Genomic DNA, 144179 nt, shown 5'->3' on the forward strand with positions numbered 1-144179 from the left:
ATTTTTTTCATCCTTTCAATGGTATATAGAAGATCATTGAAATTTGAAGATTGGAGACGTGATTCTCTGCACTCTAATGTGTAGAAGGCAACAGAGGTCTGAAACCAGAGTGAAATTCCCAAGTGCAGGCACATGAATAATTGAACAACAAGCTGTTTAGAGAATACTGAAGAGACATTCAGGGGGAAAAAAGGAAAAGAGAAAAAAAGAGAGAGAGAAAAAAAATAATTTAGATTTTAATTTTTTATTAATAAAGAAAAAGTTTCCTAGAATCATAGAAATCAGTACAAATCCCCAAATGTTTTTGTTTTTGTTTTTTTTTAAGACAAAAATATTGGATTTTTTTTGTGGGCTGCCAGGTGCACAACCGCTTTCTGACTTACTCTCCTCAGCAGGATGGGGGAGAAAATAAGATGAAAAATCCCACAGGTTGAGATGAAGACAAGATTATTCACCAATTACCATCACAGCCAACATAGATTTTACTTGAGGAAGTTTAATTTATTGCCAATTAAAAATAGACTCAGTTACTCAGAAACTGATGCCTCAGGTTTTAGCTTCTATATTTTTCAGATCCCATTCTGCTTTAGTGTGTAAGTCTAGGCTTCATATTAGTAAGCTCTTCTCTTGGAAAGCTTCATATTAGTAAGCTCTCTCCACGGAAAGGTAGACAAAACAATTCCTCCTCTAGCTGGGGACCCAAGGACATCCAATCCAGATCTCAGGCCCAAGAGCATAAACCATAAGGACTGAAGAGAGAAAACAAGAAGGATGGGACTCCATGGGCTAAAGCTGTAATTGGACAATTAACTCAAAAGATGCTAATGGACCAAAACTTATAAAAGTGTGAGACCCTGTGACTGGTCACCCATTTTGTGGCCATTCTGGGTTGTGCTGCCCAAGGTGGATCTATTGAGGCCTCTTAATAAATACCTACTTTATTATTTAGCTCTGTCTAGTCTCTGTTCTAGGTCAACCTTCACAAGACATCACCATCACAGACGACATAGATTTTACTTGAAGAAGTTTAATTTATTGCCAATTAAAAATAGACTCAGTTACTCAGAAACAAAAGCAAACCAATCCCTTTCCCTCCCACTCCCCTTTTCTTCCAGGTTCAAATTGTCTTCCTCATTCCTGACTATTGGACCTCCTCCTCTTGCCAAGCAGTGCATGAGGCGGGGAATGGAGGGGTGGGGTCAGCCCATAGCAGCTCCTTTGTGTCACTCCTTTCTCCTCCTGCTTTTTCCTGTTCTAGTGTGGCTCTCCAGCAGTTCTGGCTTTCTCCATGACACATCCACCTGCCCTTGCATGGAGTCCTCCACTGACTATAATGTGGATCTTCTCTTCCCTGTGGTCCTCCACGGGCTGCAGGGGCACAGCTGCCTCACCATGGTCTTCACTAGGAGCTGCAGGAGAGTGTCAGCTCCAGTGCCTGGAGCAGCTCCATGTCCTCCTTCTGCGCTGACCTGGATGTCTGCAGGGTTGTTCCTCTCACATGTCCTCACTCCTCCCTCACACAGCTGCTGTGCAACACTTTTTACCCTTTCTTAAATATGTCTTGCCCAAGGTGCCACAGAACCTTGGTTGCAGGGCCCAGATGTGCTCTGTGCCCTGCGTGGGTGGGTTGGAGCCACCTAAATCCAGTTGTGTGCAGCCTGGGGCAGCCCTGGGCAGTCCTCACAGAAGTCCTTGGAGACCCCACTGCCTGTGCCTGGACACCAAACACATTGGTTCTTATAGAGAGCAATTTTGGTTTAATTTGGTTTACTTATAAAACAAAGTAGATAAATCTTAATGCTTTCTCCTCCTGTATGTTGTGATTGCGAAACCTGACCAATTTAATTAAAAGAGGCATTTTCTCAGAAATTCTGTTCATCTGGATGAACTCCCATTTCTCCATGAAATACTATTTTTATAAAAAGCGGCCAATTATTAGCATTGCATTATGCCAACCTCTCCAGGCTAACTAAGCTTCTTTAATGACAGAAAAGGGTTCTAAAACAATCTGCCACAAAAAAATTAAAATTTATCAGAATTTTCATGCTAATTTAAATATTTAAATGCCATTAAGAAAGACACTATGTTGTTTTTAGCTGCAGTAGTTAGCTTCCTTCATAGTGGCTGATACGGGGTTGTTTGCGTTTGTGCTGAACACAGGGTTGATGATACAGAGATGTTTTTGTTATTGCTGAGCAGGGCTTACACAGAGCCAAGGCCTTTTCATCTGTTCGTACTGCCATGCTGGCAAGGGGGCTGGGTGTGTATGGGAGGTTGGGAGGAGTCAGGACAGGTGACCCCAGATGACCAAGGGGGCATTCCAGACCATATGACATCATGCTCAGTATGGTGGTCCACAGAATATTCAGTGATTACATTCTACCTAATACATGAAATTACTCATGAAAGTAGACAAGAACACTTTTTTCCACTTTTCAGAGAGCCGAGTGCTAGATTGTCCATTTTGATGATATTGCTAGAGGAAGGCAAAAATGAGAAATGTCTCGGATATGGGGTTCTGAAAATAATAACTGGGCTTTGAGTGCAACAGTATTTCACACCATGTCCCCTGTCTCAGTAAATGACATCCGTGTGCACAACCCTTGAAAGGGCACATGGAGAACTGGGTTGGCTCTCTCTAAGTACATGCCTTTAAGGAAGAGAGGATAAATATCTCTTTAACTTTTAAAAAATAAAGATACAATAACAATAGTACATATTATAATTAATAATGATCACTTTCAGAATACCTTACAGCTTCAAAGTATGAAACCACTGAAACCATCAAGTAATTAATGTTTACTTAGTGAAATTAACATAATTCAATATGCAAAGATGCTGAAACAACAGAGGAGTTTTAAAACACACGAGCTAAATCCCTGAGCCCACCTGAGAAGCGTCACAACTTTGTACTATCCTTGATGTGCTGTGTAAGCTGACTGTCCAACAGCAGCAGAGTAGAGTGGTGGAATAAATCATTTGAAAAAAAATAGTCTCAAACGCAATTCAGGCTTTTAGATGGTTCTCCAGAGGGTCAAAATCACACACCTTGATGTTCAAGCTACTCATGCTACTAATAAGTAGGAAAGAATTGACCAGACATTAAGATTTTGTCTTGTTTTTCCTTGTAAGCAGCATTTTATTGCTAATTGATTCTTAACATCTTATTCACAGTATGATTCTGCATTTTTATACACTTAGAAGTTCCATTGACTTAAACAGGAGTAGTGAGTGCACAAGGAATGGAGAATAGGGCCTTTGAAGTTCAGTATCATTATTTAGATTTTAGGCATGCCTGGAGACAGCACTCTAGATTAATAAAATGCTTTGCTTCAATTAGATCTGTGTCTCCTGCATCCCTCCCCAATTCCCTCTGCCCTTGTTTAACATACTCCCTTATCCCTTCACATTATCCAGACAGGTGCTCTCTGCTACCAAATTGTTGCAAGTTTCACAGAGATGATTCAGTGTGGGGAGGCATGGTGTATATATTGGTTTCTTGGCTGTGATGTACAAAGGGAGAATGTATGAGTCTGTATATGGGTCTGATTTGTTCTCCCTGAATATATGGTTTTAGAGATTCTTTAAAAATATCTCTAACAAAAATAACCTTAAAATGTATTTTAAACAGACATATTCACTTCTCTCTATTGCAAGCACATTTTCACAATCTAGCACAGAAAATTTAAAACAAAGCAGTATTACTTCTAGCTGATTAATTCTGGGGGAGAGGGAAGACAATATAAAGAAAAAAATATGTATTCTTTAATATATATGAACTCAGATTCATGCCATGATTTTCTCTCATTTTCCACTGTATTAAGTCCCCTCATTCAGATTTCCTTGAAAGAAAGCATAATGCTTTAGGAGCATAATGCAGTGGCCACTGAAAACTGACACATTCTGCAAAGTGGGGCCAGGAAATTATAAGTTTCACATTGAGTTCAATGGGAAAGTCATAAGGCCCTGCTCCTTCTCCCTTGGGGTATTTTCCTGTTTTATTGTCAGTACTATAATGGGCAATCAGTTCCTGAAATGGTGCCCTGCTGTCTAGATGAAGCATTTATAGGGTTTTTAAGCAGTCCATTTGAACACTGCAGAATAAAAAAAGTCAGCCCTTGTAAGTTCACATTTTAGGGCTCTGATCCTGCACTGAACCACCAGCAAACCTCCTGCCCACTTGGAATTCAGAGCAGGATAAGGGTCTTGATTTCCACATTTTCTGCTGCAATTCAGACCTTTATTTATCATAGCTGGAAACAACACTACAAATAAAAATGGTTCTAAAATCCAAGTGTCTGTCCCTTTTAAAAGTAAACTTCCGTAGATTTATGCACATATATTTACATAGTAATCCTCTGAATGGAGAAACAGCTCCTAATGAATTAGGGGATTACTACAAAAAAATATATAAATCATCACAGATGTTTTCCATGCAGAAACTTTAAAAAAAAAAGGTTCAAAACTCAAAGGAAAAAAGTCTGTTTAAGTGCTTAATATCACAAGCCAAATCTAAAAAAGAACTAGAACTTATGGGCCAGATTCAATATAAGATTTAGGCCTAAATGAAACTGAGAGAATTTAGGGATCACTTAAGGTTAGTCTAAATTAAGATTTGGAAGCCCAAACTTGACTACAGCTCAGATCATGATCTAGGTCATCTCTTTTCAGCACTTGTTAATCCTTACTACACCTAAATCTATAAAATGCCTTCCTGTGAGGCTTAAAGTTTACTACAGCTAAAAGTGGCCATACTTGTTCAGCCCTGGCTACTGAGGATGTATGCCCATTGCCCAGATAAAGTCCAGGTTTTATCAGGGGATAGTAAGTCAGTCAGAGCTATCTACTTCTCCAGAAAAGTCTGAAAATACTGCTGTGTTGTTTGTTGGTGGTTTTTTTTTTCTTTTTTTTCTTTTTTTTTTTTGGTTTTTTTTTTTTTTTTTTTTTTTTTTTTTTTTTTTTTTGTTTTTTTTTTTTTGTTTTTTTTTTGGGGGGGGGGTTTGTTTTCTTTTTTTACATAAATTTTACAGCAGTCACAGGAAAGAGGATGTTCCACCTGCCTGCAGATGTAGGACCTCCATGAAGCAAGAGGCAGGGTATTAAAACAGATAGAAAGTTTATGGGTAACTCCCTCCTAGTTTTTAGCTGGAAGAGTTAAATATGATGTTTTTCAGGTCTTTATTTCTAGAACTATTGTCCTCACAACCAAATGGCATAGGCAATACATTTCTATTCTGACACAGAGAAATGCTATTTCAGAATTTCTGTCCCACTCGAAGGACAGCCAGAAAGGTATTTTCTGGTTACAAAGACTTAATTTCAAGAGCCAAAGCAAACATTTTTCAGCAACTGTCCTCACCAAATTGTTGGTGGTGTCTCAGGTGGTCACAAAGCTTAGCAATTTAGGCCACTATTGTATGGAGGAGGAATCAATTGCTTCAAGATTTAAAAATCTCTTTAGTAGACCAATGGTTTAACTGCCAGCCTACAGTTCAAAAGACAGGAAGTGCAATTTATCACTTGTAAAATCATTCCCTTTAGTGTTTATTCCCCCAAGGTGTGTAGGCTCTCAAAATCAGCATCTCACTCTTTTAATCTAAATTCTTTAATATCAGAACAAGAATTTATTTATGGGAGCTAGCTACTTACGCTCAGCTGAATGACATATATCTGAGTTCACCATATCCTTTTCATTCTGTGCTCAATTAACCTTGTCTCATATAAAATAAAATAAAGAAAGAAGGATAACAGCATGAGCAGAACAGAATTTTCTGTGAAGACTGGATATTTATTTTATTTTTAACATACATTAAAAGACTGAGGACATACCTCCATAGATAGATGTAAAGATGCATATGGCATCTATCCCAAATTTTACCTGTCTGGCTATATGTTCACTCCAGTTCCAAGGCTGGGTGGTGGCATTAACATGGCACCAAGACGAAGTTAACCAGGAATCAGGAGACTCCTGAGAAAAAGAGAGTGTTGGCAACTTTGCAATTTTGAAAGGTCTGAGACTATTTCAGACACTCCCTCAGCCCCAATGAATAGCTCTATTCAGTAGCAGGTGATTATCCTTAAGAGCAGGACCTATATACACAGAGAGAGCTAGTAGAGACACCCTACTGTGAGTGGTTTTTTGGCAAGCCTCATCAGAGACCTTGGCAGCCTCTCTTCCTCTAAAGTGCTACTGTGCTTTTGCATGGTTGCATTCTTCAGGCAAACAAATACCAGTGCCAACCCTAAGAACATGAAGAACTAATAATAATTATTGTTTTCACTGCTGGATAGCAGAGAACAACTGTAACATCGAGAAATATCATGCTCTCTGAGCTTTTTATTTTTTTTAGAAAATATATCTATTTCCTTAAGCTTAAGTATTAAAATCCAACTATCTGACAACACATTTGAATTGTGTTTTCATTATATGCATGTACATTTTGAAATGGATTACCATTTTTAATTATAGCCCCATGTGGTTATCTGAAAAGAGTAATTAGTAGCTTCCAATAAAAGTTTTACGTTAATGCTTGTGAAATAATGTATTAGACAATTTTAGAACAAAATAAAATAAACTAAAATGTGGAATGTCTTAAATATCACAACATTTGAGTCCAAACAAAATGTATTTTTTATTCAGTATTTTCTACTCCATGCCATGTTTGACAAAGTACTTTCATAATATATACATACCTATAATTTCAAAGCTGGAAAATATTTACTTGCTTGGGTTGAAAATATTGCTGTACAGTATTTCTAGTACTCACTTAACAAAAATTGTGTTGAAGAAAAGACATGAAAGAGAAAGAAATGTAAACAGAGGCATAAAAGGGCAACAGGTTTTACAAATTAGGGCAACACACCAGGTTGGATGGGGCTTTGAGCAACTGGTCTAGAGGAAGGTGTCCCTGCCCATTGCAGGGGAGTTGGAACCAGATTAACTGTAAGGTCCTTTCTAATCCAAAAGATTATATGATTCTATGATTATCTGTTCACAAGTTAGCGGTGAAAACTATTTCCAAGTTTTGTAGCAATGCTATATCATTTGCATGCAACATAATACGCTGTCTAAAAAATCATTTAGGGTAGGTGTCTGCCTGACTTCAACTAGTGTTAACAAGTGTTGAGGTGGGAATAAGCAGGGTTTTATTGCTTGTCCACTTGCCTACAGGCAGCAGCTCTTTGAAACATATTCTCTTTCTGAAACTTTTTGTTCCAAATCAGGGAACAATAAGATTTGTTCACAAGAGGAAAAAGTCCCCTACCTCTAAAAGATAAAATGTTCATGGCAAGATGACTCCAAAGAATTTCTCTGAGACACTGACAATTTGGGCTGGCCTGAAGGCTTTGCTCTGTTGAACAAACACAATTCATTCTGTCTTGTGAGGAATGCCACAGTGAGTATGAAGGGAACAGTGAAGTTTCTGCTGGGTAAATGGAGAGATTCTATCTCCTAGAGTTCTGGGTTGTGATACAGGAACAGTTAAGGCTGCCAAAAATATATGTGTTAATAACTAGTCTTAATTTCAAAAACTCAGCAGCAAATGACTCACCTCATGCACGACAGTAGTTCCTAACCTCTTGATACTGGCTTGATGTTAGACAGACTAGAGATCTATTGGAGAGAAATGTTATTGCAGAACTCTGAATTATACATATTCTAGATGCACCAAGGCTGATAAGACTGTGTAGGTGGAAGATGTCACTCCTACTGGCTGTGTCTTCACTACTGAAATTCAGACATTAGCTCTTTTTGACTCCAAGTCTTTTGTTTACAAATGAATAATGAGAGCTCTAATTTGATAATTAATTCTTACTCCATGTACTTTTGACTGTGTCTTTTGTTTACTTGTAGTTGGCATACAGGGGTTTCCTGGTCTAAGGAAGGCGAAGGGAGAAGGATACACAACCAAAGACAGATGACCTAACCACTATTTATATTCATTTTTGGTGGTTTTCTCCTAAAAGGAATTAGCACATATGTGTTTACTTTTTATTACAGTTTTAAATTATTTGGGCCAGCAGATGGAAAGCAAAGGAGGATAGTGATAATTTCTATCAGTGGTTTTCTTCTTATCCCTTTGCGTCCAGCACATGATCTGTGGTTTTTATTTGTCTTCAACAATCTACACATCAAATATTTATATTCCTAATTCTTTTACCCTAATAGAGGAATTCAATTTGTATTTCCATAGGAAATTCTACTTCTTCAAGAAAAGAAGAATCTCAAGACTCCCAAGTCATCTGCTTCTCAGAAAAAAGAATCCTGCAAAATGTCTTAGAATATAAGAATATTTTCAGCAGTTTGTAGGATTTAAATACAAATTAAAATTTTAAACTTAGGGGTCCTTGTATGGAGACATTGCAATTTATCTGTTTCTACTGTTTCTACTGAAGTGATTTTCCCTGTTACATAGTAGGTTTGTAATTGCTTCAAGACGGAGTGCTGTTCCCTGATAGACTATTAGAGCTAGTTCATGCTTCTTTTTTTTTCTCTTGCATCTGATTTAGCTACCACTTTTATTGGTATTTCATTGAGGACCTTGATAGAAACATCATAAACAGCATTGTGAGGGATCACCAGTTCAATGGAAGATTGTGATCTGAGAAAAACAGAATATTGTGGATAACTACAGTGTTGAAGGAGAATAAAAATAGTTGTATCAAGTGCAATGTCATTATCTTAGAGGACAATAATTTCCCATCAATGATGTTCCTGGACCTTAATACTTTTCCTTCTAACATAAACTCTTCTTTCTAAAGCATGAATCTGTTGTTCTGATTCACAGAAGCATTTTCAGACAATGATCCAAATTGCAGAACAGATTGTCTTGAGGAAAGAACCCTCTTCAGATGTGCAAACATGTGGCAGCTCTGATACACCACTGCCTGGATGTCACAGAGAGACCCTGTTTATTTAGTTGCACCTGACACAAATTTAGCAGCTTATGAAAAGAAGAAAATATAACATTTTCCTTTTTTCTTATTTTTAAATAAAAGTTACAAACCCAGTAGCAGCCCATGAACAATATTTGTAAATTTAATGACTTTGCAATGGATTGACAGAAGCCTTCGGGATAAGAAGGCATGCCTTTGTTAGGAAGCAATATAGTGCAATAGGGATCAGTCTGTGGAGTGAAACCATTAATTCAAGCAATCTGCAGTACAAATATTTCAGATGGGGTACTTTAGAAAAGCTGCAGACCATTCTTACTTGCACCTCCTGAAGTGCAGGGGTGTGCTACTATGGCACAATTCTTCACCTGTCTTCAATGTACCCCATATCAGGGATTAAAATGTATTCTTTATCCATCCCTTTAATAATTACAAAGACTGACAAAAATACAGGGTGAAATAGCTCCCTAGGGATAAAGGGGTGTACTATGTACTGACTTTGACATGTAATGAGAGACATCAGGGTAAATCTATGTCTAAGAACTCTTCATTTTTTACTAGAGGTGTACCAGCAAAACCCACAACTCTTATGATATCCTGTAAAAAGAATTGTCTTTGGATTTGTGTTAGCTACTTATACAAGTTAGAAGCCCTAAAATATCTCAAAGAGTTTTATATAAATTTAAATTTTGAATGTTTTTTATTTGACATCTTTCATATAATTACTAACTTGTTTAAATATCACTGTGCTATTGCCTGAGATAAATGCAGTAGAAAATCACTATGTTCAATGTTATTGTCTTACAGTTTCATCCCCTCTGTCAAACTGAGAACTTCCGTTAATTCTGCAGGGGAATTTTTATTTCATTTTCTTGTTCATTCTAATGTGGATGAATAAATTGCTGGCTATCTACTTACAGATATAGAATATTTCCTGTGTCAGTTAGCCAAGCTTAAAATGGATCCGTGCACTTTTGTCATTGTCACAGAAAGTTGGGTTGTTTTTTTTTCCTACTGCACAATAATGAAATATAGAAAAAATACACATTAACTTTTTTCAAAAATATATTTAAATGATTGATAGTCAAATCAACTGCTGTTCATTCTAAGGCAGGTTCTCAAACTTATACAAACTAACTTTAGGAAAGAACTGAGACATACTTAAATCAGACTTTTTCTTCAGAAGAGCTTGGAGTGAATTCAAAAGGTGGGTGCCAAGCAAGAATTCTACACTTACATACAACAGCTGTGGAAGAATACAGCACAGTGCTTGAAGTACTCAATAGCAGGAGGAACTGGGCACTGACTTCCCTACCCAATTTACATTAAAGTGCCATTAGATTAAAAAAGTTATGGTGACGGCAAGAGTATGGACCAGAATGCAAATCTGACTCTTCTCTACTCAGTGCAGTGCCTTAGAGAGTAGGAGAACTAGGTTTTATTGCAAATCTCCAGCTGTTGTGGCAATTGCTCTAAACATTGAGCTAGTCATATGAAAGGCAGACTCCTACATGAGGTCCAGCCTCATGCAGGCAGTTAAGTGTATCTCAGAGTTACCTTCTCAAATTGGAAGGGAAAGAGTGTTCACACATCTATTTTTATAATTTAAAGTTGACTGATCTTGAAATCTCTCTGTTTAATACTCCAGTATCTATGTATTCTGTACTTAGGTGTCTAATTCAGCAAAATTCAGTTCCTGGGATATGGCAAATAACATGTACTAGCACACAAGCTTTCCTCTGGAGCTTATTCTTAGGCTACAACTACTGCTTTAGGTACCCATGTGGGAAGGTTTTGTACCAGTGACATTTGCAAATCTCTGATATCACTTAGGAGGTGACTAACATTTCCACTGGTAATATCCCACTTATAACTAAGCTCTTGCCGGAGGCCATGCATATTAACACCAAACTTCTCACAGCATTAAACTGGTAGGTGTCTTGATAATTAGATTAAAATTTCATGAAACAGAGACTACTCGGTGTGCTTCACAGCACAGCCTGAAACACATTCTGAGTATTTCAGATATACTGAAATATCTACAAAAACTTTGGCAGGACCCCAAATCAGCCAAATCTTTGAGGAGGACCAGTCTAGATCTTTCTGTTAGAGTGACCTCTCTGAAAGAAACTGAAAATACAGACTTCATCAATTCTTTCAACTAGGATAGCTAAATTTTTGGACAGAAAGACTCAAAATGACTAGGATGAAAAAAAAATGTTCTATTAATAATTAACTTAAAAACTAAACCATTTTCCCCTACTTTAGTTCCTCCATGATCTTAAAGGTAGGTCCTTGCCTCTGTATTTTATTTCAGTCATTCTGGAAGCTTTCCGGCTGGAGCAAATGGCACAGTCCTCTGTAGTTAGTAGGGACACTGCTTCTATCATCCCTGAAGCCTCTAACAATGCTTTCAGTATTCCTGACCTGCAGGATACCAATTCAATGCTGTAACTCTCACTGTATCCTACTTCTCTCTCACCCTTGGCAAACTCCTGCCCTTCCTACCTCTGTGCTTACTCAAAATGCTATCCGGAAAAAGTCTAAAATCTCCTACAGAGATCCACATGGACCACTCATTTTTAAGGAACAGAAACATAATTTTGAAAAGTTAATTAATAGAAAATAAGGAGAAAAAAACTAAAAAGAAAATTCTCTGAAGAATTTACAATTGTTAACCTTACTCTACAAAAATAATCTAAACAGAAGGCAAGTAAACTTCTAGGTCATCTCATTTCTTCATGGTGCTCTTACACACCAACTCCTAGTTCAGTGTGCTGGCAGTTTTCCATCCCAGGCCTATCACCCAATACACCCTTAGACTGCAGAGCAAGGATAGCATCTAATCCTGCAACACTGCAGCAGTAATCAAGGGCTGCAGTATTAATTTGTAAAACTACTACTCTCTTAAAAAGGGTGCCCAGAGTCCTAAAGTGGCTAAAGAAAGATTAACTCCACGGCTACAGAAATTGTTTGAGACACAAATTATACAAAGCTTAATATTTGAACCTATATTCAAACCAGGGGCTTTTTGTTTCTTTGTTTGCTAGCTTGTTTGTTTTTCAAGTTTAGTTCTGCCAACAGCAGTTACAGGATTGGTTTCATAAAGGGAGTTTGAAACCATATTTGATTTCATATGGGCATTATTTGATCTCATAGGAGCAATGAGGAAAAAGGATTCTATGCAGAAATGTTTATTCATTGGTATTCATCTCTTAAAGCTTTCTGTACTCTGTGATAATATGACCTTTGTATTTTCCATTGATCACCAGACTTGTATTCAATATAATACTTTATTTAAATAATAATGTATTAAGGCATATAAGTATAGAGTATGTTAACTTTCATTCCCTTTGTTTATTAACTTATACTAAAGGGTTTGGATTTGGGAAAAAAAAAAAGTGAAATATGTCCTTGAAAACTTGTAACTAGATCTTTATAAATATTACAAAAACAATAATTTTGCATCAGTATGGTGAACAAGTAGCAAAGTGCCTGAAGAATATAAATTGAATGTTCTCTAGAAGAATTGGTAAAGGTTAAAATTCATCATTTTAACTGATAGCCTTTCTTTGGGAAATAACTGATGCAGTGAATACAAAATGCTATGATAATTTTGTGTTTCTCCTCAGTGTTTTTTTCTCTCTTGAAAAATAGTATATCTTCAATAATAAAGCACACATTTTTTCATTCATTCTATAACTAAAGTTTCCAACAGTGCCTGTCTTCATACACAACTGGTAGATTTTTTCACTTTAAATGGAATCTTTTTATTTGAATAGAGTGAACTCTGTCTAGGAAAGGAGAGGTTGCACTCCTATAGGAAATACACAGTGATTCAGATCATTTTAGGAAAAAATTTAACCTAGACATGGTATGAAGACTGGTTGCTAAATACCACATTTACTACCACAGTTTCCATAGTGATTTTCAGACTATAGCAGGCTGGAGGCTAAACTAGAAAAATAGGCATAAATATAATTTATGGTAGAAATAACGACAGTATTTAGGAGCATCTGTTTGTCCCAGGCACTGCACCAATGCCAGTAACAGATAACTTTTCAGAGTCCTACCATCTACTGAGTGAAGCAGAAAGGCACTGCCATCTTTCTATACTTAGAAAATTGAGTTACAAAGAAATTGAAAGATGTTTCTTTCACAGTCATATAGGAAGACTGCCACAGAAATGAACTCTGATCTGTTGAGTTCCAAGTTATAAACTAGACTTCAATTTTCCATTGAGTAAATGTACCCCATTTAACTATTACTCAAACTGTAGATTAACCTCCTGTGCTGATGGCCAGAAGGAGCAGACTTGCATGTAAATCTGGTATCAATTTGTGGAGATTAGCTAGTTCCAAGTAATATTATTTCTTTCTATCATGTCAATATTTCTGCCCACAAAAGAGTCTCAGTGCACAGGACATTTTAAATTTGGGGTCCGAAACAGGCTTTCAATTGCTTTGCCAATTTAAAACTTGTGAGTATGATTAGACTGTGGCAAAACAGGGACACACAAGTCCAAATTTGTATTTGGCATTGCTGGCAATCAGACTATCACTGGTTCAATAATTTCCAAACTTTCTCTGTGAGATATTAATTGCCCACTCTGAATTTCAGGCAAGTTGTCATCTCCAGGAACGAGCTCTGTTAGACCCTGTAGCTCGGCACTGAGCACCATTTTGGTAGGCTAAGAAAAGAGCTACAGATACATGTACTCAAGCCCCATATTCAGAAACTGCACTGTGCCACTACAGGTTAGGGCTTTCTTAATTCGCCTTCAGACAGACAGATCTTTCTAAAAGTTCACCACAAAAGGCACTGTGACTCTGAGTATATGTTTGTGTGAAGTTCATCCTTAGTCTTTACATGAGCTAATAATTATTCCTACTCCTTTTATATATCTTTTTTTTTCCCCTTCTCTTTCTGAAGGCTGTTCAGATAAGGCTTTTAATTGTCATTGCTCCCACTCTACTCTGAATAAATGGACTGTATGAAAAAACCAAAATCACAAAAGAACTCACAAATACTGATGCCACCATTGGACTTGAATTTAAAGTTATCTCACAAGGACACTGCTAACATTTATCCTCCTCTCTGTAGGCCAACAAATTAAAATATTACTTGAAGTCTCAGATCAGTTTCTGCAAGAGCGTTTCATTTTGACTGATGTCTTCTATTAATATCAGTGATGCTAGTTAGCTTTAAGACACCCCAAAGGGTAGTCAGCTAGTTAAAACTCCACATGAACCTCATGCCAGCTGTTTAGCCCCTTGAAAGTTTTGCTGAGCATTGACAGAAGACCTTATCAATCATTACAACTAAGTGCCTTCAGACTGTCCCTTCTAAGGGAAGTCGGCTGAAGTACCATCTGCTATTTCGCTTTCAAAACCCATTGGTCTCCTCTAAGCCAGCCGCTTCACTTTTGAAATTTCATTTCTTTTTCAGGAGAGTGATGGGCTGATGAAGAAAACTTTTTGTTTTAATAATCAGCAGTTTCTATGATGTGACATAATTTTTGCAGTGCTCAGGGCCTTTTACAAATCAAAAGGAATCCAACTAAAACAGTAATTAATGTCAAATGACGAGTCACATACGGTCGTATTTAATTAAAAAGTTCTAATCTTTGATTAAAACTCCTCACACGTTCTTGTGACTGCAAACTGTTGTCTAAAAAGAGAAAGTAATTGGGAACATAATCTATTGTGTCTTCTAACTGACACCTGCTAATTGTCTTAGCAGCAAATGGCAACGATTTAATTTAGGAAGTCAAAAAGTTTATCTTACATGTTAAACAGATTTTTTTTCTGTATTATATTCCTTTACCACATAAGAAAGATCTCTTCCTGAGTGATCTTTATCCCTCTAGGAATTTTCTGCTCTCCAGCAGCATGATTTCCTATAGTAAATTCAAAAGATATTATTTACTGGACCATTCTTTTAATGTGCAGTTAATGTTTTAAATGCTATTAATCTCTTTTTTCTTCTGAATATTGATTTATCTGCACAGTGGATGCTGCAAACAGGTTCTTATACTCACAGCTTACAGGGAGAAATCCAGAAGGAGCAAGCCACAGGAATTATCTCCACAGGTATTCTGGAATTCAGAATTTCAGCTGGTGAAAACTGGCAGCTATAGCCACATTCAGCACTGTATTGAAGGACCTTGCCCCTTTTCCTCATCCTCTTGGGGTCTTAGCTTCAGTTCCAGCAGTACAAAGAACGCTGTTAAGGCAGAAGTGCCTCAGAGGAAAGAATATTCTTTACCAGCTTCTACTCTTTTTTGCTTTTACTCATCAGTGAAGAGTCTAACTGTGATTTAGCAAAAATTATAGTCACTATTATGTTTGTGTTTACTGCTGAGGTGCTCTTTCTTTCTAGGCTTATGTTTAATCTGCTACCTATATTTTTTTTTTCTTTCTGTCTTCTATGGCATGATCATTTGTTGCCTGCAGTTTTTCTGAACTAGAATTGTGACACTTCAAATATATTGGAGTGAAATTCCCAAGAAGTATTTTGTCTGCTTTATGTCTTATTTTACCAATATATTAAAAAGCCCTTTGGCATGTTGAATGAAGCATTCTCAGGGAAAATGCCACCACTGTCTTTTGATAGCATATGTTTCAAAGCCACATGTAATCCACAGAGCCAACTGGTAGGTGAAGTGTGTCTGCAAATATATTTTAGTTCTGATGGCTTCAGACACTGGTGAGCTGTGACACATCCAGTCAAAACTACTTACTTGGGCACAGTTGTTTTTAACTTTCTTGCAACTCCAAACACATCTGGACCCACCCTAGTATCAGGCACTGGGATGCTGCCACTGCAAAAGGACCACTGCTACCCAAGAGGTGGTTGTGAAGGTGTCCATGTGGAGTGGTCTGATGGCATCTTCTAACTGAGTTGAGTTCTACAGAGAATTCTAAGTCTTCTGAATAGTATCTATTCTTTTTCATCTATAAATTTACAAAGAAAGGAAAGAACTGCTTTCACTGCTGTACTGACAGAGAAACTGGAGTACAGCAAACAGAAAACACCCACCCAAGATCGCAGGCCTAATCAATAGTAGATTCAGCAAAATAAACTTGCATCACCTGATTTCCATATTCCTTCTCTACAGTCAAAATATAAAAATAGCTGTCTATCAATACACATGAATGTATACAGACATATAAGTGATCTAGAAGAAAGCTTTGTGACTTTTTCTACAGTAAGTTGGCTGCAGCATGTCAATAGGATAGTACATAAACACAGCAGGAGCTTTGACTACATTTTTTTTTTTTACATAATCAACTTTCAAATATCTGAATTTGGGTTCCTTGGCCAAATCATCTCTTCTGACTTATCTACAGTATCTTCAGTTATTCATCTTCTGTTCCTGCCTGCTTCATGCCTTCATTATCTCTCACCTGCTGTGACCTCTTAGCCACTGTAACCTTCTTCCCTCTAATCTCTCCTCCTGTCCACTCCAAACACTGTAGCCAAGGTTATCTTTCTTGTTCACAACTTTGATCATGTCAAGTCTTCTCTCAGCCCCTCCAGTGGTTTTCTGTCTCATTACTCTACAAGGTCAAATTTCTCCTCTTCAATTTTGAGACTTTACAAGAGTCTGCCTTACTCCACAAGTGGACTGAGTCCTCAGTCCTTCCTGGCCCTGATACAGTCCTGCTTACTGTGTGTATCCATATCTCATGCATGACTTCCTTTTTCTATTCCCAGAACTGTTTACAGTGCCTAAAATATCCTCTCTGCTCTAACCAGCCAACCAACGTAACACTCCTCTTTCATGTTTCTTTGCACATTCTGTGTAAATTTCTTTATGAGTGCTTTGGAGAAAGAGGCATGTTTTTGAAAATATGAGGTGTTTGTGAAGTTGCAGGTATAACAATGAAGTTGACAAAATAATTATGAAATTTACTTCATCCACTTGCACCACACTGTAAATAAATATACAAAGTAGCATTTAAATATATTCATACTAAGTAAACAACAGAAATGTCTCCAATTTCTCTTCTTCTCCAGATTTATAGTGCAGCAAAAGAAAGGAATGGTGGTTACTATGTGTGAGTCAGATATAATTGACAAATTTGATTCCTTCATCAGATTGCCTTTCTTTTGAAGGCTGACCACAACCAGCTGGTACATATTTAAACCACAGCCTGGACTTTATGGTGGAGTAAACTTTTGATTCTCATTAAGATGTGACCCCTGAAAAATTATATGAGCTCTGTGACTTTCTCACAAGTCTTGAGCCACCATTAATTTTGAAATAAATATGCTGCCTTTCAACAAAACAGCTCCTACTGATAAAACAAACAGGTACACCTAAATCTGTAAAGCAAAAAAAAAAAAAAAAAAAAAAAAAAAAAAAAAAAAAGGGGATCATGGAAAGAAATCATAGGCAAGGCATATAACAATTAAAAATCTTGGGCAAAAGTTTATGGCAGCAGTTTGATTTCTCCCCTCCTTAAAAAAAAAAAAAAAAAAGAAAAAGCCACAGACACAACAGAACCTTTTATTCCAAGGGGCATTTCAGCTTGTTTATCACACAAATCTTGCCCATAATTCAGCTATTAAGCAACAAGATTCTATAATCTATTGTCAGTTAAATTAATGTTTGTAAATCTTTACTGTTGATGGTATTATAATAGCAGAAGCATCTAAGGGCAACTGCTATCAGTTTTATTGATAGAAGCAGTGGGAAATTGAAAAAAAAACTTGCAGCAGCAAATCAGTAACTCTTTCTGAAGCAAATACAGTGTATGTGATAAATTTATTTTAGTTTAGCTATGAAATGAGCTAACAAAAGAAATAACAAAAAAAAAAACAAAACCCTGGCCACACAAGATTTGCATCTTGATATGTAATTAACTTGATTAATTAGAAGTATGATTCTTAAACAGTAACATGTAGACAAACGAGAAAAAAAAATATTCTGTATCTGATGCTACCAAATGTGGGAAAACAATCCCCCTCTCAAATTTATCCAAGTAATTTGAACAGCAAAAGAGACAAAAATGTGTCATAAAATAACGTAGGAATTAATCTGATTGAGAGCTCAACATGCAACACTCGTCAATAGCTGCTTAAACTCAAACATGCTTTCACATTTGTGACACATACTCCACACATCTGGAGACACATGCCAACTTCATCTATCTGCTCTAACAGTGTTGGTAGAAGGTTTTTTTTTTTAATTATTCTTCCTTTGAAATACACCAACAATGCTAGAAATATTGACACCTATAATGAAAACATGATGTTAAATTCAACCACACCTGTTAATGTCAGGTGTAATTGCACTGGTTTTAGTAAAAATGTACCAGAGACTCTACTCCCACTTTGTGGTGCTAGTGAGCTAGTGTTGATAATGACCAAATCTAAATATTTTGATTGCAAGTACTGTATTTAAAAAAGGAAATTAAAAATTCAAATTTCACTGAAACATACTATCTTTTCTTTTTCAGTATATCTCTGAACCAAATTGAAGCAGAATTTCAGTGTGGCAGCCAAGTATATTTACATATTTAATTTTAAATAATTTACATTACCTTTTAATAGGATAATTGTTTACTGGCTGGTATGGCAGAAGTCTTACAAATTAGCAATCCAAAATTAAAATCATTGTTGTGCTCACCTATACAATGATTTAAAAAATCACTCCTATTTTGAGTACCACAGTGTCTACTTTTGCTGGCAAAAATTCTAGAGGGAGGGAGGGAAGGAAGGAGGAAGGAAGGAAGGAAGGGTCTTGTTTAGGATATGACAATTGTCAAGCACTGTTGTTTAGCCCATGGGTCTCAGTTTCCTTGTTACTGTGGAACACAGCAGCTTTCCATTTAACATTCCAATTTTCTCCCTGTGTGATTTTCAGTGATGTGACATTTAGAAGAGATGACAAAATCTCAATACTTGTTTATTCCATAGGTCAATATTCCAAATAGTTGTCTTGATGCATTAGAAATGTTAGCTGCATTACTGTTAATATTGACACCTGATATTTACTTCACAGAAGTAAAAAAGGTCATGTTTTCATCATCTCTTCCTTCCTAATTAATTGCATAAATATGTTTAATACTGGAAAAGACCTGTTAAATCCAATGAGAATTTGTTCTGTTCAGAAGGGTAAGTCAAGTCCTAGGCCTTGGTTATACTATAGCCAACTATAAGAGATTTAATAATTTTAAATTCATGCCATTTATGAACAACAGTAAGTCCCCCAATATATTGGTATTTGTTTAACTCTGTGTATTAACCATCTTTGTTCCCTTTATGTGATAAGGTGTGAACACTAATTATTGTCATTTTTCTTTTTTTGTCCACTGACTGGAAGGACAACATGTATTAGAATCTACCAGAGAGCATCCACAGCTCCAACTCTAAATGAACATATTGAAAAAGAATAATGTCTCCAAACAGAATAAAGAGATTAATATTCAAAGTTTAGTTACTTAGTAGAGGCCCTACACTTTGAGTATGTGGGCATTTAGTGATGTATTGTTTGGATCTGCCAGGGGTAATTTTGTATTGTATCTTATTTTGAAATCTTTGAGCTAGACAGCATAGACAATAATTCAATGTCTTTGAGGTCTTTCAAAATCCTCCTATGAATTTTTAACATTCTTCTTTCATGCATTTACTCTATGATAAGTGGCTTTTCAGAGGTTTGGGTCCAATTCCCTTGGGACTGTAGCCAGTTGTTTGAGAAAGTTGCTGTTTACTACAGGGCAATAAACAATGGCCCCTGTTTGCGAATTCTTTCTCATAAAGTCTGTAAACCAAAGACCTTGCTACATGAAATGCTTCAGAAAAGTCACATGAAAAACTTTAAAATTCTCACTCATTAGTTAAAAAAAAAAAAAACCAACAACAAACTCTTTGAAGAAGTTGTGATTAAAAGTTCATTAATTGTTTTTCTTTAGAAATTCAGTTGCATGAGGACTTGTGTGATTTTCGCATCATATAAACCAAATGATACCAGGATGATCACAGAGGTGAAGGCTGAAATCTGGTTATGCTTTGATGAACTTTTAGTAGGAAAATGCAATAAGCAGCTACTTGGTCTGCAAGAGAAGGATCACGACTACAGTCATAATACCATAGAGACAATTTATGTCTGCTGAAGAAGTGAGTACTATACTAACATGACTACAGCTTTAAAAATCAGAGACAATGATAAGGAACACTAAATGAGAGAAGAAAATAGCAAAGCAATTGAAAATTCATTTCTTCAGCAGTTTTCTATATGATTATGTATTGTAATAAGTGTTCAATAATGTCTGAATTAAGACATTTTTGTGACCTAATACATTTCATACAGTTTGACACCTCTTACTAGCAATTACTGTATCTTTCTTGTGGTCGTATGTGGTCTTCTCCCACACACAGGTTTTTCGATAGACATTCATCACTGTAGGATGAGAACATCTAATACTAGTGCACCAAGCACTACAAACTAATCTACTTTAATTTTGTTCTGGCATCCTTGCTTGAAAGAGAAGTGTGTGACCTGCTTCATCTTTATAAATTAAAATTACCTACATACAAATTTTACATATATTTTCCTTAAAGCAAGCTAAGTAAAGAGAAAGCCTTGCAACTGAAGCAGAAACTTGCTGAGGTGTAAAACAGTCATTGTTTCTCATGGGATTTCATTCCACTGTATCGAGCCTGTCCACCAAAGATGTCAGTCCCTCTCCAGATAACTGTATTTATGTCAGACTGTTCTAATGAGACAAAACCCCAAAACTGTCAAGCAGTCATCAGAAAGGACTTGGTCTTTTTGATACCCTGAGTCATTAAGCACCTTCAAACAAGGGTGAGATATTGAACTTGGCTGGTGCACTCTGAAACAGGCTTTGTGCCCTCACACGTCAGGTGGCAGCACTATGCATGCCCTGCAGTACACAGGCAGACAGAGTTTTCCAGGCAGTGAGGGTGTGTTTACAGCATTACACAAACAAGGATATAAGTGATCCTGATTATCGTTCACCATAACTAAATGGTGTGCTCTTGTGCCTTAGAGATGCTTACATGTGCTTAGTTTGTCTTTTCAAATAAGTTTTTAATTAAAAAAGCAAATTTTACTTCTTCGGTAAAGATTTAAAGAACAATCCTCCAAAAACCATTTCATTTAGGTTTGATACAAGTTACTGCATGTTAAACAGAAACTAGTTATTAAGAAATACAGAGTAAAACAAGGATAAAAAACCTAAATATATAGTCCTACATCTAAATAAATGTATTTAAAATACCTATGTTGTTTTGGTAACATAACTGACTCATTAGCTCTAAATTAAATACCTATAGTGTAAAACAAATCTTACCTTAAAACATTACCCCTCCCAATATAGGAGACTCTCCTTTATACACCACACTGGACGCACTTAGTGAAATAGGCAAATGGCAGAAGTTAGCCCTTTAAATATTTAATGCCTCTGCACATTAAATAAAACTGTCTGCAACATATATTTCGTAGTGATTTATTTGCAATTCAGATGTTATCTCTAGATGTATGTGGAACTGTTAAGTCTGCTAACAATTTTAGAAATTATAATAAAATGGAAAATTGTAGCAATTCATTTATGTTAATTTACTGACACCAAATTCCTCAGGGCAGCAGCCATGAATACACTTTCTTATGTAAAACTAAACGTGTTTTGGTACCTAACACATCAACATTAATGACAGAAATACTACTCAAGATTTATATTTGCATAGATTTCTTTCTTTGTCTTACTTTATTTTTTGCATCCAGCAAATGCATTTTTTTAAAGAGTCTTAATGCATTTTTTTAAAGGGTTTTAAAAAATTGTTTTATGTCCTCATCATTAAGATGCGTTAAAGGACCAAACTTCCAGGACATGGGCATTAAACAATTAAAAAAAAATCATGCCTGTTTAATATGTCTTTATTAAAGATAGAAAAAATCACTAAGCATTTTTAGTGCTCTCAAGGATACAGTATTTCATATTTTAATTTTAGGATCTGTTTTTGTTTTTGCAGCAGGTTTTAGGATATTTTAAATGTTAATTTTGCACCTTGGTTATTACATTCTGTTCTGCCTTTTTTATAGCACTGGCTTCTGACTAATCACTTATGACAAGACTGTAAGACAACAGTTTGCCTGCAGAAAGGGAGATGTATAGCAGAACCATCCCAGGAGCAAACAGAGAAGGGAATTATGACTTTTAGAAACATTATTTCCTCTCTTGCTTACCCCTGGCTCTAAGGGGGGCAGAAACCCCTACTGCTCTGTGCTGGCAGCCAACTGTCAGTTCAGCTTATCTCAGATGGCCAATGTGTTGAGAGGATGAAGCCAAAGTCCTGCATGGCCTTGAGCACCAGCTGCCAATGCCCCATCAGGACAGGGACCAGTGGCCCCTCACAGCCTGCTGTCATCACTCTTCAGCTTTTGCTGTGACCTGAAGTCACACTGGCCCATGCCAGGAAGCAAGCCCTCAAGTCTCCCTTATTTTCCTGCACAGTGGGGATAAGAGCATTTGACAATCCTATTTGGTGATTATGCCACTGAAACCAGTATAGAAACCTCAATTTGGTAGTCAACCAAAGCAAAATAATAATCTCCTACCTCTTTACGCAGTTGTAGATATAATGGACACATTGGGCAAGAACTCATTTTGCAATTCCTGAGAGCAAATTTCTCATAGGTGGGCTCCTCCCTGGATTCTCTCTTGCCATCAGGAGATGAAAGGGAGCTTCGTACAAATAAATGGCTCGTGTTGCATCTACAGACGTGTCAAACTTTGAAAACCTCATGATCTAGACAGCCTTGCCTTGCTGCTAATTGGTATGTTTTTCTTTAAAAAGTAAAGATTCTAACCTTTTACTTGACAGATACGTGGGCAAAATGCCACACATTTTGAAAGCTTATCTATAGTCTGCTGTTTACAAGTCTTGTTTATGTTGGAGCTCACACAGGAGTATACAAATGAAAAGGGTTAGTAGAAACAAAACTGGATGGTTGGTTTCAATAGATGTGTAAACTGGCAAAGAAATGTTTCTTTGCCAGCTTACACATCTACTGAAACCAACAATCCAGTTTTGTTCTTACTACAAAAAGTCTAAAGATGTTGCTCCCTTTTAAAAGGCATACAAATGTAACACTTGACTGAACAGATTTTTTTTTTTTAAGTCATAATTTATTCCTAGTTGTGTCCCTGAACTTTTGGGATGGGATGCAAAGACAGTTTCATTACCTGTTTTGGGTTCTTTGTTTTCACTTTAGATTTTGATTTTTTCCTTCTAATCTTCTGAAATTGCAGCTAGGAGAGAGTAAATGGGATTCCATCTCTCTGAGAGATTTAGCAACAGAATTGTTTACAGAGTTGCAATCAGTCATGTTTAAAGTAGAGCTACTAACTGCATAACTAAATAAGGGAATACTTTGGAAACAAAAGGGTTGCATAACAGGTAAATTTAGCTTGAAGAATCTTTAGTGTCCAATGTATAAGAAATTTCATACACCCTTAGAAGAGTTTGAAATTTTGTCAGGGGGTGCAAAATGCTAGCTTAGAAAAACCAAAATGAAAAGAAAAAAAAAAAAAAAAAAGAAATAACTAATTACCAGAAATCTGGCTTAATTCCTTTGTTGTTGCTGTTGTTGTTACTGGTTTTGCTTCCAGTATGAACTTTATCTCCTACGAATTGATACACACAGATTACGTGGCACTTAAAGTTCAGGCTTACTCTCTTCAGGGAACTGGAAGTTGATTTCCAGCTGCACTTGGAATTCAAAAGTTTTAAAGTTTTATCTTCATCCCACCTGGGGAGTAATTGTAAGAATATTGGCATAGATGAATTTCTGTGGATCAGGATTACCTAGTACTTTACATGTGAATTATTCTAGTCTTCCTCAATCTTCTCCTTTCTACCAATACTGGAAGGTGGCAGCATCAGCTCTGAAGACACTGGTCTTCCTTCACATGAAAATTGTTGATGCTCACATGTCTGACTGATTTTACAGTTTTCAATCTCTAAGCAGTGCTTTGTGAGGAAAAAGTGATGCATTGAGCTTTACCACACTTCCTTGGCTACAGCTACTAAACATTAGCTCCTAAGAAATTGTAATATTGAAATACTAGAAGAGAGATGAGATTCAGAGACATGCTGTATTGAGATTTCAGTGAATTCCAATGTATTAATTACTATTAATAATATTAATATAATATAATTATATTCTTAAGGACCTTCCTACATAAGAAGCATGAGAAATATCCGGTAGCTTTCTTAGATGCTGTTGGGTCACTAATTTTGTCTGATAAACTGTTCTTTTTAATGAAGACAAGGAAAATATTTGTTCCATATTAAATCTGATAATAACCTTAAAGGTAAGATATTTTTCTTAGAGTTCCAGCACATGACTTTGCCCTTAAACAGCTCTCATGAAATATATTTATCAAGAATTTTAAGGTCTTTTATTTTTCAAGAATTTAAGTTTAGGGTCTCCATTTTCTTTGATTTCCCTGATCTTTCATATAATCAGATATGTCTAGAAACATTACTTTGACTACAAAGGCCTATAGTGACAGAACAAGGGGGAATGGCATTAAAACAAAAGAGGGTAGGTTCAGATTAGGTATTAGGAAAAAAATCTTCACCGTAAGAGTTAAGGGACATTGGGTACAGGTGGCCCAGAGAACTTGCTGACCCCCATTCACTGAAGCAGTCAAGGCCTGGATGGATGGGATTTTGAGCAACCTGATCTAGTGAAAGGTGTCTGTGCCCATGGCAGGGGTGTTGGAACTAGATAATTTTAAGGTCCCTTCCAGCCCAAATCATTCAGTGATTCTATGATTTTGGCTTCTCCAACTTTGTCCTCTATCAGTACTTCTGTCTGTAAAATATAAATCATTTAGCCAGATCTTTGAGTTTGATCTGCTTCTACCTTTTCCTTAAAGCTAGCACTATCAGCACTCCCAAGAAAGTTTTAAATCTCAAAGATGAGATTCTACCCAAAGCAAAGCTTGATAAAACATCCAAAGTTAGACAGAATAGAAAAGGTGCGGATGAACATCCACCGGCTCATGCTGATGTAAGATGCCAGGTCTTCTTGTCCATGCATGGTCGCAGTCTGGCAGCTCTGCAGGTTTGCAGAAAAGCAGTCCACTCCCCAAGCGCAAGAGAAGATTTTCTTTCCTTCCCTTCTGAGACTTATATAGTAGTTCTGTTCCCTGCTTTTCTCAGCATTTATAGGAGTTTCTGCTCACTCTTGATTTTGTTTTCTTTCCCCCTTCCTCCTTCTCCTTTTTTTATCCTGCATTACCATAGATTTCTTTATTTGACCGTTCCCAAGGAAGGCACAATATTTCCAGAGTGCAGCCTAAGCCAAAGGGGAACAAGAAAACAAAATCTTGTCCCATCCTGCCACATAATCTTTAAAAGACATAGGAGACATTAACCATTAGCAATAACTGTAATCAAATTAATTCCATCTACTAAACCAAGTATTTAATAAAATTATGTTTATAAATGTTTAAACAAATATTTAAATCATTATAATAATGACAGGTCTATGTGTTCTAAACTCTAACAAAATTGTCACAAAGAATTCACAAAACAGATTTTCATCAGTGAAGTACTTCATTATTCAGTGAAGTAAAGCATATTGTTCATCTCTATATGGTTTGATGTAATTTACTGTGCAAACAAAAATTGTCAGGTTTGAGAAAAATCCATACAATATTTGCTTCAGAAAAGTTTTAAAATGCTTTGGAGAATATCCTTTATTTGAAAACACAGATATTTCCTTTTCTTTTTCACAAGACATAGTGTCTGTATTGACAGTGTATTCCTATCTCATTGGTACTGGCAGTGCATGCATTATGTTAACATGCCAAGTCATACGATGCTATCGCTATGCCGTATCCTAACTCCAGCACTGGCATCATGTTATAATCAAATGGCTAAAGTGTTTTGTTTTAAAATGTTTTTGTTTTTTAAAGGAGGCTATGCAAGTAAAAACACCAGCTCCCTTGACCATTATCTGAGTGTCTCTGTCTCTTCATCATTCTGCTCGGCAACTCTGTGAGCTACTGGACAATTTCAATCAAATTTGCAAATGGTTTAAAGGTGGTTTTAGTTTAAATTTCATTTCAGTGAGTGGGTATCTATGCAATATAAATTGATACCCTGAGAGAAGTAAAGGTAGCTGTTGTACCTTTCCAGGCAGCTGCTGCCTGGCCCAGCAGCATGTCCCTCTCAGCCAGCCACTCATAGCTGCAGGGCAACCATCAGACACAGGAGGAATCTGGTAGTAGTGACAGAGAGAAAATTAAAAGCCACACCTGTAGGAAACCAGTTTTCAGTATTTCAATTGCTCTTAAAGAAATTGTTTTTAAAAAACTCATTAAGAAATCTTCTTAGTCTGTTTGAAACACGCTGGGTTTTATCTCAGTATGCCCTGTTTTCACTGTAATAAAAAAGCAAAAAATTTTTCTGTATATTGTACTAAATAATCATTAAATAATGTGACTGAAAAGAGGCATAAGAATACACATCCTGAGGCCTCACATCTGGCCTAAAATTCACCCTTTCTGTGAGTGGGTGCATGTTTGTTTGTGTTTCTAAAATGACACAGGTACAACTGTAACCATAATATTCCCAGCTACACAGAAGCCATAGGTATCAACTCTTTCAGTGAGAATTTCACACTTAGTTCCTAGTCACTAATTCCATTTGTCTGAAGCCTTTTAAATAGTCCTGTTCCCTGCTTCAGCGCCCTTTTCCTACTCCTCTTTCTTCTTGGGTCCTATCCTCCCATCAGCCCACTAACATCATTTGCAGACACTTACCCTCTCTTGCTTTTACCTACTGCCCTGTTATTTTGTATTCCCTTTCTCAGCAATTCTCTCTTCAACGTCTTGCTTGTGAGGTGTGACCTCACAATAAAATTGACATAAAACTGCTTACATACAGAGCAACAAAAGGGGTTTCATCTGTTGTTCTGTTACAACTTTGAAACAATACTAACAAACAGAAAGAATGTCCTTTTAGTCTATGCAAGTTGTACTACTTTGCTACTATGGGATGGATCAAATCGGTGGAACGGTTTCTATTGATTTCATTGAATTTCTGGACAGTACTTCTCTTACATTTCTTTAGATGCCAGGTAATTTCTATTTTTAAATGTTATTTTAATCCATTTAATACTACTGCTACAAAAAAAAAAAATATTGCTACACCACATTTTGTTGATCACCAGAATTTGTTGATCACGCTTTTGGTCTTTTTAAAAAAGAAACAGATTTTGTACATTTTAATCCTCAGACAAAGTATGATCTTAATGACTGCATATTTTTAACAGTTCATTTACCTCATTTTCAGATTCTGTAAGAACGCTTGATGACTACAATTTAGTTAGATGCTTTCTGCTCTTTAAGAATATCACCACTGACACCTTAAACACACCCACATCTCATCTTTGTTACTAAAAAGAAGCTGACCTGAGGAGATATCTTCATTTTCTATGAGTATTAGAGTACAAAAACATAATTTCTCTGTAGTACTATTTTTTTGGTTGGACAGTTTTGTCATGGCTTTCTCACACAGGTAGAGCACATGTTTGTTTATTAGCAGGTAATTAATTGTCTTATATATGGATTATTTGTTCCTCAAATTTGCTCCTTGGCCTTTCTAATTTTACTTCTTTCTATTGTTCTCAAGCTGATTGGATTTGGGCTTTCCCAATGATACATTTTAAGCTCAAATAACTTAAATACTGAACCTTGACATTTAACTATATTGATCTTTTCCTTGCCTTCCTATTTTCTTTTCGTTGTTTAGGGATTATTTGTTCTGAGACTCCTGTGCTATGCTTAAGCACCCTCCACACCAAGACAATAGATTTTCATTTCAACACTTCTGACTGAGGGTATTTCTTATTTATTTCCTTTTTTTATTTTTTGAAAGAAGAAAAGTTTACCTGTCTTTGCTAAAGATAGAATAATAAAGTACTGGATTTCATCACAAACATTTCACAAAAAAAGACTGAATTCTGTTGTTACATTTTCAATAAATTAAAAAAAATGTTTGGAGATGTGCTCTGTAACTACTTGTTATTTAGGTTAACATCAAACTATAGCTTCCAATAAACAAACAAAGTATTGAAAAGTAGCATTCTAAAGCATAATTTAACTCCATACACAGTTAATTGTTAGGGCTGTTATACTGGACTTTGCTCCTCTGTTGAGCTTCTTCTTCACAGAGTATTTAATGTGCTTTTATTGATCTGGCAGACAGTACAAGTCTTCTATATGTGTATTTCTATTAGATAGGATTTGTGATTTTTCTATGTATTAGCCTCTCCACAGACCAGCTTTCTCTCCAAGCTGCTAATAAGCACTTTTTTTTTATTTTGTTTTCTTTTTTGTTTGCTTTTTCAGCAACAAATACAAACTATATATTCCACATACAGTGACATGGCAAAACATATATGTATTATTTGCATTCATTTGCATTACCATCATACTTTTCATTTCCAACTCTTCTTTGTGAAAAATACAACAATTTCTGATTAATGAATATGAAATTATGATGCCAGTCTAAGCTATCAAATATGTAATGTGTGCTAAAAAATTGACAAAAAAGTATTATAGATATACTGTAAAATCATCGAACTAATAAAATATTCATTACTTGCACAGGTGGATTAAAATCAATAAATGCCATTTTGTTGTTATAAACTGTCTGATGCAACAAACATCAGCCTGACAGAGGCATATTTTCATATGCAGGCACGATTTTTAATGTGTATTTTTCCAGTTAGGCATCTAAGTTTTATTGGGTTTAAGATCCACAATTTGCAAAGATGAGAAGATGGCATGATTTCCAAGAAATCATTAGAAATAATTAATAATCAGCCGTACCTGAGAATGAGTATTAACATGCAGCTCTTCTGAACTTAACACCACAAAACCAAAGTGACTTGTAGAGCAAGGAGTTTCATTTATCATTATCACCTGGCACTCAGTCAGAGGTTTGAAGAACCAGTGCTAGTGTTTCAGTTTTTATTTTTCCTCTAAGTATTCCATGCATGTCGTTGGTATCAATGGATTGTTGTAAGCTGCAAGATATTTGATAAAAAAGACAGATTTTACAAGCAAAGACTCCAGTTACATGTATAAAGGGTTATATAGTTTTTCCCTTAATTCAGAGTCCCAAATACTCTCTGCACAAACTGCAGAGTGCCCTCAAATTCTTGAATTCATTGTGGAGTCAGTATTTATTGTGTAATGCTGAGTCATATTAAAAAAAAAAAAAAATTCTCACCAGGCTGGAGAAAAAAAAAAAAAAAAGTGATAAAGACACTGGCCTCCTCCTCCTCAAAAAATAATAATAATAAAAAAATTTAAAAAAAAAGAAAAAAAAAAGGAAAAGGAAAATTCATCCTGGGTTTCGAGGCTGTTTTAGGCTGTTTTTTAAAGTAAACTTGAGAAACATTGTCAGAAATATATTACATACTATATGCCACCATAATACAAACCATTTTTTTTTCACTCCTGCTGGTGTTTTCATGCTCTGAAAGGAAACTAGTGTTACCACATGTGCGCACACTTAGGCACAGTGTATAGCCCACAGTATGTATGTATACAGATACACACACACACGCACCCGCCCCACAGGATGCACGCACACGGGATATACCCCAAATGCAGCAGTACCTCTGGCACGCTAGAGGGAGCCAGTACATAATTGCAATGACCCTTTTTTCTCCCCTCAATTAGAAGAACTGGCGTGGAAAAATCTCTGGACATCCTGAGATATCCTAAAGGTTTGGCACAAGCAGCAGAACAAGGAGAGGAAAGCAGAGGACTCAAGCTGCAGTCGTCCGAGGCCTCCTGATAGCTCAGGGGCTTACGCTGGTGTTTGTTCCACTTTCAATACTATGCTGCTTTTATAGGGAACTTCTCCAAATACGTGACTTAGCCGGGCACGCCAAATTCCCTCAGCCAATCTGAAGCCCTCATGCAGAAAGCAAAGCCCATTTTGTAAACATATCCTTTATTTCATCTGTCCGTCGCTCTCACACAGAAAGTTGGCTCGCTGAGAGTAGTGGTTTTCTGCTGCCACTAATGTATGCACAGTTTATTTATACACTGCATTTTAACACGGCATTAGTTCTATAACGGTTACCAGCAGACTCGCTCTGGACGGCAAACTATCTGTTTCACAGCTACAAAGAGGTTCTCAGGACGAGAAGATGGGTCTGGAAAGAACACTCATTTGAATTTATAAATCTGCAAGACTTTTTCCAAGTCATATTATATTTATGGACATAATAACTCAGGGCTGAAGGTTATTCTATTGAGCAAGGCAAACGAGCAGCTGCCTTAACTGACTCTTAAGAGACGCTCCTAAAATAATTCAGGAGCGTCTTATAAGTGTTCCAGAGTTTATTTTCTTCCTGGCTTTTTTTTTTTATTTTTTTTTCCTCTTTTCCCCTAAATGATTCTTGCTACTTACACGCTCGTCACAAATGGCAGCTTCATTTCCGTACGCACGGGTCGAGACCGGCCCTCCGGCAATCCGAGCACGCACCTTTCCAGCCTCAGTCCTCCCCCCGCCACCGCGGCCCCCGGCCGGGAACCTCCCTTGCGCGCCGAGGGCGGGGGCGGGCGCTGCTGCGGCCCCCGGCCCCTCACGGCGCGGCTGCCAGCGCCCCGCTCCCCGCCGGCAGGGGTTGCGCTCCCGCCCTCGGGAACTGCCCCTGGGGGACGGTGAGACCCGCTCGGGGCGGTTCCCGCAGGGCCGGGGCGGAGGTGGCGGGGGTGTCCCCCCACCCACACCCCCCTTCTCTCGCCGCGCATCTCCAGCCCGGCGGTCACTCGCGGGCCCCGCCGCGCAGACAAGTCCTCGCCCTCGCAGTGCTTCGGGCGAGTTCGGGAGCGCCGCGTCCCCCCTGCTTCCCCACCCGCCAACGCGGAGGACTTGTTAACACGTCTTACAAATAAATAAATAAGGGCGGGGGTGCGGGGGTGAGGAAGAGGCCGGGTGAGAAAGCGGCAGGGGCCGGGGTCGCGGCGCTGCGGTGCGCGAGCGGCCAGACACCGCAACCCGCGCGAGCCGCTCGCGCACCCCGCGTCCCCCTCGGAGCCGATCTAATCAATGACACCCAGCGCCCGCCGCGGCCCCGCCCCCCGCGCGCCCGGCCGCCCGCCTCCTCCCATTGGCCGGGCCGCGCCGGGGCCGGCCGGCGCCGCCGCCGCCCATTGGCTGGCGGGGAATCCGTATCAATGTTTAAGCCGCGGCGTGAGGTGAATAGAGGCAGTCGGAGAGCGGCGCTGGGCGAGCGCGGCGCGGCGCGGCGGCCCCGCGAGTGCTGCAGTGAGGGAGGCGAGGAGGGGGGAGAGAGAGAGGGAGAGAGAGAGAGCGAGGCAGAGCGCGGCTCCAACTGTTGAATTTTCACTGAATTCTCCACTTACCTGCGGGCGGCTGGTGAAATGGATCTGGTTTATCGGGGATCGGCGTTCACTCCGCGTGCTGCCTGGCTAAGACTGGCGACCGTCTGTTTGCAAGGGGCCACCCATCAATGAGGCAGAGAAGAATAATTGTTTTTTCTTCTTTTGCGTTTGAAAGCCTCCCTACCACACGTTGCAGAATTAACTGTGTACTTTGGGTCCGGACTCAAATAAAGGAGAAAAAACAGTGCAGAACTGAGACTCGGAACTAGATCTGTGAGCTATGTATTGGAAACCTATGTTTTTATTGCTTTTTTTTTCTTTTAATGTGAAAGATCTCTGATTTATTTAACACATAACACTGAGGAAAGGTGGTTAAAAACACTCAGCAAAGCAGGAGACAGACGCGCCTCTGTGCCAGTGAGTGGATAACAGCCTTGTTTTCCTGATCCTCAGTCTCCCGGAGAAAGAGGTATAGTAAAAGTGTAGCTGGATCCGACACCCCCACCTTCTCCTTTTTTTCTTTTTTTTTTTTTTTCCTTCTTTCTTCCCTCCTCCCTCTCCAAAATATAAATCTGATTAATTTCTTTCCTGTCTATAGAGTGAGTCAGAGAAGCGTTAGGAAGAAGCTGCAACTAATGTCTGTGAAGGGAGGAACATGAGGCGATAGTGAATGTGATTTGTTCCGCTGGATCTGACTCATCCAAGCAGATTGAAACACCTGCATTTCTGGATTTGCCATTCATTTATTTCAGGTTGTTAAAAGAACCTGGAATAATATTTTGCTACCCTTCCCCAGTATTTACCTATACACCGTATCACTAGGGAAGGTGTGTAACAGAGAGGGGGAACGCATCTGGCATTGCTGCCGCTCTTCTCCCCTGTACCAAGATGCTCAGAGAGACTGTTAAGGCTTTGAAAGGACTGAAAAAATGCATCACACTGATCGCGGAACTGCATAGGTTTTAATATAAGCGAATTAATCGATTAAAAGATCTTCCACTTTATTCATCGCCAGGATTGTTTTTCCTCCTCTTCTCACCTCCCCTAAATGAAGAGGGCTAAGCGGCAGTGTCATTGGAAGGAGACGCTGAATAGAAAGAAAAGAGAGGCACTTGATAGCGCAGCCCTGTGAATACAGAGACTGTTTCCCTTTTAGCGAGAGACTGAGAGAGAGAGAGTGTGTGTGTGTGTGTGTGTGGTGGCTTTTCTTTCTCCCCCCGCCCTCCCACCTCCTCTCTTGCCTTTTTTTTTTCTTTTTTTTTTTTTTTTTTAATCTATGCGTCCAGCTATGGGTTGCCTGTTGCTTTCCTCTCGGCTGGAGAGAAAAGCAAACTGGAATTAAACTGCATCGAGAAAAGTGCAGCTCCTCAGACACGCATACGCACACACGCATAGATACACTGAGAGAAAGGATGTGGTGGTGGCGGCGGCTGCTGGCCTGTCTTAAAGAAACCCAAGTGTGCTGCTGATTGAGCACGGTCTGAGCTTTCTCTCAAAATATATATTTACTGCTAGTGATGGGGGTCAACTGGTGGGTTTCTTAATTTTTTCATCCCAAAAGAACGGGTGGGAGGCTGGTAGTAGAGGGGGAGAAAGGAAGCTATAAATCGGAACACTAGTTTTTGCGGGCGGGGGCGGAGTGGTTTGGGTTTTGGGCTTCTTTTTTTTTTTTTTTTTTTTTTTTTTTTTTTCTTCTGTACAATCCTTATTCCCTCTCCCTCTGGTTCGGGAAGGAAACAGTGACCCAGGGTGTACGAGACAGAGAGGGGGGAAAATACCGACGGCAGCGAGATGCAGCTCTCCGCCGCAAGCAATGCAAGATTAGATCTCTAAATGCAGCAAAACACTCCCTGAAAACCAACAACCCCGCGGTACAATCAGACATTTCACTGCCGCTCACTGCACACGAAGAGGGCTTCAACAACAAGCTTGAGACTTTTTTTCCCTTCTGTCTCTCTCCTACCCCTCCACTCCATCAATTGCATCACAAGCAATGAGTAGCAAATAAGCATTTTTACCTCTGCTACAGACCTATGACCATCCCCTTCTTCTATGTATATATAAATATACATATTTAAAAATATTTCGGATCGTTTTTAGAAGAACAACCACTGCCGCCGGTTTTTTAATTATTGTTTTTTTTTTTTTATTATTATTATTCTTTGTACATCTGCGGGGATTCAAGGATCGGGAACACATCGCCTGGCCGAAGGAGAAGATCTTTTGCAAATTTTCTGATTTTTGAGACCCTCCCACTGCCGAAGTTGGGCAGACGAAGTAACTGCGAGGGGACTGCAAGCCCGGCAAGCTCTTGCTGAAAAGCTGCCGAAGCTGCTCCCTCCCCTCCCCCCGACCCCCCCGATTGCTCCCTCCCTCTGAGCTACATGGTCTATTTGCTGCCTCTCATCCTGTGTCTCTGCAGATGTTTTAGAGCAACAGGTTCAGGAACTTGAAATATAGGGGTGGGGAAAGAGAAGGGAAAAAAAAAAAAATCAAAACCAAAAAGGAAGGAAAGAAAGAGCCGTCAGCGGAGGAACAACAACCCCAGCGCAGGAGGCAAAGAAGACGGGGACAGCCCTGGTCGTCGCTGCTGCTCCTGCCGCCCCCACCCCTGCTCGGGGATGTACCTTTCCATTTGTTGCTTCTTCTTCTGCTGGGCTCCCGCCCTGTCGCTGAAGAACCTGAATTACTCGGTGCCGGAGGAGCAGGGAGCGGGCACGGTCATCGGGAACATCGGGCGCGATGCGCGGCTGGCGGCAGGCGCGGCGGGAGGCGGGATGCTGCCCGCGGAGCGTGGCGTTCCCGGTGGCGGCCCCGGGGGCGGCCGCGGCCCCAAGTCCACCTTCCGGGTGCTGGAGAATTCAGCCCCGCACCTTCTGGACGTGGACGGGGAGAGCGGGCTGCTCTACACCAAGCAGCGCATTGACCGTGAGGCGCTGTGCCGGCGCAGCGCCAAGTGCCAGCTGTCCCTCGAGGTGTTCGCCAATGACCAGGAGATCTGCATGATCAAAGTGGAGATTCAGGACCTGAACGACAATGCACCATCATTCCCCTCTGACCAAGTGGACATGGACATCTCTGAAAATGCTGCACCAGGCACCCGCTTCCCCCTCACCAGCGCCCATGACCCAGACGCTGGGGACAACGGTCTGCGCACCTACCTGCTCACTCGTGATGACTACGGCCTCTTCTCCCTCGATGTGAAGTCCCGTGGTGACGGCACAAAGTTTCCGGAGCTGGTCATCCAGAAGCCATTAGACCGTGAGGAGCAGAGTCACCACACCCTGGTGCTGACGGCACTGGATGGTGGTGACCCACCACGCTCAGGCACGGTGCAGATCAATGTGCGCCTCATTGACTCCAATGACAACAGCCCCATCTTTGAGGCAGCCTCCTACGTGGTAGAGCTGCCAGAGAACGCACCGCTAGGCACGGCAGTCATTGACCTCAATGCCACTGATGCCGATGAGGGTACCAATGGAGAGGTGCTCTACTCCTTCAGTGGTTACGCACCCGAGCGTGTCCGTGACCTGTTTAGCATTGACCCACAGAGCGGCCTCATCCGTGTCAAGGGCAACCTGGACTATGAGGAGAGTGGCCTCATTGAGATTGATGTCCAAGCTCGGGACTTGGGGCCAAATCCCATCCCTGCTCACTGTAAAGTCACTGTCCGCCTCATCGACCGCAATGACAATGCTCCCACAATTGGCTTTGTCTCTGTTCGCCAGGGAGCTCTGAGTGAAGCTGCCCCACCAGGAACTGTCATTGCCCTGGTGCGGGTCACTGACCGTGACTCAGGCAAGAACGGGCAGCTCCAGTGTCGGGTGCTGGGTGGTGGTGGCGGGCCCGGTGCTGTTCCTTTCACCCTGGAGGAGAACTATGACAACTTCTACACTGTGGTCACCGACCGACCCCTGGACCGTGAGACGCAGGACGAGTACAATGTGACCATCGTGGCACGTGATGGGGGCAATCCCCCACTTAACTCCACCAAGTCATTTTCTGTCCGGATCCTTGACGAGAATGACAACCCACCCCGCTTCAGCAAGAATCTTTATGTGTTGCAGGTGCCTGAGAACAACATCCCTGGAGAGTACCTGGGTTCAGTCTTGGCCCAGGATCCTGACTTGGGCCAAAATGGGACAGTGTCTTACTCCATTCTGCCTGGGCATGTGGGAGATGTCTCCATCTACACCTATGTCTCTGTCAACCCCACAAATGGTGCTATTTATGCTTTGAGGAGCTTCAATTATGAGCAGACAAAGCACTTTGAGTTCCGCGTGCTGGCCAAAGATTCGGGTTCACCCCACCGTGAAAGCAATGCCACAGTGCGCGTCACCGTGCTCGACGTCAACGATAACGCACCCCTCATCGTCCTGCCTGCCCTCATCAATGACACTGCTGAGCTGCAGGTGCCACGCAATGCTGGGGTGGGCTACCCCGTGGGCACCGTCCGCGCCCTGGACAGTGACTTTGGGGAGAGTGGGCGCCTCACGTATGAGATTGTGGAAGGTAATGAGGAGCACCTCTTTGAGATGGACCCCACCAGTGGTGAGATACGCACCTTGCACCCCTACTGGGAAGAGCTCAGCCCTGTGGCTGAACTAGTGGTAAAAGTCAGTGACCATGGCAAGCCCAGCCTCTCCGCTGTGGCCAAGCTCATAGTCAGGGCTTTGGCGGGGCCCCTGCCCGAGGCTGGCGAGCCACAGGTGAATGGCGAGCAGCATCGGCGGCCACACTGGGACTTGTCGCTGCCGCTGATTGTGACACTGAGCACTGTCTCCATCATCTTGCTGGCTGCCATGATCACTATTGCTGTGAAGTGCAAGCGAGAGAACAAGGAGATCCGCACCTATAATTGTCGCATTGCCGAGTATAGCCACCCTCAGCTGGGAGGAGGGGGAGGCAGTGGCGGGGGAGGAGGAGGCAGTGGCAGTGGAGGGGGCAAGGGCAAGAAGAAGAAGATCAGCAAGAATGACATTATGCTGGTGCCCAGTGAGGGCGAGGACAGCCGGGGTCCCCTCAATGTCATGAACGTGGTGAGCAGCCCATCCCTGGCCACCTCACCCATGTACTTTGACTACCAGACCCGCCTGCCCCTCAGCTCTCCCAGGTCTGAGGTGATGTACCTGAAGCCCGCCTCCAACAACCTGACTGTACCCCAGGGACATGTGGGCTGCCACACCAGCTTCACAGGGCAAGGGACTAACGCCAGCGAGGCTCCCCCGAGCCGGATGTCCATAATTCAGGTAGGAGACTTTTAGAATACCCTGGAGCTCACTTTAGACACTGGTTTAACTTTCCCTTTTGTGTGCAGTGCAATCTGCTGTAAGGCACCACTGTAGGAACCAACACAAGTCACTAAAGAGAGGTGGACTTAATGAAAGTGGAACCAGACAACATCTGGTGGGTCTGGTTCTGCTGTCTCATTGATGTTTCCAATGTACTTCAAAAGAAAATGCCCACTGAAACACAGACAGCGTTACGGCAGTGCCAAAGAGGTGCATGTGAGAGTGTGGGCAGGCATTTAACTCATTTGAGGCATGCTGGGGTATTTTCCCAGGAGACTGTCGAAGAGGTGGGCACTTCCCCAGGTTTCACTTCTCTTTGGTTTGGGGTGGAGAAGAGGGAGGGCATTTCTAAAGTGGACCTACCACCTGCAGTAACTAACAGGACAGGGAAGAAATTGCACACTGAGGACATCTATTGCAACAGTGTATTATAGCCCTCCAATCTTGTATGTAAACATGAGCTATCCTTCCAAGATGCGGTTTTTTTTTTTTTTTTTAATTTCCTTCTTCAGAATATATATCCATAAATATATTTTTGACAGTATCATTGGGGCCCCATTGCCTCCTCCTCCTCTCCCCATAAACAACTAATTTTTCAGTGCTGAAAATTCTGCTTAGCCAAATAGAAAAAAAAATGTATGTGGTGACTCCCTCCTACCTCCAAATGTTAACAAAACTCACATCCTCTCATAAGCCAGCAAAACAACTAGTCAGATTTCCAGTAGCCTGAGTCAACATTGGTGATTGCTTTATAGTGAAAGACTTACATGCTCTGTCTTCTACCAAAGCTCATTTAGAAATTGTATCTGGGCTGCATTCTGCTGCCAGTTATATCCACACTGTCCTCTACTGACTTTTGTGAATGTGCGAAATGGCAGAATTTGGACTATTGGCTATAGGATACTAATCAAAGAATGACTTAATTTTTAGCAGGTAGTTTAAAGTCCAAACTCATAAGATTTATTTCAGAGCAGTGAACTTGCAGAGTGAAGGTGAGGGCAGAAATTGGCTCCAGTTGATTTAATTTAAAGTATTGCTTCATGATTAATGCAGCTTAATGTTCAAACACTACAGGTATGTTCCAAAGTGATTTTTAACATTCGGATTGAAAGCAGGCTCTGGATAATGGCTATTAAATATATTTGAAATGTCATATCTGTTTTATCCTGTGGTTCTCCTGATATGCTGTTCTGAGTCATAGGGGAATGAGCTGAGTGTATCAGAAGTGACACAGACTCATTTTGTGTATGCAGCTAGTGGGAAAGAAGTTGGGCTGTAGTCACTTGATGTACCTAAAGAAGATTCATAATACCTTGGAGTTACCATGCCCTGTGATCTGTGAACATCAAATGCTCTACTTGCCAGCTGTATCTGATGTTTTAAACTGAATAGAAATGGCCAGTGATAATTGACTGATTAAAGGACCAAAATTCAAGTAATCGATGAACTGGAAACTGAACATTTATAACTGGGAAAAAAAAAAAAAAAAGGGAAAAAAGGAAAAAAAAAAGCCTGCCTGTACAAGGTCACTGTAAACTAATTCTCAAGCCACTATTGACTTGTGTCACAGAAACAATTTCATTTTATGCCTATCATGAATTTGTGTTGCTATCAATTAGGTGAGTGGAGCAATACTTAAAATCTGAAATTGATTTTAACAAAAAGTGACACTTTAGGAAAGAGTTTAGGTTAGGGCACAACCAGAGATAATTTGATTTATTACTCATGCTTTAAAAAACAAATAACTTTCCATGACACTTGTTTAAGTAATGTCAACATTTTTTTTACTGTAAAATGGAGTTGTCAGAAAGCTAAAAAGAAACACTCCACATTTTTTCCTACTGACAAGTGTAATAGTTACTAAAAGACAGAAAATTATACTTTCCTACTACCATGTAATGTCTATATAAAGCAATTAATTAATGTATTGATGCTACTGAATAGTAAAGTTTCACTTGTAGTGTAAACTCCCTATGGAAAATATGATTCCTTCTTTTTTACAGTGTTCACTGTATAAGATCAATCATGATTTTTTTTTTCCTGAAATCTATATAAAGCTAAAAGAGGAATTTCCTCCCTTAAAAAGTGTGTTGTGGTTTCTATAAGAGTTTTCATTATGACAACTATGGAAAATGTTAACTGAAACTCCTCATAACATATACTCATATATCTAATGCTGATCTTGTTTTCTCTCATTATCTGCACAGAGTGTTTTGGAGGTTTTCATGGTCCAGTTAGTAGATTAGAAAACATTCAGCTTTCCCTAGTGTACAACCTGTTCAAACATACTTACTGATACTGTGTTTTGTAGTTGTATTGGCAAAACAGACGCAGTAAGAAACAGTGTAGTTGGTTTCTATTTAGAAAAGGCTCAGATTTAAAGTAGCTAGAGGGGAAAATTGATCCTCTTCACTGTACTTTTGCATTACTAAAATATATTTTGTATTCTTCATCTCCATATCCCTGGAGAAAATTTTATATAAAATTTGCATTTAGAATGTAGGCACTACTTTATGTCTGGTCCTGTACTTCTTCCTCATGTAAAATTTAAACTGCAGACTTAAGGAGAAATAGTAAAGGATCATCTCTCTCTCTGGATCCACTATACCCTGAATCACTCCAAGAAACCTGTGTCTGCCCTACACAGTTAGGAATCAAAGGTGTAGGCAGTGGGGAAAAAAAAAAAAAAAGAAACAAAATCCAGCTGCTTTATCATCTCTTTTAGCTAATCAATCCAGTTAAGCAGTTTTCTTCAGTACCTCAGTAAGGGGAAGGTAAACAATTTTGTAAGGGTTCTCTAACAAATGTTCCCATTAGTTTTTACAGATCTAGTTTTGAAACATGATAATCCCATACTATGTAATTCATACAATGGAACTGCATTTCTTCATTCTCATTTTCTCAGCAAATATTTAATGGCATAATTTTCTTTAAAATGTTATATATACACATATATATATGTATGTATATATATACACTATATATATATGGAGATGTATATACATGCTAAATATTATATTATTACTTAGTACATCCAATTGATTCTATAAATATTTAATAGCAAATAAATAATTTCTTTCTCAGTAAGATCCAACTTTTCTCACTTGTATTAGGAGGGCATATTTTTTTTTCCTTTCAATTACTAGTACGACCTAGTGAATCCAATGGTCCTTATCTTCCCTTATTTCTCACTAATAGTATTTTACTATAGAGATAGTCCAATTTATATCAAAAAATACATGTGGAATAAAGTGTTACTTAGTGACTAGGGGTTTGAAGCTGACCCAAAAGGACCAGCAGTTGAATGAAATACTTCCTGATATGGATAAGAGTGGTGTAATCTTGCCTCTCTTTAAGTGACTTCTGTTACACACTAATCACACAATTTGACAGCTTGTGTGTTTGCTCATTGCTTTGTAGCATCCACCTATGTACCACAGTTGCATGTGTTACTTATATATGAATCATTAATTTCTTCAGTACCACAAAAATGGGATAATTTAAACATGCATACATACATATATGTATAAAATGTTGGATGGACAGATGAGAATGCTGTATACATTCGGCTCTTATTGGAGCGAGAGACTTGCAAGTTCTTAGGCCCTCTGAAAATTGATCATTTGTGATCCGATGTGCAACTAAGATTGATGTGCATTAAGAAGAGTGTTTGGTAACATACTGGGAAGTTACACATTTACACTTTACCAGCCCATGTTTTATTGCTCTTAACTTCAGCAATCATTTTCTAAAGATAATTTAGAAACAGTGCTTTCAAGCAAAAGTCTGCTACAAATATTTAAATATGGGGCAGTGCTGTACAATTCTCATTGCCAGGGTCAAAATTCCATGTCACTTTTCAATCACTAAGAGCCAAACTATTAATTTTTTATTGAGAAGAAGGAAAGCAGGAGAAAATGGAAACTCAACATGGCTGAAAGAAGATTTCTGTTCACTCTAGACCTTAGAGAAAATTTGGTTCATCTCATTCTGGTGACCTACTCACCTGACTAAAAGAAACATAATTTTGCTTTATTTTGAAGTGCAGACATCAGAAAAAAAAAAAAAAAAAAAAGAAAAGGACAAGAAAAGGACAAACATACGTATAGATGTATCTTTCGTACCAAAATATTGAGTTAGTTAATTTGCCTTTCCCTGTGTGAACAAATCACAACTTCTTCTTTCAGATTTTCAATAGGTAAGAGTAGATGGATAAAGGAAAACAAATAGTTTCTTTACACGAGTGGGTTTCAGAAATAGGTACCTCGATGTGAAGTATCAGTAGCGTAGAAAACTATCTGCAATATGCAAGAGTAGTGTTGATCATCCTAGAAATTATTTATGGCTGTACTTGTAGTGCAATTGGTGAGTTTTGTGAATGTATCAGGAATAAGGTGGGTGTGAATAAAAAAAGAGGTGGTCACAGCTTTTGTTAAACAACAGCTAGAAATGAATGACTGTGCAGAAAGAATCTCTCAAGGTGGGAATCGCTGTATCTGCTGTACCAGGCACTCCCACAGCATTTCAAGATAAAGTACAGATCATTCTTAATACTTCAGGCACCTGATGTTTATGATGTGTCAATAGATTAATGTCAAGTCCCAGTACAGCTTCATCTCCAGGTGTTTAGTAATACCTAAGAAGATAGAGTCTTCAAGGGAAATAAAAAAACCCCATGAGCCATATTAATGCTGCTCTGTCTTTAAATATGCTATTTCGTACTGTGAGAAACTTCTGCCCAGAAGTTTCAAGATTACAAAAGGAAAGCTGCAGCTGCTGCATATAAGGAGAAGAAGCTTTCATCAGAGAAGTTGCACTCATCCTCAGTGGTTTAAATTCCTACCTGAAAACAGAGGTATCTATATTCTTTTATATCTCCTATTTCAACAGAGGAGTATTATTCTCTGTTCTCACTAGAACTAGTACAAGGTAACATTTTTAATCAAGAGGATACCAGAGCACTAAACATTTGCAAGTTTGCAGGTTTGCACTCTATATATTCCAGAGATTCCCAGCTGCATGTTCTAAAGCTGTATCTAAAGACACTAAGTTGTGACGTGTAACTCTTGAACTACCCGTCTAGGTATCATTATTGTGGCTTTAACATTGTTTTGCAAGGCTAGATGTTTTGCAAAATAACTCCTCTGAATGCTTGCATTTTGTTAATACAGTCTGCATTTTTGTGTACAGTCTGGTTTTGTACATTGTACATTTGTGAACAATGTGTTACATTGTTCTGCAGCTTTAGTTTCATTCACTGGATGAAGTCCATGCTGAAGTTGACTATGTAAAAATTTCAGGATGAAACCTTTCTTATGCATCCATGAAGCTTTATTTAATTTTTTTTTTTTTTTTTTTTTTTTTTTTTGTCGAGATGCACTGCATAGAATAGTGGCACAAAACACATACATTTTAGGACCAGATCTGGCAACACATCACTCACTGTGGTATGTACACTGGCTGCTGAAATAGACAGAGAAAGCACAATTGAACTCCTTTTTTGTGTTACATCTGTTCTGGTCTTGATCTGATTTCCCTGCTGGTGATATTTATTGCACTATTATTTTTAATTGATCATTCTTGATACACAGGTCTATTTGAAATCTAAAAAACTTTCCAAGATGAAGAGCTGTAATAAAGAACAATAAAAAAAAGGAGAGAAAAAAAATTTAAGAATCTAAAGTGGAATATACATATTATGAAAAAGAAAACAGTCTTTCCAGAAAGAAATTGTTGTTAACAAAAAAAAATAAGAATAATAATATCTCTGTAGAACTTGCTGTTTCATAAAAGACATGAAAGAACTTATGTAAGATTGAGTGTCATAGCTGTCAACTGCTCTTAAAGTTGTATGAGCTTTCTACATCTTTGTGTTTATTGTCGCTACCTAAACTTAGCTGGAAAGATCCCTACAAATTTGTGATTATCAGTGCAATTTCAATGACTGATCAATCCTTTGAAGAGTTATCTTTAACAACATATTTTCTCAAGTTTCTATTGTCCTTCCCCATGTTGATGAAAAGGCAGTTCTTACCCATAATTCAGTCAATAGCATAATTTTGACTTCATAAATGATTTTGGTGGTTCTAGAGTGAATCATGACTGAGACCTCTCTGGAATGCAGCTAAGTATGATTGTATGATTGGGCCATTAATTTTGAGGTTTGAGGGTTTTGTGATTTTTTTTTTTCTTATGGCATCTTTACAAACAATTAATGACATTGGAATTTAGATGTTTTTGTACCTATAATGTGAATTGTAACACAGCATCATAGAATGGTTTAAGTTGGGCAATACTTCTAGTGTTCTAATGGTTAGCCATCAAGTCCAATGGTTAACCCAGAATAATCACATGTACAGTAGAAAAGAAATCAAATACTCCATTGAACGTATTGCTGAACATATGTTACCACATTTTCATATATTTCTGAAACTGTGAATAATACAGCATTATTATTAAAACTCAGTAAATATTTTTACATGGCAAATTAGCAATAGTTATGTGTGAAATATTCACAAATATTACTTGGTATTAGGAAAGCATAGATACAGTCTGGTTTCTCTGATAAGACATAAGTGTTATTAAAAATTTCTTCCCAAGTCACAACATCTGGTTGTGAACTGTCTGTGATTTTATTAAAAAAAAAAAAAAAAGAGTATTTTTTTTCCCCAGCATTTTTTTTTCTTTCTCTTCACTATCTTCCTCCCCAGGAGGCTTTAGCATATCAGTTAATATTTACATATATGTTTCTAAGTATCATGCCTAATTTCTTCTTTCTTTTGTTGTTTCCACAAAAGTTAAAAGTATCAAGTTAGATTAGTTTTAGGTTTTGCCATGCAAGGCACTCATTCTACATAGAAAAAGTGGATGTATGTGGGTTGTTTTTTGGATTTGTTTTTGGTTTTTTCTGAAGAAAACATGTATGTTGCACGGCAGAATTCTTCAGATACTTCTTCAAGCCTGAGGAGCACCTGCATGTATGAAGAAAAGACATTTTGACACTAGTATTAATGTTTTCCAATAGGTGAAAAATTCAGTGATGAGAACTTAAACAAGGATTTGTTGACCAGAGCAGAAACACAGCTGTGTTTTTATCTTTAAAATATAGAAGCAATCCTCTGATGCCAAAAGGTCATTGTAGAGCAGTTGGGACAATTTTTTGCAGCAGACAGCCTGAAAGCTTTATGCTTTCAATTGTATGACTACTTCAGCTGTAAGAGAAGTGGTAAAATTAATGCTAAAGTGTTCAAAAATACAGAAAACAAGTAAAACTCTCAGGGGACTGCAGACTCTTGCCTTAATAGAAAAAAAAAAAAAAAAAGGAAAAAAGAAAAGAAAAGAAAGAAAAAAAAGTACTAGGAAGAGAATGGCAAAATTACTGGGGAAAAAAGTTCCTTGAGTTTAAATGTTTTAGTTGTTAAGTTTTTAATAGAACATCAAGGCTATTAACAAGTCACTGCTTTTGTTGATGAGATGAAACAGAGTAATGTGCAACTGCCAAAATTCCTAGCCAGGGTACATTCTAAGCCCTACTAATCTATTTGTCATAGTGCAACCTCTGTTTTTCAGTCTGCTGTTGACTGGTTTTTTTTTACCAGCAGAAGATTCTGGATTAATTACTGTAAATCCTATGAGAAAAAAAAAAAAAAAAAAAAAAAGTAAATTATTAAGCAGTTTTGATAAAATACTCAGTATTAAGTACTATTATTAACTACAAGCAAATTCTTATGAATGTCCCTGTTAATTAGGATATTAGATAAAATATCTAAATAACCTTCTTGAAGAGTCATATATTTTCTAGCTAAATCCCAGAGGCTACTGATACATTTCCTTCTTAATAAGGTCACACAAGAACCATCTCTTTCTCCTATCGGTTTGCTTCCACTAGGTAATTGTATTACCTGTAGGGAAAGATAGCAGATCAGTTCATCCACTTCCTTGACATGAGATCTCTTTTTTTGTCTTGAAAACTGAGGGGTCCCTCTACATACAAAGACAAAACTGCATAGTATCAGCCAGTTATTAGTGTCATTTGTACAGAGGAACAGCATAAAGATCAATTTGTATCTCACTTTGGCTCACTGAGGGTCTATCTCCTTTTCCAACCCTCAAGACAATCAGTCCCATACTGGTCTATTTTCAATAGACTAAGGTATAAGCAATCTAGGTGTGTTAAATCCTTCAAATTAAGATATTTGATTTTAGCCATGGACCTTTCTACTGGCTTTGTGGCATATGTATCAGATCAGAGTTTGTCACATTCATAAAATACTTTAACCCATAACAGAAAAGTTCCTAATCTCATCCTGTTCCCTGCTGGGTGGCTTTGTGTTGCAGTCTCTGTGACCTGCCAAACAAGACCTCCAAAGGGGAAAAGGAAAAGTCTTGTCATGGGATGCGAATGCATCATTTCAGCTGTGTGGGTGAGACCTCTAATCGATGCATTGTAGGTTCTTGCAGTGATAGTCGTGCAGAGCTATTTTCAGAGAGGGGTTCAGACCATCTACTGATCTGTGTACCACGTGTGTGTATTGCCTGTACTAGTTCTAGTGACACTCTGATTACTCATATTTCCAGTCCTTTCCCTGGAATATTTCCAGGCACTTTTATTATATTGAAATGGCTCTTACAGTTCATTGAGCATCCAGCATAATACTGTTGAATATGATTGGTGCATGTGCATATATTTATTAAAACAAAAAAAAAAAATCAGGCAGTTAAACCACATAATTATGGGAAAACGAATCATAACAATAAAAGACCATTTAAGTTAACAAGCTTTGTGATCAAAGAATAAATACAGGTTAGATAAATGAGACTCTAGATGTAACTAATCTACATAAATAAGCTTCAGTGTGATTAGAGGATAGGAATATATTAAAATAATCTTAAAGTGTTTTAAAATTAGTGTTTTAAAATTTTACTTTAATACTTTTATAATTTCTAGTTTAATTTCATCATATTTTTAACATTTCCACTCTATAAAAAGACTTAAGTGATAAACTACTTTTACATGCTTTTATTTTTTGATTTACAATGTTTACAGTGAAAAAAAAAAGTCTAAACTAATACAAGTAAACAAAAGTAACATCATAAGTTTTCATTCTGGTTTGACTGTGTTGTGTGTCAAAAATATAAAACATTTTTAATGTCTTAATTTTAATTTTTTTATGTGGCAATGTTTTTTGATTGATTTTTAATTAAAGAAAAACATTAAAGGGAACATTTAAAGGACAATTTCTTGTTTACTGTCTTTATCAGCAGAGAGCAGCCTTTGTAGTGTTTGAAAGCTGGTGCATTAAAAATCAATTTCAAGTCTTCAAAGCTGTAAACTCTTGCTTGCTTTGTAGATATATACTGTTTTTAAAATCATTGGAAGCACAGTTGACAATTGAATTAAAACAAAAGGTAAATAATGGTTTCATGAACATTTGAAGGATTTTAATGTATTTTTAATAATAGCGACAGGAATTTTTTATAGCGACAGACATGTGAATAACAATTTGTAGCTTTTAAATGCATAATTTGTTCCCAAAGACGGGGTTTTTTTGTATTCTTTTATTAAGAGAATTTAGTTCTAAACTTCTCTTGGTGCTATTCTGTTGTTTTTACTGAATACCGTGATTCAAACACAGAACATGTCAGTCAGTTTCTTTACTTACTATATTTCTGTCTCGCTCTTCCCTGATTGCTAAGCAACCACTTATGATTGTTTAGCTACGAATCAGTTTAAAAAAAAGGTAAGCTGAAGTGGGCTAAACAAATGTTCATTAATTCTTAATGAAAATATTTAAATTCTATAAAATTTTAAAAGTAAAAAAGAAAAGAACATTGTTTTAATGGTGTACCTCAGATTCAGCACTTGAGTGACTGCCAACAGAGTCAAAAATGCTTTTTGTGCAAATCTAGAAAAAAAGGATGTTAGTCAGTGCATGAGTAATTTTGAGGCCTGTGGAAACATACATATATATGTATAATTATATTATTTCTTTCAGGGCAGGATCCTTAAAACACGTAATCAGTGATCATTTTAATTTAGGTCAATAGAACCATAAAATTAAATAGATCATTTACAGGTGTGGGTTGCTGATGTGCATAAGTGTGTGCAGAATTCAGCCTAGAATCTGTTAGGCTGTTACCTGAACTGCTCCCTGTTGCTTCTCTCCTTTGCTTTAAGAACACTGCAAAGCTGCAAAAGCTGTTAGTTTCACTTAGCCTCCAACTACATTTTCTTGTATTCTGTTGAGATAGTTCTGATGTCTTGCTTTCTTGCACAGACTTGAGTAATTTGATATGCAGATTTGAAGATCATAAAAACAATCCTGCTTTGATGATCGTGAGCCAGATTATCCAGCCACAGCTGTAAAGTACCAAGTGTGTTCTTTTGTGATCTCTTCATCATTTCAGTGGATCAAATGACAATAAGAACATAGTGGAATTTAGAGTGTTTGGGAAATAATGAAATTAAAAGCCTTTTTAAAATGACAACCATGAAGCCTTAGAAACTATTATATTTCTAGGCTATGGGCCAGATATGTAACTGTGTGTATGCATGTATGCGTGGATATACACAGAAAAGAGAGTAGAATGGAATCAAAAGAACCATCTAGATGGATAAAAAGCATTATTAATGAGCAATGTGCATCTAATTTATTTTTTTTAATATTATGTATGATCTATACAGAGCTGTGTAGCAGTGTTTTGGAAGATGCTGTCAACCTGCTTTCTAGTTTGCTGCAAACTAGAAAGCATCAAGTTTAGAGACAAATGATGTTGTCTTTTTTTTTCCTGAGGCAAGAGTATTGGTAAGGAAGGACCTCATTTTCCACTTTGTGATGGAATCCTGCTATCAAACTTCAGGATTGAGAGTGATGATTAAAAGGAAGTATAATTCATGCAACATGTGAAAAGAAATAGCACTCAACTGATTCCATAGCCTGTGTTAGTTATTAAAAAGCACATGATAATTTGCATCTCATAGCTCCAAGGCGAGAGATATATCAGTCAGCTTTGTAGCTGTTGAGTGAAAAGGAGGTGAAAACAAGATGTTGCCTGTTATTTCTTTCAATATACAGTCTTTATTTTGTTTAAATCTGTACATGTATTTTGTCTATTTAAACCACATGTAGCTTCTTTTCAAGTGTAACAGGTGATAGTATTGCAAGGGGCAGAAGCAACTTTATCAATTTATTTTGTTATGTATTCATTGGCCATCACATACATGATCTTTCCCAAAAGTATACCTCTCATTATTGCAGCAGTGTGATGTAACAAAATAACAATTCCTTCAAACACGAAATAACTAATTTTAAGTATTTTCCTGGGCTCATTTATTTCAAACAACCTTCCAGAATTTTGAAGAGAAATTCAATTTCAGTTCATTTAATATATATATAGAGTACAAATAGTCTTTCCTTCATCCCCTGATATTGGCAAAGGAAACTTAGGAATGAGTATCTGGATTTCCAGATTTTGACCTACTTGTAAAGCAGAAGGAAGCTGTTTCTATTAAACAAATGTAAGCTTAGGGAACTTTGGTTAACAACAGCAAAAATATTTAGATAAATTACTTGCAGTCGTACTGGTCTTACTGATACCTGTGAATGAAGAAATAGGCACACATGCTGAATAGCCATGGGAGGAGAACACTTTTTTAAGGGAAAGTTTTTGTTCTGATTTAAGTTTTGGGTTTTCTATAGTGTTTTATAATAAAGACAATTACATAGTAATTTGGGTTAGAATGCATGCCCAGTTCCCCATCTCAAAACCCAATTTGATACTACCTGTGGCTATTTCTATTAAAAAAGAAACATAATTACTATGAGTCTCAGCAGTCTAAGAGTAAATTTTTGCAATTACAATGCTTCCCTTGGGCAGATATGTGAAAATGGCAGATGAATTCCTGCCAGTCTATTCCTTGCACGTTCTTAAGGTTACTGGTAGCTTGGACTATCATTATATTTGTGCTGTTTATTATCCTGTGGCTAAGTTTAAAGAAGGAATGCTACTATATGCCCTTAGGACTAGGATGCTATACCACTGCCTTGCAAAGCTTCTGTGCTGAAGTGTGACCACAGCATCCTAGGAGAAAGATAATACTTCTGTTTTCATGGAAAGTGGATGATTTTTCTGTTGATTTTAACATTGTTTAAAAGGATATTTTGTATTTTATTGTTTTATGCCTCAAAAGATTTAAATAAGACCACCAAACAAACTCAAGTTTAATAATTCTTAGGAATTTATCAAGACATTAATAAAGCTGCAGGTAGTTCCTTAATATTTTATAGCTTTTGTTTTATTCCAAATAACACAATGCATGAAACACCAGTAAACAAAGATGGCCCTGAAATTATATAAATTAATAAATTCCCATGGAAATAATTCATCTTCCAGTGGGTTTTTCTACCTGTAAACAAGTTTTGAGAGGATATGAGTAAGTGAATTGCATGCAAAGGCATTGCTCCTGGAGATCACTCTGCAGCTAAGCACCTAACTCCATGTTGAATTCCAGTGGAGTTGGAAGTTGGTGTGGCTTCACATGGACTCATGATCCACCTGCAGGGAGCAGCATTAGTCTGTGTTACTCATTATCTGGTTTGAGTATCCAGGAAGAGCAGCATGAACAATCCCAAGTTATTTATTTTACATTTTGCATGACTTTTATTTGAAATTTCTTGCACTGCACCTGGAGTGTTTTCTTTTCATTTCCCCCTTTGAAAGAGGTTTCCACATATGCACGCTTCTGAATGTCGACTTGGGGACATCTCTGATGTGGATGTTATTTAGAAAAGATTTCATTAACTATTTTCTTTAAGAGGTCATAGATAAAATTTTAAAAAATAAAATATATATGCATCCTTCAGTTGCTGTTCAATGCATTCCACTTTGGAAAAAATGCTCACATACTGGATGAGCATCCTGCTAATTAGATAGAGAGGAAGTCCATAATTAAATCCCCGTGTTCTAACAAACCCCTGAGTCAAATATTAGCATTCATGTTCAGTCACTCTATCCCTGGTGAAACCTGCAGCAGTGTCCTAGATATTGACAAACCAACACTGCTTTGGAACAGAACGATGACTTTATCTAATCCCGGAATCTTTGCAGAGACCCTATCTTATGTGGATCTTCTTAATTTTACAGAAAGACCTGATTTCAGAGTCTGGATATGGCAAATCATAATGAGAAGGGCAATCCAGAACATTTTTTCCCAGTCTGTTAAGAATTTACAGGTCAAAGTCAGCTTTTAAATGCCTGTAAAGTTAGAAATTACCTGTGGTTAAGTGGGTGTTGTGTCCTTGATGAAGTGATCCTATAAAGAAAGGTAGCTAATTTTTCTTTTGTTTGTTTTGAATCAATTTAATATAGACTACCTACATTGCAGTAGGTTAACATTGAAGTGACAGAGTTGTGGATGCATGCACACAGCCCTGTATCAGAATAGCCTTATTTTTTTCTGTCCAAGTCTATTTGACCACTGCTACTATGCTTGTGGTGTAATGGTGTATTCAATCAAACTTCCCATTTTATGAGGTACCTCATCATAGACATATGACTGTTATGACTTTAAAATATATTTAGGGACAGAACCTCTTGCTAAATTTGTGCAAGCCTAAATTATTTATCTTATGTCACAAATAATAAATCAACTCATCACCATTTTACAGTTGAAAATCTCCTTGCATGGTCGTGTGAGTCTGTAAAGCTTGATGATCTACTATGCTGTCATAAATTCAGCCATTATTTTGGCAGCATATTTAGTGCTTTCCTAGTGCTTAGAGGAAATAATTATGCAAAGGTATTTGTGTGAAAGTAGGGCTTTGTATCTTGTCACAAAAATATTTAGAGAATACCTTGTTGAGTATTTTTAAGAAGAATTGAAATAAAGAGTTGCATGACCTAAATAAGAAATTAGACAAAAACTTACATTATAAGTTTTAACATCTGTGATTTTCTTCTGAAGTCCTAGGGAATTTAAGGGAATCATTGCTTTTCTGGTGTGGGATTTTAGAAAGAGAAAGGGAATAAGATGGCAGCTTTATAGAAAAGGAGGTGATCTAGATTTACCCCTTTTTTTCTGATCGCCACCTAGGAAGAAAGCTTCAGTGTTCCTCTTTGTGCGTGTTTTCTGTGCAGGGAGTGTGGCTTCAGACCCAAATCCTGCTCCATCTTTGTTGCTAATTTCTTTCACTCTGTAGGGAAGAAACACAGAACTGGAATTTCATGCTGCATACAGCATTTGCTGCCTAGCTAGTCACCTTTCCCCCGTCACTGCCATTACAAATCTGTTCAAATGCAACTTTCTTCAGCATACAACATATGTATCTGTGGGAATCTAGCATGCCATGTAAAGGCTCGCTTAGCTGGTAATTGAAGTTAGCAGACTGATCCAAGGGCTATTGAAACCAGTTTGAAAACACCCATTGATTTCACTGGACCTCAGGTCATGGCTTGTGGGAGTTTTATTGTTGCCTTTAGTGCGAGTGTGGGTTGGACAGAAAAAGGTAAACATACTGGATACATGTTAACACAAAGTTAACAGATTTTAAATATCCAGTGTCTCTGTTTTCTCCTTACTAAATATGATAAGTACAAAACAAATTAACAGTGTTTAAAGGCCATAATTTGTTCTCCTTCTCCACCATCCAGTACTGCAGTGTTTATAAGCTTTTATCTGTTCAGAAAACATTTGAGTTATGTTGCTCTTAGAAACAGGAAATAAGCAGTGGTAAGAATAGGATAAATTTCGCTTTGCTTTCTGGCTTCACTGAGAATTCCTGCTAAGTAAGAACTTTCAGATGTGTCTCAAAATTTAACAAAAATGCCAGGAGATCAACACTGAATGTGAAAGAAAGAGAGAGAGAGAAAAGGAAGAAAGAAGGGAAGGAAGAAAGGAAGAAAGAGAAAGAAAGAAAGAAAGAAAGAAAGAAAGAAAGAAAGAAAGAAAGAAAGAAAGAAAGAAAGAAAGAAAGAAAGAAAGAAAGAAAGGATGCAGTTGTTCTCATGCAGAAAAAAGGGTTCTCAACATTTTTAAAATCTAAACAAATATTTTGATCATATCCTTACATTTCAAGGCACTATTTCAAGAGTTTTCCCTTTAATTTAAAATTTTCCTCTAAATTCTAGATTTCATATTTAACATGAAAAATCAAAAAAAAAAACCCAACAGACAAATACTATCAAAGACATACTCTTATGTGTATTGTTGTTTTGAGTTCATGGTAGGATAGAATAAGCTGGATATTGTGATATGTACAGATTTCATTCTAGTTAGCTAATTGTAATTGAGTCTGTTATGCAGTAAACATAGTATCTGTTAGGAATACTAAGGTAGACTCAACATGGTGGGAGCCATAGATAAAAGGACCATTAAAGCGTTTCAAATTCAATCATTAGGTTTCATTGCACCCATCTGCTACCAGAAAATATAATGGGCAGCTTGATTCATTGACCCTTAGCTGTCATTTCTGAACCATGTTTTCTTAAATCCATATTTTCAACTCAGACCCAGAGAGGTAATTTGGTAAGAGAATACCCAGTATATTTTAATGCAATTACTTTTTTCTTTTTATTTTTTTAACATAATCAGGTTTAACGGTCTCTTGTATGTTCTGCTAATCCAATGAAAGTAGTTATTTCATATTGAATGTGGTTAAAAGCAACTAATGTTCAACTTCATTAAGACTTCTATTAAATAGAAGGTTTGCTGAATTTCTGCTATTTTTTAATTCATGAACTAATACTTTTTAGTAATTATTTCCAGGGGTTTCTGTTACACCAGAATTATACTTGCATGTTTCATTTCTACAGAGACCGTACAGCACAGCATAAGGGCAAAATACAGATTGAAACTGTGGAGTGCTTTGTATTTTATTTCCAAAATATGTTTTATCTCTTTCCTTTTGTGTTCTGAAGCAGATATTATCTTTTGTGGGGGGGTTGGAGAGGGGGGTGGGTGAAGTGCCTGCATCTCTTAACAGCTCTATATGTGTGGCACACAAGTAGACTGTGTCATGAAATAGCAGTTTTACTTAGTGAAAGCAGGAAACAATGTGATAAATGAGGATAATTTAATGTTTTCTCAGCATTGGCAAACTGTTATACTATTCTGTCATCTGAAGTTTTTGTAATGGAAAAAAGTGGTTACATGTATTTCTTTACACAACGGGATACAATTCCTGAAATATTTATGTAATATAGAGACAGATGTATGTAACCTAACCTTATAATCCCATTTCACAGCTTTCCCAAATACTGGGAAGCTCGATAAATGGGAAGCCGATTATATTGGCACTGTAACTCTATTAATAGGATTCGGATTTGCCTTATTGACAAGCCAGTACTGTTAATATGATCCAGTATATTAAATTGACAGGAAAACTGGAGCGATAGAATGTATCTACATCCTAATTGACAGGGAAGCTCTTTCAAAAGGTTCTTAATGTGGTTTTTATTGACAGAGTAGCTTCAGTAAGTACATATCATTGGTGAGCAGTGTAAATATATTGGATGCAACTGCACTAGCAGATTCAGGTGCAGTTATTGTTTTGTCTTCCCGTACTTCCATCTTTACTTTGCTGTAAGTTGTGTGAAGCTCTCTTGTAAGACCTTTACAAATGCCTGTTGTGGCACCAGTCTAACTGCAGCGCTCACAGGCATTTGACAAGTTGCGAATTATTTTAAATGTGTTCATCATTTTTAAATGAATAGCGGCAGTGCAGAGCAATGCAATAATGTGTCATGAATTTCATTATGTTTATTTATTGACGCTGTGATAGCGTTATTGTACTTTCAGCTTGAGCTCTTTATGTGGTGTGATGTTTGGCACTTCTTCCAACATTCTTATCTTGCATCTTCTCCAAAATGTTCAGCTTCAGAACTCATATTACAATTCCTTTTTCCTAGTCACATTTGACAACTTTCCACACTCTCATTTGAGATCATGCTGATTTCATTGCATTTTGCGTTTCTCCAGTGCAAAATAAAATAAGGCTCAGAAACCTGAATTAATTGTAAAAAATCCAGCAATTTGAGTTTGGTCTGTAAATCTTGATTCCCTTTTCCATTGGAGAAAGTTTTGGGTTCAGCTTCCACAGTTTTTCTTTGTCATATCTTTCTTAGAGAGAGAAGTCTGACCTTAAACTCACATCCTGCACTGGTAGAGAAGCTGAAGGCTTCTGTTGAGCTGACTTCCCTGCCGACAAAGAGACAAGCTTGTTCCTGAAATGCTTAAATCTTTTATTTCATATCAGAAAGTCTGATCCAGGTCTGGTCTCACCTCATCTTTTGAATGTCACTCAGGTCTACTTTTTTTACCTGGATCACTTAAAATTATGTCATTCTGTAGTGACCTTTTTAGCTTCTTCAGTCTTCTGACTTGGTGCAATCATCAGTGAGATGAGAAGCACCTTGTCTGGGCCTTGTGATTTCTAATCCTTTCACTGTGTTAAATTCCCACAGTCCAGGCTTCTGCCATCTTTAGTGTCTTGTGCATTGCAGAATAAACACTTGTAAAAGTTTAACAAATAGGTAGGTTCATTAAACAAATAGTGAAAACAACTGAAATAATCTACAATGCCTTAGTATGACACCTTAACCAATAAATCAACAATAATTTATTTTGGTAACAAATATGGTACTTGCTAAGTGAAAACAGTGCATGGATTAGGCATTTATACAGGGAGATTTGCATTCCTTTGCTTATGGGAGAGGATGGTAGCGTCTGTCCTCAGAGCTTCTCTTTTCAGACATCACTGTGCAATTGACTGAAGAGCTCAGGACCTGTTCCTCTCACAGTTCTGCTTTTCTCATTCAAGAGGAAGAGAAGACACGAGCCACCAACCAATACTTTAAGAAAGAGTGCAACAGCTTTGTGAACAATATTGCCTTGTGCATTTGACTGTTTTACTGCCCTGTGTTTTCAATGTGCTTTTGAAGAATGCTATATATGTCAGGAATTCACATAAACACACTGTAGGACTTTTAACACCAAAATACACATTTTGCAGCAAGTGTAAAATTTCCCAAATATGTACAAGTCATATAAATTATATATCAAAAGCATTTTCAAAGGAATGAGAGTGGAGAGCATATAGTAGGATAATATTTTTAAAAATAGCCTATTTAATTTTCTCCTTGAAAGGAGTAGAATAACCTGTGAGAGGTTTATGGCTAATTTTTGATTTTGTTGTTGTTTGTTTTTGCTATTGGGATAGTGAATTTTCTTAATGAAGTAAATCTTGTGGAAGCAAAAACTACTGTTTCAGGCTATGTATACATACTCACTGGCAGTCTTATACTGAGAAGTCGTTGTGAAAAATTGTACTATGTTGAACCCACACTGTTCCTAACAAAATGAAGACAATTGTCTGCTCTTTCAAAACTCAATTTGGCAGAATACAATTCTTTTGCCTCCAGAAGAGATTGCCATTGTATAAGATCTTTGTTTCATGGGGGAAGGGTGAATACTTGGAATTCAGCTTTTCAAGAAAAGGCACAGAAGATGCTTGAATTAGATATTAAGTGACAGTCTGATAAAGGTGAGAGAAGTTTCATTTCATTTTTGCATTTAATGTTTAATTAAAAAGAAGTTAGAGTCAGCAAAGACATTTTGCTTTATTATAGTTCCAGGTATGAACACCTACATAAAATGGAGCTGCATTAAATAATTTCAGAAAATGTGATACTTTTCCTTGTAATTCTGAGAAAAATTATGAATATTCTAGTCGTCTAATAATCATAAATCTGATTAATGTCTAAGTCTTTTTTTTTCATATTTTAGAGTACATCTTTCCCTTATATGACAATTATTTCTAGGCATAATTTGTCAAGAATGCTTAAATATTGAATTTCTCTCTCTGTCTCTTTCTTTCTTTCTCACTTCCTCTTTTTCTTTGTAAGCATTGATCTTTTATTTTTTATTAGACAAACCTGTTGAATTGCAATTTATTTTTTTAATTTTTCTCTAATTTTATTCAAACAGTATGGAATACACCAAATATTGCTAGAAATCTTCAAAATTGTCACATAAAAATGTTTTTATTTAAAAGTAAAGAGAAAGAGAAAAATAGTGAGGAACCTCTAATTTTTAAGAAACAGTTTGCTTTTTGCAGCACTTCTTGAAAGCAGAAGATTTGTGGAGTTGTCTACTCTCTTACTGAGCAATAGCAGAATTTTTGAAACCTGATTGATTAATACAGTGCTGTAATTTTAATCCTGAATTAAAAAAAAAAAACAAACAAACCAGTGTGTGCAGAGCCACAGTAGAACTCCTTTGTATTTAAAAAAAATAGCATAATATTTCAACAGAAGTAAACACATATACCTTGTGAATATGAATTTATGAAAAGATAAAAAAGGGATAAGAGATGAATATAGCCCATTGCTAAAAATATTCTCTATAATTCATTGTGTAATGCTTGGCCCAGGCTGGTTCAAGCTGTTTCCAGTGATGAAGTTTTTACTGTTTTTTTTTCTTATGAGTTTATTTAAGGTTAATGGATCCTATGAAGAATTTGTTTCTCATACTCTGTTCTTGGCTATAATTTTTCATTTTCCTTTCTCTAAATTAAACTTTTGGAAGCCATAACCATTCCAGAATTAATTAGTAGAAACTTAACACTTGACTTTCAAACTTTTGAATGGTTTTATTTCTGAGTCTATAAAATTTAGTATTCCAAATACACCATGCAAGACCTATACTTGGCAACAATTTCATTTTATCTAGGCCCTTGCGTGGTCATAATATAAAAGTCCTGACAGGTGCAATAAACTGAATAGTTTTGTCGACAGTTAATGCACTTGGAAAGAGATTCTATGTGTTGTTCATGAAAACACTGGCCAGTTAATGATTTTCAAAGTCCCTTTATTGGATTTAAGCAATTGCATTGTCGCATTTGAAATTTCATACCAGTAAATCCAACCAGCTCAAGTTGCCTAGGGAAGTTGTGGGTGCCCCATTCCTGGAGGTATTCAACGCCAAGCTGGATGGGTCTTTGAGCAACCTGAACTGGTGGAAGGTATCCCTACCCATGGTGGGGAGAGAATGTGTGGAGCTAGATGAAATTTAAGGTCTCTTCCAACCCAAAATGTTCTATGATTCTGTGAAAAGTATATTTTGCACAGGTTGAATTTTCCTCTTCTTTTATTTTCCTTCTCCTCAATTCACTGAAGTAAAAAGTAACAAAATCAAACTGTATGATATTTTCTGAAAGTAAGTAACCCTTTCTTTTAAAATTTTTGCAGCTTTTGAAAGGTTCCTTTGCATTCTGACCTCTTTTTAAATGGCTTTTTTTTAAATGAGCTTCAACTTCTTAGAAAGATGTATCAAATGCTTGTACAGAAATTCTCAGACATTTTTCTGCAACATTACACTAATGACAGTGTTCCTAAAATTTCATATTTGATCCAGAGTCACATATTAGAACAGACAGGTAGAAGAAAATATTTGTAAAGGTCTGTTATAGCAACTGTCAAAAAAGAGTATCTGTTGAATGGTTTATACCATACTTTCATTGGAAATTATCTGATTCCACTAATCTGTGAAAATGACACATAAAACCAGGGCCACTTCTCTAAGGTGGCTTTGGACAGTTAGGTTGATATCACAGACTTTAGTTTTCTGATGGCAGTGGACATTCCTGCTTTTTTTTTTTTAGTTTTAGATAACATTTTTCCTGCTACTGCAGAACCTGTGCTGTGGTAGCTGCTGGTGATTTAATTGATACTCCAGCCCTCAGTCTTGAATCACAGAGATAAAAAATTTCACATTTCTTTACTGTTTAACTCTGGTGACTTTTAGAGACAGATTGTTCCTGGAGATGTTTTTGGAGGGAGGGTGAGAACGAAGGAATTTGTTTTATTTTGTTCTGCAGGAGGTTAATGATGCTGGCATTTGAATAATTTTTTGTTATTTAGCAGCAGACTGCAATTCTAGACAATTCACTTCTGACCTGATGTTTCTTACTTAGCTTTAGCTATTGCACTGGACATCTTGCTGGTTGTCAAGATTCCCCTATGCCAATAATGCTCCCCAGGAGTATCAGGTACCTAACCCTAGATGACCAAAGAGATAGTTTGTACTTCTCGAAGGCACATTGAGGGATCTTGGCTGATTAGCTAGAGTAGCCGACTCGATTTTAGGTGGTTTTCAGCAGGTGAAGTGTAACCTACCTTAAAACTGGAAGCTCAGTATTTTGGTGATTTTTTTTTGTCCTAGAAAGGGCTAAATATACAGAGAAGAACAAGAGGTTTTTTAGATTTTTTAGGTAGTATTTGTTTCTTTGAGTTATAGCTATGCAATTTAAAGAAGTATGATTAATGCATGAGCTGGAATGTGTAATATCACTTCCATAAATGTTAAAGTGTAAAAATTTTAAGTATATGACCTCTCACTTCAACTGGGATTAAAACAAAAAAAAAAAGATTTTAAAGGAGTTAGACATGTTAGACATTTGTCTCTCTAATCCATTGTGAAGTAGATATTTACGTTTCTAGGATTCCTCAAAACTGTCAAACCTTACAATTATTTTTTTTAATTTATCACAATTTTAATAGATATTTTCATACATGAAACAATCCTCCCTTTGCTGCCTGTATCTCAGAGGGCTGTTACAGCTCAACACAAGCATCATACCTTCATAAGTCGTAGAAGAAGGGCTAATGCTTTTAGTGCAGAAAGAGCAGTATTCAACTCTGAGCTCTGTGTCTGTATATGATCATCAAGTACTTACATTTCTTCTTTTGTAATAATGAACTTACTGTAACCTGGCACCCAATTCATTGTCTTGAGGCAAAATACAGTATGAAGGTAATTGGTCAAATTATTAGCTAGTTAAAGATTTTTAATGTTGACCATAAATGCAGAATTTCTCAGCAGCTAAGATGTGGTCATGTCTTCTATTTTAATATCTGTATATCAGCTCATCCAGGATGTATGAAATGCTTTTTTGCTATGAAAAAGCAGAGACAAAAAGTATGACCGGTTCTTACAGTGGTCCAGTTTACAGTTAAGTTCTTAGAACCATCAAAAAGGAGGAGTTATAATTATTTTCAGGGCAAAAGTCTGACTTTTAATGGCAGCGAATTAATAAAAAAGCAGTTTATAGCAGGCATTTTGACTGCCAATGTCACGAAAAATGGAAATGTTGATTCTGGTAGCAGCTGTGTTTAGGAGGAGACAGATGTCTTACGTAAGTAAAAGCATAAGGTCAGTTTCCCTGGATATCTCTATTTGAGATATTAGACATAGAAAAGAGACACGAGTCCTGCAGTTGTAAAGGTTTTTATTCAGATTGATAAGTACTGGGTTCTGTAAGTGCCATAATGATTGTATATGAGTATATATAGATCTCTCTGTTTGCTGCACAAAAGAAAGATACTAGCTTAAAACTTGTGAGAAGAAGTGAAACAGCAGAAGAGCTGCTTCCAAAATATGATGTGCTGCATTTGAGAGATACACATAAGAATGCTGAAATATACCCCCTTTTTTTGTTGTTTCCAATATTTGTTTTTCTAACTTGATAAACACTAAATGTGAAGATGAACTTTTATTCTTATTGCATATACTAAAGCTAGGATGGATGTGAACATAGTATGTGTTATAATCTTATTTTTTGAATGAAAAGACTTAGAAACCAGAAGAAAGTGCAGTGTACATTGTCATACATGCTGAACAGAAGATGGTTCTATATTTTCCATCCATTCTCTAAAGCACAAAAGACATCCGTGGTATACAAGCACATCTATTTCACAAGTCTCTTGGGAGTAACAGGTGTCTGCCCAATTTCTGTTGCAAACAGCAGTGACCTAAATTTTGGATAAAACCTTTTGCCTCTTTTCCAAGCTCAAATACTCCACCCATACAAGAAGTAGCAAATATGTCTAATTACCTCCTACTGATAAAAGAAAAACACAGATAAAAAAATGGTGTGGGGAGTGGCAGGGAAATCCAAATATCTAAGATCCCAGTCACCTGTGTAAGTACTTGCTGTGTGACATTAAACCTCAGGCCCTCAGCTGCATTAATTGAGTGCTGCCCATGTTACGGATACTGATCCGATGGATGCTGCTGCGACAGCCGGAGCTGCTGCGGAGCAGAGTGGTGTGATGTGAAGTGATGCAGAAAACAGTAGAAGCTCTGTCGCTAGGTCAGCTGCAAGAAGAAGTGACGTGCGTGAATGTACAGTATGCGGAGTTTTCTGAATGATGCAGTCTCTCTTTCTCCCAAAGAACTTCAGCTAATGATACAAGGGGAATTCAGTTCCCTTTGGCAAGACTCCATGTTGGTCTGGATCCTTTTAATACTTCTGCTTCTACAGTTACTTGGCTCATGCTGCTAAAAAGATACATGACAGACACTTAATGAAAGTATCTTCTTTTAAAAACTACTTGTCAGCAGTGATCATTCAATATTCTCGTTTGCATGTGTGGTTCTCATTATTCTGACATAGATATTAATACTGATGAAAATTAAAGAGAGAAAAATCCAAATATTTTCATACTTGCATTTTTCCAGTAGCATCTGAGAAACCCCACAGCTAATCAGCCATAAATTTTCTTGATTTTTTGTTTATTTTTTCAAGTCAAGTGTAATATAGCAGCACACAAAACTGTATTACAGCAGTAAGAGTTTCAGAATCCCAGTAGATGATGTAATTATGATTAAAAATTAGTATTATTGAATAATTCACTTTTTTAATATGCAAGAGTTATTTTTTCTCTCATTTTCAATAACCATCAGTCTTAATATCTATCTAATGAAAAAACATAAACAGTGTCATCTGTCAGGTTACTAACAGAGAATGCCACTTATTGGAGCTTCATTGTTTACTTTAGCAGGTAATTTGTGGACCGGAATCATTTAATTGTTCTGAGCACATAATTACATGCCAGCATTTTCCAATTTAATTAAAATGTACAAATCTGAAGATTAAGGGAATTTTTGAATTATTAATCATTTCTCCTCTAGGAAATCTTGTTGCTCTGCAGGAGATTTGTCCAGTGTACAACTATACGTATTTCTTTCCTTCTCTTTCACAGACAGACAATTTTCCCGCAGAGCCCAATTACATGGGCAGCAGGCAGCAGTTTGTTCAAAGGTAAGGCCTATTAAATAACTTTCTTGGCTTCCCCATTTGCATTCTTGTCAAAATTGCTTTGCCAGAGAGTACAATTCAACTTAGAACAAGTAAATACAACACTCTCTCTCTCTCTCTTTTTTCTTTTTTTTTTTTATTTTTTTTTTTCAATATGTATTTCAGTAGCTCCACGTTCAAGGATCCAGAAAGAGCCAGCTTGAGGGACAGCGGGCATGGGGACAGTGATCAGGCTGACAGTGACCAAGACACTAACAAAGGCTCCTGCTGTGACATGTCTGTTAGGGAGGCACTCAAGATGAAAACTACTTCAACTAAAAGCCAGCCACTTGAACAAGGTGAGTGATGCCTACAATGCCTACAAAAGCATAAAGTTTATAACGTCATTATCAACCTATTAGTATTGCAGTTGTGGTTTATCAGGGAGGAATAGCCCACTGATAATATTATCAGAGAAAACAGTAAATCTTGTCACTAGCCCAGAGCAAAGAACACAGTATCTTTCAGAATGAACATGAAATGAAACCACAAGTGTCCAAAGCAGATTAAAAAAAAAATAGTACTTTTGAAAATGATTAGAATATACTCTATCTCTACTGGCATTGCCTGTGATATATTGTATACAATCCTTCTGTCAAAGCATGATTTGGAAATTCGAACTAGACATGACTGTAACAGATAAAAGAACACCAGTCATTTATATTCCTCATGTAGTTTGGAGAAAAGGAAAAGAAAGTGCTTCGCATAAAAGACAAGAGTAAAAATGAATCAGAAGATGTTTTCATTTCATGGGTGCATTTTCCTATTTGTAATGTTGATTTCACAATTAAGAGTACCGTGAGAAGTGTCGTATACTAATACAATCTTATTTTCAGTATACTTTCATTTACATCCCAGGAAAGTAGCAAAGATTAAGACTGTCTGTGAAAGAGCAAAATTACTTAGATCAGGACAATGACGATGTTCTCTGACAGAGAACATCGTCAGCATTCATTCATGCTGACATGTCAGCATTCATTCTGACAAACAAGCATATTTATTTCCTCAAACTGTGTCCAATTCTATTTTTTTTTCAGATGTGTTTTGTCTAATTAGGAGGTCTTTTATTTCAAAAGATACACTTCTTTTTTTTTAGAGAATCAGACAGACAAAGCACTCCAGCATTTTCTGCCTTTATGTTTTTCTTCTATGCTGTAAGCAATATACAAGTGTATCACTGAATGAGTTTTAAATGTTTTGTGTGTTTTCTATTATTTTACTTTGTTGTGGGGAGGATGTTACAGTGTTAAAGATAGTTAGGAAATTATTAAATCAGTCAGCCTTAATAAGAACTTATATTTTTAATTAAGCAGAAATATATGATAAGGTTTTTATTAATTGTTAATTAATTGGACCTGGGTTTTTCTCCTCTTAGCTTAGTCTGATCTGTAGTACAGTCGACAGGAAATACATGTTCAACTTCATTTTTCTGATTATGTTGAGATTGCAGTATAATTTTTTGCAGTACAGAATATTTAGAATGCTGCAGTATAATTTATTCTGTATACATTTGGAGGTTGACCTCATATGTGACCTTATTTTCCAAGTAATAAATGCCGGAAAGATTATTTTTTCCTGACCTTTTGCCACAGCAACTCTCTGCTTATAATTGGACATTGATCTGTATAAAGATGCAGTGCAGGATTTTTTTTAAAGAAACTATTTGAGCATATGTCTTATTCTCTCAGTTTTGCGTGATATGAAGACAAAAATTCTGGATTTCCATCTATCAAGTACAGCCATGAAAGTGCTTTAAAATTTTTAAAATTTCACTAGGAAACGATCTAGTATTCAGATTAAAATTGCGTGTTTTTTCAGTAAAGGATTGTATGGCCAGTGTTCATAATACTGCAGTTTGTCCAGCAGTATCAACCCAATTCTGGTCAAAATATATGCAATCTAGTAAGCACATTAAGCCAACCATTCCCATTGCTTAATTTCATTATAATGCAAAGAGTTATATGCAGGTTTACATTTGTCATTATACTTAGTTGAGCTGCCCAATTCATCAAGAAATTTTTTTCCAATCGCTCAGATGAATTCCTCATGTTCTTATGAAACATATAGTGAATTGTGAACATTAAGTATTGTCAGCCACTGAGCTACAGCAGTGGCTGTTTATACGAATTTCTTTGCTGCAGAAAATAAAATAAAATAATGGGGATAGAGAGACAAACAAATTTTTCCCTTTTTTAAAAAAAAATTTTTTCTTCCCTCCAAATATAATTACACATAGTAATGATATAAATTTTGTTTGCTTGAATGAACTCTTCCATCTCTAGTGTGCTATAATAAAATCATTGTTATATTATGAAAACTGAACCTGCATCAAGCACCTTATGGGATTTCAGGTCATTGCAGTAATAAATGTGGTGCTATGTGTTGTTCCCAATGAAATCAATGATTACTTGTCATTGAGCTTAGTATGATTAGGATTCTTAGCCCAAGGTAATATTTCTCTTTTGAAAGAAGATAAATAAAATTGTTTTCTCTAGTCATAAGCCAAGTTGAAGGAGGGTAAGAAATATGATATATGTGATTAGGATAGAAAAAAAATTGAATTTTTCTTTAGAGAAAAATTGTTTTCTGGGAACAGGAAATGGAGAGCTTGCTAGAAACAATTGTCTCCAGCAATGCCTGAAGCAATATCAGAAGTTGTGGTTCTGTCATCCTTCTGGGTTGTATGCAGGGAAGGGAATTCACTATTTTGTAGCCAAGTTCTAGGCTTGATTATTGTCTTTTAGCTTCTGCTATTAGAACAACACTTATAATTAAGTCATATGAAATTATTGAAAAAGTATCTGGATTAACTGTGAAGTCAGGATCTTGATGTGAGAATAATTTAAAAATTAGTTAAGTTTAAGTTTGACACATTCTTTGCATAATTCCAAACACTGTTGTTATGCATCCAATTCTACCCATGGCAGTAATAAGAATTCTAGTTTTTCCAGTGTTTTGACTACAATTTTGAGTAACTCTACCCCAGATGGTTGAAAATTAAAAGGCCATACTGAGATAAAAAGTATATTGGTAGCACTACAGCAATTGTGCTTCTCTCAGAAGAAGTAACAGAGAAGTAGGAAATTTTATGAAAAAATAATTTTGTAGACAGGATGTCTTCTGATTTCAGCATGAGATGGGAAGCAATTAAGCTTACTTTATGATTTTAATTTAATTAATGGAAACAGTGAATGATAGAGCCTGTCAGTTTACTATTGAAATAGTTGATTTCAAGGAAAATATATCCAGATAGCAAGTTTTTTTCTGGTTGTGATTTTAAACATTTTCACAAATGAGAAAGACTATGCAAATTAGATATAATTAATTTCATAATTAATGAAATGCTTATGGAATGGCCTTAATAGAAGGAATGCAGAAACACCCCCCAAACTGTAAAAATTATCATGACAGTAAGTCTTGTGTTACAATAAGCACATCCCACTTGAGTTTTACTCAGCCTTATACTCTCTTGCTGTGACATCCAAGCCACTTTCTGCATGGGAATATCTAGCTGTCACTTAAGCTTACTTAAGCTACCTTAGTCAGCTGTCTTTACTAAACAACTTGTTCTATATGCTTCCTGCTCCTTTAATAGAATGGTTTTCGATAAATTTGTTTTCTTCACTTGTCTTTTTTTTTTACCACTTCTGTTGCTGGTACTTTAAATGCTATCACTAGTTTGGACAGTTTGAGATCACCCTACTTAGAAGTCTTACAAGAACTATTAGTTTTGAGCACATCTGTCAAATTGCCTGTTTATTTCACTTGAAGTTGTAGCATGTAATATTCACTTTCTGCACTAAATAGCAGAGTAATTGTTTTGTTTTGGTATGGTTTAAGAATAACAACAATAATCTGTATTTCTTTGAAAGGTATCCAAAGATGAAAATTATATCATAACCCATAAAATATAAACAATAATATCTACAAGGGAGCAGTAAAACAGCAAGATGTTAATTTTATACTTTTCTTAGTGAATCTTGCATATGCTTACCTTATAATCCGTAAAAAATACCAAGTTATGGACTTTTCTGTAGTTACTCATAAATTATTGTCTTTTTTAGATTTCCCCAGGAATTTTTAGTTTCTTTTTATTTTCTGCTTTTTTTTTTCTTTTCTGCCTGTGTTTTCTTGTTCCATTGTAAACCTACACTTTCATGTGTTTGTCAAAAAAAACTTCAAGGGATTAAATATCTTCAAATTCAGTAGCTTTGTTGAGTTTTTGCTTTATCACTGTGCGTTACATCTTTCTTTCAACACAGTTTCTTGCCATTCACACCTGCATCCCACAGAAGAGCCATTTCTACATATGCTGTTGCCTCATTAACAATAGTGTGGATCCTGAGAAGAAAAAGAAAAAATCCAGAGGCAACTGCTTGGAGGAAGGGTGAAATGAAACTCTTCAGCATAGTTGTCAGAGTCTCCTCTAGGACCAAGGCTGCCCATCAGACTTCTCTGTAAAATAGCACCATTTTAGTCTAGGGTATTGTTAGTAGTATAAAAGAAATTTAATGTATCTACATGAAAAAAGTGATACAAAGTGTAATTTGAAAATATAATAGCTCTTTCTTCATCACAACAAAAATACATTTGCATCACAACTGATGCAGTGCTGCATGTAAGTCTTAGGAATAAAAATTATATCAGTTCTAGAGGCTATGAGCACTGTTTCATATCTTTTGTGTTTGTCCACTGAATGTGTTCACAAAACAAGTCTGTAGTAACTTGTTCATTTGTAGTCTCCATTTACTAAACAAGACTGATCCTAGAAATCAAGTATCCTGCATTATCCATCTGCAGCAGAGCAGAAATTACAAAATTTTTTTACCACAATTTTTCTGCACTATCCATTAATTTTCTCGCCATAATCTTGCTAGAGTCTGTTGGATAATTAAAATCCATTCTGTTTAACTGAGTTAGAATCAGTCTAGACTGATAAGTGCAGAAAGTTCATCAAGCACATTTCTGCTGTCTGACATCATCACCAATGCTTTCCATGCCATTGGGGATGATGAGTTCTTTTATGAATACACCAGCTTAATGAGATAATAGGAAAAGAAGATTGTGGAGAAATATTTCTTTTCAAAGTTTGCAAAACTGGTAATGACCTTTTCTGAGAAACTGGAGGAGGCTGGGAATCTCCAGGGTCTGACACAACATGTGAAAACTTTTGTTCATCAATGCTTCCTCCCATAGGTTTTCTCATCTGGACAGAACATCTATCACATTCTCTCTGTGCTCAAAATATCTGTCAGACTGCCCTTCTTGCTCTGACACTGCTTAATAGTCTTTATGTCCAGCACTATTATCCTTTCTAACTTGCTTACTTCTAATATGGTCAGGTAAGATGCTAACTTGCTGTTTACTTGCATACAGTATCCATTTTCCAATTTCATCTGATGAATTGATTTCCAGGAAAGCTATAAGAGCAGCTTAATTGTATTGAGGGTATCTTTTCCTTTTTGGTATGTCTCAGTAGTAGAATCTGTTTCTAGAACTGTAAATTCTGGAAATTGTTAGGTAAAGCCCACACAAAATGAGGTATTGAGTCTTGCGTTTTCTGCTTCTGTTTGTTCTTTTCTATATATTTTTCTCATCTTTTCTTTTGGTTTTGTGTTTTCTGCAAGCACATGTATGATCCTATAGGAGGACTAGCATAGGTCAAAGAAAACTTATATATACTCTTACAGTTTCTGATTGACCAACTTAGTTATCAATAAGCTGGAGATATTTGATTTTGGCCTTATTCTAATAATGAGAGTTCAAGATTAAAAATGTAGGTAGAAGTGCAGAGCTTTATGCAGAATAATAATATCTTTGATATCTACTTCTGGTGTGTATAACAAGTTCAATATGACACTGGAGCCACTGACATTACTTCTTTCCTTTTTTCTGCTGTGAGTACTTGGTTCAGTGAAACAGTACTTCTAAAAGTATGAGAATTACCAGCATTATTATTGGTCTCATACTACTTATAAATCCTTGTGAATGGTGATACTTGGATTTGGATTAAACTTTTAAATTGATACATAAAAATTTCAAATGTTCTGTCTTGATCTCAAGCATTTTAAGATGATCTAGGTAATACTTTTGCAAGATTTTGTTACCTGGGCTAAGCTGGACTGTGCAAATGTTCAATAGTTCCCTTTGTTTGAGAGATCACAATTATATTCTCCCTTCTAACCAAAGTTAATGAACTACAGAGAAAAATGCAGGTCAGTTGCCTTTGCTGTACAGATGATTGTCAGCTTTTCTCATGTTAATACCTAGTAATCTATGACATATCTTTTGCTGTATAATGTCTACAGCAAATTATATGATAGATTTAGACAAAATAAAGAGAAAACTCATATCTGCCAACTTTTCTTCGCTCAGAGTATTATGTTGAATATCTCACATGATTTAGTTCTATTTTTAGACAATCTCCCAGTCTACCAGTCAATTTAAGTTCGTCTTTTAGATTTCAGCTATTTTTATGCCAAGTCAAGATTTGTGATTGAAGCTCTGTGACTGCTTCAAAGCAGAATCCAGTGTATTTGGTGCTTCCTTGTTACAGGTGCGAGGACTTCCAGGCACAGCTTCACCAAAGTGTGCTCTTCTTAGAAGTACACAAGCAGCTTTGGTTTTCAAGAAATGCTATCCAAGTAAGGAATGAGAAGTGTGAGGAAGCAAATGTTTGCCCTAAAAGAACAGAAAAGTCAGAAAAGGAAGTGAAGTGGCATCCTCATGGAGAAGGGATATATTCACTTAATGCCTCATGACTTTTCTGCTTCTATTTCGTTGATACAAAGTAGAAGAGTGGTGCAAACATTCTAGCAGCTGAAGTGACAGTGAATACATTTTGGATCAGATTGCCTTAGCCTATTATTGCTGCCTGTAATTGCCCATTATCCTGCATTTAAACCAGTGCTGTGCTCTGCCAAACTGGGGTTTTAATCAGATGCATGTTTCATCACCTGGCGGATTATTGCCATCATATATCTGGTAGCTGTGAAATTGTGTGAGCAACACATTCCACAATTAATGCATTTAGCCAAAGATTAGGGGAGCAAATTTCTATAACTGACTTTCAAAACATACAGAGAGAGCTTTCTCCATCAGTACACACAAACAAGTCACTGTGACAGAGAGGCATTACAGCCATTCAGCACAATAATATCTATGCACCATTTGGTGTGTCATACCACATTTTTAGGTAATTTCATTTCTCCTCCACATTATTTCTACTTATTTTATAATTAAAAAATATTCCAGCGGTTGAAAATTATATATATTTTTGACCAGTTTTGTTTTCATTGGCCGCTTCACTATTGAATCAATTTAGATAATGCCCTTACTAACATCTGAAAAGTTCATGACTGCACCAATAAGAGTATTCATAAATTTCAGAAGAGTTTTCTTTGATGAGCTTATTTGCAAATTAATTCATACCATGCACTTCAAGATCACAAGTCTGTTACCATAAGTCTCGTATCTGAGATTCTAATATTTGGGTGCTGTAGCTGTTGGTGCTCATCTCTTTCTGCTTTACTTCAGAGGCAACAAAGCAGAATATCCCTCCCCTGTCACTAGTGGAAATCTCATTACATCCTTTCTGTACTTTCTGTTTTGACACTGCCTTTCCTGGGGCTGAGCACAGTTATTGTACTGCAGTTTGTTCTTTAAAGGCTTAGAATCCATAAGTTATCTTTTCACTTTATTCCCACCAGAAGAGCAAGAGAAGGATTTGCAGTTCTCAGTAAGATGAGGTCCTTCTATGTCAAAATCATTATCTTCAGCTAACATTTCTTCTTTTCAGATTCTTTTTTATAAATTGAAATAAAAGTGGGGGCATAGAAAGATCAACAACTTTTGAAACAAGGAAATCAGAAAATAGAGAGTTTCCATAGTATCAGGCTTTATGCATTTCCCTGGTGATAAATGGATGTTCACTACTTGTGCTTACTTTTGTTAATCAATATTTTAGGGCATATATTCATATATTGGATGAATACTTAATATCAAGGAAACTATTGTAACAGGACTAGAGAGTCTATTCTTGACTCTTGCTCTGTGTCTGAAAATGTCCGTGAATAGTGTACTTACAGGTTTCTTTTAATTAAGCTTACACAGAATTAGAGAAAAACCCATACATATGAAGGTACGTGTGTTTATTCAGTTATATAGAGAAGGCAAAATAAATACATTGTCTCTCTTCATAATTTTAAATCATCATTTTATGATTTATGTATCTCCTCTTATTAAGTAAGCAGAAAATAATATGATAAACCACAATAGTGGACAAGATTTAACAAAATCCCATTGCATGTTGCAGTCACAATCTTTTAACCAAAAAGAAGCAATATTCTGCAGATGGAGGTCCTATAAAGATGACACATATTATTAGATGACAAATATTAGCTGGAAATCTGAATGATTGTATTTATCAATAGTTCTGTGTCCAGCTGGGGAAGACAAAAGAGAAGTGTCTTAAATAAGAGACAGGAGTTAATTATTCCATTCAGCAATGCTTTAGCTGGAATACTACTAATTGTATTTTGTTCTTCTAGAACAAAGTATCTCCTAATGTCTGTGCACACTAATAGAGACTGTCCTTTTCATGGCCCTTTTTCTGTTTACATATTACTTTTCTCCTGTGCTGTGGCTTCCAGAGGGGGAAACGTCGTTTAATTTAATTTGGGCCAGAGTTGCAGCATGCTCTAATTAGGGATACATCTACAGTATGCAGTTTGTGGGCATATGTTGGAGATAGATCTGGAAGGATTCAAACTCAAAAAAGAGGTATAATAACAGCAGAAAATAAAGGTTTGTGCAACATTGCCTGTAGGTGAAGTTTGAAAGAAGTGTTTGTTTAGAATCTGTGTGTGTTTAAATGAACAAGGACTGGAGCGAAGCATAATAAAGGTCTTTGTGTATATAAAGTTGTTATAAATATGATAGTGCTTACTTCTTCTTTTCTTTTTGTTTAATTTTCTTGGAGAAATATTTAAGTTATATTTGAGACTGAACTTCATTATAAAGATGTGTAGGCACTGAAGTAGGCTATGCCTGTAAGTTAAAGAATAGCCTTTACTGGAGATTTTTGAAACAGGTTAAATACACATTTGTCGGTGATAATCTGCATTTATTAAACTGTCCAGGGCCAGAGGATCCACTCTAATCATGCTTTTTATGGTGTCAAAATTAAATATGGGGATATATTGCACTGTATAATCCTGAGTAAAACATACTGAAAGAGAATATTTGTTCTGATCTGTTCCTCATCTTCTTCTCTGTGAACATCTTCATCTTGAAGAACTCACCGTGTTAGAGAATTGCAGAGAATGTGGATTATGTAGTGCTTCCCAACAATAATATGCAGCATTTAGCATGGTCTTGGCTTGGAGGCAGAGCTGCGGAATGATTAGCTAACAGAACTTAGTGAATCTGTGTCTCTGCAGACAAAGTCTCTGTACTTCAGTGATACACGGTGCCATGCATCAGCCTCTGTGCGCCTACTGCCCAATCGGATCTCCAGAATGGCAGAACAGCTGGTTTCCATTCCCTGCTGCTGCTTTCTCCTATTCCAGCTGCTGCACTCAAATAACCTCCCTTCCCCAAGTGGGCTTCATATGGTTTGAAAGGGACTTAATGTACCTCAGTGTATAGGGAACTTTTGATGCATATTTCATCATGTTTCAGTTCTTTCTACAGGGAACACTGCATGTATAACAGATGTTCCCTGACTACTACCCTTTCCTGAAGGTGACATGCCCTTTTTTTGTGTTTCATCTCTAATGTACATAGAGCTGGTAATGCCTGCATGGTGCTAAGAAATAGTGCTCCATGGCTGCCCCTGTGCTGCATGCCAAGCTATATTTAATTCCATCTGCTCTCCTCTGCAGAGTGAAATGGAGAAGAGCATATGCCCAGTATAACCAAGTCATACTGTGGCACAGATAAAACCCCTTTATTTAGGAAAAGTATAGGTATTTTTTAAATTTAGGACCCTGTTCTTCCAGGTTTTTAGCACATAAATTGTTTCATATAAATTGGTGGGGATGTTAATGTAATTACATATCAAAAATGCATAGTCTTTTATTATATCTTCTTCTTATTATTAATGCAGTATTATTAATGTTGTATATGTATATGTAGTATACGTGTCTATATAGGTCCACATACACACTCATAAATATAAAAATAATACACCATTAACTAATATTCCTGAAAACTTACCTTAACATTAGAGAAAATTTAATGCTTCGCAACATTTTATGCTTGCTTGTTTTAAAACTGCAACTATGAGAACAATTCACAAACCTGTTTACACAAAACACTCAATTTTCATCATAAAGATTGTTTTGGAAAGAATAATAATTCCAAGGCAAAAACTGTCAGAATAAAATAGAGTATATAATTGTGAAGCAGTACTTTACAAATAAAGTTTTAAGACGTCTATTTAATAATGTATAGCACTATCTGACCCAATTTTTATTTGAACAAATGTATACAGTTCTTACATAAAAAGTGCAATTTAGGTTGTGCATTGACAAGATCTCTAGACAGCTACAGAGCCCAAACAACCTTTCAAGGTGCAAATCAAACATAAAAAAGAAAGCAGAAACAGAAGTGTGTCTGTTCTGACCCTGTGGAGAGACTTTTTCAGCACATCTGTAATCTTCATGGCCCTGGGAAGTGTGTACTGGATCTGTGTGTGCTGCTGAATATGAATATTCCTACACTCTGTGGTGTATTCCTGTACTTTATGGAATATTCCTGCATTTCATGTTTTAACAAGTCATATTTCTGTTCAACATTGCTAATTTGCTTTGAAACAAGGATTCTGTCCCTTGTCCTTATGGTATTTTGTTGTTAGAAAAGTTCACATAAATTACTTCTTTTTGAGGGGAAGTACATGGAGTAGAGAAGGATGGAGACAAAAAGCTACAGTGAACATTGAAGCTAGTGCTGTGAGGAAAGCTTTAAACTCAGCTTTCCTTGCTGGTGTTCTGTGGCTGCTTTTTTGCTTCTCAGGAGTACCAGAGTAGATGAATAACCAGGGCGTATTGCTGAACTGGACTGTAAAAATTATTTTTAAAAAGCCAACCAAATGAAAACCAAAACCAACCAACCAACCAACCAAACCCAAAAACCAAAAAAAACCCCAACTAACAAAAAATAAAACAACCCAAAAAAACCCAACAACAACAAAACACCCAGACAAAACAAAGACAAAATTCTTTTGACATTCATGTTCACAATAAAAAAATAAGTCAAGTAGTTTGGACTTCTAAAATAAAACCTCTCTCAAAATTTTCTTTCTTCATTATATTGATTGTGAAAATAAAATTCCAGAGGTGTTTATAGCCTAAGGCATGTAAAATTGTGAATTTTTCTAATGGATAGCTTTTGTTTATACAAAAGTATTGATAATATTTATATATTTGTTACACTTAGAGTCTGTTTATTCATTCTTTATTACTAATGAATATTTTCATTCCTTCATATTTATTTTTATATGTTTTATTTTCTGTGCATTCACCTTTTTTTCTTATTTATGGAGAATAGCAGAAATATGTTGCTAAAATTTTGGCACAAGAAAAGAGCCTCCCAAACACAGGCTGGACAGTTATTGATTAGTGTGAACTCACCTTCCTTTTGCTATTGAGAAGCCTTACCCCAATTACTAATTCACCATTATTTTACAGTGATTTCAGGAGATTTGTAACTTTCATAAGTATGGCAAAATAAGCCAGTGTTTAAAGCCTCAAAATAAGCCAGTATTTAAAGCCTGAGAACTTCATTGCGACTTAGAACCTAAAGATTACTTTAAATTCTTTAAAGACATAGATTCAGATGTCAGTAGAAGCTCAGATTTATTGTAAACTTATTAAATGTCTTTTTCTGATATGCAGAAGTATGGAAAGGCAGAGTGAGAGTTAGAGGAAGAAAAAGAAAAAAAGTATTAACTTAGAAGTTAAGGGTGTGGGAATGTAATGCATAACACAGAGAAGAAAAGAAAACCAAACAAGCAATCGAAACACATTCAGATTTCACAAGAAGTAAACAACTGTTAGAGGTAGTGTTCTTTAGTTAGATTTAATTCGCTGCCAAGAGTGATAAAAAGTTGTAATTTTCCTAGAGTAGAACTGCATTTAAATATTTCTAAACTGGAAATAGTTCATATCAGACAAGTGCTTGCTTTTTTGCAGAAACTCATCATGGTCAGCAGAACTGTACCACCTTGCCCATATTGAATCAACACAGTGTTCTTTTTTTTTGTTTTGTTTTGTAATAAATCTATAAAATATAACCTTGTTTTTTTAATTCAATGTCAGGTAATATAATTTTTTTGCACAGGTATTTGTATTAAAAAAAAGGTTTTCACAAAACTTGGATGATATTTTTCCTTTAGATGTGTGAACATAGTACTCTGGAAAATAGAAAAAAAATTAAGAAAAATGTTTAAGAAAGCTAAAAGTACTCTTCAACATCTTAATAAAATCCAGGATATTCTAGTTAATGACATCTTCATTTAGACTGAATTTTAAATTTAAATTTAAATAGATTTGAAACTGTGGCACAGGTTTTCTTCTAGATATTTAGTCCTCTATAAATACAAAAAGATGGAAAGACCTGAAGGTTTTGTTAGTTACAAAAAAAAAAAAAAAAAAAAAAAAAGAATAGAACACTTCCCAAACCTCTACATTTTCAACCCTGTTGAAGAAAAGAACAGCCACATGTTCTCGGGAACATTGTCCCTATCATTTCACCTACTATCTCATCTACATCTGAGCTAGTTGCCCTAATTCTTTATAGTTAATTAGCTGATGAGCTCTCTTGAATGGCTGAGGAATGTGAGGTACTTCCAGAGTATGATTCTTTTGATCTGCTTAAGATGAATCACATCCTCTTCACTGTCAGTAAAAGATGACTAACTGATATAAATAACTGTATATACCTAAACCTATGAAAGAATTTCTTCTCAGGTTTTGAGGGAATGAATTTTTTGCCAACTGGCTATTGTTTATTACCAGTTTTGAGCTTCTCTGTTTCTTATTTGTGTTATAGGTATTAATTGTTCCAGCCCAAGTTTATTCTGGAGACATCATCATGAATTTGTTTATCAAGTCTTTCCCATTTCATCAGTCATACTGTAGAGGTGTTGAATCTCTCTTCCATGACAGAAATATGATTTCTGTTTGCATGCCTATTATTCCCTCTTCTACATATTTGCAGATGGGAACTGGTTTTTTCCCTTACAAAATCAGGCATCTGTGTAAGGTGCATTATTTTTTATGCTTTACTTAAATATTTATCTATTTGGCTTTTGGTTTGGATTTCTATGGCCAAATTGGTAGTGCCAGAAGCAATGGAATATTGTGTGTTGGAGGTTTAAAATTCGAATCTGAGATTAACCTTATAAAAAGCCCTATGTGCTGAAATGCCTTACTGAAATGATTCACAAGAAAAGAAAGGCATGGTCTTGGATTATATGGACTTCTTAAAATCCAAATAAATTAACATATTTATCTGACTGCTGGAACTATTTTAGTTTAAGATAATTAAATATTAAAGTATGACAAAATATATTAATTTAAGGATTAATCTCTGTGTAACATATCTGTACCTTACATAATGTTAATCTTCAGTAAATTTCTCTCATTTGGTGAATGGAAGTAATTAATGAACTTTTTAAGCCTAGCTCCTTATAACATCTAAAACAGTTCTTGTATGTTCATTAAATACCAATGGATTCTGGAACAGCTGTTAATCCCCAGCAAATACATTTAAGAATCAACTGGCATTTCATAAACATACAGTAGCAATCCTATTAAATCTAAGTAAATATTTGTTTAAGATTCAAATCTTAAGCTTCAAATCTATCCCGTTTTATCACACCCACTCTGGGGTGTGCCACTATGATGGCAAGGTGAGGTTTATCTTCCTGAGTACACCTGCCACTCTCCTCTCAACTCCATCACCAGAGCCAGCTGCTGGAGATGTTGCACATGCTGGCACAAAGAGGTATGCTTCTAACCTTTCTGCACTGTGCCCCTGAAAGAGATAAACTCAACTAAATATATATTCATATAGCTGTAGGAATGTCAGGGTTTTCTGCCAAATAGCTGTGAGAAACGGGGTTGTCATATATTTTTTCACACTTCTAGATGACATATCTTTGCCAGCAATGCTTCACAATATAGATCTGGTCTCACAAGTTGCCATTCAGCATCAGTGTTATTGGTAGAGAACATAGTCTGCTTTCTTGCAAGGCTCACACAGAGAAAGATGGAACGGCGTTTTGGCAAACTGAGCACTGTTGTCAGGAATGTGTTACACACATTCTCATGAACTGATTAACCCTAATAATGACTATTCAACTCTGTAAGAGCCTCTCAGAACTATCTCAGAAAGTAAATCCTCTATATTGTAGATCACTCAAATACTTATAACTGTATTCTGCTTCTGTGTTTGCTTTTTCAACTTTGTTAACATAAAAACAAGTAGCAGAGTAACCATCCTATCTGGATTATTTTTTGACTCTCTCTCAAGGCAGTCCCTTTACTTTGGGAAGTTTGAGTATTTTGTTCTGATGGTTCCGTTTACTATTTTCTACCCACAAAAAAAAAAGATTTGGTTGGTTGGTTTCTTCAATATTTAACTACTTTTACAAATGATGAGAAAATAGAGAAGTAGTTTATAAGACAAACAAACAAATCCCCCCCATTTCAAGATAAAAAAATACTGATTTCTTGTGAAAATATTAATTAGAGAGTTTTAAATGACTACAGATTGCTATTTCAGAAATTATGGGTGATATAATTTAGATTAAGGTCCCATATAATACTTTGTGCTTTGCTATTTACAGCTAAATTTGTAGTTCACAAAATATTCTAAGTTTATCTATTTTGCAGAACAGGAAAGCCAAATTGTTTATTACTGAAATTAGTGTAGCATTTTCTTCAATTTACATCTTTGCACAGCTTTAAATATCTTTATACCTTGCCTTGTATCAATAGAGCTAATATGGGCCAATTCAATCCTTAATATTCTTTCTGACTTGGGCTTTAGATCCCTCAGCTTTTTGTAAGTTAACTAAGTATTTTATTTACTACCATCAGAAAATTTCACTCTGAGAAAGATAAGAATTCAATATTATGGTTATTGTATTCCTGAAAAAAATAGAAGCGATTTTCAAAAGGAAGGACTTTAAGCTTAAAGCAGTAACTTAGTAATAATATTGGACATATCAAAGAATTATTGAAAAGGTAGGTAATTTTTCTATTGGACATAAGAAATTTTTAACTGTATGCCTTCTGTGACTTCTCATAATTCAGGTCTCATCTTTCTTTTTCTATCTCACCATTCCAGTGTAGATTGTAAAATGTAGCTTCTCTGGAGCAGTCATGCTGGTAGCTACATATGCATTTGATTTTATGAAACTAAAATCTTAATGAGGAATTCTTTTAATTTTTTGGTACAGATAATTTAATATCTTTTATTAAACTGAACTAAGCTCATACTTAAAAATAGCTCCCTGACATTCAGAATAATGGATATGAAAGCAAGAGTAATAAAAATTGCTGGGAAGGTGCAGTGCAAGCACTGATTCAGCAACTACCACACTGATTTAAACATTTTCTTTGGTACATAAGATATTAATCTATAGGGGTTTAAAAGCATATGAAAACAAAGCCACCTAAAAAGAGTTGAGATGTGGAAGTTACACATGGAGTAACAGACTCTGACTCATTGTGCAGTGTAGGGCAACAGTAGTATGTGTATGTCCTTCACTTACAGTAGGTGAAGGTAATTCAATCATCCACTCAAATACCACATCTGAGTCACCTTGTGGAATTTCCTGTTGCTCCAGGGTTTGCACAAAGACTTCATGACAATTACAATTAAGAGTCTAAAGAAAAGAATGCAAGAAAATTTTTTAAAAAAGGATATTTTTTTGTCAAACCTGTGAGAATTTTTGTTCTGTAATTTTGTGTAATGGTGTTGTGTACTCTTAGCTTGTCCTGCACAAAAATCTCTACAACTTTGGCATGTGTACAAACATACTGCCTTTGACTGAAACCTGCCACCTGATAATTTCACTGGCAGTGCCTACTTCTTGCTTTAGGAGAAACAGTAAATAATTGTTTCCTATTAGTCTTCTCAGTGACAATCACGATTCAAAAATCTTCATATTTTCCCTTTGTTGTGTCTTTTCCAAGCTGAAAAATCTTAGTCTATTTAATCTCTTCTTTTATGAAAGCCTTTTCATAACTTTGATCATCTTTGCTGCTCTTTTTTGTCTTTTCAGTTCTATTATATTCTTTTGAACATGGCATGAGCAGATCTGAATACAGAAGTATAGACACAGCAGCTATGGATTAAAAGAGTAATGTTTTGTGGTTTAATCTTTGTTCTTTTCCAAAATGCCTTCTTATTCTAACTGCTCTGTTGATGAATTATGAGCTGACATCTTCATTTAACTGTCCAGACTAATACAGAAATTAGTTTCAGAGTCCTTTGCTTGGGTATTGAGAGTTGTTACTATTTTCCATCACGTATATTACCTGCATTTGTTGACACGGAATCTCATGTGCCCTTTTACTAGTCATTCAGTTGCATGACATCTGTCTGCAGCTCTTCACAGTCTCAGATTTTACTATGTACTTTGTTTGATACCAAAGCTAATTTAAGTGATACTGTTACAATGCTCGAATTTCATATTTGCATTCCATACGGTCTGCTGATTTGTTAGGAGTCATTTTACCCTGTTAATCTTTTAGTTCCAGGCAGTTTTAATGACTCATTTCTATCCTCAAAATATCTGCATTGTAGGAATCACCCTGGGTTCCTTCGTTCAAAACCATTTCTTTACTTTTCTAATTATTATTTTTTTTAGGAGTGGGTACTTATGACCTTATTTTCTTTCAGCATTCTGTATTTGTAGATTCTTTGTCAGCCTCACTGATACTCAGGCAGATTTTCATTTTTTCTGATTTTTTTTGATAAAAATCCTCATTAATTTATGTGTCATGAACAAATAGTCTTCAAAACCTTTTTCATACTTCCCTACAATATTGTAACATTTTATATGTTGGAATTAATTCATTTTTCTCATCTTAATTTCCTCACAATTTTTACTTTTTTCAGATTTTTTTTTTTACTCTTAATGACCTTCTTCAGTCTGCTATTTCACCATGCTGGCTATTTTTTGTCCTTTAAAAGTGTTTTTGATAAGTTGTATACAGTTTCTCTGAGCTCCTAATATAGTATCTTTAGGTAGTGTGTCATGCTATCTGCAAGGATTTAGTCTTTTAGTTGTCCTCTTCAATTTCTTTTCAAAAAGCTTTGTCATGTAAAGGTAGGTTTTTTTTTTTCTTTTTAGCCAAATGATACTGTAGCTTTTTTTTTTCCTTTCCTTTTTCTATTTTCTGTAGATGTTAAATTTGAGAGCTTAGTGGCCAGCATTGCAGTGTAACTTACAGTTACTTTTTCCACCTGACCTGTTGAATGCTAAAAAATAAATCAAGTAAGCACTGTTTATCCTCTCCTGAGCTCTTTGACTAGTTGTTATAAGTGCATTGTACTTTATCATTCCTATGTAATTTGTATCTTGGAATTATAATTATGCTGGGTTACACTGGCTGTTTTCTTTATATTACCTTTGTAAGGCATCCTTTACATTGCATTCCTCTCTTAGAATCAGCTGCTGGAGTTCTTATCCTTTAGACTTTAAAAAAAAAAAAAAAAAAGGCATAGAATCAAGTAAATACTTGATTTTGGTCTGGCTACCAATTTTTGTGTTCCCTGTTCAATTAGGACTTTATTTGTTGAAGTTTTTCTTTGCTATTTCCTCTCCGAACACCACCAACTTTTATTCTACCCTATTTTTTTTCCTTTTTCACTTTCCAGTTTGTGTCTTCACTCGATAAGTTATGTGCGATTACAGGCTTTTCTATATCTGTCACTTGTCTTCAATCTAAAAAACATTAGCATAGACAATTCAAATGTCACCAACCTTTTTCTTCTCCTGGTTTGCATAATGTGTAGCCTTCTTGAATATGTACCACTCACAGCAAACATTTCCTTGGTTGCTATTTAAAATATACCCTCCTCTTACCAATTTTCAACCCAAAAGAGTATATGAGCTTTAACATCTAAAATTCAGAAAGTAAAAGCAGAATCTCTACAGAAATGTGGAAATGCTGCAGAATGTGATGTCATTTTCAGTTCTTTCTTAGGCCATTACAGTAAGACTGGAAAGAAAAAAAAGAAGACACATTTATTCCAAATCAATTATAGAGAGATCCTTAGCTGTCTCTTTTTCATCTTGAATTTTATCTCTTGCTTGTGATTCAATTGACTCAAGTCTGCCTCTTCATAATGAATTTTTATGAGAGAGAGAGACTTGATAGTTATACCTGTAACTAATGTTCAAGTAAAATTCAATGTTGCACTTCTTTTTTACTGGAAGAAACACCCACACCATATATTGGTTGTCTCTGGTGACTGCCACCAATTTCCTATTTTCACCTCCTTCTGGTTTTTATTCTCACTCGTCCTGGGAGTTTTGGCAACTAAGGATAACCTTTTTACGTACATATATAGACAATGTCAATTTTTTCCTTGGTGTACTAGTAATATCACATATCAAAGGCAACAATGATATTTTTATTGTTCCCTTGTTATACAATTTTCCAAATATCTATTTTAAGCTTGGAAATTTGGCATTTTGACTTTCCTCACCCTTGGAAAAATACTTTTAGAGATCTTTCACACCCTATTGTTGCAGAATTCCACTTAGGAATGCAAACATCCATTATTATTACCATTTTCCCCTCAATCAAGCACAAATCTTAATTTTTTCTATTTTTCCACAGTGAGGCGGCTGTGAAAACTTGTCCAAATTAACAGTGCAGAGCTATTTATTTTTATCTTTATTTAGGCTTAAAGTACAGTCAGTCACTTCGCCTGAGCTTAAATCCAAGGTGAATCCAAAGTGTCAATGTGAATAAGAGTAAAGAGAATCAGGACATTTTAGATCTGAATAAGAATTAGAAAGAAAAAGTAATGAAAAGAATAAGAGTATAACAAGAAGAGTATACGAATATCTGCTTAGTGGTTTGATGTAATTGAGCAAATCTTCTTTGTCTGTCTTCTTTAATTTTTCAGACTGTTTGTGTGTAGCCTCAGACAGAAGTAGGTGTGTTTTTACATGCTCTGGTGCTCATTATGGAGGCCTTTCATCAAAGCAATTCCTTAAGATGCTTTTCCACCTGATGTCCAAACCTCTTTTATGGACTGCAGCGGAATCTGTTTGGGTTGCTGTAGCTCCTGCCTAGGCTGCCATAGCTTTGTGGGGATTGCTGTGGCTTCTGGGTTGGGTCTGGTAAACACAAGGTCATTATACATGAAAGAAGCATGTTGGTAATGCATCCTCATTCACCCATTGCTCAAATCCTATCAGCAGCACTCTCATACTCTTACTTTGTGCAAATAAACCATGGTACTCTGATGTCAGGGGTTCTCTGACCCTGAAACCGAGCTCAATAGCCTGGCCACAGGCACAGCTTGTAGTCTCTTTTACTCTGCAGTACAGTAAAGTCACCTCCTTGTGTAACCACCAAGAGTCCATTTTACAGAATTTCTGTAAAGGTTCAAGGTAAAATCCAAAAAGAACATTATGCTAAGAAGAAGGATCAGACAGTCATGAATCCTGGCTATGCTGACTTCTGAATCATGTCTGCAACATGAGAGCTGGATCAGGCCAAAGGTGGGCTCAGCATGACTCCAGCTGTATTGAAATTACAGGTAGAGCTTTTACACTAGACAGTTTTCTGCTGTGACAGTTTTACACTTATTAGACCAGATTCATTTAAAGAATCCACAGAAAAGGAATCAACATTTTGAGCCCCCCAGAGTGTCACTCATGTTCTCAGGCAAGAATAGGAGTCTCACAGTTTATCTATGGGGCTTAGCTTTTTTTTTTCCTCCGATTCTCATTCAATTACAATATATATTTATTTAAAATTCCTTCATGTGGAACCTTGGGAAAAGATAACTTCTTTCCATTTCAGTTTTACAAAGAGGTTACAGTAACAGCAGAAACTTGTGGAATATTTGACCCAGACGTGTCCCGTTAATAGCTTCCTTGCTGATTCAAACGAGTGATGCCATCAGTGCTGTATTCAGGGTTTCCTTACTGAAAAGAACAAAACAGGTCTGAATGTAAAGTTATGGTACACTGCTCTGTCAGGTTGAACAGCTCAAAGGTAGACAAGGATACCTGTACTCTGTTCAGCTGAGCTTGAATTCCACCCTGATGCATGCTGAGAGTTAGCATTATATGCTTTACTCTCAGCGGTGACTGCCAGCCGTGTTACTCTTCAAGCATATCCTGCCATTTGTTCTATCCGGCAGAAATGGGTTTCATTACAAAGGAGCTCTTCCAAATACTTAAAGGAATAGTGTGCAAGGAGGGTGAGTTTGGGGAAAAAAAAAAAAAAAAAAAAAAAAAAAAAAAAGACTAGTGTTATATGAAGGGAAACAAAATCTATCCTCATCCTCTTTCCTTGTGAAAAGCGTTAGGATGTTAAAAAAAAAAAATTGAAGTCATATTTCTTGTGAAAAGACAAAGAAAGGTACAGGACATTAATTTTGTTAAGAACAGTATGATGAAGTCCATAGGATTCAGATCTTATCTAACCCTTAATCACAATCCCAGGTGCCTCTTCTTATAGCCCGTGAGAGCCAACTACCTCAGACATTTAGATATCGATGTGACACTTGCTTGTGCTCAACTGGGACAGTATCCTGGATGGGATCATCTGTTGGAATAATTTTATCTCACTGCACCCTGATTTGCATTAAAAGAGTGGGAATTAGGTATATGGATGGGGAGCAGGAGGCATGGTGTATCTCAGCAAATCCACACCATGCAAGTTTGGTGTAGCTACGGAGGTGTTAATAAGAGACTTGGCTTTCCAACCTGTAGTTAAACACATATGGCTGCTTTTATTTACTGCATTTAAACTTCTGGGTTTTTTTACTTTAGTTATCATTCTTTGATTGTTTCCTCAGTGCAGGAGAATCTGACTGGAGCCCCTGTTTATTTCTTGTGATATGTCTTTGCCATCAAATGACAGACATCAACTGAGAACATTTTATTTCTAGTCTTGAGAGCTTCACACTCGTGAGAGTGGCCTAGAGGGGCACAGCTGCCTCATTGTGCAGTGAACAGAGAATTACCCTCGGATGCATCCTGCTCAGCAAAGCCGTAAATATTATGGCCAGGTTCTTGAACTGGCATTGAAATAAATGGAGAACCAATGGAAAATATGAGTTCTTGATATGACAGGTTGAGGTGGCTTGTCCTCTTAAACAATCAGGGTTTTTTTTCTGTGCTTGCATCCCTGCCTATTTTCTGCATAATGCTAAGTACAACAGTATGAGCAAGACAAGATTATGACATTGATGATTGCTAGCCAATATGACATTACAAAAAAGAAGGACAATGCTTATTGAGGTAAAACCAGGGAATTTCAGTTCCTTTCTCTGATGAGAAGGATGTCTGATGAGATCTTGAGAGTTTGAACTACTTGAGTAAGCATAGGGTATATAATTTAAGGAAACAGAAAATATTCCTAACATACAGATACTCAGAATGTTCTTTTTTCCTTCAGCATCACATCCTTCTTCATCTGGCTGACCTTGAATACGCTATTCTTTACCCTTTAGATTTTGTGACACTACTCCAGAAGTTATAAGACTGGGGTCCATGAGTCTGTGACCCATAGCAGCTCCACTTAGTCTTGTAATGCATGTGAGCAAGCTTGCAACTTGTGGTCCCAGGAAGGATCATTCCTTGAATGGCATTAATGTGTTCAAAAGAGGAAGAAAACTTTTAACATTAAAAGGGGAAATAAAAATACAAGTGACTGTCCATAAGTGTTAGCTCCTGACGTGCAGGGATGGGATCTCTCATAGTCTCTCCAACATTAGAAACTTACTTTCACAATTTTATGTGTTTTAAATCAGTTAAACCATCCTGGTTCTATACAGTGCATTCTCCTTTCTCTAGATGAGAATTTTAAAGGACAGAGGACTTATGTTCCTTCAGCAAGCTGGTTCAGGAAGGTGAACTAATTTTTTTTAATATGTTCTTTTAGGCACTTGAACCTACTCACCATAAAATTGAAACAGGCTAGAAACAAAGAGTAGATTCCAGGCAGGAATTATCTGGCTTAGTTTTACATATTGTAAAACCACAGCCTAAAGAAAGGAGAAGCTTGCTTCAGTCAGAAGGTAGGTCTCACTAGGGATGTTTCCTAGCCCAAAAAAGTGTGGATCCACACTGCAAAACTGCTTGAAGCAAAACAAAAAGATGACAAATGCCATGGATTTTTTTCCACATCTGAGTAAAAATATTCATCAAATCATCATCGAAACATCTGAACAAATGAAGGAGTGGGCAGTCACTTTAGCCTGTTACAGGTTAAACAGCTTTCTGAAACTAGGCGTGTCTTGACACAGAGATTTTTATGTGTTTTTCCACAGATGCTACAACAGGAAAAAAAAAAAAGTCTCCCTATGTCTTCTAAAATAACCACAACCTTTGATTAATAATTTCTGCTACGTATGGGCAAAATGTTGCAAGATAATATACAACTAATTACATTATCTGCAATTTTGAGTTTTTTTATCTTTTTCATGTAAGCTACTTCTTTGGTACACAGAATAAATGAATGTTGATTCTGTGCATGCAAAAGCATAGGCCTTAAAGTTTAAGCAGTAGGTTAGATTTTCAAGTTACCAAGTCAGATAGACAGCGAGATGGAAACTATCATTGTGTAAAGGATAAGACATAAAACTCTTAATATGAATGTATTATGTATTACTTTGCATTTAAAAGTACATATTTTATTTATAAAATGTATTTACAGATAAGATCTTAAAAATTCTACTCTTACTCATTATGTAGTGATTTACATTTGTTTTACAGATCTAACCAGATTACAAGTCCCATTTTGCTAGTAAATACCCAAAAATTCATGATTCCATACTGAGAAAGTAGTGCAGATTTCTGCTCAGTTTTTACTTTTTTCAGAGTAATGACTTCCTATTCTACCATTTAAAATTATTAGAGGTATATCAAACAATAATGCATTTTTCTTGCAAACTGTAAATGGCTACTGTGAAATAATTATTTTCCCAGCAGAAAAATCAGACTTGTACTACACACAAACAAATTAAATTAATTTTAAGGATTCCTAAATCTATAAAAGTAATTTTTTACAAATGAAATACACATGCCATTGCAATGCTCCTAGTCATATGTCTTAAAAATATTTTTATTTAATTAGTCTAGATAAAGTAAGTAGATATTCCATTCCTAAGACATGAAGTTTCTAAACATCTGTAGTATTAGAGGAGATACATTATGAAATAATTACAAATGCAAATCTACATTAGGAGGAATTTCTAGTTCCAATAGGGTGCAAGATGGAATTTTTTTCCTTAGTAGAACAAAAAGAAAAAAATACAGGCATGAAGACTGCCAGTACTTACATGTGTTTAAATTCTTACCACATCTCCAGTTGATTGACGTCTTCAATAAGCTGTTAATGACCCACTCCATTTGCTTTAAATGAGCCTTAGATTTTTAGATCTGGTGAGTTTTGTAGGATGTTGAATTAAGTAGATTTAATTGCCTTTTTTTTCGGTTTTTGTTTTCATTTTAGTAATTCATCATTCAAAGGAATAGTACGCTTTGCCATCATAATAAAGTTTTTCAGTAACCTTTCCTTTGATTTGAGTTCTAGATGCAAATGTGAGAAGTAGCCATAATGAAACAGTATTCTTCCCTGAGCTAGGCTGTGTGCATTAGGTAGCAGTTATTCATAAAGTAAGAGCTTTTCTCGTGCTGGATTTCAGTGTTTTAAAGTAGTAATTTAGCAGCTGTCTTGGAAAGGGCTGTGAGCATGTTGGAAATCAAAGATGACTCTGATTCTGTTCATGGGATGGGTTGGTACTGCATTTTTATTAGCATATTTCCTTCTACTTTGATACTTTCAGTCCTTGGGGTGCAGAGCTGAGAAATATAGATTGTAGCTATCATGCCAGATAAGGAAAACAACGTAAGTGATGATGCAAAATGTATTTTCTCTGACAGTGAACAGGCAGAGACTGGCTTGTGTAAAAAAAATTTTTACCATTTGACTGTGATGGGCTATTCTCTCCACAATGATACCTGCTGTGGAGCAGTGTTATATTTACTTGCATTGTAATAGCATTTCTTTCAACAAGTGAATTGCCTGTTGTAGAGATGTGGTGGCACAGGAAACCATGGCTATTAGTATACAATGAGTGTTTTATATTCAGACATGGAAAGCTGTATTGGTTCCAGACACTATCTAACCTGAGATTGTGATAGAGGAAATTATTGGTGAGAGGGAAGTGGGGAGCTAGATATCAAACTCCTATGAATGTAAGACTTTGTTGCAGCAAAACAAATAGAACCCTAACTCTTCCCAGCAGGAATGAATAAACACTTGGAACACAGGATAATTAGTGAGCTCTCCTACTTTCATTCATGTTGGACATTCATATGGGCAGAACTTCACTATACAAAATCTGACCTCAGTCCTGATGCAGACTTGCACACCAGTCAGCTTTCCACAAATGCTTAGCTAGCTCACGTCTACATAAGGTGGAGTGTGTACAACTGCAGTTCTTATGTATACATCATGGAGGATGGAAGTCCGTGTGAATTCGAGCAGTGGACACTCCCTGTGCCTCTTTGGTAAATTCTGCCGTCTGTACTTCCCTTCAGAAGAAGGATAGCCAAGGACTGCACTTATCTGGTAGCCACTGCACTTTGGAGAAAAGGGAGTATGCCATTAGCTGAGTTAAAATGAAATACAATATCCATGTTAAAGTAGTCACCGGGCTCTCTGTGACCTCATCCCTGCAAGGCTGCAGCTAATCAGTGTTATCTGGTGGGGTTGTATTATGTCCCCTCTCATACAATTCCTATCTGATCAACAAATGACACATGATCTTCCATCCATCTTTGTGTCTCCAATAAGCATAAAATCTGTTGGGGGAGTGGGGGACGGGCAGAAGGAGAAGCAAACTAACCTTTGCAGCTCGATTACAGAGAGAACAATTTGTTTTTGTAATTAGAGCTCAGCAGTGATCTCTGTTTCACTGATACTCAGCTCGGTGTAAACAGAACTCAATTTTGACAACTGTTTAGCTCACGGCACAGTTTTAAAGTATTAAAGGATAATGGAAGACTTATTAGATTAGCTTTTGCCATGATCTTTTAGTGTCCCAGATAATTATTATTTGTGATACAGCTGAATGGTTTAGGCTTGTGTTAGTATTATGCATGCATTTCTGCATAATACTTTATCTGCTATTGATGGGCACTAAAATATGTATTAAGAAATATACATTTAGTCAGATTGCACAGATATTAGTGGTATTTTCAAGTGGATCAAATTGTTCTTTTTGTGATTTTTATTTTGATTCCATCATAGCAGTTCTTAGTTCCTGACTTTAGATTTTTTTAAAAAATCTGTACAGTTATCTTCATCATTATTCTTATTCCCACTTGTGTGACTTTTACCACAATCCTTTGATCCAATCATGACATTACATTTCTCCCCCAGCATTTTAACATTCCTTCTGTTTTGTGTATTTGGTGTTGCATGACTTTTTCTTACAGTATCACCTTTTCTATCTTTCTTATTTAGTATTTTAAATCATTCCTGATAGTCACATACTGTTTTTCACCTTGTTATTTGACTTTTCCTCTAATTACGTTTTAATTAGGGTATGTTGTTTCTACCTCTGATCTTATAATTAGCATTTTTCCTTTTGGTCACCTTTTGTCTCATTTTGCATAAGGTATGTATTTTTAATCTTTTCACCACTTTTCCCTACACAGTTTTACCTTTCTTATTTTTATTTTATCTAGCTAACCTCATTCCATTAGTTTGACTCCCTATTCTGCTTTTGGCTTGGAAAGAATTAATTATCTTCCTAGTAGCTGGTGCTATGCTGTGTTTTGTTTTTAGTGTGAGAATGATGTTGATAACACACTGATGTTTTTAGTTTTTGCTAAGTCGTGCTTACCCAAAATCAAGGACTTTTCAGCTTCTCACAAAGGAGAAGGCTAGAGGGATACAAGAAGCTGGGCAGGGGCATAGCCAGGACAGGTGACCGAAACTGGCCATGGGGGGATATTCCATGCTGTATGGCAGAATGCTCAGCATATAGACTGTGGGGAAAGCTGGCCAGGGGCTGCTGCTCAGGAACTGGCTGGGCACCAGTCACTGAGTGGTGAGGAGCTGCATTACATATCAATTTATTTTCATTTTCTGACCCATTAAACTGCTTTTATCTCAACACACATTTTCTCACTTATTTTTTTTTCCCCCAATTCTCTCCATCATCCTGCTGCAGTGGGGAGTGACTGAGCAAAGCTGAGTGGTGCTTAGTTGCCATGTGGGGTTAAGCCATGACATTCCCCTCTGATCAGAAACGTTACTTCTAAACCTTTTTTTTCATTTCCAGTAAGTATTTTACATACTGTATTGTCCTTGTTTACAACAATGTAAGTTTCTTATTTTAGAAGTCCTGGTTTACAACTTCTTGGCAGTTCTGTATAGATTAGGGCAATACACTTGAATGTGATTACATAATCACCCTGGAAACAGCCTAAATTGCTAGAATACATGAGTTATAAAATTCTATAGTGTTTTCACATTTGAATAATTGCACTCTCTCTTAAGGTTCATCAGGAAAGCAAGTCTAAGTCAGTCTAAGTAATTTAACAAAACATGAGTACTAGCCCATGAGTGAAAAGTGGTTGTATTTTCATCTCAGTCTCCAAATGAACATTGGTGGCTCACGCTATAAAAGCACAAAGACTGCTTAGGGCAAAGACAGCTCTATCAAGGTTAATGGCCCCAAATCCTTTCTGCACTAACCATCTTTTAATGGTTTGGTTTGGTTTGGTGTTGGGTTGTTTTTTTTTTGTTTTTTTTTTTTGTTTTTTTTTTTTTTTTTGGTTTTGGTTTTTTTTTTTTTTTTTGTTTTGTTTTGTTTTGTTTTTTTGTGGGGTGTTTTTGGTTGATTTGTTTTTTGTTCATTTTTGTTTTGCTCTTGGGGTTTTTTCAAATTACTTCTTAAATTTACTCTTCAAAACAAGAGTCCAACAAGAAAAAAAGTGTAATAGTAACTGCACCCTGTGATCTACCCCACTCTTTATCTTTTATATAATAATCTTCATGCTGTGTTCATTCCAGTGTGCTGCCATCCAGCAGGATGGTTGGTTGCTGGCTTTCTTCATGTTAGTTATTTCATGCTCATGATTTGTATTCTTGTTTGTTCTTGCAAAATGCAGTAACTTAAAAGCATTCAGACCTTTCAGCCATATTTTCAATTTGGAAGTGAAAGCCACGTATTTATTTCTGAAGAAATCATACTATAAATATATATATATGTGCACGCCTTGCACACATACTGCCAAGGTATCATGAAAAGAGCAGGTAGTTCTCTGAAAGCCAACCTTTTCCTACACTGCTTTTATTATGTATTAGGGGTTTCTCTTCATTCTGTTGATACTCATCACAGCAGTCTCTGAGTGCCTCCCAGCAGTATATTAAGCTCTTGACTTAAGTTCTCTCATTTTCTCTCTAGAAGGAGAAAACAGCTGAGTGCACCATTAAATTAATGTATTTTTGGTTGTCTATGTCCCAAAGGACTCCAATTAAAATTTGTAGTTGTGTTTGAACTATGGCATGCCATACAGAAAACTGAAGAGTGGACCAAGGGCCTACCGCTTTCTCCTTGGCTGAGACAGTTTTGTAGCCAAGGCTGTATAGGCTGTTCTTTGCGACAACTTCATGCTAATAAAGAGCATAAAAGTTAAGATACATGACATATGTATCAGAGAATCATAGAATGGTCTGGACAGGAAGTGACATTTATAGATCATCTAGTCTAATCTCTCTAACAAAAGCAGGACTCAACACCCCCATTTTGAAAAGATTCTTCATTCCATCTAATCTGAACATATCTTATTTCAGTTTAAAACCATTGGACTGTGGTTCTGTCACCACAGGCTCTGGTAAAAAGTGTTTCTCCATCTCTCTCATAAATCCCCATATGAATACTGATAGGTTGGTGTGTCACCAGAGCCTTCTGTTCTGCAGGCTGAACAGAGACCCAACTCTTTCATCCTGGCCTCACAGGAGAGGTGCTCTAGCCCTGTGACTTTTTTTTGTTTGGGTCACCTCTAAACCTTCTCTAACAGGTCCATGTCTTTCTTGTGCTGAGAATAACAGAGCTGGACACAGCACTCCAGGTGGGATAGAGGGACAGAATCCCCTCCCTTGTCCTGCTGGCCACAGGCTACCAGGATGCAGCCCAGGATACCATTGGCTTTCTGTGCTCTGAATGCACATGGCTGGGTCATGTCCACTTTTTCATCCGCCAGAAACTCCCAAGTCCTTCTCAGCAGGGCTGCTCTCAATCCATGCATTTCCCAGTATTGATGTGTTGTTGCATTTTGCTTTTTTGAAGTTCATGAGGTTAAAGATTGTTGTTCCTAAGTTTTGGTAGCCAAAGGGAAAAAAAAAAAACAACAAAAAAAAAAAAAAAAAAACAAAAAAAAGAGCTTACTTAAATAATGTTTGAATATTAAGGATTTAAACCAAAATTCTTTCTGACAGAGCGTCTCTTTTTCCATAAACTAGGTAGGGAGCATAAAAAGGGCAACTTCTCAATTTACATATCTAAGCAATATAACCCTCCCAGAACACAGATTATTTTATTCTTTATACTGGTAGAATTTCAGCCCAGGAGAATAGAATATGGTTGTGAGAGTTTCACAATACCGCTGTGAGTCTTTTAGGACCATTTGCTCTGCTGAACTAGTAAATATGCCTTCATAAGATGATGTTTTCTGATGTTTTTCACGTATCTCCCTGGTGAAGGTGGATCATTTTCCTGAGATAAAGACAGAAAAAACTGTCGTCTAATGCAAGCTGTTCACTTTTCAGTCCATATTGTGTGAATTATATCAGGTAATATACATGATATATGATCAAATGATGATATTTAGGCAAGACCTCAATGTACACTGATAATTGTACTGTTCACCACAAGTGTGGGTCTTAGTTAGGTACTATTGCTCATTTCTGACATAAAGGTGTAGCACATTCTCCCTAGATCAAAGAAGATAGACAGATCTCATTGTGGCCCATATTTAGCAACACAGAAGTAGAGAAGTATAAGAATAATTAATGACTCTTTAGGTCAACACCCAGTGTACTGCCAAGTCTAATCCATGACCCAAGTCCAGATTGAGTTTCCAAAAATATTAAGCTTGTTTAGATTTTTTTTTTTATTAATTAATATCTTCTTGAGCTTAGTTAAGGTTTGGATTACTGAATGGAGTTGGTGAATCTCATCATTTTTTAGAATACTCATTTTGCAAGGAAAAGAGAGTGACTTATTTGAATGTCTGTTCCAGCTAGGATTGGAACCAGCCACCTTCCAGTCAACATTATTTGTCTTCCTGAGCTGCAAAGGGCATAATTCAGATTTTTTTTTGATTAAAACTTACTGAGGGATGAATTTCTTTTTTTTGTTTTTGTGAATAGCTATACTGAAGTTTGAGACTTTTGGTAGACACATCCCTTGCATGATTCAATTATAAACAGCATATCAATTAATTTATTTTTCTATTATTTATTAAAAGATTCATAAAGAGGCACTATTATTTTAAATTACCATACCAGAACAGCTTGTTCTGTATATAAATGCATATTTTATAATATTAACATTGTAAACACAGTGTTGTGCAGAATGTTATATTTATAAGACTAGAGCAGCAGATAACAGATAAAACTTTTTTCCTGGGCACTTTGACAACAATGTCAGAAAACTCTAAATTGGTGAAATCTGGAGGTAAGAAAATCAGGTCTCATGAGAATGAAGACAGTTATCAGAATACTTAGAACAGCACAAATATTGAAATTTAAAAAGAATTTAAATTAAATATCAGCAAACCTTAACTAAGGCTTGTCAACTCTGGGTAGCCTGTGGTAGCCTCAGAGCGAAGATTTTCTTCCAAATATCTAATCTACAGCTACTCTCTTTCAGTTTGTAGAAATTCCTCCTCATCCTGTCATTACATGCCTTTGTAAATAGTCTCTCCATCTTTCTTTTAGGCTTCCTTCAGGTATGATGGTGGTGTGTAGAAAAACTCTACCATAAACCATAGCACAGTCTTGTCAATCCCACATAAAAGAGCCCTTTGTGTTTGTATTGAAAATGCTGCTACATGGTTTTTATTTTCTCTTTCTCACTTTTCTTCCCTCCCCACCCCCCAGTTAATCTAATAAACTTCATTAAATTGCAGTCTGGATGGATTTATTCCAAGAATCCCAGTCTTCTAGGCATGTGTAAGGGTGCTGTAAGTTTCTACACACTCCATTGCAGGTTCTAAGCAGATTTCCAGGGAAATTTTGGGATATGCCAGATGTAGGATGTTTTTCAGTTTCTTCCCACACACTTCTGCTTCCAGTCCTCCTCTTCTGCTTTGATTCCTTTGCTGGGGGCAGGTGAGGACGATGTGGAACAACAAGAGTTTTCTGCAACTTCGATAATTTAAAAATGCAACTATCAAGATAGGCCTTTCAAGTATACTGAAGAACTCCTTCATGAAAATAATATTTTTTCACAAAGTAATATTTTGCATTACAAAAGAATTTTTCTGTTCTGTATGCACATATTTATGGCTAACTTGACTGGGCACATTACAAAAGCTATCCATGTAATCTTTTATTATTAAAGCAGCTTCAAGCATTAGATAGCTGTTAAAAAATATCAAACGTTTTTTCCTACCTTTTGAAAAAGGGACATTTGAAATTGGAGTTTGGTTTTGGTTGGGTATTTTTTTTTCCTGGGTTTGATCAAAAGGGGTTCTTTGGGGTTTATTTTTAAGTTGAAAATGATTGTTAAATTTCTGTCTTGGAGAAAAATTAGACATCATTCAGAGAATCAAAGGAAAATGAAATAATTTCATAATCTGTAACATTCCTAAATGTAATTTTGCCCCTCAAAAAGATACTAATGTTTCAGATTTCTTTAAAACTCACATTTAGTTAAGAAACACCCTTTTATTCATCTTTATCAAACTTACTTTACTAGGTATGCTGTTAACCAATGGCAGAATTTCTCTTTTACTTTAAAACAACAGTTTAGAAGCTGCAGGTTTGTGACCCTCTTAAAGAATAAATGTTTCATAGATAAACTAGGAATTTACATGTGTTTTCTGTGCTAATTTTTAACTATTCATTGTGTCTTGTGAGAAAAATAAAAGCAAATTATATTTTTCCTTGAGCAGCAGCCATCAGATTATATGGTGTGTCAGTAACAAAGGGTAGTATCTCATCCATATTGTATATAGTACATTAAATATGGAGTGCAAATAAATGTAAAAAATTCATGCAGCAGACAGGCTGAAAAATGTTAAAATCAACATTTTTGCACAAGCATCCCTAATATATGGAAACTATTTTTTCTGCCATATTGAGAATATAGAACTAAATCAGTGACAGTATGAATAAAAACCCCAAGTTGTCCAGTCCTCAGTTTTCAAACAGGAGCAGTTACACATTATTAAACCCGTAGGGAAAACTTTTTCCTTTACCAGGCTTGCTAGGATTCATCTTGTATAAACTCATTCAACACTGAAGGAATAATTCCAATTATGAAGTTTATGTGAACCTGAATATAGAGTTCTCTAATTACAATAGGTTGTACATTAAATTACACTCACTGTGTTTTGTTTGCATGTACCACATAAAATGAAATCCATTCTAATTCTGCATAGTATTGTCTTTTGTTATTTGCATCTTCTTGTTTTTCTTTGTGCGAACTGTAGATTTTCTAGAATTTTAGTACTTTTTCCAAAGTTAACCTCAACAGGTTTAAACATTTTTTTTTAAATTCCAGATGAATTAGAATCTTTTTTTTTTTATCCTAATAAGAATATTCTTTGGAAATTAAGGATAAAACATCTTTTCCCTGTTCCTCTGTATGGAGGAAACCTTATATTTAGTGGAACTTTTGAATATCTGACAGTATAAGATTTTGCTATCTCTTTTAAGCTAGATGTCAAGTTCTAATTACTGAAGTGTTTGTAAAATGAGGAATAATTATCATGGAGCCATGGCTGCTTTTGGGATAAGTTTATGTCAAATAAAAAGCAAAGTGAATTTATCTTGGAAAAAAAATACATATACATAGATATGTACAGAAAGACTACAAACCTTTGTACCGAAAATCTTTAAAAAGTCTGTAAGTCTTTCTTGTTGTGGCAAACTGCCGATCTCAGTCAAATTTCTTCAACGTTATCTGGACAAACTCTACTTTCCTGCTAAATGTGCTGCATATCCAATAAAAGCCTTATAAACATGTGCATTTTCCAGACTTACTCTCAGGTGCTTCCATATGTTATGAACAGCATATTCAAGAACAGGATAGAAATGTATACAAATTAGATGAGAAGCCCAAGCAAAAAAAGAAGAAGAAGGAAACATCTGCAGTGCATCAATGGGAAAAAAAGTTTAAGCTGCCTGTTATTAACTGCTCAACCTGTTTTATGCTGGATTTCTGCATAATTATGTTACAGAGGAGGGGAGAAAACAGATGTTGAATAAAGATTGAAAATAAGAAAATGAGACTGTTAGAAAAAAATTGTTGTGGTTGCTCACAGCTAGACATTTTTTGGCAAGACTTTTAGATAGCAATCTATTTCTCAAATTCATTGCCCATTTCTGCAAGATTAATGTAAAACAAAATGTTTCTTTTTAAGTCTGATCAGTTGAACAATTATACAGCTCCAATAATCCCCAAGTCAGTCTTTCAAGAAAGCAGCTGAATGTTTCCTCAAGCAGTTTCATAAATTAGATTAAATGAATATCATATCAGGTCAGAAACCCTATAAGCTCTTTTCATGGGAAGTTGTTGATAGCTTATGTAATTAGCTGTATTTCTCATCCTTTCCAAGTATCCAGTTAATCCATACAAGATATATTTTTCAAAATCTTTACAGAATAAATGCCATCAAACTGTACTTGTATGTTTTTTATCTTTCTCACACTTGTGTCATGTCCTAAGGCCAACAGAACTATAATTTTTTAAGAACATCTCAATTTTTTTTTCTCCCCTTAGTTGATATTTTCTGGTACTGGGTCTGATTGCATTAAGAAATTTCTGGATAGAACTATCTAAAAAAAGGGGGCTGAAACTACATTTAGGCACTACACTAAACCATTTGCATCACTGCCACACTGTATGCTCCGTTTTACCCTGATTATTACTTGTGAGAGTTAGAGTTACCTGTGAGAGTGAGAAATATTCCAGAATACACTCTGTAGTGGCCCTTGACTGAAAGAATTGTGTGCTTTATTGCAACTGCTACTACACTTTTTCAGACATGGCTATTCACAGGATTAAGATTAAATCAGAGACCATTTTGGAAGAGGGATTCAGGTGTGAAATGAATCCTTTCTCCAAAGTTTAATTTTCTTCTTGTTAACTAAAAATATTTTATTTTTCAAGCATTCCCGACTTTGCTTTCCTTTGCTATCCTCACCCTACATACCATCACAAGTAGACTTCAGTCTGTTGATCTGCTTCTTTCAGGTGAGCAAATACTTCATCTGTTAGCCGTCTTCTCTTGTGATCCAAAATTTACATGTGAGATTATAAAGATCTGTAGGGTTTGTTTTTTGAAAAGTTGCAACTTAAAAAATCTCATATCATAGCTTGATAGACAGTTATTATTTGAAGATCTTACAAGTAATTTGGTGAAGAATCTGCATATTTGTATTAATTTTGCATTTAGGAGATTTAGACATAAAAAAACCTGTTCAAAATGATATCACTGTCTTCAGTTTGGTCCTGATAGAGGTCTAAAAGAAAGCATGCTATTTGGAAGAAGTAAAAGTGTGTAAAAAAGACATTGTGAACCCATATTACTTTGGGTGTGCTATTTCTCTAAATACATTCTTATTACAGATAGCAAGTGAATAGCAGTAGTTTGACGTTATATTAGGTTTAAAATCCCAGCTACAGCATTAGCACCAATCTCTTCAGGAATGCATGGTTCATGAGTACTGGTAGGTTGATGGATCTGTCTGTAGAATCAGAACAAATCTTTCTTATGATTCATTTTTTGCCACAGATAAGCCATAAGACAAAGACAGCAGATTGATGGAAGTTTAGTTTTTCTGCTCTTATTTTAAATAGTAGATGTGGAATAGGTTCTTCTATTTTATAGCCTGAAGCTGAACTGTCAACATAAAATATGTACGGACTTAATACCTGAGAGCAGGGCAGAAGAATGACTTCCCAGTTTTTTTAAGAACAGATTAAACCGTGAACAATATAGCTCATTACTACCTAGTCCAAATGTATTGAAAAGGCAGTTTTTGCTAAAGCATGAAATATTTTGTCTTATTATTACCTGCTTTACTGAAAGACACAAATGTCAGCTGAGAATGAAAAGTTTTTCATTTACAACCTGCCTGTTCATGCTGAGAGAAATTCTATACCTGACCAAAAACATAAAGTTGAAACAGTATTACTGCTTTTTGCTTCTGTGAGTGAGACTGTCTCTCATTTGGTGTCATGTAGCTGCAGTCAGTATACAATTATGAGTTTATTAACTCTGTACTTCATGAGGGAAACCCCCAGGAGTCATTAAAATATTCAAACTAAAGTAACTAAAGGTGGTAACCATTCAGGTTTTTGTTCAGATTTGGAGATTAATTCTATGGTTTATTTTTAGTTTTGGATTTTTTATTTTCAATGAAAAAATAAAATTGTGGTGACTTCAGAAAACCATATGCCAGCTCTCTAAATAGCATTGATAGAACATTACACATTTTGCAGAAGGAACAGAATAAGAGAAATATGGGCAGAAAAAACAGAAGATCAAGATGAGAAACAAAAGAGTGATGAATAAAATATAAATAAAATTAGTTATTAATAACACATTTCTTTTACATATTTGGAAATAGCTCATATTTCATTAAAGCAAACATACTTTTCAGAAGATATTTCTCCTGTTCATTACTCCAGATATCCAAATTAATTCCTAAAAGGAAATCCTCTAGACGTGCATAGGATAAAAAGTCCTGCTGTTTTTATTTCAGCTCACCTCCTTTTGACTAAAACTCTGGATGCGTGGAACAACTTCAGCTAGACCTTAGCCAGAGCCCACTTTTGGACATCTATTAAAATTTGCTTCATTTTTTTCTTCTGACCAAGAAGAATTACTTCTTTACTAGAGATTATGGTAGTGATTACAGCCATGGAATTTCACTATATATTTATGACAGAACCAATGTTAGTAAAACAGTCTTCAAGTTAAAATGTGCTGAAATGCAATCTTGTGTAGAGCATATTAGACAAATAACATTTTATTTTCTAGTTTTACTTAATATCAGTTTGGGAAAAAAAATCCAAAGCAATCAAACAAAGCCATACCTAACACAGCTGAGTTTAACCAGCATCATTTAGATAAACTAAAAGTTTAGTTTAAAATGTTTTAAAATGAGGCAGACTATAAGATTTTTATAATCACAGATTCCTTTTGGATTTTATTTTGATTATAATAGGATGTTGCCTTTAGACAAAGCAGGTATATATTCCACATTCCCTTTACTTCATGCTTGCCATCACGTATTATGTACATACTTGTAAATTATTGCTTGTGCTTTGAATTGTTTATATTGACCAATTACAAATTTTCCATTTTAAAAGATTTTTTTTCTACTCATGTAGAAAATGACATGCTTAAGCTTGCTAGGTTTAAAGATTGTTGGCCTGAACATTTATATTAATAATTTTTCCTTCCTTGGGTGAACTAATCTTGGATGGTACTTAATTAAAATTGTATCCAAAAATGATATTTATTGTTGGCTGGAGGTTTGTAATATAGTTCATGCTGGAGAATGGAATTGCTTCTTAGCAGAAGTATTTCTTCAGGTTTTGGTTTTTTCTTCCCCCTAATATTTATGTTTTACTCTGATAGAAATATGTTGGCCTCTTGTGGTTTTGTTCTGTTATCTCTTGAAACTTCTTTCTTCTCCTTTGCTCCAAGTGTGAGTACAGAAGCTAATCTGCTCCATTTTTTAAAGCAGCACTAGGAGACCTTTTTTCTTATGGAAGGGATAGGAATTTTTAAGTGAATTAAATTACCTTGTGTAGGATGGTATGCTCTTCATTAATCATGTGTGAGTGTGTTGTTGCGTGATGTAACACAGATGGGCACAACAAGCTGGAGCATGTCTTCCAAGAAATTTCAAGACAGCTTTCTTGAAAACTGCTATGAAAAAAATAGCACATTTTTGTAGCAAGAGTGATTAATCAAAATAGGACTTTGCCTAACACAGAAATAAAAAGAAACCAATTGGAAGCCTCTTCTGCAGCTCTGCTCATAATCACTGACAAAATTCTTTGCAAAGTGTCTGTTACAGAAGACTGTATTTAGGGTAGGGAACCAAGTATTTTCAAGTATTTCTGCTAAAAGATAGTAACCTACATCTATATTTAGATATTTGGAGTGCCAATTTCATCCATATTCATACACCTAATTAGGAATTTAGATCAACTGTAAATATCTACATTGGCATGCACATGATGTTTATTCTTCTAAGTAGGACTCCATATGCTGTCTCACTCATGGACCTTCCTCAGAGGCATGCAAGGATCAGACTCTGGTGCTATGTCCCTCTGACATTCCTTGTCAAGGTGTAAATTTGTGTACCTGTAAACAGCACAGAGCAGTACTGCACATCAAGTGGAAGTGTCTGAGTTAGTTCAGTTTCAGAGTCAACCTGGACGTTTTGGTGCATTGTTTCAGGATAATCTGATAGTTAGTGGGTTTCTTCAGATAATCAGGATAATCTGCTTCTCCATGAGCAGTCATTTAAACATATTTTACATTGATTTGCTTAGCCATATTTGAAAACCTTGGCCAATAAATAGTTTATGGTACCATTGATGATCTCCTAAGTCTGTTCCAGATATTCAAGGAAAAAAAAAAAATCCTATGTTGGGAAATCAGTCTTTCAACAGTTATGGAAAGAATAACCTGATTTTTTAAAGATATATTTTCAGGGGTATTTAGTAATAAATCTATGAAATTACATTCTGTGTCTGCACATTTCCCTGATTACCCATAACTTCTGAACCAGTATCTATCCAAGGAAGCAGGACTCAAAAGTAAGTTTCCACGAATTTTGTGGATATTGACAGCTGTAATGGACTATATAAGTGTTCAATACCAATGGAAAACTGATGTCACAGATTATTAGATGCTGAAGCCTCTTGACTGAAGAGAGTCATTAACAAAACCTCAGTTACTTAGAAAGCTTCAAGCAGACTGTGTCTTCCAAGGCACTTCAGTCAATACAAAAATTTTCAGAAGTGAAGCTTTAATTAGTTCCACTGCTCATGGCACTATGTGATATTGTAACCACATTATCTTTGTATACAGTGCAACAGAAGCCAGTCTAGGGAACAGAACCAAGCACAGGGACACTAACAGCCCGTTGGAGCAGCTCAAGGAGGACAAAACTGTCACAAATAGGTATATTAGTGGGACAAAGAGCGTAGAATCAGGGAATCACATCCCTTGTGCTGGAAGGGACCTTGAAGATCTATCTGCTTTCAACCCCTCTGCCATGGACAGAGAAACCTTGCACTAGACCAGGTTGCTCAAAGCCCCACCCAACCTTGCAAAAAATATTCAAAATTTTGAAAAAGTTTAACTTCCCTTTGGTGACAGATGGAAAGTCAAAAGATGTGGGCCACTAAGTTTTGTGAAGTTGATCAGAACATGGTTCTGATAATGCAAAGGTTTTGGGTTCAATCCATGTACAGGTCATTCACCTAAGAGTTGGACTCAAAGATCCTTGTGGGTCCCTTTCAACTCAGAATATTCTGTGAAACCTGTAATTGTCAGTGAAACGACTCTCCAAAAATCAGGGACAAGCACACTTACTACTGAGGCTCCTGGAACTCTGGAAAGACATTTGATTTGCATATATTGAAAGAATACACATGAATTGAATTCAGGGAGCTGTTGTACCTCTCTTTCCCTTCTCATAAAACCAGAATATTTCTATTTTGAAGAAAAAATAGGGATATTCTCCTAATCTGCTCCCAGGTCCACCTTACTGAATGATGGATCCTGCACTTCTCTAAGAGGTCTCCATAAGAGGGTGATAAAGAAAAGGGTTTCCATAAAAGGGCGATAAATAAAAAGGGAGATAAATAAAAAATAAATAAAGGTCCCCATAAAAGGCACAATGCAAACAACACAGCATGTGTTGGGACTGCTTTGCTTTGTGCATGAGAGATAAGCTATTGGTTCTTGGTATAAATACTAATTGCTCACAATTATCACCAGTTGTATTCATGGGACAGGATGTACTTTTATCATTGAATAACATTACAGTATATGTTCTTTCTGATGCCTTATAGCATCTTATTAAATTATCTTCTATTTGTGATTCTTTACCTGCTTTTTCTCAAATATCTCTAAAGCTGCTTGGTAAGAGAAAGCATTTTAACAAATGTCCTTGAACTTTGAAATGAATTTATTATGTATGTAAAATTGTATTCACACTTCTTAGAATCATCTCTTTTCACCTCTTTATGCAGTGATTTCCTCCAGGTTGTTGTAACTGCACTTGACTGAAGCATAGGAGGCTAACAGGTGCAAAATTAGTTTTATATCTTTTGTTCTGCCGTGCAAGTATTGAAAGCTTTACTCATAGTTTCAATTTTAACATGGCTTTTTTTCTACTTTTATAGATATCTTTATAATTGTTAGTAGGGTAATCAAGTACTTGTCATACTTTTTTGAGAAATGTATGACAGGTATTGTAGAAAAAACTTTGGCATTATGATATAAATCCATCAACATCCTTGTGAATATTAGTTTATATATATGAAAGTGAACTCTTGCAAAATGTCAGTGGGATACAATAAGTGGCCTTTGGTCCTTAACTTTTTTAGACGCACACACTCCCAAGCACTAGTCGCTTTTGCCAGGATCTCTTCCACAATTCCACACCAATATGTATATGGAAGTGACATAATTAAAAAATAAAAATAATTTTTCAGATAATTATCTTGCAAAATCTTAAGCAAGGTTGAACTTTAACAGATGAAATCATTGTCTAGGCTAATAACAGCTATTCCATCACTGTTATATGCCCAAGTTAATGCAGATGATGAATTCATCTTTGATTTTAGTCATGTGTGGTCTCACTGAAAATAAGGAATATTGTATATTTTTTCTGAAAGGCTTTAACAACTGAAAGATTAAAATTGATGCCATAAACAGCTGAGCAACAAATTTGACAGACCTTACCCTAGTGACCACGTAGCACACCTGAAGACATTGATAGGGGAGACAGAATAGAGGTTTTAAAATATTTTTTTCTTTTTTCCTGTTCCAAACATTTGACTTTTCCCATAATTTTGGTGGATAGAGAGAGGCTTTAGATAGGCAAAAGAAATCTAAAATTCAGGTGTGTTTTAACACCCGGGCTGTTTCTATGTTTTAAGATAATCACATGGCATGAGTTAAGGATTTTATCTATATTACAAATCTGTTCTCAGAAGGCTTTACATTTCCCATTGCAGCCTTTGATAATTCAATTAGTCTCTCAAAAAGTTGGGAGCAGCTGATAAATTCACTTTAATGTTAAATAAAGTACCCCAGCAGGTTTCTCTTAATATCCTTGCTTCTCAGGGAGCTTAACTCTAGACCTCCCAAACACAACTTTCTGCAAGGAATATGAGGGCCTTTGGAGCAGATTAAAAGAACTGTCTCTACAAACACAGCTTCTCACCATTAATAAAGTTGCTTCAGATCATGGCAGAAATCTCACTCACTCAAATGGAAGTCCATCTAGTTTAATTTATTTTAATTGGCAGCCTTTGGTCCCTCCATGGAACAGATTCCTTAAATATGATGAATTATCCCACGAACAGAGAATGGCATTAAAGAAGTTGAATTTAACCCTTCCCTTTAAATATTGTCTTTTGGGATTCCCAAATCCTATTGGCAGACCCTGATTGCTGAATAATAAGTAGGAGGGGATTAGCTAGATCCGCATTGACTATGTCTTTGGAGACTGCCGACGAAAAAGCCAGTTTGGTTTGTCTACTTCCAGCAAATGAATAAAGAATATGTTACATGCAAAAGATGAACAACAGGATTTAGTGTGGTAAATAGATGCATGTCCCTGCAGAAATCAGATAGTAAAGCAGAGGGAAAAATCCTAACAAAAAAAAATGCTGCTTTACTACTCAGAAAGAGTTGGCCTTAAAAGGCAGGTTGTCATTGACCTTCTGTACTGGATTACTGTTTTGCTAGGAGGAGGCCTTGAATTTTAGATGTATTCATCCATGTCATCAAAGATGCATGTTGTCATCATAGTTAGAGCAGGCTAACTGGGACACTGAAAGCTTATAGAAAATGCTGTATTTTCCTCTCCAAAGTCAGAAAATAAAAAGTGTCTGAAATATAGATATCCCTCTTTGTGTGAAATGATTTATCCTGTATTTTTAGCCCTCTTTGATTATCTCCTTGAAATCTAATAGGAAATTACATTCCAGAACAACATTTGCTGATTGTTTTATAAAACAGATTTTCACAGTAAGGAAAAAAAAAATATATTACTTTAGGTAAGATTTTTTCAAATAAAGATTTCAAACAAATTAATTTCTAATGAATTAGTCATAGGAAACTTTAGGGAAGATGGTTTACATAAACATTTAAATTTAATATATTAGTTCTTCTCTTTTGTTTTTTTGTCTTGAAAATCAGACTTACATAAGACCTTCTTTTTATTCAGAGTTTAGCCTAAGAAAGAATTGCCCTTTATTTTCCCATACTAGTTCTACTTTTTCTTAATATAATTATTTTCTTTTTAATAGCCCTTAGCTACCAAAAAAAACATGGTCTAAACCTGAAAATATCTACCCTGGCAGATTCTATCCCAGTGTATCTTGTGTATAGCCTTACTTCTCTGTCAAGTAAAGGCTCCAAAAAAACCTCTTGAAGTGCAGGTGCAATGAGCTGCAAATGAACTCGATGAAGACAGCTTGTAACATCAAGCTGGATTTTAATTTATTTGGATATCAAGAAGACCAATAAGCTGTAGTACCTAAATCTAGCTGTGGTAAAATTTCAGAAGATCATGTGATAAAGCAGATACACTTACAGGATTACCATCATTGGTTTTCCACTTGATTATGTTTAAAGAAAAAATTAACTGCTAAGTGTGTTTGTTTTTCAGAGGGCTATGGCTGGTATTTTATGAACAAAGTTGTTGACAGTTCTTTATCATCATAGTCTGGCTCTCTGAGAAATACCAACTTAACGATGTTGAATGAAAAAGTACATGCCAAATGTTAACTGAGAATTTATCTAAAGAAGGAATACTTGGGCTGATTTTGAAAGCAGCAGATTTAATGAATGAAAGAGCTCAGTCCCACTCAGCCTTTAAAATAAAAATTTTTAGATTGGTTTTCTGAGAATGGAATCAGCGACTTGTGGGAATTCCAATTATGCTGTTCTATATCAATACATTTGCAAGTTGCCTAGTACTCTGCTGTGTTTAGGATTCAGATAGATCTGTGAGCCTGGACTGCAAAAAGCAAGGTATGGCTGGACAGAAGATTTGGCTCTGCCCCCAGCTTCCTTCAGGAGACCAGATGATGTTCTGGTTAAATTGGCAATGTTAAGCTAGCTTCCTCTGGAGACAGAGTTGATCATCTCATCTGGATTTCTCTTGCTAAATTTCTGGAATTTAAATAAAATACCACTTCATACCCTGTCAAATATCTTTTGTAATTGTGGAAGAATCTATACATCAGCAAAGTCACTCCCTGCTATGCGCCTTATATGAACTTGGAGTCAGGGTTGCAACTGCAAGAGGGGTCTGGATCAGCTACAGTTTTCCTCAGTGAAGAACATCAGATCCCAATGTGTTCCTTCAGGCATTCAAATGCAGCAATTTGTCACAAGTCTTAATTGTGTAAAAAAAAAAGCAGTAGCTTGTTATAAGCGTGCTATCACAGTACAAGGAAGAAGGAAATTTGTTTGCTTTTTTCCTGAAAATAGCTTAGTAGAAAAATACCATGAAACTTCATCTGACAAATATTCTGTGGATTTATATGTGCATAGAATCACTTAGCTATTAGTTTGCAAAGGGACTATTTTCTTACCAATGATAGGACAATGTTCATTAGGAGCACCTTGTAGGAAAGGGGACTCATGTTGCTGAGTTACACACCTCAATCCCACCTACATTACTTTAGGAAATATTAGGCTCTTAGACTTAAAGCAGACAATTTTCTGAGTGCTGAAAAGCTTAGCTTATAGGAAAAGGCAGACCAGTTGATGTATATCCCTAACACAGACGATGACAACTTCAGAACATAAACTCTATGCATGTGAAGATAGATAGACCTACCTATGAAGTGTTCTAGGTCTGGATCCTTCCAGTGGCATTCTAAATGGCTCTCTGAATCCATCCCTCTCCATTGTCTCCAGAGATGACATAAGAATTTTAGCCTAATTTGAATTGTCAAAAATTAGATTATCTGACTTTCTCTGTTTGTTGAATGAAATTATTCTGTTTTATAGCTGCTGCTATGTCACTGATGAAACTAATATGCAGCATCTGAATCTACATCCTGTGAGCTTTTATTCAGTCCCTTGACTGACAAGAACCCTCCCTTAAACAGGAGTTTAAATGGAAGCCCTCTCTAGTTTGCTTCCCTGTTGCATGATAATTAAACTTTAACAGGAGAGGTGAAAAACCTGTGGTCTGTCTTCCTATTCCCTAGGGTTTAATGCACATGCTAGGAGGAAGTCAAGTTCTTCAGAAGATCTCATCTATAGGAATAGCTTTACTCTGAGTCCTAAATAGACTTGGGCAGGTACAGTTGCATTAGGAAAGCTTATGCTTTACAGTCTTGCTTAAAGAAATAAATCTTAGTAGAAGAAGCACCTTGAGGATATTTCATCTTTGCTATCATGACTAATTTCACATGTCAAACCAGCAACTTTTTTTTTGTTTTATTTCCCCTGCTTATTTTACAGGAGGAACTAATTTCTGTGTGTTTTCTCAATTAAAAGCATTTTTTTTTTACTTTGCTGGGGGTTTTTGACATGAACATTGACACAAAGCTTAAAGTAACTTCAAAAGGCCTTCAGTTTAGTATTAGTTCTATGCAGCTACCTCCATCTTTCAGAGTATTACTGTTCTGCATGGTCTGTCTAACCAAAGAACAAGATTTTCCATGCTCTTTGATCTTTTAAAAATATATTGAAATCTGAAATCAAGTGCTTTGCCTGAGTCTTGACTGTGCTGGCAACAGTGATCTGAATAATGTAATAGCATGTAGAGTACCCCAATAACACCTTAAAAAAAAAAAGCCAAAAAAAAAGGCATATCTTCAGAATCAGTTCAGCTATGTCTAGCAAATGATTAAAAGCTCTGAAGTCTGATGTGGATAAAAGAGGGGTCATAAACAACCAAGACAGGAAAAAAAACCAAAAAAAGAATAAATAGGAAAAGAAGAGTTCCAGTTAAAACAACCCTATTTGATTAAAAGACTGCTCAAAGTGCAAATGTCATGCTAAGACAAGAACATAATATCTACCCAAAGTTACACAGGAGGCACAGCTAAAATATTTTTATTATAGCCGTAGTACAGAGTTCATTGGAAATCTTGCCAATAATGCAAAAACAATGCCACAAAAAAAAAAAAATCTCAACCCTTTCATTTATTTCTTTCACATTACCCATCTAGGTTAGAGGGTTTCTACATAGCGATAGTGGGGACAATTAAGTCTGTTTAACACAGAGACAGATGCCAGATGTATGCATGTAACAGTTACAGAGGAAGCATATGCATAGTATCAGCTCTACAAATAGTCAGGCTCCCTAGGCACTCAACAGTTTTGAAGCTAAGGGAGGGAATGTTTTTATGTTATAACATTTTCCCTTGGTGGTAGCAAATTAGCTGCCTTGTATCTATCTCCAGCTGGAACTGCAGAGTCACTTGAGAGCTTACAAATAAGTCCAGAGCTCCGCTAGACTGTTTCTTAGGTACCTGAGAAGTGGTATACATACCACACCTTAGCACAGGCACCTGTGTGGCAGGTGGAAACAAAACAACAACAAAAAAGTTTAATTCTTTTTCCCATAAGAAACATTTTTCTTACCTTAATTCCTTATGGAATTTGTTCAAGGTCAGGCTGAGCCTTACGTTCAGATATGGTGCTTTATTTTTGCCTCCTTGGGAATTACAGAAATTCTTCTTCTTAAAGAAAAACAAAGCAGTTACATTTTTATTAGGAAACGCAGAGGCTTTTTTGAAGAATCATGCAGTAGATATTGGGGCTCAGATTTCTCTGCTTTCCATTATCTGTGATAATCAGAATTCAAGCTAATAATAACTGTGCAGGTCTCTTGCCTTTTTTCTCCAATAAAACAATAAGCCTGGGAGGAGGGGGACCCATTAAAATAACGTTGTAAAGCATACTTGAAACCCTAAATGAAGTAAATTTCATAATGATGAGTTCCAGTAAATTAAAAGATTGCTTTAAATACCCTGAGAAAATTGACAATGATCCATACCTAGAATAGGTTTTACTGCATTTTGTAGCAGGTTTTCCCCATTTCTAGGGATGCAGTATCTTCATCATCTCTACAGAGTGAAGATTTTCTTAAAGAATGTCAATAGATTGATGTTAACTGTTTTTTTCTGAATCCTTCCATAGCTTTAAATTTAGCAGCTGCAACTTTTACTTGCTTTACCAGAACAGTGTTTAACTTATCTAATGCCTCACTGCTGGTTTCCTTTGTAGGGTGTTCAGATAAGTAAGCTGAGGGCACAGCTAACAGAAATTACCCTGACTGCATCTTACTTGTTGGTGATATCTGTAATTAGCTTTTAAGTCTATCTCCAAAACTAGAATACACTTTTTTGTAAGAACATGGCTCAGATTAGAGGTTGCCAGACACCAGAAAAATAGCTTCCAATAGTTACCAAGCTTAAAAAATGAAGATATTAGTGAAAACAAAGAACACATAATGACAACATCTTTGGAAATAATTCCCCAAATTGACAATTTTTCTTAAAGCTGTCTTTTGTCGCATCAAAGTAGTCTGATATCAGTTCAGAAATTGAAGCTATAACAAATGAAAAGATGACAAGTAAAAAGGTGAGCAGCTGAACTGCTGCACATAAAAGTAACTAGTAGGAGAGATTCTTCTGTATTAGTGGTGTTAATATCTATAATCTCCTCAATCCTTGAAATATAAGAAGGTGATCTGTAACTTAGAGTTCTTGATGAAGGATCTGGGTAAAGGAAGATATGAATATTCTTAAGGTATCTTCAGTAAGTGTCTTTCAGAAATTAATCCACTGTTCATGGAGAATCTGAAAATGTGGTCCTGAATCTGTTTACATGTATAATTCTCTTTGCAAAACTGGTTATATTTAGGGAGTCAGATTTGGAAAAGACAAGCTTAATTATCCTTTCTGATTGATCTAATTGGAGCGCTATCCAGGCAGGAAGTTAAGTAGGATAGCATTATGAAACTTAAATTGCTAAGAGAATTTGGGTTCTTCATAAAGTGACACAAGGGTAATCCCATCTACAAATCTCTTTGGAAAGTGGTAACAACACACCAGAAATCTTCTAAATAACAGTCTAAGGGACCCTCTAATCATATGATAATGAATTTGTTACTTAGCATGGGGAGGACTCTACATGAAACTCTTAAAAGTTCCTTTCTTTTATAAGAAGATATTTCTGCATCTCTATGTCCAAGTGAGAACTCCTTAAGATGTCTAGACAACCTAAAGGTTCTTCTGAAAGCAGCATCATGAAGAGTGCTCTTCTCTTATTCTGTCAGATGCACTGTAAACCTTCCATGAAGTCCAAAGTATATGACCTGCTTAAGACATCAACCCTTGAAGCAGAGTATGATACCCTGTAGGGTTTTCCATCTGTCAGCATAAAACCCACGTGGTCTCATTATGGCTGTTAAAAGAGATTTTGAATGTAAATCCAGGCATATTGGCAGGAATGTGGAGGAAAAATACTCTCTTTCACCAAAGTGGCCATTCAGATTTTGAATGGTTCAGCATCCATGCAGCCTTTGTAATTATTTTTATGAGACTTTGCAAAGGAAAACAGGTAGCATTTGAAAAGTGTTACTGCATTGATTTTGTTTCCTACAACAGGCTTCTACACAGAGGCTGACAGACTTCCATTAAACAGAGTCTACCTGCAGTCAGGATGTAAACAGAGCCATCAAAAGAATACAGAGATTTATTCAGAAACCTGTCATGTCTCTCTCCTCAGTGGCACCCTCCTCAGTCAATATCTGTAAACAAGTTGTCATATCCCAATTTGAGGCAAGCTTGCAAAGCAAAAAGCTTGGTATCTTCTAATTAAAGATTTGTATGCTGAGATAATTGGCAACTGGCAAGGAAAGTTCAGTGGTGTAACATATAGCTCATCGCTGGTGGCTCAATGGTCTGACAGATGGAGATAGCTCCTTTAAATTATGGAGCTTTTATATTCGTATTTTTTAGGAAATGTCAACAGCATGATTATATTTTCATTAATGTTGTCTTTTCTTCCCATTCATTGCTTTTGTTTGTTATAATCACTTGTTACCTTTTGTCTCTAACTATACAATCTGCTAATATTTGTATGGGCAGGCTCACAATGGTCCTGGTTAATGACTAGATTATAAGCATTGCCACACTACAATATGCAGCATTTACTAAGTGCTGCAATTTAGATATGGAAATCATTGATACTATAATTATGACTAGCTAACAATAAAGTTAGTAAAAAAAATGTGAATATCATGCAAATTGTGCAAATGATTACACAAATTCAGTTAACTTTCAGATTTAAGAATCATTGCTTTTGTAGATGCTAATGCTGAAACAATCCCACTGTAATATTTTTTGCACTGCCTTGATCAAGAGTGAAAATATGCAATATTAAAAATGTGCTTTCCAAAAGATCCACGAGGCTGTCCTGTTCTGTTAATTACTGCAGTTTAGTTTTCCTTCTTTCTCAGGAAACAGCTTGGGGCTCTAGAACAAAGATTTACAGTTTAAAATTATCAATGTGTCGTGTCGCTAAAATTTCCCAGTAGCTTCTCAGCTAAGTGAAGGGCTGGCACAGCTAGCCTTTGTACATTTTCCACCTGCAGCCCTGGGCTAGGAAGACTTTCTTATGTGGGATGGGGAAGAGACCAAAATCACTGTTTTGTGACTGTTGTATGGTCTTTTCATTGCAAATTAGAGTCAGAGCCAGTCAACTCATGGGCAAACAGTGGAAATCAAGACTAGGCATCCATTTTCTTCTTTCTCCTCTATTAGGCAGGAATGAGACATACTTTTTACTAGTTAGAAGTTTTCAGTTCACTGCCAACTATAGAATTGTGTATTTGTACCATTGAGAAAACTAGTGAAAAGTTTCAAGGGCTGTTGAGCTGTGTCTGGGTCACAGGTAGAAGTTGTTTTTCTCCTGCAGAAGTTTTGATATTGTTGTGAATTTTGGAAGCAGAGCCTATCCCTGTCTGTGACTCACAGGTCTGATTTGCCTCCAGAACAGCAAGGCAGAGGCCAAAGACCCATTGTTGGGATCTGTGGACCAGCCCGCTGTGAGGATGGAAAATTTTCAGGTAACACAAATATTTTTCTTCTCTTATATTGTTTTTAATAAAAATATGTGATTGTCATTAAATTGTAATAATTTAATTAAAGCATGCTTCTGTACGAAATGTTTTAATTTTCATAGTGCTCCCTGTAATCCTGAAATATTCCTCCAATATTTATTGTCTGGAACAAATGTGAACTAGAATTAAATCCATAGGTCATCATGCTTTTATGGCTTTTGAAGTGTTTTATGTCATAACAATATAAAATATATATTGTCTTTATCCTGTATCTAGAAAACAAGCAAAATCAACTAAACAAAAACCCAACACCACCTGTGGGAAACTGTGTAAGGATTATAGACCTCAGAAACTTGTATTTATAATATCAGGAGAAAAACATGGGATCCAAGAGGTTTACAAATGTGGCAGTCCACTCTCATTTTACTGCCAGTTGTTTTGCTAATCTGAGCTACATAATTGCTTTGCCTGACTGAAAGGAGCCTTTAAACAGACAAGCCAATATAAATACTCAGATAGGAGACAGCTCTGTTTAATAACAGCAAGAGAAGTATAGAAGTATTTGTTTATCTCTGCTCATTTATGTCAAAATCAATTGTAATTAAACAGAAATCCAACCACAGAGGTAGTGCTTTAGCTGATTGTTCTCAATAGAAATGTCATATAGACCCAGTGTTTAGGACATTCCAAAGCACACATTATTTGTCTCCTGTAATAAATATCTACTTATAGCCTTTCCAGTTCTTTAGTAAAGGCAATTGCCTGTCTCAATTAAAAAAAAAAAAAAAAAAAAAAAAAAAAAATAAGCCACGTTTTCTGGTCATATTTTAGGAATTCCTGAAGTTCTGAAAAGCGGAGTTAATTACATCCTCTGTTAGATATTATGTGGCATTTATTGTCCATCTGCTTACACATATGTACGGAAAATACAGATCTTTCATATCTATTTAAGGTATTAAAAATATGAAGCATAGCATTTTTTTATTAGTCTAAAACATGTACTGGTGTTGCTGGAGCTTTTTTAAATAAAGTCATAGAATGGTTTGAGTTGTAAAGGATCTTAAAGATCAGCTAGTTCCAACTGCCCTATCATGGGCAGGGACACCATCCACTAAGCCAGGTTGCTCAAAATCCAACCCAGCCTGGCCTTGGACACTTCCAGGAATGGGACAACCTGCTCCAGTGCCTCACCACCCTCAGAGTAAAGAATACTGTGTTTTTGGTTAGACCAGGGAAATATAAGCTGCAGGGAATTTTACACTTTTTTTCATAACTGAGTAAATTCTAAATGGAAATACTTTCAGTAATGAACAAAAATTCACAACATCAATGTTGATCTCCTACACAAGTCAGTGTGAACTCAGTGTATGCATTCATAGACAGATCTTTGTCATGTGAAAAACGGGTCATCACACATTTTTATGTGCTTTACTATTCTCTGTAAAGCAATGAAGAATATAGCATTTAAAAAGTAAAGGTATTGTGAAACTGAATGCTTTCAAAAAGAAGGCAGCATATATTTTGAAATGGGTGCTCTGGTTTAGTTTTTATTCGGACCTGTTAGTTGATAGTCATTCCAGTCAAGGGAATCAACCTATGAAGCATCCCTGACAATTAAGGCTTATTTTTAGCTTCTACATTCAAAGAAAGGAATTTAAAAAATAGTAAAGTAAGGTGTTTATGCAATAGCAAAAACTAGACATCCCCCACTGAAAAGAAAAAAGGATATCTGAAAGACAGCTTTCCTAGGGCAGTTAAAAATAACAAAAGCTACTGTTATTTTAAAATATTTAATTTATTTATTATCAGCTAGCCATATTCTTATTTAGTCTTTATCCATGAACAAATGGCAATAAAAAGCTACATTTTAAAATATTTTGTGAGTAAGTTCTTAGGAAAGAATGCACTTGAATGACAATCAGTTAAAATCTTATAAATTATAATGATCTTACTCTGTCTGCCTTGTTTAACTCCAAATAAAATTTGATAAAATAGTTTACAGGTTTTTTGAGGAATAAGATGGCACAGATCTAGCTGTAGGTCTAAGTCTATGCCTATTTATATATCCAGACTTCTTTATAGGGGTAATCAGACTTTAAATATACATAGATTCATTTATTTACATAAATATATATAAGCATATGTGTATATACATGTATTTATAGTCTGATTTCCCATACATGGGAATCTTGACATTTAGTATTAAATTGTATGGAGTACTTAAATACAGACTATAGTGTTCTACATCCTATAAGTATAGTACATAAAATATTTATTGGAATTGTTTACATGCTGAGGTTTAGCTTAAATTTGGTTTTTTGCATTGTATGTATGTATAATTTAAATAATTAGGGACCAGTTAAATTGCAGAAAACATTGTATTTACTGACTCGATTTTTCCACTGACTTACTGTTAAAAAAAAAAATTATTGAGCTTCTTCTTTTTTGTTGTTATGCAAATTTCATATAACTAGTGAGTCAAAATAAGAGATCTGTTTTAGCCATTGAAAGGAGCCAGCTGTCTAAAACATTAATTAATTAATTTCATAGTGCAATATATTTAGGGTAAAATCAGTGCCCATAATTAATTTTGTTCAATATTTATAAAGAAAGTGTAGGAAATTGTAGATACCACAATAAAAGAATCTTTTTCTCTTAGCTTGCTATAAAAGGCAGATATTAAATATAACTCATCTTGTAATAGAATAAAATATATAAGATATATCTTCTGCTGTGCCAAAATACATACCTTGCATTACATTTTATATGTTGCCAATATAACTTTCATCCTACACCATCTCTGAATTTCCATCCAGAATACGTTTCCTATCCAGGCAATGGTTGTTTACAGATATCTTGTTTCCTTTTCTTTCTATGGCTGACAATTTAGCAGTCCTATTTTAGTGTATGTTCTCCCCTAAGTGCATAAAGCACTTCTGACTGTTTACCCTTAAAGCTCCAGAGAGTTAGGAAAACCTCTAGACTGCTTCTGTTTATTGTACACACATGCACTGTTAAGGGTTTATTTTCAACGGGAGGGAGACAAGCACAGAGATAAAGACTGATGGTGCATATCACTCTACCAGCACATCTTCTGTACAGCACAGCATATAACCTATTTTACATATATATATATATATTTATATATTTACCTTTAAATTGATTCTATTTTCTCTTATGTCCTAATTTGGCCCTTGGTGGTGATAGTTCACTGTGTGTTTGTAGTTTCTGCTACTAGTACAAAAATCCCTGTTTGATTTTCTTCACTGTGTGGTTGCCGTAGCAGTCAAAATTACAGGCTAATGGTGAGACAAGCAGCTTATAATGTATGATAATCAATACTCAAAATCCATTCCCTATGATGTGACATAAAAGAATGAAATGCAAAGGCAGAGATTTTCAATGCTAGAGGAACAAAACTCATGCAATGCAGGTGGGTTTCAAGTCAAGGTCATTCCATGTATTTTTTGGTGGTTTTTTGGCTTCATATTTAACTCAGTCACTGCTACCATGTCCATGGAGCAGAAATGGAAAGTTAGTCAATACAGTGAGTAGGAATGCAAGTATAAAAATTGCTTTAACAAATACAGGAAATGAGAAGGGGAAAGACAATAGAGCATGCATTATATACATAACAAATATATGCTATTGCATATATCTCTTTTAGTTAGAGATTGCCAGCAAACTTTGTATTTTTCTTGGCAGTAATGAATAATCTAAACACTGTGAAAGACCCCTCCTCATACCAATATATATGTATGCATGTGTATGAGAGCTAATATATATCTTCAAACATAACTTGGTAATAATAAATTAACCTAATGAGTGTTGAAAGTCTCAAAGCATAGTTTTTGGCACAAAACAGAATACCTACTGAATAAGTTTGCAGTACTTATTTCCAGTGACTGAGAACTTCTCTGAACTTTACCTTTCATCTGAGCTTGTTTGTTTCAATCTTAGTTTAGGGAATATTTATTTTTTAAAAGAAATACAGTTCAGTTGAGTTTTAGAAAAAAAGTCAGTGTGAAAATAGAATTTCTTAGTTCTATATTTCATATAGATATATTTATGCATATATATGTGTGTGTGTTGTCAATGTACAGAGCAGAGGATCATATATATATCTCTATGAATATTTATTTATTTTAAGATAATATGACATAGAACTACTACTTGAAAGACAGAAAGAATTTTTCTGCTACAGATTGCTTTTTTTGTGGTATAATGAAATAGACTGTAATGTTTGGGCTATTTTTTGTGAGAAAGGAAAAAGCAAAGAGGGATCTTGCTTTGATAGAGTAATTGAAAAGAAAGGAGCAGAGAAGAGTACTGGTCTCTTGATTGTGCAATTCTGAGCATTTTATGGTAGCTAATGTGCAGCAGGGCTTTCTTTTTTGTCTTTTGTTATAAAGCAACAAAATTGTTTACAAATATCCATACAAAGGATAGTTAAGCATACAACATAAAAGTTAGTTGGATAAGTTGTTTAGGTAAACTTTTAAAAGTGCCAAAAAGTATTTACTCAGAATTGTCGTGAATTCCATATGAAACAAAAAATAACTTTAGATATTGTTAGGGAAAATCCTGAAGAGAGTACCTATTTCTCTTATTTCTGTAAGTCCATTTTTAAAGTTAGAGGCTGAGCTTGTCACAAGTCTACTCTGAAGAATCCGGAAGATGAAGATGTCTTTAAAAATACATAGATTTGGTTTGTTTTGCAGAGTTTTATGTTTCTGAGTGAGGTGGGGTTTTTTTTTGAGCAGGAGGAGGTAGTTTGGTTTCTTTGGGATTTATTTTTTTTTTTAGAGAGAGAGAGTGTGAGAGTAGCAGTTTCCCTTGGCTGTTTTAAAGCAGCAGCTGTTTGATGCTGTAGAAGCTCCAGAAAACTAGATACAGAGAACTTTAGTGGAGGTGAACTAATGGGTGGAATGAGGTGTATAGCTATGTCCTTCATTTGTATGGCTCCCATTTCATTAAGCAATTGCCACACATATGTTGTCTCTGTGGTTATGCATGCCAATGCTATCTCAGTCAAGTGAAATAAAATCAAACACCACAAACTTAAATTTCTTCCTCAAAATCTTTTCAGTTCTGTCACTTTGTTACAGTCCTAAGGTAGGGGTTATTTTACTCCTGCTTTTCATCATGATAATTTTAGTTTTTATTGGATACTAAAACCAGCATGTGGATTAGTTTTCTTTGGAGATCACAGAATCATTTAATGGTTTGCATCAGAAAGGACCTTGAAATATCTACCATGGGCAGGAATGTCCCTCACTAGATCAGGTTGCTCAAGGTCCTGTCCAACCTGACTTTGAAACCTCCCAAGTGATGGGACATGCACAATTTGCCTAGGAAATTGTTCCAGCGTCTCCCTACTTTCATGTCAAAGAGCTTCCACCTCACGTACAATCTAAATCTGATTTCTTTTAGTTTATGCAGCCCAGGACACAATTGGCTGTCTGGGTTGTGAGCACACGCTGCTGGCTCATGTCCAGCTTTTCATCCACCAGAAGACCCAATCCTTCTCAACAGGCCTACTCTCAATCTGTCCATCCCCCATTCTTTATTGATACTGACTTCAACTCAGGTGCAGAATCTTGCACTTGGACTTGTTGAACTTCAGGGTGTTCACATGGCCCCCACCTCTCAAGCCTGTAAGTCCCTCTGATGGAAACCTCTGCTTCCCTCCAGCAAAGCAGATGTACCACTCAGTTTGTTATGATTCTAGGGTGTACTCAGTTCCATTGTCTATCTCATAAATGCAGATCATAAATAATGTTGGCCCCAGTGTGGACCCTGGAGGGACACCTCTCATTATGCTTTCCACTTGGACATTGAGCCATTGACTGCAGCTGTTTGCATGTGACCATCCAGCCACTACCGTATTGATCTGACAATCCATCATCAAATCCATCATTCTCCAATTTAGCACCAAGAATATTGTGGCCATATCAATATTTGACCATCTCAAAGGCCTTACGAAAGGCTTTGCCATGTCCACTGATTCATTCGCTCCATCCTAGAAAGCCACCAGACAATCTGTCCTCAGTGAAGACTTGTTTGTGTCTAATCACCTGCCCATCTTCCATGTTTTGATACATCTTCCAGGAAGATCTGTTCCATGATTTTACCAGATGCACAGCTGAGGCTGACTCACCTCTACGAATTTCATATTTAAGGCCCCTATGTTACATCCTTTTCCTCAACAATCACTTTGTTCTGTTGTCCCTGTACCTAATTCTCACTTGCTTTTAGTATTTTTTCAGGGTTTACACCAGACGTAGATTTTAAAGCCTTCAAGGAAGGGAGCTCATGTACAGAATGAGATTTTTCTTACTACTATATCACTAACAGCTATCAGTTCTGAGCAAATTATCACAGTTTAACATCACTGTGACATAAAGCAATTTTAGTTTTAGTCCTATTTATTCATATCTTTTTAGAAATGTGAAAAACTGTTTATACTCTTGGATTCCCATAGATCATCTTTGATGTTTCTTTTGTCATATCTCTGCAGTGCAATCATTCATTAATCAGGTGGTGATATAAGATTACTAGGAATTTATTTTCTAATTTAGAAAGATGATGTTTGCTTAAATTCTCCCCATCTTTGGGTCAACATGTTTCTTCTGCTTTTCTGAAGACTTGTTCTGCATGCCTGTATGAGTGTTACATCCTTACATTTAAAGATATGCTAACAGTTTTGGTCTAACTGGAATTCCATGCACTTTTTAAATACTAAATTCCTCAAAGAAATGAGTATTGAACCCATATGCCCATTTTGTGAAAGCAAAATTATTAAGATCAATGTATGGTTAACTGAAACCTAGAGATGATAAAAGGATTTATACTATTTATAAAAGGATTTATACTATTTATACTATTTATATACTATACTAAATTATATTATTTATATTATATTATTTATTTATTTATTGTTTTTCTTGTTCCTGATGGTTGGTTAGAGCTACAAGTACAATTATAAGACAGTAAATATTGGCCCAAATGTAATATATTTAATGCAAATTACACACAAGCCAAGGTTTTTAAAACAGAAAGTTTTCTTTGAATTGTAGAATAGGAAGTACCAAAACTATGTTCTAAAAGTGTAGCAAGGGAATCTCATTTAACTATATTCTTTGAAAGAAATAAGGATATAGAAATCCTATCTGAAAACATCATCAGTTCAAATAGTGTGTCACCATTTGTCATTCTTCCAAATTGTATGTATTGAGCAAATCCATTTTCACTTAGTTGCACCAAAACAAAAAAGGGGAAAACTGATTACATGATCCATACTCATGTCTAATAAAATTGCAATATGTGCTTTTTGACAAGCTTATATTTAATGCATACTGATGGAAGATTCTAGTTCTTTGTTCTCAGCAGGAAAAATAAGCTTTTCAAGAAAACCTTTTTATTTTGTGACTGTCACACAACATAACAATTACAAATAAAATGGAGGTGACAAAAAAAGAAAAAACATCTTGCTGATTTTTATGAAGTGTTTGTATTTTCAGAAAGGCAGTCGCTGCTCAGTTATTTGATTTGAGAAATTAATCCTTATAATTCCTTTTGAGTTCCCTAAGTACTGTTCACTCTTTTCTAGTATGAGTTTTACAGAATAAAGCCTAAAAGATTTCTGCAGCAGATTAGTTTACAGATGAAGCTCAATTCCACTGAGAATGAGTCTCTAATGACCCCTTTATACTTCCATTGGGTTGTGTGAATGCTTTAATATGTGGAGAACAGAGTTAAATAAATCTATTGTCTCAACTAACAGGTTTATGCAAACCTTCTGAAATATTTTAATTATAGCTTCTTCTTTTTCTCCATAATTAAGAAACCAGATGTCAAGTAAACCCATCACGTGATGATCATCGCCTATTCATTAGCCTAAATAAATCCACTTATAATTAGAGGTTTTTTTCTCTTTCTCCTTTGTTTTGCAGAACAAGAAGAATGTGTTAACTGCACAGATGAATGCAGAGTGCTTGGTCATTCTGACAGGTGTTGGATGCCACAGTTCCCTGCAGCCAGTCAGGCTGAGAATGCAGATTATCGCACAAATCTCTTTGTACCCACAGTTGAAGCTAACGTTGAGACTGAGACATACGAAACTGTGAATCCCACTGGGAAAAAGACTTTTTGTACATTTGGGAAAGACAAGAGAGAGCACACTATTCTCATTGCCAATGTTAAACCTTACTTAAAAGCCAAACGTGCCCTGAGTCCTCTCCTTCAGGAGGTTCCCTCAGCATCGAGCAGCCCAACCAAGACATGCATTGAGCCTTGCACCTCAACAAAAGGACCACTGGATGGTTGTGAAGTGAAATCAGGAGCCTTGGCTGAACCAAGCAGCCAGTACTTGTCAACTGACAGTCAGTATCTATCGCCCAGTAAACAGTCAAAGGACGCTTCCTTCATTGCATCAGATCAGATGGCTAGGGCCTTTGCAGACGTGCACTCCCGAGTGAGCCGAGACTCCAGTGAGATGGACTCTGTTCTGGAGCAGTTAGACCGTTCAGCCCGGGATCTAGGCAGGGAGTCGGTGGATGCCGAGGAAGTTGTGAGAGAAATAGACAAGCTCTTGCAGGACTGTCGGGGAAGTGACCCTGTGGCCATCAGAAAGTGAGGGGGAAAATAAGGACAGGCTGGCAGTTGCATTCCTCTTCTGCTGATTGAAAGTAAATAAATAAGTAAATTCCCTGGTTGTTACAGAATTACAGGAATGAAGGAAGACCAATGCTGCTTTAAGGCTTTTAGTGAACATCTGAAGTGCCCACAAGTATGTTCTTTTCACTGCTCTTTCTTTTTGACAGATAACACTGGTTTCATTTTGACCAAACTTTCATTAGGACAGAGTCAAGTACACCAAGAACAAAATGAAAGAAGGAAAGACAGTGCCATTTTGACAATCTCATAGGAAGGTGTGAGAAAGATGGAATGGAAATACGTCTGATTCTTTAAGACTGTCCTCAATAGCTGATGCTGACTTTACTGTTTACGTATAAACCCCAAGAAAAACAGGGTTGAATAATGCTGATCTGTGGTGAATTTCCAGCAGCCACCACAGGCTTCTACTGAAAGTCCTATAAAGAGTTCTTGTAGTAGTCCAAGTGACACCAAACATTAACATTCATTTGTGGTAAACATTTATGTACAAAGTTATCTGCCACAAATATGAAATACAAAAAAAAAAAAAAAAGAAAAAAGAACAATAGAACAAAAAGAACCATTCCAGATCATTATTCAAGAAAACATATCCTCATCATTAATGAAACACTACATATCATATTAAGGTTAAATGTAAGATTATATAGTCCATCTTGTCCTGCACACACATAAGCTAATTCACTTGATGAAATGGAAAAAAAAAAAAAAGATTTTAATATCTATTTAGCATTTTAGTGTCCAACAAAGCTATAAATAGTTAGTGATAAGTTAAAAAAAAAAATAAAAGGGAGTGAAATAAAGTTTGGGAAGGAAAGAGTTACCTTAATGGTAATACAGAAAAGAAATTAACATTATTAACACTTTTTTATTCATTTGTGGACACTAAAATAGCTCAGGAAAGTGAAAATGTCAGACATCCACGAAAATCACATGGTCATTTAAATGTGCAAATGTAAGAAGATTCAGTGTGTTTACATCAAATGACATATTTTTATTGATTTATTGCAGATTCAGTGCATATGAGCCAAATTGTTGAGTGTATAAGAGCTATATTGTGTATTTTATTAAATTAATATATAGTTGTGTTGCAAAAATATTTGGGCTTATATTGTAAATGGCAAGTGTTGCCTCAGTAGCTGTCGAACTCTATGAGTTTTGTTTTTTCCTGCTTCCTTTTCCCCATGGAATATGGGAAGCAGCGCCTCAGAGCAAAGTCTCTTGTTTAATGTATGGTCTACGAAGTACTGCAGTACATAATCTGTTCAAAATATGTTTGAGTGAGCTGATGGAGCTAACTGAACAGCCTACAAGTACATCCATCAGTCATGGTTATGTGCAAGTCCTTGTAGAAGCTTCTATTGCAAACCCATGTTTAATAACAAAAATTACACTCGAACCAACATCTGGAACCTCCTTGGGTTTTGGTTTTCTTTTCCGCAACACATGCAGCCAGCCTATTCAATGCAGGATATTTGATTGAATTCTTCAGAGATGCCACCATTTTAAAAGTTTTGATATTAAGTTTATAGAGCTGAAAATTTATGTCAGTGTCAATCTAGCATGAGCAGTAATTTATCTGATTCTTTAGTATGTGCAATAGCTTACTGCAGTTCTAGATAAATACTGCTTATTCTGGGGGGTGTTTTTAGTCAGGTTTTCACTTGATCTGAATAATATTTGCAGAATAACTTAGAATAACTTGGGACATAGTTTCTATTTTTTATTATTGCTTCCTAAGAATGTTTTTATTGCATTTGAAAAATTCAAAGTTACTTTCAAATGAAACTTGGAAAAGAACAAATGAACTTCCACAATACAAGAAGAAGCAGAAGAATAAAATGTTTAGCTCAGGATTTGTCCCTTATATACTTTGGATACTCTCCTGGAAATACCACTATGGCACATTGTTTAAAAACTATGAATTTGGTTTCTTAAATTTAATCTGTACTATAAAAACATTTATAAAAGGGGTTGGCAATCTGAAATACCACAAGCCATAGTTTTTTTATCAGTTCAAAAACGAAAGTTCACCCAACAGCCTATTTTGGTTTTGGGCTTGCATTTAAATGGTGATTTTAGCTAGTCAGTCCTACAATGAATTGTCTTTGGGAGACACCAACTCTGACAGTTTGCTTTTAGCTCCTGTTAAAAAATGTCTACAATTACATGCAAAAGAAGGATCTTGTACATGTCTTATCAAGCTACTCTCCATGTTTTGGACAATTTATGTATCTAAAACGTGGTGTTGTCTGTGTTATATAATTTTGTTTTGTTTTGTTTTGTTTTTTTGGCCAGGAGACCCAAGATTGGTTTTGCTTGATAGCTTGATAGCTTGAAATTCCATAGTGGAGAGGATTCTTATTGTTTGATCAGTCTTTTCTACGTATTTCTGTGGTGCCCATCACTTCAGTGTCTGTGCACCAAGTCTTTAGCTCTGCCAGTGAGATCCATTATTCAGCAAAATCTACGCCAATATGTAAATGCAGTCAAGTGATGGAGATTTGTGTATTTTATAAATGATTTTAACACTGAGTAACCAATTGTACAATTCATTGTATGTTTCTGAAGACATAAAACCACAACATTCTGAGAAAGGGCTGTGCCAATGTAAGAGGAATTTACCTTAAGGCTCTCTGTCACTAGTGATTTACTAGCTTTAGCTGTTTAACACATTATCTGTATTTAGTAGTGATTATTTATTTACCACTCTGAGGTAATTCAGAATTCATGACTCACAGCTTTATAGAAGAGTTTAGGAAACCTTGCTTTTATTTAATTTGTCTTTCAACTGCCTTGTTTTGTAGAACTCTGGCATACTGCTTCCCAGTATGAAATTATCACAGGTTAAAAAATTTATTTCACAATTTAGAATGGACACATAATGAACCAGTAAACCAGCAGAGCTTATACAATGTGAGTTTTGCTGGTTCAGTCAAAATTTACATGATTTTGTGTGAAGGATGTACTGCACACAAAAGATTTTAAAGTGTTTTTTTTTCTCCATGGTATCTCTACTATCACCATTGGAGAAAGAGGCAGCAATGAAAGATAAAGTTTATGAGTTATTTCTCTCATTTTTTACACACATGCTTTATAAGACTGAAAGGAAATATCTGTCAAAAGAGTATAAAAGGAAAGCTGGAGTTAAGGGAGGCAAGTAAAGCAACTAGTAAATTTGTACTGTACACTGTGAATAGCTAATAAGGCATTCTGTATCTTTTTTTTAATTAAAAAAAAAGCCAGCAATTGGGAATTCCTTATACAATTGGCCAATCAAATCAGAACTCAAAATCAGACCTTTCTTTTTTCCCTTTTTTTTCTTTAATTGGCATATTTATCAGGAAACAGATTCTCCTGAACTGTGATTTGCTGCTTAAGAATAGAGGTTTCCCAATCCAAGTTACCCCTAGAAGTCAAACTTTGTTCATAGTGGAACAAGATACACCATTCAAACAAACTTTCATGTTGCTTGCTGTCAAACAGAAGGGAAATTGCTGAGGTCAAGGAGGAGTCTGAAGCTTAGCATAACATACACCCACTCATTATTGTTTAATTGCTTTCTTTTGACATCAGGCAGCAGTTATTATTGCATTAATTTAAATGGGAGTTTTGGCTATCAAGATTTGTTGACTTGAAATGTAACTGAATGAAATCTGATTAAGGTTTTGACTTCTCTGGCCCAATTGTGATACAGGTTGGCATTCTCATTTATCAGCCCCTGTCTCCCCATATGGCTCAAAGTTGCACCAATGACTGGTGAATGACACAAAAAAACCAAACAAAAGCAGCATACATTGTATGGATTTTCTCAACCGCTATTGTTTAATGGCTGTGTTTAATGTGACCTATCTGGAAAATGAGGACTACGAATAAAAAGCGATTACTAATAGTGGTGTTGCCTGCTTTTGCATTCATTAACACAGAAGAAATGTGTTAAACACTGCATACCACAGGGAGCCTGATGGTAATTACTTTGGAAAAGCAACTTGTGGCAATGCGGCTGTTACAGCTAGTTATCAGTTTGCCAAAAAAATGACAGTTCCTGCTTAATTTATTAGAAATGTGTAACTGTTTTCTCTCAACAGGAAAGTGGAGCAGTTTTCATCAAGCTGGGTAGGTTTATCTTTTAAGCAGCTGATGCGCTGAATCCCTACAGGCTGTTATTTGCTCATAGAAACGTGGAGCTGAATAAAGGATATTTTGGTTTAGTATACTGGTGTGAGTTCACCAGAAACATTATAAAGGGGGTAAGTTCTTAAAGACTGTCAGCCTAGCAGGAGAGATCAAAACACTGCTTGAGTATACAAGTGGAGGACAACCTGAAGAATTCATGGAATTAGTTTTTGCTTTCTAACTTTTTTAATTGTGTCTTTCTTAAGAGTGTGAGTAATTTTATTCATGTTGCTGTAAACAATGTGACAAATTGCTGGGAAAAATATTACTAAGTCCTATGGCTGGTTTTTTTGAGTTTGTTGTTATAATTTAACACTTTCATTAACCTCTTTTGTTTGTTTTGTTTGGTTGTGTTTTGATGTATTTGAGCATGATGATCAATCCCTCAGAATGCGTGGCACTCTCTGTCTGCTTCTGTGCGACTGTAGCAATGACATACCAAATAGTGTAAAGCCTGTAAACCAGAATTTTTAGGGTTTTTTTGGTGGTTGTTTTTGTTGTTGTTGCTGTTGTTGTTTTTTGGGGGTTTTGTTTTGTTTTGGTTTGGTTTTTAATTTTTTTTGTTTGGTTGTTTTCTGGTTTTTGGGGTTTTTGGTTTTTTTTTTTTTGTTGGTTTTTTTGTTTTTTTGTTTTTTGTTTGTTTGTTTGGGGGGTTTTTTTTTAAGTAATTAAGTACACAGGCATTGCTTTTGACAGCTAAATACAGTTTCAGTTTGTTCAGAGCACTACAGGTATTATAAAGGTGTGTGCTATTCCTGCAGACAGAATTACCTTTTACCCATTTCATTTTTTCTGCAAGTCTCCTCACCAGAAACAAAACCAGCTTGCATCTAGTTAGCTGCCCATCTTAGGCAGTGAAACCCAACAATGTTATCTCCCCTTTTTCCAGCTACATATATCTGTCTTTCTACAGTCTAATTTCTAAAATCTATCAAGTCACTGTCTGTGCAGAGTCCTGACAGAATGTACCTTATGTTGCAAATGACCTCACTGGACATGGGATGTTACTTTTACTGTCTTCAACTGTGTATGATTCAGAGCTTGGCTGGATCCACAGTATATGTAGAACAAGTCATAAACCATCCTGGCTTTTCTTTACCCAGAATACAGTCATTGATTTCTCATTTGGAAAGTGGCCAGTCCGTCAAACAGAGATTCTTAGATCTCCTTTAAGCCAACCACGTATTACTGCTTCAGGGTGTTCACTCATGGGATAAATACCCTATCCTTATCCTTTATTGAGTCTAAGACATGAAGGCAGCTGAAAGCTTTTTCCTTCAGTTAGTAATGTTTCCCTAAAAATGAAATTTCTCCAGTAGAAAAGACAACTGTCTGCTGTTCGCATAGTTTGATTTGTGAAAGGTCACCTTAGTTTCAGTAGTGCATGAAGAAACGGATCAGGGAATTAATGAGCCATCTAAGAATTTTCCAAGATGCATACTCCATAATACATATGTTATGATTCAGGGAAAAGAGCACAGCATCTTGGTTTATTTATTGTTGATGGCTCCCAATAATGCCTGGCTTATTTAGTTCAAACTGGGGAAACAGTTTTCTTTTTCTGGGACACAAATTATTTTTAATATTTCTAAGAAGATTTTTTTTTCCTAAATACAGACTAGTCATATTTTGGGCCCTTTGTTACTTTGTGAAAATGGTGTTCTGACATGGTTTCCCCCATTAGGTTCGTTACATTAGAGAAAATACCTTTGATTTGGGCAAGACTCCAAAATGTCTGTAAACATTCTGAAATTTTTCTTGGTAAGAGTTAATAGTATAGGACTAGCTTGAAACACAGATGATTGTACAGCAGATTCAAATGTTGACCTGCTGAGGAAAGGAATAATGAAAATTCCATTTCTGTAAACATATTTTATTTAATACTTTGAATACTAACTCTATGGAAATTTTATTATAGTTTACCTACTGAACTTCTACCAGAGATCTAGGGGAACAGTTGGCCACTAATCCTCAGTGTTTTCCAAATTAAAAGCAACACTGAAGTTGTATCTGGAAATCAATTGATTGGTGTAGCAGTATAGAAATGTCTCCAACAAGAAATACTCCTTAACAAATTTGTGATTACATTTTGTAATACCTGTACATTTTCCATCTTTTTGAGGGCAATCACACACAGTCACACAGTCTTTTCAATGGTTTGATTTGAGAGCGATAAAATTGGATCACTAGGCTGGCACCAGCATTGAAATAAAAACACCACAGGTGTCTGACCATCAGGAAATGACATCTATTTCTGTTATTACTGTCTATAAGAAAATGTTCTATGCATATATTTTTTAAGCATTTTACAACAGGCATCAGTTATGATGCTGCATGCTGTAATGATTTCAACAAGTGACCCTATTAGTCACCACTGCTTTCTTTTTATATGTCAATTTTAAATTCTTTACACTGAAAATTTATCTGATGTAGACAATTTAGAGTAGATTTCTTATTCGTCTTCGCACTTCTTACCATATAATAAAAATATTGATCATAATATTTGTAGATAAGACCTCAATTTCTTGCTTTAAATTCTTTGGTTTAAAATTTGATTAAAGCTGCTGAACTACATTAAAACAATATTTTTATTTTCCGATTAAAATATTTTTATGAACAAATTCTTCATTCATTTTTGTGAGTTCCATGGGGAATCTCATTCAGAGTATTGCAATAGACTATTCAGCTCTAAATAAGAATATTTTCTTGGTAACTAAACATATAGCCTTTTCATCTTCAGTGAAAAATCATTTATTTTGGTATTTTTTTTGTACTGAAATTATGAGAAAAAAATCTGATATGTGTATTCTGGATAACTAGTACATTTAACATCCTCTAACTATAATGCATTTCAAAGTAGTGGTATTTCATTATATGTTTAGGGACTTATCTTAGACCAGATGAGAAATTGTATTTACTCTGAATACCCTTTGAGTCTCTATGCTTGAAGATGCATTGGCTATATGAATGATTCTGTATTCCCTTGTGCCTCATTTTAAATTGAGAACAAAAGTAGTATAAGCACTCCTATATCATTTAATAAGGATTTGTAGAATACCATGTGAATATAGTAAATACAGCAGAGAAGAATGCATGTGAAGCTATTTTAACACCATTATAGTACTGTTATAAGAGATTTAGAACAGAGATTAACAACTGTTAATAAGCCTTATCTTTGACCACAAGATAAGCTTCTTAAAAGCACTGTGGCTTTGCCTCAGTGTAAGGGTTGTAGTACTAGTGGACAGTACCAGAATAAGGGTTCTGTTCAGACTCTAGGTTTCTTTTGTGCTGTCTTCTTCTGGAAGAGATTCCAAAGGCTGGTAATTATGCTTCCGTAATAATTTTTTGCACCTCCATCAGCCAGTGTAAGTGAACCAAGATTCCTGGTATATACCAGCTCACTGCCACACTGCCACTCAGTGCTATGTTGTTACCTTAACAGAGTCTGTTTAGGAGACTTATTTAGGGGTGTGATATGGACAGAAGGTCGATTTTGTTAGTACATCTTTTTGGATATGTCAAGTAAGACACAGCAATCCTTCTAAAGGAAAAAAACACCCACTTTTTGGAAAAAAAAAAAAAAAGCTTGTATAATGATAACAAGCACAGTCAGTCCTTTAATTTCTAAATGAATCATCTCTTTTAAAAGATTCCTACTTCTGCACTTATTAATAACCTTCTGTGCACTCCTAAATTGTAAAACCATTGCAGCTGCAGTATTAATGTGGCTGGCAGTAGGAATCAAGATAGAAAAGGAAAAGGAGTACTATGCTTTAGGCAGACATCCAGTTCCTATTACATCTTATCCCTTTAGCAGAGGTGAAATGTCAGGGGCCCATCATATTATGGCAACAGGAGGAGAAGTACAAACAATTGGAGGACATCTGATTCAAGCACTCTTCAAAAAGCTTTCCTGGAGATTTGCCAAGCTTACTGTGGGATCAAGAATGTAAACCTGAGACAGCTCTGCTGATGACCAGTAATTCCTGTAGTCTAAGGTGATGTTCACACCACCTCCTGCCTGGAAAAATTTCAGGCTTCCATGGGCAATGACAACACGCAACTGCAAGGAGCCACCAGGTGCAGCTGCCAAATCTTGAATCCCATAGCTTCTTGTAAATGCATGCCAGCTCCCCTCATTCACTTTATTCCTTCATCCTGAGTGTTTATAAGGCATACTAGTAAATGCTAGCTGACACTTCCAAGCCTTGAAGGGTGGTCTGGAGAAAGACCAATCCTGGTTCAATGCCTGTGTTTGTTAGCAGAGAATGTTTTCTTGCAGACAGATAAAAAAATCAGACCTCTATTTGAAGAACCACCTGTTTCCTAAGTTTGGGAAATTCTTTAATTATTATTTTTGTTGCATTTTATAAATAATCCAGAAAATCTTCAGCATTGGTGAAGCTAAAAGCTCGCTCATTTTTAACAGCAGCATAAATATTAATCACAATCACCAGTCAAGACTGAGGATTTTATTTGGCATAACATGTACAACCATGCAACAATTATGTAAAAATGGAAGTTATTATGAGCTGTAATTAATATACTGTGTTACCAGCTGACTCAAAGCACTTTGCTCAGCTTCCTTGGTTTTAAAGACTGCCTCTGAGTAGTGGTAAAATGTATACTAAATTCAGTAAAGCACATCAACAGCCCTAGGCTTTCTCCTCTAGTGGTGACTACCACTGAATTTTATTTCTGCTGAATCTTGCTATGAAAATAAAAAAAAAACAACCCAGCAGTATAATTGCTGATTTACCACCACTGCCTAATCTAATTCAGTTCTTAGTGGTCCATTAGCATAACAGAATTTGCATTTTATTTCACAGAAAATGTTATGACTCCACCTGCCTTAGTTCAGAAAACGTATCAGAAACAGGAAAAATGGTACAAACAGAGAAATGACAAACCACTTACATTTATTAAAACAAACATAAAAGGGGAAGGTGTAATGGTAAGTGTAGAGTATACCATCTTTGCAAGTGAACTAAAAGTGCACCAACCCCCTCACATCCTTCAGTTCCATCACTCAGTTTCCATTTTATTGGGTTTCCAAAACTCAAAAGTAATTTTCAAATGTGCTGCTATCACATGCCATTATCCTTGTGAAATTTTATTCATTGTGAAGAGTGTGACAGAAAATGTGCAAAGACATATGCAGGGATGTGGTGCTTTATCAAACTATAACATTGCTAAACATAACTGCTTTCCTATTGACTTGGACCTAATCCAGACAATAGAGATCATAGAAAAATTACAAGTTATCACACTCTGCCCAGAGTGAGGTGATCAAAATAATAACAAATTATGGATATATTGATTAACAGTTTATATGTATTTCTTTATATTTTTGCACTTTCTTTGAGGCTCAAATCCTAAGGGTGACAGCTGTCATTTTAAAGGTGACTCATTACAATCCTTTACAGAGCCCCCTAACAGATGGAAAGGTCTTTGTTTCCCAGGGAACACTGACAGGTTATGATTTCCAGAGCTTTTAATCATTTTAGCAACACTTATACACATCTGTCAATTACTTTATTCAGTGATGTTAATAATACAGCAATCTGAGAATGACAAAGAACACTCTTCTTTTCTTGAAAACACAACTTTTCCACCAAGACTGGAAACACAGAACAAAACCGCTTTTGAAGAGCTCTTTTCTCCCAGACAAATCAGTGGAAGTTCCAGGGTATTTGGTCCGGCTGAGATGGAGCTCATTTTCCCCACAGCAGCCCTCACAGCACTGTGCTCTGCACTGGTAGCTGGAAAGGTGTTGGTAACACACCACTGTTTTGGCTGCTGCTGAGCAGGGCTGGCACAACATCAGCGCCGCCCGCCCAACATTCCACACACTCTCCTGCCCCCAGCAGTACTCTGGGGATGGGAAAGACCTTGGCACAGGACATAGCCAGGACAGATGTCCAAAGGGGTAGTCTATATGATATCTTCTCAGACATGAAAGCTAAGAGAAAGGAGAAGGCAGGAGGGATTCATTATTTATGACATTTGTCTTCTGGAGCAACTGCTGCATGTACTGAAGTCCTACTTCCCAGAAAAGGACTGGGCATCACCTGCTGATGGGAAGTAAAAAATAAATCTTTTGTTTTCCTTTGCTAATGCACTTGCTCTTGCTTTTGCTATTTTAAACTGCCCTTATCTTCTCCTGTGAGGGTTTTTTGCATCTTATTTTCTCCTTCTCCTGTCCTCCTGGAGAAGGGACTCTTAGGGCAGTTTGGTGGGCACCTGGACTCTAGCCAAGGTCAACCACCACAACCAGCATTTCTAGTAACAGAGAAATTTTATTTTCATAATACATGTCCACGGAGCTTTTCTTCTCCTCTCCTGAGCTGCAGGGAAGCTATAAATCATTTAAACATACAACCGATAAAACATGACAAGCTGACATCACACAAATAATTAAAATCAAAGTCACTGTGCAGAAGTGATAATTTTGGTCAGGTACAGAGTAATGGCCTTCACTGTGGTTCTTTTTCTGGTGGTGATACCAAGCATTTGACACTCCCAAGTGTCAAATAGAATAGAATAGAGGCAGCAGATGTATATGTACCAGTAGATGTGGTAGCTCTAGCTCATGACTAATATGCAGTTCATTCATCCATTATACAACTGAGGCTGCAGTCCCCCTATGTAAACCAGGTATGTTTTGCAGGGATGTTACAAGGTATCCACATAGAAATTACATAGCTTTTACAGAGCAATGACACTGGGATATTTTGGAGGTATTTTTGATGTCTTATGTCCAATATTTTGATGTATTATGTCCAATATGAACAGAAACCTGAGCATCTAGATATAAACTTTTTATAATAATACAGAAAACTTTTTTAGAAAAAATATTTTACAGCATCTTACATATTTTTTTCTTAATTAGAGGAAATTTTATTCTGATACCTATTGCGAAAAGTAAGTATAGCCCTAGTTTTTTGCAGTGTAAGAACAACTTAACGGTACCTTAGTAACAGAACCCTTTCAGCCTTCAGACTGTATTTTTAAGAAGTCTCAATTGAAGATTTTTGTGTCATCAGGCAGTACTTAGTACTATTTAATATCATCACAATAGCATTGGAAGACCCCAGAGAAGGAGTTACAGATTCTTTTTAAGCACTACTGATAAGCAGAGAAGTGTTTCATACTGAAAAGGTATTACAGAAGCAAAGCAAAGCAAAACAAAACAATATTTCCGATAGTGAAAATCTTATACTGTCAGACCAGTCACAACTGGAGTAATATGGCAGAATTTACAGGTTATGGTCTGCACAGGCGATGTGCACTGGAGGGATTTGACTTGCATTTCCCTATTACTCTAATCCAGACCTTGAACTATTGCAACCACCTTTTTATCTTCTTCAGGAAGATCAGATACGTTATGGATCAGAAAGGCAGTTCCTAGAATTTAAACCTGTTCTACAGCAGTTTAACCCCAACCTTTAACCTCTTCTATGTACATACTGTATAAATGCTGCTATTCTTCCAGCAACAAAATTGTCAGGAAGGGTGTTTCCCATCATTTTCTCAGGGGCCTTAGACCCCTAGGGTCCTTGACATCTCTGTATATATTCTCTTGAAAAAGATATGGACTATTCAAATGCTCTTCTGTAAAGTAAAATAAGTGGCAGCTGGCACCATACAGTTCTGTTATAATGAAAACATGAGGTGGTTGCCATTACACAGTCCTGCACTAATGAGAACAGTAGGAGCCTAGCATTACAATGGTCTAATGAAAACAGGAAATGGCTGGCATTAGATTGGTATAATGAAAACAGGAGGTGGCTGGCATTATGCTTATACAATAAATAAATTAAGATTTCTGGCCCTACCAATCTCGTCTAGATTATATATTATTCCAGTATGCAAGAGAGAAACTCCTGTAAAATCAGGGACAGTGACAGTAAAGATCATTCTTTGTTACATCACCTCAGAAGCAGAGTTGTGTCCTTTTCCTTTCAACTGTTTATTTCTTTTTTGGTGGTTATACACAGGCAAAACAGGCACATGGTTTTAAAAATTGGCATGTAACCTGTACAAACTCTTTGATTTAAAAGTAGCCAAAAGTAGCTTGTTTTCTGGTGCCTGTCATGCTTTAATGTGAAAGATTAAAAATAGCTTATCAAAAAGTGAAAATTGATATGACTGGACTTTTTTAAATGACTCTCACACTTAACTCTCCCAATCTGGGCTAAGTATGCAATTGATAATACTTTGGGGTGTTTAATGCAATACAGAGAATGAGATCAATACTTGCTGAGAATAAGGAAAAAAAAGAAAAAAAAGAAGAAAAAATTTAAGCACAAAATCAATCATTTAGCTAATGTGCTTTCTTCCAAGAACAGAAGGGTCAGGTGGTTTTCTTCCTTGTTTTTTTCAAGCTAACCTTTCTAGCTGAGTCTTTTTAATTGTTATTACACAAGAGGGTCTTCTGTCTAGGTCTTAGACAATGAATGGACGACCATCTTCCCGTTTATTGCAACTTTTAGAGCCATCTGAAACTGATTGATTCTCACTCTTCTTAATCTGGCTGAATTCACCATGAAGTTTGTACAGTTCAAGGCCAGTACATTAAGGCACTGCATCAATCCACTCATACGGTACCTTTCAGCCACTCAGTCTCCCATTTCTCATCTTCTAGCTCAGCTGCATTGTTTCTGGACATTTTCCACTGAAACCATGAGATTAAATGAAGCAAGAAAATGTTTGGAGTATGATTTTCAAAGCAGCAATTAGTGTTCTGGAATGTTCCAGCATAAAACACTGTGCTTCCTGCAGCCTGTTATTCTGCTGATAGCTTTAGTTTCCACAATCAGATTGCAGTGAAAATATTCCAGTCAGGTAGCTCGGAGTGAAACAGCAGTGTGATGCAAATAAGGAGCAGATAATCAAATCAAACTTTCTAATCGAGTTTTGCTATGCTGACTCTCTTATTTCTCTCTAGCCTGCAGTTTGCATGTTTTACAACACTGCAGAATTAGCTTAAAGAGTAAATACTTGTGAGTTTATCGAATCCTGTCATGTCTCACATATACCGAAGAACAAATGAAGGAAAATAATCTTCCTATGCTGCTTCTATTATTACTTTAACTTTTTTGCATCTCTGGTGTGGTTCTGATTCAAAATCCTTTTGAAGGAGGGGAATAGAAGATGAAGAAGTCAGAGGGGTAAATCAGGGTGAGTGCTATTAAGAAATTTTTGCTTTTTTTCTTTTGTTTTTATTTCTTCATCAAACAACTGAAGGGAAAAAAACCCAACAAAATACTCATACCTTATGGACCAGATTTTAAACTAAAATGTATGGCACTGGAAGCAGCACATGCCTTGGAAAATCTGCTGCTATGCACTGTGTGTGCAAGCCGCAGACATGGCTTAATCGAGATAGGAGGCGACACGTGCCATGCATCTGAGATTAGTGTCTGGACCTCAGCCATTAATGCTGGCATCCCAGGAACTGACTCATTCCTCTGCCAAACTTCTGCTGGGATTTGGGTTCACTGAATCCGACTCACAGTCTTTAATCCCCCCAAGCAGTATCTCTTTGAATTGTGGAGCTTGCAAAACATCCAGGTGGTGGTCCAGCCACGACAGTGTCTGCTTAAGCTCAAGAAACAACCTGCTCCCTTTAAGGGTTCTACTATTCAGAAAGTTTCTAGCCCTATACCATGCAAGTCTGAATGTCAAAACTCCAATTTCTTTGGTTCATATATTGTGAGTAGACAATAGTAATATTGCCCTTCCAATCTCTTTGAAATATTTGAGATCTTACAAACATCGTATGCTATAAATCTACTTGATGGGTCTCATCATTCTGTAAGCAATATTTTTCATTAGCTTTGCAATAAAATGGCATTTTGCCCTGTTTTCAAACTAACAAATTTTGTCAGGGTTGGCATCTCTATTACATTACCAAATATATCAGTCAATACCACCTGGTATAATTGAGTCTTGTTATATGATTCAGATAGCTGCTTAAAGTATGGATTTTTCAAAGTCAAATTTTCTGGCAGGAAGAATATTGTTTTAATAAAATTTTAGATAAATAGGTAGTATATCACTGTAACTACTCGTTTTGATTTAGGATAATTAATTGACCTCTGTGTGCAATATTCAAGATCATTTATAATTCTCTTGCACACAAAAATCTGTATAAAACCATTTGATTATGCTTGATTTCTATCTCAAGATACATATCAAAACTAGCATCTGACACTCACAGTAGAACATGAATAGTGTGACAGTAAAATCCCTATATGAGCCAAGGTTTTTGTTTTAAATAATATTAAGAAGTATGTTCTCTTCTGGCTTTCTAAGTAACTAAGGAAACTGGCATCATGAAAAAGGTGCCTATCTTTTAATGGAATGTGAAAATTAAAATTTAAAATCTAGCAACATGCATGCACTCGAGGAGGAAAACCACATGAAGGTAAAAGATTAAAAACCAAGTAGCACAGATTCAGATAAACTACATTCTAAACTACAAACCTTTTTCATAGATGTATTCACTTATAACAAAGGACAAATTTTGTACTACTACATGGTTAGCTAATCAAAAGTTTGTCATTCTCATCTGGGTATCTTTAATCACATTTTGGAGCATCCATTAAATTACAAATATTGAAATGGCATCTAGACATTATTTATTTTCCTGTGAATGTTTTTTTGCTTGTATGTTCATATTGAAGAAATATTTTTGAAATCTAGATAAATATTTAAAATGCCCTTATTGTACCACAATAAAAAGTCTGGATTATAATCACCATTTCAGTATAACAGAGCTATTTGTTTCTCCCTACATTACTAATCCAAATTATTTTGTAAATTTTTCTCACATATTATATTTTTATTGCTTTTTTAAGGCACTATAATTTCTGTCGTGACAGACACTGAGATTATTTTAGAGTATATATGACCATGAGAGATTTACATTTTAGCTACAGTCTGAATTTTCAGTGTATACAAAAAATATTTTACTACATGATATAGTTGTGCCAGATCCAATCAACTAAGTGCAGCTCACTCTAACCAATTCTTGGGACATCTCCAAGGAAAACAGTACTAAGTAAAACTCTGCTAAGTAAACTAGACTGTTTACTAGGTGGTACTGTCCTTTCCTTCCATGTCAACATTCAACTAAACAGTATTAGTCAAAACTATTCCACTCAATAATTTCCCTGCCTTTTCAGAGTTTATAGTGGAACCCCTCATTCTCCTCCTTCTTATACGAAGATGAATTGAAAATTATGTTCTGAATTTATATGGGCTCTTTCCAAATATTCTGTCAGCTGTGGCATTCCACAGCCTTGAGCAACTATTACATGGCTGCCAGAAGTAGAAGAACCTGCTACTGCTGCTCCAAATGGGTTCATCCAAAACCACATTTCTGTTGCCATCCAGGTTTGGGAAAGAGTGGAGAGCTTGTCTTGCCTTGAGCTGCTTCTTTTTGGATTGCAAGGAAAACAACATGTCATTGATTATTAATGGCTCAAAGGCAGTTTTTGTAGATAAACTATATTTACTTCTGTGGATTTTTTTGGGCCAGATTTCAATTTGAATTATTATATCAGCTAAAAAAGATTTCCTATCTTCAGGAATAAGTTGAAGCTCTGCAGGAAAATTACTGTTTCTGTTCATGCAGGTGGATTCATTACAACAAATGTTTATACAGTTACTATATGAATGAAAATTATTTATAGAATATTAGAAAGCAAACACACAAAATAGCTGTAATGCATGCACTGCCCTGTGTGACCACACTGCCCTGTGTGAGATGTAATTAATAGGTAAAAAAACTTCTTCATACTTGGCCATGAAATGCATCTCTTGGTACTCTGGTGATAGAGAATAACAGTAGTTTATAACCATGTAGAATTTTGTCTCTCATTAACGATGAATTCTTATTACACACAATGTAATTATACTAGCCAGGGAAAGATTTCATATCCTCGGGGAAAAGTTAAAGCTCTCCAGGAATGGTGCATTTATACTTCTAGTATATCTCCTAATGCAAGTGTTGGCCAGGATGACCAGGGATAGTGCTCTACTCACAAATAGGAAAGACCTGCTGGCAGTCTTAGATCTGGCTTGAATTGCAGTCTTCAAAATGATTAAGTTAAGGACCTGGAGGTGAAATGGGAAGGCAAGCAGCATATTTTGGACTCTGAACTTTACAATTGAATATTTCTTCTAATTCAGGATGTTGCTTGGAAATTCTTTGGGTAGCTGCCATGGAGAACAAGGATGTCAAGGAAAGCTAGGTGATTTTTAAGGAGAGCCTAAAGACAGCTTGGGAGTTAATCATAGAATCAAAGAAACTTTGGCTGGTCTCAGTCCCTAGGAAGATCAAAAAACACATGCTCTTGGAATTCATATCCACATCCCAGTAAGTGAAAAACAAGAGTAGTCAGGAATACTCAACATGGAATTTTCAAGAGTAAAGTGTACATAAAAAAAAATCTTTTATCAGTATGCAATTTAATGATTGGGTATAGGACAAAATGGTGAATGAAATTTCTTGACTTTAGTGAGTTTTTTGTCATTCTCCACAGATGAAGTATGCGCTGAGAAAATAGTTAGGTGGGTTTGTTTTGAGGTTTGAATATCATCTGGACTCAGCCATAGCAATGACCAATTGTTAAATGTCTTTCTGGAGGTCAGAGAGAAGTTCAGTACCATAGAAGTCCATGGTCGGTCCTGTAAAGTTCAACATCTTCAGTGACCTTGATAGTAACACAAACTGCACTTAGAACATCTGCAGATGAAATAAACTGGGAAGAGTAACTGTGACCATGAAAAATGTCATAACTCTACCCAAAGAGATTGCAATAAACTTCAGTAACAGAGTAAAAAAAAGCTCTTGAGGTGCCACAAGAACAGGCAAAATTATCTGAACCAAGGGAGAAAGGAATACCACACATTAACAGAGGTTAGGAAAGGACTAGGTGAATTGAAGCCCTTCTAAAGAGAGCTTGAGGGTTATGGTGTACACGAGGCTGGAGATAATTCCACAGCACTCTTTCTTTCTGAAAAAGACAAACTACTTACTGAGTATGCAACTATTATATACTATATAAACTGATATGAAACTGTGGCCACAAAATCAACAGAAGTTATTCTTCTCTTCTACTTAGCACCATTGAGCTGCATATAAAATGCTACGTCCAGTTTAGGACTACTCAGTTTAAGACAGATAAAAATGGAATTGGGGAGGAGCTAATGGAGGAGTGAGCTATAGCCCGTGGGAAGAATTCCCATTGGAGAAATTTGTGGAGGACTGTCTCCCATAAGAGGAACGCCATGCTTGAGAAGGGGTAAGGACTCTTCTCCAAGAGGACGAAGCAGCAGCAGAAATAGCATGTGATGAACTGATTTCAACCCCCATTGCCCATCTTAGGGGCAATGAAGGGAGCTGAAGGGAAGGAGATAGAGAGTCAGGAAAAAGTCTGGGAAGGTACTTTTAAGTCCTGTTTTACTTCTCATTCTTGTACACTGATTTTGATTGGTAAAAAAATTCAATTAATTCCTCAAAGTTGGGTCTGTTTTGACCCTGATAGTAATTGTAAATGATCTCTCCCTGTCCTTATCTTTTAACAGGAGCCTTTCATTATTTTCTCTCCCCTGACAAGCTGAGGAGTGGTAGAGCAGCTTCCTTGGGCACCAGCATTTAGCCAGATCAAACCATCACAAATGGGCACAACAGCATTTAAGTCTCATTGTCAACAAGAAAAGAGAGAGAATAACTAATAGCAGAAACTTCTTTATGCAACTATTATATACTATATAAACTGATATGAAACTGTGGCCACAAAATCAACAGAAGTTATTCTTCTCTTCTACTTAGCACCATTGAGCTGCATATAAAATGCTACGTCCAGTTTAGGACTACTCAGTTTAAGACAGATAAAAATGGAATTGGGGAGGAGCTAATGGAGGAGTGAGCTATAGCCCGTGGGAAGAATTCCCATTGGAGAAATTTGTGGAGGACTGTCTCCCATAAGAGGAACGCCATGCTTGAGAAGGGGTAAGGACTCTTCTCCAAGAGGACGAAGCAGCAGCAGAAATAGCATGTGATGAACTGATTTCAACCCCCATTGCCCATCTCAGGGGCAATGAAGGGAGCTGAAGGGAACGAGATAGAGAATCAGGAAAAAGTCTGGGAAGGTACTTTTAAGTCCTGTTTTACTTCTCATTCTTGTACACTGATTTTGATTGGTAAAAAAATTCAATTCCTCAAAGCTGGGTCTGTTTTGACCCTGATAGTAATTGTAAATGATCTCTCCCTGTCCTTATCTTCTAACAGGAGCCTTTCATTATTTTCTCTCCCCTGACAAGCTGAGGAGTGGTAGAGCAGCTTCCTTGGGCACCAGCATTTAGCCAGATCAAACCATCACAAATGGGCACAACAGCATTTAAGTCTCATTGTCAACAAGAAAAGAGAGAGAATAACTAATAGCAGAAACTTCTTGAATTTTCCAATTCCTCACCAAAATCAAACTCAGACAAAAATTATACAAACATTTATTCTAAACTTGAAATTACTAAACAAACTATTTCTGCTTTAAATCCAGTAATCACTTTCAAGAATTTCTTCTTTAGACCAAGTATATGCTTAGCATGTTTGAATTTAATTTTTTTCTCACTTAGCTGTATTTTTCAGGAAATCAAAGGTGCCTTTGTTAAGTCAGACCTCTGAGCATACAGTCCAGTTTCTGCTAATAGGTCTCACTGAATGCAGTTAACATATAGAAACCTGTGAATTTAATTAAATACTCATGGGTATCCAGAACCATGTGTATTCTGAGTATCTAGAATCTCAGACTTCCTGTACCATCATCTCATGGTTAACTTTTTCTCTGTCAGTTTTTTTTTTCTCACAGCATGATATTAATCATTTTTTTTAAGATAAGAGGAAGAATGATGGGAAGTTCTAGGAAGAGGCAGTTCCAGAGTTCCTTACCAAAACCCATGTTGTGTTAATATTTTTGCCTGAGAGTTTGTTTCAATAGCTTCAGAATTTAGCCAACTTAATAATTTACCAAACCATGTCAGCTGCAAAGAGAAAAAACAAGATATGTGGGAGGCCTTGGATTGTGGGAGGTCTTTATCTTTATAGGATAAAACCTTTCAAAATTTTTTCTAAAGCCGTTTGTCTTCTTTGCTGAGAGAATAAAAGGAGAAGCAATTTCCACTCAGAATATCTCAAAGTGGATCTCTGTATATATTATGCTTTCTCAAGGTTTATCTAAGTCACCTGATAATATATGACCACACTCTAGAAGGACTTGTGCATCTTAGAAATGCAATTTACATTCAGTGTAGCATTCACATTTTAAAAATATCATTTTATTCTAATACTTCCTGTATAATATCTTCAATAATTATTGCTATCTGCTTCTTAGCCCACTCAGCTGGAGCCACCTACAGCAATACAGTTAGAGAGAAGAACCATCAGAAGACAAAAAAACACTCCAAATCTTTGTATTAGAACAAGAATTTTTAGATACAGGATATATCCTTTTCATTCTTAATGTTCCATGGGTAATAAGGAAGGAACTGGAGGCTTTTCATGGACGATGAAGGGTGGTGGTAGTCTTTTGTCCCTCTCATTCCCAAGGTGACCTGAACCTCCACATGCCCAGAGTACCCTTGAGGAAGACAAGCTGCTGAGGACAATGCTGCCTGAGGCACTGGATTTGGCCAAACCCATGGGAAGAGGATGAAGGGGCAATGGTGGGAAAGCAAAGAGGAGGCCCTGCCATGTCCTGGGTCTCCTGTCATCATCTCCTGGCATGAGTGATCAAGTCTTTCCCATCTTGGCTACTACACAGGTAAGGTGTACCTTTGATCCCTTGGGACTTTGCTGGTCAAAATCATCTGGTTCCAGGCACAGTGGAATACTAGCAAAGCTGACACAAAGGAGCAACACACAATTAATTTAGCATATGATTAAACTGATATCTTTATTATGGCAAAAGAAGATCAAGTAGGTTTTACAAATTGAATTCTTCAAGACCAAGTGATGGAATTTCCAGCTAGAGAATACTCCAAAAATTGTGTGTTGCTAATACGTTCTGTTAAAGCCAAAGGCAAACTTTTTCAGCTCCTTGAATTGCATTGCATAAGGGTGGAACTGAAAAAAATATGTTGAAAGCAGACAGTTGTTCTATGATGTTGTTTCTACCAGCTCTATAGCATATGTGTATGTTGACAAATTAAGCTACAGCTGCTTTATTTGCAATATTCACTAAGTTAATATTAAGTTATTGTTAAGTTATTGATGCTGTGCCTTGCTGCGGGAAGTTTTTTTGTAGGAAGCTGCAGCTAAATGTAGGATTTCATCCTGCCTGAACCCCAAAGGAAATGAAGTGACTATCCAGGCCACCTTTTAAATTATCAAATTGGAATACAAGTGCATTATATATTAGAGGTTTTAGCCCAATTCTCTATTCAAAGAAATTTTCACTTTCTTCTTTTGTTTGTTTGTTTGAAAAAATCTAGGAGAGGTGTCTCTAAAAAAATCACTGGGCTCCTCCAGCACAAAAGCACTCATAGCAACTTCTATATCAACCTGTGCATTCTTCCAGCTTGGCAACATTCCTAACAAGGGTGTATGAAGAGTCATGAAGTGCCTTGTTCTCACCTTGTGAGCACTTAAAATGTAATTTATTGTTGCTCTCAATTATTGTAGATTCCACAAGTGTTTACTATTTCTGGAATCCTAGAACCTCACAGCCACATGATAATGAGTTAATGTAATGAAATCTGATCTATTTTAACAGGAATATGGTGGCAAGGCGAAATAAGATATTTAGGCTAATTTGCATGACTACTTCTTGAAACTTTAATGAACTGTCCAAAAGATGTGCTAATATTATGGTGAAAAAGATACTTCAGAAAGATGACACTTTTTTCCACCCTGAGAATAAGCAATTTCTTTAAAAAAAAAAAAAAAGAGTGCGAGAGAGAGAAGGATAAAGTACCATATGTGTTATTTGTATTAATTATGTAGAAGGTCCTCTGTAGTCATTCAATTACATTCCCATCTAGCACTCAAAGAAGGGATTCAAGTACTTAGAAACTTGACAGCTACTGTCTGCCTTACACACTATATCAAATTTTTTTCGTCTGTAGACAAAAACTGAAAAACCTTCAGCAACTTTTTATCAAACTTTCAGACGTTTTATCAATTTTTTTCCTTCCTCTTCCTCTATCCACCTGTGGTTTGCTTTTTGGTCACAAAAGCAAGAAGCTTCTTCCTTTCCTTAATGCCTTTCCTGCATACCAAATTATTTCCAGGCTAGCATTAGATCTATAATGTGGCTAAAAATGCATGTCAGAGGTTTTTGCTGGGTAATATTTGATCCTGATACAAATACATCCTTTGTATGGAACAATATGGGCCCTAACATGCCACATGGGATGAACGGAACACTTATTTCCTTTAACACTGTACTACAGAAAGAAATGGACTGTGAACAAAATAAATTTATTACTCAACAACACAAGGTGCATTTTCATTTTGCATAAAGCTTTCAGAGCATATCCTGTCTGCAAATGAAGAACGATTTTTCAGCATTGGCTTTATCAGAAACAGACTGCCTTTTGACCTTTCATTTCAGACTTCTGACACAACTCTTAAAGCCATATAGGATTTTTTCACCTTATTTGAGGAAGGAATCTCTATTTCTGGCAGATGGCATTGTAGACTGTAGGAATAAGGTCTTTTAAAAAATTTTTGGGAAGATAAATTAGATTCTGGAAATTTTTCTGTGCAGAAATGTAAATGACAGAGATTTCCCTAAATAGATAGCTTCTTGTCTTGCAAAATAATCACTCACTTTTGAAAAATTTTGTTCATCATGTGCATTCAGTGGGAACAATCAGTGAACATTAAGCAGACAACATTGAAATTATAATTTAAAATAATAATGACATGATTACTCAACCATACCAACCAATGTTCCTTAAAAACAAAATAATAATAATAATAAAAATAAACTACAGTCAACTCCAACAGAAGAGTTTAACTCATTTACTTAGAAAAAGAACATTTTCCTTTCTACTAAATAGGATCAAAAATACAAAAACCAGGTGATTTGGTTATTCTATTTATTTACTTAATAGAAAGATTAGAGAAGAAGTCTCTGCAATATGCAGAGGTCAAACTAGCTGGTTTACTAATGCTTTGCAGCCTCAGCTCTGATGAATCTATGATACTCTCATACCTTGGAACATGCTGCTATTTCCAAATTATAAGAGGCAAGAGGAAAACTTTAATGAGCAGCTTATTCACTAACTTTTCACTCTAGGGAACTAGTGCTACTTCCACTGAAACATTTGGCACTGGACATGTCAGAATAGAACATCATGTTAAACAGACATCTGCTCTGATCCAGAAAGTCAGGAGGTTCACAGATTCATATAATCAGAGTGCTACATGGAAAGCTTCTTGACACTTTTTTTTTTGTTTTAAACGAAGATTCTGGATGGGCTTATTTACTCTGTTCACAAATATTTGACCACTATATTTGCTTATGCAACACAAATACATCATTATTTAAACTAATCCTTAGAGATATTTTTTTTTTCAGTTATGCTTTTTATAGTACCGTGCTCTTTGTATAATTTAGGTTTTGAACGTCTGTTATCATCAGTAGTTTAAGCCTGTACAAAGAGTACATAAACACACAGATGTCAAAGAAAATGTTTAGACATTTTGTGGGTGTTTTGTTTTTTCCATTCATTCAATTTTAAAATACCCTTAAAAAGAAGTAATCTTTCCTTGTGTGGTAGGGCATAGTATCATACAGTGGCTAAAGGATTCCATTTGAGGCTACTGGCATCCAGTATTACAGAAAACTTGTTCCTCTCTAAATTCACTTATTTATATTTCTCTAACCCACATCATGTATCCTACATCAATATTGCTAAATAAGATAGGATTGAGGCCAGTCCTACACCCTAAGGGAGAGGTTGGCTCACATTTGGGTTTTTTTCACAGCTAGCTATGTCCTTCAAGGATATACTGGTCTCATGGGACACAGATCCCTTAGCCTTAGGTGTCTCCTACAATCTCTGTGATACCCTTTGGATCCCACAACACTGCTAACAAGTCTTTGTCTGTGAAAGAGGGGTGTAGGGGGGAGTAGGTGGGAGAAGAATGTCTTAATGCAAAATGCTTGAACTAATATCTTCAGCAGATAACCCATGCTGGAAGTTCAAGAACAGTATTTTTGAATCCATGCTGATAAGGAGTAAGAGGATCATGAGGACAAGATACTTCACAGAAACCAGAAGGAATACAATCTATAGAACAAACACCTTTAGTGTTTCAAAGGTTTATTTGTTAAGGATTGTACTAAATCCTTTCAAGATACTATGCTCCATTTTACCTTGTGAATAGTCTTATGCCTAATGCTACCTGCAGTGGTCATGCTGCCAGTCAGGTTACTCTTCTTAAGCAATACTGACAGCAAATGTTTCTCCCTGCCTTGACCAGTTGTGACAAAACTTATCAAAGGGATTCTTTTCTGGAGATTTGAGAGAAGACATTCTTCATCCCTACTTTATGGAAGTCTTTGATCTGTCTGCTAAAAGTGCTCATTAGTGGTGATGGACATGGGTTTACAAGAAACCTGACCATCATGTCTTTCTATTCATAATAGAAGAAGTTATAGATAACTATTTTTATTTTATAAAATATTTCTGTAAAATATTTATCTTTTCCATTAACAGCCACAAAGTTCTTGAAGAACTGTATTTCAGGATACCCAGAAAACTCTGGGAAAAATTCTGAAACCACAAAATCTGTGGGAGCTGCAATCTCCAGCACAGCTGCATTTCCTGAGTCTCAGAAGAAGGCCTGGAAATGAGAACTGTAGCCTCGAGTGTGTGTGCAGTGATCTGAAAAGTAAACCAGTGCCCAAATTCTTCAGGGTCAGAGAAGTGATGAAACTGATCCTCTGAGTTCCTGTGATTGTTATGCTATGCTGTCTCAAGATAGCAAGCAACTGTCTTGAGAGAAGTAGTTCAGATCAGATCAAAGTTCAGCTCCTGTAGATACCTGTTGCAGGATATCTCCCTCAGATTTTGAAATGTAAGGTTCATAATTGCCCCTCTAAAAGAAAGTGGGGGAAATATAATCCACGGCAATTGTAAATTAATGAGTATCCAGAAAAGCTGATTTAGGAAAAGAAGACAAACAGTCAAACACACATATACAAAGAATATGCTAAAATAATAAAAGAAACATACAGAAAATGAATAGGGAATTTTATTTGTAATTGTTCATAACTCAAGATCTAACAAGTACCTGAGCAGGTAAAGAAACAGTAAAGTATTTTTTTCAAACTGTGTGTACTCAAAAAGTGATTTTTATTTTCATAGGAACTTGATAAATTTCATAAAGTGCCAAAAATGTTCAGAAAGTGAAGTTCCTTACTTACTTAAAGTTCAGTACTTACTAAAGACAAAGGTCTGGGTAAAACTTCCAATTCTAGACAGTTGATGCCTGGAGCAGGAAAGCAAGACCAGAGAAAATGTCACTTATCCTTGTCTTGTTCATAATCTTCCCCTATCGTTCACTGCAGCCTATGGGATCTTGGTCTAAATGAGTAATCTATTTTTTTTCTGCTATGGGGACACTAATGTTCTTGGGAGACATGTAGGATTTTCACATATGCCACCTTATAAACTGAATTCAGTACTGAACTTAATTATCTCCTACTTGAGACGGATTCATTAATTCAAGAATTATGAACTCATAAACTATGTACTCTCCCAGAGTGCCCATGCAAATTGCTTGAATGAAAACTGCCTTTTCTGATGGGGTGAGAAACTGGTTTTATATAAATAAATATATACTGATTTATGTTTTTGATGCATACTTCTTTCTATCCTAAGTTGAACACAATGAAAGTTTCTGTCTTTTTTTCACTGAACATAATGCATTAAATTTGATTTAGGTGGATTTCTATCAGTCTAGCTCAGATGATATTAACACAGTAGTAGCTACAAACTGCAAGGGAGTGATTCCCATTTTCCAGGGCCAAGTACAGTTACTTGTGTCTAAACTCTTCAGTGTTAGTCCCTTCTACATATTATTTTCCTTATCCTTGTGTAAGGCCACCAAAAAAATTGCTCAAAGAGCCTCTTAAAAGGGTTTTGTGGTTTTTATGTATTCTGAATTAGCTTCATGGAGGAAACACCAACGAGATATTCTCAAGGGGTCAAAAAGCCCAGAAACTTTACTGGCAACTTCAGAAAATCAGACAACTTTGACAAAAGCTTAAAGCAGCATTCAATCAATATAAAACATATCTGAAAGCATTCACTCTGCCCCTTCAACTTAGTAAACTCCAAGCCTGCCCAATTTTCAGCTACTCAAAACTCTGCAAAGAGGGAATTAGGAGAAGGAGAAAGAGAGTAAGGTAGAAAAGCTATGGAAAGAACAAACATAGCTATCACTCCCAGTTCCAGCGTTGTTCAGCTGATATAACTTGCAAGAGGTGGCAGGGTCAAGACTTTCACTTGGGTCATGCTTTGGTTTAAGTAGACCTTGGCCTTCCTGGGACCTTCCCCAGGTGGGACTTCCTCTCTGGTGGCCACTCTGGGGTTGGGTTGGGGCTCCAGGAGGGAGTGTGGAGCATTGCCTCAAGTGTGCCAGTGAATGTGAAGATGTGCCTCTGGTGAGTAGGTTCATTTTCAGATGTTGGGATTGGTGAGATTTTGAAGGACTGGGATGGGAACTCTGACTAGTTCAGTATTATCTGCACCACATTATGAGAGGGAGGGTTTCGCCCAACCCCAATTTGAGTTGAATCAGTAAACTGATTCAGGCACTCAGAAAGAGATTAAAATAAATAAAAGATTTTTGACAGAAAAAGTAAGAAAATAATTTGTCTTTCTCTATGAGTTAAAGCATACACCTTGTTGTTTGTAATGCCTTGTTCTTTTTCCCAATTAGTAGTCAGCATAGTAAAGCTAAGGTGAGTGGTTGAATCCTGCCAGTCTGTTGATAACTGGAGTGATACCCAAAGAGATTTGTTGCCCACTCTGCATGGTAATGAGCACTCAAAGATGCAGCTTTTAAAAGCAGAAACTTAACCTTAAAACCTGCAATTAAGATTTCCACACAGACAGCTGTGAAAGATGCAATGGTGTTGCAAAATAAGCAAGTTGAAGAGTGTCAGATACATAAAGTTGCCTGAAAGTAAAAGAAAAATCCAGGAGTAAACAAGATATGAATTGTTTTCTGCACTTTAACTCCTCATATGACCTTAATGTTTTGCTATAAATGCAAGCGATTCAGAAAAAGAGACCATGGAGGATCATATTTACAAGAAGTGTTACATTTCATCAAAAGATAAGCATATGAAGCCAGAAAAGAAAAGAGTATATAATGCATTATGTGATGGATATTAGCAATGGCTGGGATTGTTCCTTACTGTACGATAATAGGAAGAAGAAATCTGTTTCACATTTTACAATACAATTCAGGATGTTAACAGATAATGGTTTGTCTGCATATTGAATATGTTGTAGGAAAAAAAAATGTATCTGAGAGATAATTGTAAAGGATGCAAAAATCAAACAATACAAAGTTGCAAAACGACAGTAATGAGGTTGCTTTAAATCAGTTTTATGTTTAGATGTCTACACATAGGTGAAACCAATCTTTCTTTCCCTGACTGTTCTTAAGAACACTCAATTTATCCATTTAAAAACCACTCATTTCAAGAGAACAGAATCACT

General features: G+C 36.3%; 1 protein-coding gene across 1 annotated transcript; it reads left to right on the forward strand.

The window, feature by feature from the left end:
- The first annotated feature begins 33735 nt into the window (after positions 1-33735).
- On the forward strand, positions 33736-117750 carry PCDH17 (protocadherin 17). The gene is made up of 4 exons (XM_041467025.1): positions 33736-36565; positions 60647-60705; positions 60868-61040; positions 116522-117750. Exons 1-4 carry the CDS (start codon positions 33938-33940, stop codon positions 117202-117204), a joined length of 3543 nt encoding a protein of 1180 aa, XP_041322959.1. The 5' UTR covers positions 33736-33937; the 3' UTR covers positions 117205-117750.
- Positions 117751-144179: the final 26429 nt, after the last annotated feature.

Source organism: Pyrgilauda ruficollis, unplaced genomic scaffold (genome assembly GCF_017590135.1).
Source record: "Pyrgilauda ruficollis isolate IOZ18807 unplaced genomic scaffold, ASM1759013v1 scaffold20, whole genome shotgun sequence".
Lineage (NCBI taxonomy): Eukaryota > Metazoa > Chordata > Aves > Passeriformes > Passeridae > Pyrgilauda > Pyrgilauda ruficollis.

Excerpts from the sequence above, each read along its gene's own strand:
- PCDH17 (XM_041467025.1), top strand. The coding sequence starts at position 33,938 with ATGTACCTTTCCATTTGTTGCTTCTTCTTCTGCTGGGCTCCCGCCCTG. Across the intron at positions 36,566-60,646 it reads GCCGGATGTCCATAATTCAG|ACAGACAATTTTCCCGCAGA; the intron begins GTAGGAGACTTT and ends TCTCTTTCACAG. Across the intron at positions 61,041-116,521 it reads AAGCCAGCCACTTGAACAAG|AACAAGAAGAATGTGTTAAC; the intron begins GTGAGTGATGCC and ends TTTGTTTTGCAG.